Genomic DNA, 144,179 nt, shown 5'->3' with positions numbered 1-144,179 from the left:
AGCATACAATAAGCAAAGCCAATAGATTACCCACAGAATAGGAGAAAATATTTGTGGGTTATCCAACTGATAGAGGCCTAATCTCTAGAATCTACAAAGAACTCAAAAATCTAAACAGTAAGAAGTCAAACACCCCACTCACAAAATGGGGCAAAGAGCTGAACAGGCAGTTCACAGAAGATGAAATACAAATGGCAAACACACACTTAAGAAAATATTCATCATCCCTAATCATCAGAGAAATGCAAATTCAAACAAATATGAGATCCCACCTTACCCCAATAAGGATAGCCAACATCAAAAAAATCAAACAAAAATAAATGCTGGCGAGGCTGTGGAGAAGCAGGAACACTCATCCACTTTTGGTGGGAATGTAGGATGGTACAACCACTTTGGAAAGCAATATGGAGACTCATGAAAAAGCAGACTATAGAGATACCAACAGACCCAGTTATTCCCTTACTGGGCATCTACCCTAAAACCATGAAACCACAGGCCAGAAAGACTTGCTCAAACATGTTTGTAGTGGCTCAATTTGTAATAGCTAAGAGCTGGAATCAACCCAGAAGTCCAGCACTAGAAGAATGGATAACTAAGATGTGGTATATCTACACAATGGAATTCTATACGGCTGTAAGAAAAAATGACACAAAGAAATTTGAGGAGAAATGGTTGAACTTGGAACAGATCATTCTCAGTGAACTTTCCCAATCACAATAAAAAAATATCAACACATAGTCTCACTCATCTACAGCACCTAACCTGAATCTACCCAAGATACCTTACACACCCAGCAAGCATCTCATGTACTAGATACTAGAAGGGATGGGGATGGAACTGAAGGCATCGAACAGTGGGAAACACTAATCTAGACCCAAACAGCAATGGTACCATAAAATTCTACTTTCTAAAAGGCAGACTAAATGGCTGAACCTTCACCAGGCCCTTACAGGAAACACTGGAACCACAAGACACTGGAGAGCATAGGATCATATTTAACCTACATCCTCTACATTTTCCCTCCCTCCCACTCCCTCTCTCTCTCTCCTCTCTGACTCCTATGTTTAGTTACCTTTTTTACTCATTTTCTTAGATGACACTGATCTGTAACTCCCAATACCAGCATGGGGCTATCACCCACAATGAGCTTTTCAGAGAAACCTACAAGGTTTTCTAAAAGAAAGACAGATTTCTGTCAGAGTACTTGATGACCCACCAAAGGTTAGTGGTAAGACCCTACTGCTGAAGACACCTTATGTGGTTGACACATAAAATGGAACAGCATGGCTGGAAGGCAGGAGAGAATCACTAGACAGTCAGCATGTCTAGTGCCAGAAGGTGCTATATGGGCGACTGGGGGAAATGACCAATATCTGTCCAAGCAACTCATGGTCCAACTTACTTAGCAGCAAATAACCTGGTGTGATACCCACACAAGTGCAATCATGGCACACAGTCATGTTAGGGACCCAACTGCTCTTGATTCGGCCAACTGATCCCCTCAGTGGTATGAGACTCATAGCTGGAGCTGGGAAACAAGTCAGAACCATATCCAAACATAAGCCCTCTCTCCAATATCAAGCTACCATCAATCATGGGGTACAAGGAGACCTACACCTATTAATCTCTCTACAAAAAAAGTAAGGGCTATATCATTTGTCCTGGAGCTAACTTATTCTCCTGGAGAATGTGCTTCTCTTTTTCAGATAGATGCAGATCCTAAGGAGAGAGCCACCCCAACATACCTCAAAAGGGCCCTGGTTGAAACTAAGGAAAATTGGCAAAACAAGCAAGGGTGCTGTTTTCCTGATGAACTGGATACCAGCACAAGGGGGAAGGAGACCAACACAGAAAAATCAAAGCCTACCAAATCAGAGAGTCAGAGCCTCAGTATCCCCCAACACCTCATCACTGAAGCAGACCAAAAATGAACCCAACATGGCTCAGGGAAATTTTGCAGAAGAGGGGGTGGAAAGAATGTCAGAACCACATGTTGGGTCATGATATACAGAGACATTTATTGTATCAATAATTTTGGGCTAACTTCACAATGCACGACCCGTATACCTCAACAAGGAGGGCCCAGTGGGGATGGGGTAGGCCACGGATGAGCCTAATAATGGTACCAAACTGCCTGTACTTGCAGAATAGAAAACTAATAAAAAAAGAAAAAAAATTAAAATGATGTTAAAAATATATCTATATAAAGATAAATACCAGTTGGTGGAAAGACTGAAAATTCCTTCCCATTCAGGTGACATGTAAAGAACAGAGCATGCATAAAAAAATACACCAGGTATAAATGTGGGACAGTGCAGGTGGTATGTGATGACATATAAAGGATCATGGAGTGAAAAGGAGGGGGATGTCTCAGTGACTTTTACTTTGGACCCTGCCCAGTTCTCTAACCCACTTCCAATCCTGGTTGTGTCTTTTCCTTCTCTTCCTTAATAAACTGTCTCTACTTTTATTGATATCCATGTATACTAGGCCCAATTCTTTTCTTTTCTGGAACACAGGTGCCCTCTGAACTCAGATCCTCACCTATATCATCTTGATGGGGAAGCCCTGAGCATCCCCAAACAGTTCAGGTTGGGGAACTCCTCAGAGTGACTTGAGTTAACCAAGCCCCACTGCAAATATTCCCTGTCACCTTTAGCCTTACCTGTATGCAATCCCATAGTGTCCCATACCACTATGAGATGAACAGCAGGAGGAAAATTGACTCCTAGCATCTACATTTCATTACCATGCTGCCTGCAATTCTGACCACTGAGCTTTACTTGGCTGTTGCTCCAGTCTGGTTTACTAGCATTGTCATTGATTCTTAACATACTTCCCATAAATCATTTCCTCCTTAAACCAACCAGAGTCTGCTTCTATTATTTCCAATCAATAGTCCTGATTAGATGGTACGAAAAGTTAAATTTGCCTCTGATGAGGCCTGTATGACTTTTTCTCTCTCTCTGTAATTCCTGGAATGTAAAAAATTTTCTGTATTTTTTGTTTGTTTGTTTTGAGGCATGGTTTCACTCTAGTCCAGGCTGACCTATGAATTCACTATGTAGTCTCAGGATGGCCTCAAGCTCATGTTGATCCTCCTACCTCTACTTCCCGAGGCATGAGACACCACCCACACAAATTCTCTAGTTTTCAAATTCACAGATTTTTTTGAGCTAAGATGAATATTTTTCCACACTAGACTTTCCATTGACTTGAGCCTTACTGGCATTCTAATTCTTCATCCCTTCTTTTTCTATTTTGTTCCCAGCCCACGTTGTTCCCCGTTGGCATTTCATTAACTAAATTTTCATCTTAGATTTCCCTTCTCTCTGGGAGCCTTCTTTGACTATGGAAGTTTGGATATATGCTCTTTCTGTCTTCTAATTTTAACTCCCTCCCTACAACATGTAATACATCAGATCATGTGTCCATCTTTATAACTCATAGTCTAAATAGATGTATGTGTACAAAATGCATTCAAACAATCCTCATGGAAATAAAGAAGAGCTGTTCCAAGCAGGTACTTAAAAAAAAAAAAAAGAAAAGCAACCACTACTAGGTTTTGGTTTGCCACCTTTTGCCAGTAAAGTCTTTAAAGTCTTTTCTTTATGTTTAAATCCATCATTTCTTTTATTTTTTTAAAATAATTGTTTATGAATTATTTGTAGGAGCAAAAAAATATAGATAGCAACACAACATAGTAAAAGTTCTCTATGTATTCACAACTTCAATTTATTAAATGTTATTTTACCATATTTGTGTCATATATTTTTTAATTTCGAAATTGCAAATAATATTGAATCCCCCACTATACACTACCCCTTTGCCCATCTGCCCGTTCATATGAAATTTTGATCAAAGTAGAATTCTGCTTTTGTATGCATATTATATATGTACAATACATATGTCCCTACATCTTTTTTTAATTTTTTTTGCTCAGCATTGTTCTCTCTGTTCATTCATTTAACCAAATTAATGTAATTCCTTTTTAAATTGATCTGTGGTATTCTGCTGTATAATTTAAAAGTAGATATGTATGTTTCATTATAAGAAGCTATTCCCCAATCTCTCTCAAATAAATAAAAATAAATTAAAACAAAGGGCTGGAGAGATGGCTTAGCAGATAAGGCACTTGCCTTAAGGACCCAGGTTCAATTCCCTAGTGCCCATGTAAGCCAGATGCACATAGTGGCACAAGTGTTCGGAGTCAGTTTGCACTGGCTAGAGGCCCTAGCATGCCAATTAATTCCCCCCTCAAATAAATTTCAAAAAAATTAAGATGTTATTTCTACTATTTTTATATTATTAAAAAATTTGCTGGGTGTGGTGGTACATGCCTCATAATCCCAGCACTCAGGAAGCTGAGGTAGGAGGATTGCTGTGAGTTTGAGGCTGCCCTGAGACCACATAGTGAATTCCAGATCAGCCTGAGTTAGAGTGAAACTCTACCTCAGAAAACAAAATAAAAACAAAACCAAAACCAAAATCCTTTATTGGGTATGGGTATTAATCAATGTGCGAACATGTGACATCAGTGGTTACTTTCAATTTTCTTTGATAATGTCATACTGTTGTAAAGAATAGTTACAAAATGTAAACTGATTCCTGATGTTTTAGGCATGGTGTGTTTCTCCACATTCTTTTAATTTATTTATTTTTAAATTTATTTTTATTACCATAGATAGAAATAAGTTTCATTATGGTATTTTCAAACAATTTCTCTACATTTTCTTAAAGTAGTTTTTTCAGATGTTTTGTATTTATTTTTGACTTTACGTTGTAATATGATATTCACTTGAATTTAAAACTATCAGTTTACTAATGAATTATTCCTGGTAAATTTAATGCCATTTTTTCTTATAAACTGTTTGACCATGTTTATGCAACTTTCTTTTCCAGCATTATTCGGCCTCAACATTATATAAATATATAAATCAACTAGTTTTGATAATTTGTGCTTTATAAATGTGATCTTTCTCTTTTGATTTAAAGTGGACATATATATGGTGATTTATGACACATTGAAAAGAGTACAGCCATATTTATAGAATTTTAAAAAAATTTTATTTTTTATTTTCTTATTTGAGAGTGACAGACAGAGAAAGACAGAATGAGAGAGAGAAACAGGCATGCCAGGGTCTCCAGCCACTGCAAATGAACTCCAAACGCATGCACTCCCTTGTGCATCTGGCTAACATGGGTCCTGGGGAACTGAGCCTTGAACTGGGGTCTTTAGGCTTCACAGGCAAGTGTTAAACCACTAAGCAATCTCTCCAGCCCTATTTATAGAATTTATTAGAATATTTATAGAAAATTTAATTCTATTTTATTTTTTCTTTAATTCTATTCCTGTCCCTTGGCATTAAGATATTCTCTAGTTTCTCCCTTCAGAATTCAAAATTAATACTTTTAATTCTCATTAATTGAAAAATATACCTTAAATATCTTGCATATTTTTTTGGACATAGAGACTTTTATTTTAGTATATTGACTATTAATTAGTTCAGTATCATTTCTTGGTCATTACATCTCATTATGTGCATGTGCATACTTGTATGGCAATAAACTTCTTTATATATACAGATTTAATTCATAGATAGAACACTTTTATGGTTTTAAGTATTTCTGTAGGATGTTAAATTTATGAAGTCAGTATATGAATCCTGGAAGATTTTGTTCTCGCTGTTAATTTTTTTGTTGGTAATTTCTAACATTAATGGAAAAAAGACTACTCAGTAAGTACTTCTTATATTGTCTTGTTGGTTCAGTTTGGGGTAGATTCCTGTATGCTTTGGAGCAATAGAACAACTTTCAGTGTGGCATGTTACCACACATGTGTGTTATATCTGAATCTGAACACTTTTTATGAAAATTTAACTCTGCTAATCATATATATAGTTTTTTGTTACTAGCTACTTCCTAGTGAGAAATAGAAGTAGCAGTTAATGTTATGAAAAATATAAACTTTTAATTTCAAGATATTAAACTTGGAGTTCACAATAAAAGAACAGATTCATTTTTATCAAAACGTAAAGAGACATTCACAAAATGGGTCCACTCACATGACCAAATGAAAATTTTATATATACAAAAGACCAGATTCAGACAATTGTAGAAGTGAAAGAGGAAGTCTTCAGTTGTAAGCAGGGTAGAGTCACAGCACCAATAGTTTGTCTTGGGATAGGAAAGGGATGCTACTGCTTCCTGTCTAGTCAAGTTGGAAACAGAGAAGCACTTAGGATCACTCACATGAAATAAATTTCACCAAACAACCCCCAGGGCAGAATGTAACAGATGATTCAAACTGTGGAATAAAGGTAGAAGATTTCATTGGTCACACATCTCTGAACAGTTTCAATGAAACTGAGCAAGTGCAAGAAAGTTTCACACAAATGAGAATATGTTCTGGAGTACACCCAGTAGTCTAAGTGGAAAGATACTGGTCTTCTGCAGCTGGGATTTGCAAATTTAGGACAATGTCATGCATTGGTATCTTCAGTTTGCTTCATAATGAAGAGTTCCCATTTGTACTGTTTCCTTTAGGAGTATAGTTTGTAAACAATATGTCTATGTCTCTCTCTCTCTCTCTCTCTCTCTCTCTCTCTCTCTCTCTATATATATATATATATATATATATATATATATATATATATGTATATAAAATCACACACACACACATATATCATTTGTATATCGAGTTGTACGCAGGTGTGAGATGTGTGGTGTATGCACATGCATGTGCAGATGCACATACCCCATGCATGTGCATGTAGAAGCTTGTGGAAAACATTGGGTGTCCTATTTCATGCATCTGTGTATTTCCTTACGAAAGGATCTCTCAACCCAGAGCTTCTGTCCATCAGTGATTCTCTAGTTTCCACCACCCACCATCTCAGACTGGGGTTACACACATGCATGGCTTCATCAAAGTTTATCATGTGGGTTCTGGGTAGTCAAATTTGTTGGCTTCTTGTCCAAGATGCCCTCATGCTTAAGTGACCAGAACTCTTAGCCTTTAATCCATCTCCCCAGTTCTCTGTGAATCATATACTAATTATAATCTTGGATAATGTCAATATTAACAGTAACAATTTTTCTTTTGCAGATATATTCTTTTTTTTTCATGTTCATGTGACTGTGGTGTGTGTGTGTGTGTGTGTGTGTGTGTAGATGCATGCACACCATGCATGTGTCTATGCAAGTCAGGGGAGAACTTTGGGTCCCCATCTCTATTTCTCATCTATGTACTTCTTTGAAACAAGACTTTCTCTCAACAAGAAGTTACCATTTTCAGCCAGTAAGCCCCAGAAATTCTCCAGTCTCTGTCCCACATAAACTGGCATTACAGATGTTTGTGGCCATGCCCAACATTTTACATAGATTTTGTGGAATAAAGAAAAGGTGGTCTAAAACCATCCCAGGCCCTCCCTCATGATTAAGAGGCAAGCTGTCTTAATCTCTGGGCCATATTCCTATCCTTACAAATGCATTCTTGAACTAAATTCCCATGTCAAAATGACATAGAATTCTAAATGAGATCTGTAAATTATTTATAGTGTATTTATTCAAACATTATAGCCCTGCTTATTTTTTCCTCCAATTTTCTATTGTGATAGAATATGTATACATTTTATTATTTTTAGGCTTTGTAAACACAATGGCCAGTGATGTTAACTATACTCACAGAGCCATGGAGTCATCATAACTGTGTACACTAATGCTCTTAAACTTGCAAAAGTAATAATCTATACACACTAATTAATAAGTCCCATCCTCCCATCCTCATGCTCCCTTTCTGCTTTTTGTTACTGTAACTTTTTTGGGTGGGGGTGATTAGAGATAGGGTTTCACTCAAGCAGAGGCTGACCTGAAACTCACTTAGTCAGTCAGTCAGTCTCAGGGTGGCCTGAAACTCATAGTAATCCTCCTACCTCTGCCTCCTGAGTGCTGTGACTAAAGGCGTACACCACTGTGTTGGCTATTATTGTAATTTTGACTATTGTAAGTACTTCAGAAAAGTGGTACAAGTTGAAAAATGCCACATTTGTCTTTGTTTGTACTTGTTTTTTGTGACTTTTTTCACTCAGTATAATGTGCTCAAGGTTCACATGTGTTGTGTCTCCAAATTTCCTTCTTATTGCCACTGAATATTATTATATTATACACACTTACCACATCTTGCTTATTATTACATATGGTAATTGACATGTGGCTTACTACCCTGTCTAAGTGATCATAAATAATGCTGCTAAGAACATTTAGTATATAATTATTTCTTTAAAATCTTTCTTGGACTTCCAGTTAAGATGGCAGCGTAAGTACCATGCCAAAGCACCTGGGGGGAAAAAAAGACCAAAAAAAACTCAGCAAAATACACACTTTTACTAAAAAGAGAGGTGTATAGGAAATTGAAGCAGCAGCGGAGAAGTAGGAGAGATCCAGAGCATCCAGAGCCCGCACAGGCCGGCAAAAGCGCCCCGGCAGCTCCGACAACTGCAGCGGCGGGGCACACCAGAAAGCCGCCAGACTCGGCTCCAGTCAAAGGAAAAGCCAGGTGCGGGAGCTTCCCCTCACACCAGCGCTCTCCGCAACTCAGGAAACGTGAAGGGAGAGCAGCAGTGAGCAATGAAGGAGCAGACCACGAGGTAGAAGAACACGTGGAGCAGTGAGAGAACCAGAGCAGCTGCGGCTCCCTCCCCTCCCCCACTGCCGGAGCCCAGCTCCAGTGAACAGAACAGCGGTCCAGGACCTGGCCATGCCAACTTGAGCCGACAGCGGGACCCAAGCAGGAGCACAGTTCGGCAGCAACATCAGCAGCTCCGGAACCGGTACCAGCGGCCCCAGCAGCAGCAGACCCAGGAGCAGCAACAACAGCAGACCCAGCAGCTTCAGCAACAGCAGTGGCTCCAGAAGTGGCAGATACAGCAGCAGCATCATCAGAGGCAACAGCAGCAGTGGGCCCAGCAGCAGCAGCTTGAGCTGCTGACAGACCCAGCAGAGGCAGCTTTTGCAGCAGTGGGGGTGTTGATCTGCAGGGCCACAGTTGCAAGGCTTGGTTTCCCCCACAGGAAAAGCCAGTACCCAGCTCCAGAAATTAGAACAGCAGCCCGACGACCCAGGCAGCAACTTGACTGAGACCAAACTCATCCAAGGTAACTGGGTTTGCACCAAAGAAGGGTCTCACTTGGTCACAAGCTGACTGGGATCCCTCAACAGACCAGAAATCTTAACCTCTATGTTGATAGAGGATCTGGTTGTTATAATAACTACTCTTGCATACATAATTGGGGCTGTTTTTGATTGAATGCGTACAGTGTTTAGTTAACTTTTAGAATCTACCTAGCTTTTATTCCACTCAGCCTACTTGAATACTCCCATAGCAAGGAAACTCAACCCCTAGGAGCACCTTTGTAGATACTTTCAGAGTCTTAAGAGCCACATCTAACACCTTAAGCTCCTACCCTGAAAATATATAACATCAAATCAATTGATACAGCTAAGAATACCCAGCTAGTTAGAAAATCCAAGCATTAACTTAATCCAAGATGCAAAAATATATACATTATAACACAAGAAACACTAAAAAGCAAGACAATATAAATCAACCTAAAAGTATTAATGCGTCAGAAATAACCTCCAGTGAGGATGAGTTAGAGGAAATGCCTGAAAAAGATTTAAAAATAATGATTGTAAATATGTTCAAAGAAGTCAGAGAACAAATCAAAGGAGTCAAAGAGGAACTTAAAGAGGAAATCAAAGGAATCAAAGAAGATGCAGGACACCAATTTCATGAAATAAAGAAGGCAATATAAGACATAAATAAGGAAATAGAAATAATAAAGAAAAACCAGTCAGAATTACTAGCAATGAAGAACACAGTTAATGAAATAAAAAACTCTGTAGAAAATCTCACCAGTAGAATGGATGAAGGAGAGGACAGAATATATAAGCTAGAAGACCAGGTGGCAGATCTAATACAGGCCAACAAAGAGAAAGACAAACTTATAGAAAAGTATGAGTGGGAATTTCAAGATATTCGGGACACTATGAAAAGATCAAATATTAGAATTCAGGGCATAGTAGAAGGAGAAGAATTTCACTCAAAAGGCATAGTAGGTGTCTTCAACAAAATCATAGAAGAAAATTTCCCCCAAATTGGGAAAGAGGTGCCAATACAGATACAGGAGGCCTTTAGAACCCCAGGCAGACAAAACCTGGAAAGAACCTCCCCTCGCCATATTATAATCAAACTTCCAAACACACACACCAAAGAAAAAATATTGAAAGCAGAAAGAGAAAATTCAAGTTATCTACAAAAGTAAGCCCATCAGGATTACAGCAGATTATTCAACACAAACTTTTAAAGCCAGAAGGGCTTGGAGTGATATATTCCAAGTTCTGAAAGATAACAACTGTCAACCAAGGTTACTTTATCCTGCAAAGTTATCCATTCAAATAGACGGAGAAATAAGGACATTCCATGACAAAAGCAGGTTAAAGGAGTATTTGAAAACAAAACCAGCTCTAAGGAAAATACTTGATAGAATTCTCCATGCTGAAGAAAAGGAAAAGCACACATATAAGGAACCTAGAAAAAAACAAGCAATACTCAAATACTAGTTAACAGAAGAGAGCACAGGTAGAACCAGAACCACAAAAAAAAAAAAAAAAAAAAGGCAAACATGAATACAAACCTTTCAATAATATGTCTTAATATCAATGGTCTCAATGCCCCAACAAAAAGACATAGATTTGCAGACTGGGTTAAAAAGCAGGATCCTACAATTTGTTGTCTCCAAGAAACTCACCTTTCTACAAAGGATAGACATTATCTTAGGGTGAAAGGTTGGAAGACGGTGTTTCAAGCAAATGGGCCTAGCAAACAAGCAGGGGTTGCTATCCTAATATCGGACAGGGTAGACTTTAGTCCAACGTTAGTCAAGAAAGATAAGGAAGGTCATTTTATATTGACTAAGGGCACACTCCAACAGGAGGACATTACAATCCTAAACATATATGCACCTAACATGGGGGCTCCCAAATTCGTCAAACAAACACTATTAGAACTAAGGTCACAGATAACACCAAACACAGTGGTGGTGGGTGACTTTAACACCCTACTCTCATCAATTGACAGGTCATCCTGGGAAAAAATAAACAGAGAGGTATCTGGAATAAATGAGGTCATAGAAGGAATGGACATAACAGATATCTACAGGACATTTCATCCAAAGGGTGCAGAATATACATTCTTTTCAGCAGCACATGGAACATTCTCTAAAATAGACCATATATTAGGACACAAAGCAAATCTTAACAAATCAGGAAAATTGAAATAATTCCTTGCATTCTATCTGACCACAATGGAATTAAACTACAGATCAGTAGCAAGAAAGGCTATAGAGCATACACAAAATCATGGAAACTAAACAATACACTACTAAATGATGAATGGGTCAATGAAGAAATCAAGAAGGAAATCAAAAAATTTATAGAGTCAAATGATAATGAGAACACAACATACCAAAATCTCTGGGACACAATGAAGGCAGTTCTAAGAGGTAAATTTATAGCCTTAAGTGCCTATATTAAGAAATTAGAAAGGTCGCAAGTAAATGACCTAATGCTTCACCTTAAAGCCTTGGAAAAAGAAGAACAAGGCAAACCAAAAATTAGTAGATGGGAAGAAATAATAAAGATTAGGGCAGAAATTAATGAAATAGAAACAAAAAGAAAAATCCAAAGAATTAATGAAACAAAGAGTTGGTTCTTTGAAAGGATAAACAAGATTGATAAACCCTTAGCAAATCTGACCAAAAGAAAGAGAGAAGAGACACAAATTAATAAAATCAGAGATGAACAAGGTAACATCACAACAGATTCCAGAGAAATTCAAAAAATCATAGGGACATACTATAAAAGCATATACTCCACAAAGTATGAAAATCTGAAATCTCAATATAATAAAGGCTATTTTTGACAAGCCTACAGCCAACATATTACTAAATGGGGAAAAACTGGAAGTTTTTCCACTAAAATCAGGAACAAGACAAGGGTGTCCAATGTCCCCACTTTTATTTAATATACTTTTGGAAATCTTAGCCATAGAAATAAGGCAAGAGACACACATAAAAGGGATACAAATTGTAAAAGAAGAGATCAAGTTATCATTATTTGCAGATGACATGATTCTATACATAAAGGACCCTAAAGACTCTACTAACAAACTGTTAGAGCTGATCAAAACCTACAGCAATGTAGCAGGATACAAAATAAATACACAGAAATCAGTAGCCTTCATATATACTAACAACAAACACAGAGGATGAAATCAGAGAATCACTCCCGTGCACAATTGCATCAAGAAAAAAAAAGTACCTTGGAATAAACCTAATCAAGGAAGTAAAGAATCTCTACAATGAGAACTTTAAAACACTCAAGCGAGAAATTGCAGAAGACACTAGCAAGTGGAGAAACGTCCCTTGTTCCTGGATTGGAAGAATCAATATTGTGAAAATGGCAATCTTACCTAAAGCAATCTACACATTTAATGCAATCTCTATAAAAATTCCAAAGGCTTTCTTCATGGGAATAGAAAAAACAATCCAAAAATTCATTTGGAATCACAAAAAACCTCGAATATTTAAAATAATACTGAGCAACAAAAAAGAGGCTGGTGGTATCACCATACCTGATTTTAACCTATACTACAGAGCCATAGTAACAAAAACAGCATGGTACTGGCACAAAAACAGACATGTAGATCAGTGGAACAGAATAGAGGACCTGGATGTAAGCCCAAGTAGGTATAGCCACCTGATATTCGATAAAAATTCCAAAAATACTCATTGGAGAAGAGACAGCCTCTTCCCCAAATGGTGTTTTGAAAACTGGATATATATCTGTAAAGGACTAAAATAGATTCTTCTCTCTCGCCATGCACAAGAATTAAGTACAAATGGATTAAAGACCTTAACATCGGACCTGAAACTCTGAAACTGCTAGAGGAAAAAGTAGGGGAAACCCTTCAACATATTGGTCTTGGCAAAGACTTTCTGAATATAACCCCAATTGCTCAGGCAATAAAACCACAGATTAATCACTGGGACCTAATGAAATTACAAAGATTTTGCACTGCAAAGGACACAGTGAAAAAAGCAAAGAGGAAACCTACAGAATGGGAAAAAATCTTTGCCAGCTATATATCTGATAGAGGATTAATATCTAGGATATACAAAGAACTCAAAAAGTTAAATAATAAGGAATCAAACAAGCCAATTAAAAAATGGGCTATGGAGATAAATAGAGAGTTCTCAAAGGAAGAAATATGAATGGCATATAAGCATCTAAAAAAATGTTCTACATCACTAGTCATCAGGGAAATGCAGATTAAAACTACATTGAGATTCCATCTCACTCCTGTCAGATTGGCCACCATCATGAAAACAAATGATCATAAATGTTGGCGGGGATGTGGAAAAAAAGGAACCCTTCTGCACTGCTGGTGGGAATGCAATCTGGTCCAGCCATTGTGGAAAACAGTGTGGAGGTTCCTAAAGCAGCTAGAGATTGATCTACCATATGACCCAGCTATAGCACTCCTCATTTCCTCAGAAGTACGTGCTCAACCATGTTTATTGCTGCTCAATTTATAATAGCTGGGAAATGGAACCAGCCTAGATGTCCCTCAACTGATGAGTGGATAATAAAGATGTGGCACATTTATACAATGGAGTTCTACTCAGCAGTAAAGAAAAATGAAATTATGAAATTTGCAGAAAAATGGATGGACCTGGAAAGGATTATACTAAGTGAGGTAACCCAGGCCCAGAAAGCCAAGTGCCACATGTTCTCATATGTGGATCCTAGCTACAGATGATTGGGCTTCTGCATGAGAATGAAAATACTTAGTAGCAGAGGTCAGTAAGGTAAAAAGGAGACATAAAGGGTAGAGAAAGGAAGGGAGGAGGTTACTTAATAGGTTGATATTGTATATATGTAATTACGATGATTGTAATGGGGAGGTAATATGATGGAGAATGGAATTTCAAATGGGAAAGTGTGGGGGTGGGGAGGGAGGGAATTACCATGGGATATATTTTATAAACATGGAAAATGTTAATAAAAATTAAAAAAAAATCTTTCTTTCCACTGAGCATAAGCTCAAAAATGGAATTGGTGGGTCATACCATAATTCCACTTCAAGTTTTTTAAATTCTTTTAAAAAATTTATTTATTTATTTGACAGAGAAAGGAAGAGAGGGAAAGAATGGGAGGGAGCCCAGGGCTTCTAGCCACTGCAAACAAACTCCAGATACTTGTGCCCCCTTGTGCATCTGACTAACATGGGTCTTGGGGAATCAAACCTGGGTCCTTTATCTTTGCAGGCAAATGTCTTAATTACTAAGCCGTCCCTCCAGTCCCATTTTAAATTTTTTGAGAAACTTCCACATTGGTATTCTCAGCAGCTGTTCCATTTTACATACCAACCATTAGAACACTAGCTTCAAATTTCTCCACATTATGCCAACATTTATAATTCCTATTCTTTTTATTAGCTATCCTAATAGTCATTAGTTGGTATCTAAGTGTTTAGTTACTTTTTCCTAATTACTAGTGATATTGGTTAAATTCTGGGATTCTGTTGAGTAAAAATTTTTCTCCCTTAATAGCTCTTTTCACGCATATAATTACATCTTTACATATTATGAACCAAAAGGTAAGTAATATTTTACATGGTATCGCTTAGATGTGTAGAAAAGAAGATGTGAGGTTATAAGCCAAAGTTACAATAATACTTGTTTCTATACTAATTACTAATTTCTAAAAATATATTAGTATATTGAATCATGTATAAAATAAAAAGTATAGTTGTACAGCATTGTTATAAAACACTACTTTGCAATTGCCCATGTATTTATCTTTTATGAGATCTTTTTTTGCTTTATATGGTTCTAAGTTGCTGTCTATCTAGTATCCTTTTGTTCCAACCTGCAGGACTATCCAGAAAATTGCTTTCAGATTTTCAGGATGGAAATAATAACAACACACACACACACAATTTTATTTACCCGGGGATGCTATAATATGAACCAGCAGATGAAATAGTAAATTAAAAAAATATACCAATGGAAGTTATCAAGACTGAAGAAAAGAAAATGATTAAAGGAAAGTAAATGGAGCTTATTGAATCTATATTTTCCTTCACTTTTTAAGAAAATGTTTATTTTTATTTATTTACTTGAGATCAACAGACAGAGAGAGAAAGAGGGAGAGAGAGAGAAGGGGGCTCCAGGGCCTACAGCCACTGAAAACGAACTCCAGATGTTTGCGCCCCTTGTGTATCTGGCTAATGTGGGTCTTGGGTAATTGAGCCTTGAACTGGCACCTTTAGGCTTTACAGGCAAGCACTTAACCGATTAGCAATCCCTCCAGTCCTTCCTTCCCTTTGCCAGACAGTTTTGTCTGGTATAAGATTCATAGTTGATAGATTTTTTAAAAAAATACTTTAAATATATTAGCCTACTTCTTCCTGGCTGCAAAATTTACTGGTAAGAAATCTAACCACCATATTGAGGATTCCTTGCATAAGAAAGGTCATTCTTCAAATAAATAAAAATAAACAAAAAAAATTAAAAAAAATCTCTGTCTCTTACTCTTTCTCTGTCACTCTCAAATAAATAAAAATAAACAAAAAAAATAATAAAAAAACAGAAAGGTCATTCTTTCCTTGTGCTTACAAAATTTTCTCTTGCTTGTCCTGGTTTTCCAGCTTAATTCTAATGTGTGCTGATGGGGGTTTTCATGTTTCATTAACTTGATTTTTTAAAAATTATTTATTTATTTATTTATTTATTTATTTATTTATTTATTTATTTATTTGAGACAGGAGAACAGGGAGGGAGGGAGGGGGAGAGAGAGAAAGAGAGAGAGGGGGAGAGAGGGAGGGAGGGGGGAGGGACAGAGAGAGAGAGAACGGGTGCACCAGGGCCTTTAATCACTGCAAACAAAGTCCACATGCATGTGCCATAATGTGTGCCTTGCTAACGTGGGCCTGGAGAATCAAAGCTGCATCCTTAGGCTTTGCAGACAAGTGCCTTAACAGCTAAGCCATCTCTCCAGCCCTGACTTGATTGTTTTTTGTTCCTTGGAGCTTCATAATTGTCTTTACTGCCATTTGGGATACATTCACCCATTATTTCTACAAATAATGTGTCTACTCTTCCCTCTATTCTTTGGGACTCTCACATGGCATACTTTTAAAAATTATTGCTTTATTTATTTATTTATGTGAGAGAAAATGAGAGAGAGATAGAGAGAGAGTAAAGAATCTAGAGAAAATGGGTATGCCAGGGCCTTCAGCCACTGCAAAAACTCTGGTCTTTCTGATTCTTTTCTTTAGACTTGACCGCTTCCATTAGCCTCCCTTTAAGCTTTAAGATGCTTCTGACTGCAGACCTGCCTCTGAATCTCTTTACCTCCCCCCCCCCCATTTCAGTCACTCTACTTTTCATCTATAAAATTTCCTTTTGATTTCTCTTTAGGCCATCAGTTTGTTGAAAATTTATGCTGTTTATTCCTTGCTTTCCTGACTTTCTCCATTTCTTCCTTTAGTTTTGTCAATATTTTCAAAACAGCTTACTTAGAATTTCTGTCTAAAGGATCTTTCTCATCTGTTTTTCAGGGATTGTGTTTGCTTCTGGTTTATGTTTTCCTTCCATTTGCATTTGGACATATTTTCTCATTTCTTTCTATGCTATGTCCTTTTTTGTTTTAATTTTTAATTTATTTATTTTGGTGTTGTTCATTGCTGTGTTCATCAAGAGCTTCTGAGCAATGGCCGTGTCTTTGTCCTTGTCTGGCCCTCATGGTGCTGGGTTTTCAGAAGTCTGCCGAGGCTTAGCTTTCCTACTTTTTCTTAGGGGTCTGGAGATTTAACCCAAGTACTCTGGCTTGAAAGGCACTGGACCATCTCTCTAGCTGCTAGATTGTGTTAAGTCTTCATTTACATTTTTAACACTTTGTGTATTCACACAAATTTCCTGGCCCAAGATTATAATCTATTTTTGGAGAATTTTTCTTTTAATTACAATGACACATCTCACTTTTCTACCTGATAATGCCTTTGCCCTAACTCTTTGCTTACTCACCATTTTTCATTCATTTAATTTCTATCTCTGTTTGGCATTATGCCTGAAGTTCACATTTTTATGTTTTGAGTCAAGGCAAATTTACTTTAATCCACAGATTTCTCAGTTTTTGAACACACATTACTTCTAATTTCACACTAAATTTAAGGGATTAATTTCTCCTCTTCATAGCATATTTTATAGTTACTATGGATTTACAGGTTTTTCTCTATAATATTTTTTCCTGAAAACATGTATGTTTGTTGTTTTGCTCTTATTGTTGAAACACAACATAGCTAGGCAACTACCAAGTTTCCTAGCTTTTTCTTTTATGAAAATATGAGTTTCCTATCTTGTGACTTCACTGAGTTAAGACATCATAATTTGTTTTTCCTCTGTGATGGGTTTTAAGATGCCTGTGTTTGCCTGCTGTGATGTTCTACAAAACACACACACACACACACACACACACACACACACACACACACATATAAACAAATTATATATATAATTATGTATATAAAATTTGTTTCAATCAATTACTATTCTATCAATGACCCATTAGGGATTAATTTAACCTTAGATATTTTCTTAATTTCAAAAACAATCTTTTCTTTTTCTTATGTATTTACTTATCTCTACTTTTGTTCACCTTTTGGTGCTTACATTGATATTTTGAGCCTTACTGAAGTCACATCAGCCTAAGAGGCCAGAGATTATCTCTAATATATTTAATATATTTAATCTTTTATTTTATAAATCTCATATCATTTTATTTGTAAGTCTTCTAATCTATCCATTATTCTATGTATAACATTTTTGTCAGTATTGCATTTATATATCTTAAAATTCTTTTAATATATTTTGAAAACTTACATTTTGGTTGTTTCTTATATTTTTCATGCTCTTATTTTTTTTTATTTCATTGACTTTCCTTTATGTACTTTTTAAAAAAAACTTTTCATTATGGATTCTGTTCAAAGTGAGATTTATTTTCTTTCCGCATCCTGAGAAATAGGTGAATATCTACATGATGCTTTGTTATTCCATTCTGTAGAGCACTCAGGCATATGTTTACTCTTAGACCAGGATTCCAGTGCTTTCTTGAAAATACACATATGTATTTTCTATAGAAGCACAGAAAAGAATAAATATGGACTAAAGAGATGGCTCAATGGTTAAGAGCTCTGACTGCTCAAGTCTGATAGGCATGAGGCCATCAGAGTTTGATTCCCAGGACCCATGTCACAAGATGGGCATGACTGTGCAGATATGGAACCCTAGCCCATGGGTGGCAGAGGAAAAAGATACACTAACACAAGCAAGTCTATGTTGAGGAAGTAAACTTGTCTCAAGGAAGTATGTAGACACACAATAGAAAAGTCTATCTGAAGTTGACCTTTGGCCTTTGCAAGCATGTACATGTTAAGCATGCATCTGCGCACATATGTGCATGCGCTATACATAATATACCACAAACCACACACACATGCACACACACTTACACTCCACTAAATAAAGTAATAAGAAATAGCAATTTTTTTTTATTTCTATAGGATACATTTCAACTATTGCTTTTTAAAATCCAATTTTATTTCTACTATTTGAACAGACTGAAATTATAGGTGCCTTTTTCCACTGTACCTTTTTGAGTATTAAGATTTAACTGCATCCTCCAATGATATACATCTAGTATCACTATTCTCAGGATCTCTCACCATCAGCCAAAGCTAATTATTTTGTCTTGGAATTTGTCTTTCATTTCAGCATCTGTGAGCTTTGTTTTTCTCTTGTTAACATTGTATTTTAAGTTAAATCATTTAATTTTTCTTTTTTAAATACATATTTTTATTTATTTATTTTAAGAGAGAAAGAGAGAGAGAGAGAGAAGCAGATAGAAGAAAGAGAGTGGGTGTGCCAGGTCCTCCAGCCATTGCAAATGAACTTCAGATGCATGTGCCACCATGTGCATCTGGCTTATGTGGGACCTGGAGAATTGAACTTTGGTCCCTAGGCTTCATTAGGCAAGTGCCTTAACCACTAAGCCTTCTCTCCAGAACTAACTTTACTTTTCATATCTAATTTTCTTAGTTGTTTGAAGTAGAGCACATGCGATTTACATAATTATTTATCCATCTTACTGGAGTTGCCCCACGATTGTTTTGCTGTGCATTTCTTCTTATATACATGTTTTATATATGACTCAAAGCATTGATAATCTATTTAATATAAGAAAAGTAAGAATTTTCTTCGTTGCTACCAACTATGACTACAGTTTGAATATTTATTATTTGTTTGCATGGTTGGTTCATTCATTATTTAATTGTCTTTTTGCTTGACATTTAAGATTTCTGTAATATGCACTCTTATCATACTTACTATAGCATTTTTTGTGTTATTTTTAGATTATTTCTGGAGGATCAAGTCTAGTAGTAAATATGTTTCTTGTAGCAACTTTGAAAGGAACTATTGATGGAACTTATGCTTAAACTGAGCTTTTGAAAATGTCTAAAACTAAATGACCTAAAGAGGGGGTAGCCTGTACATATATCTTCAGATGATAACTGGAAGATATAATTAGCTCTAAATCATGTCCCAACAGGTGGCTTTTTCTGCTTTGAGTACCTCTAGTGATAATCATTATGCAACTTTGTTGGCAGATTGTTCCATGACATAATTTTCCAACATTACTATTACAAAGATTTTCACAATACTTAATATTAATTACCCTAAGCTTTCACTTGACTATTAATATACACATGTACTTTCACACCCACACACTTAATAATTAACAGCTAATTAATATCTATGCAAAACGTGTAGTTCATACATCACAAAAATCATTTGTCTAAATCTTTTTGCATAATGAAATAAACACCTCATGTAGGAAAACAAAATGCAGCCTGGTGTAGTGCAGAAATAGTCTCACCAAACCTCAAAGAGAAATAAACTATTTAGCTGCCCAGCTACAGGCCAAAGCTGGCCAAAGATCAATAATAGTTACAAAACATTAAGTCTTCTGCCTTTAGGGAAGCAACTAAAATCTCTACCAGCAATTGAATAGCCTCAAGCAAAAAATGTGAACCAATTGATCAAAGTTATAGGGAGACAGATTTTGGCTTAGTGTAAAAACTTACAAAAAGTTGGAGCTATCCAAGCATGTAATGGCGTGGTGAATTCCCAAGCATTTCAGGATATTTCGCTGATGTTGGATTGCTCCATAACAGTGTGTTATATAAGATGGTCACCATCATTGGCCTTCAGACATATTTCCTTAAAGATTTGATGATGAATATTCTTTATATCAAGCTCCTTTATATCAAGCTCCTATATATACAGGCACAAATCCCATTCATGAAGACACTTTCTTCATGGACTATATTTATCTCCCCAAAACATTCAAATACTGTAACATTGTGGATTAGAGTACCAACATATGAGTATGAAGCACATAGGACTTAGAACCCATGGACCTTAGGTACATTGTTTTACACTAAATTTTTAAAATTTTTTAATTAATTTTTATTTATTTATTTGAGAGTGACAGAGAGAGAGAGAGAGAGAGAGAGAGAGAGAGGGAGAGAGGCAGATAGATACAGAGAGAGAGAGAGAATGGGCGCGCCAGGGCCTCCAGCCACTGCAAATGAACTCCAGATGCATGCGCCCCCTTGGGCATCTGGCTCATGTGGGTCCTGGGGAATCGAGCCTCGAACTGGGGTCCTCAGGCTTGCAAGCAAGCACTTAACTGCTAAGCCATCTCTCCTCCAGCCCTACACTAAAATTTTTAAGCTTGAAAATACTCTGGTTTCTCTTCAGATCGCACAAATCTTTTGCCTTTTACTAAAATTTAAATTTTTTAAAAAATGCTTTTATTTAAAATGTTTAACTTCATTATTATTTACTTAATAATATTATTTTTATTGATAAGTACAATACATCTAATCAATATGTATCTGCTTATCTATCTACATACATGTATACTCCAAGTTCTAGGTTTTAACCCATAATTTCTCATGAATATAAGTTTGGGGATTTCTATTATTATTATTATTATTACTTTGATTCAGTTCAATAAATATCTCCAAGAGCCTGCCAATCATTGAATTTCTTTCTCAGTGATCCAGACATAATTTCTGTATGAGTCATTTATCCTACTTTCATCCTGTGCATCACTGTTATCACAGTCAGTTAGCCTCATTTAGGAACTTTGTCCTCCAAGAAACCCAAAATTTTGGTGCTCCTGTTTTAGAACCCATTGAATTCGAAACTGCAGGCATGCAGTCCAATATCTCAAATTTAAAAAATTATTTCAGTGATTCTTAAACAAATAAAATTGATAATACTTTATAACCTATCATGATAGGCAACTTGTAGATAATTTCACAACCAATGTCCAATAACAATTTCTTTTTTCTTTAACATTTTTTTTATTAGTTTTCTATTCAGCAAATACAGGCAGTTTGGTACCATTATTAGGTTCATCCGTGGCCTATCCCCTCTCCAATGGCCCCTCCTTGTTGATGTATATGGGTGGTGCATTGTGGAGTTAGCCCACAGTTATTGGTATGATAAATGTCTCTGCATATCATGGCTCAACATGTGGCTCTGACATACTTTCCACCCCCTCTTCTGCAAAATTTCCCTGAGCTATGTTGGGTTCATTTTTGGTCTGCTTCAGTGATGAGGTGTTGGGGACCTCTGAGGCTCTGGCTCTCTGATTTGGTAGGAGTTGATTTTTCTCTGTGTTGGTCTCCTTCCCCCTTGTGCTGGTATCTGGTTCATCAGGAAAACAGCACCTTTGCTTGTTTTGCCAATTTTCCTTAGTTTCCTTATTGAGGTATGATGGGGTGGCTCTCTCCTTAGGATCTGAATGTATCTGAAAAAGAGAAGCAGAATCTCCAATAGAGAGTAAGTTAGCACCAGGACAAATGAGATAACCCTTAATTTTTTAATACAGAGTTTCATAGGTGTAGGCCCTCTTGTACCCCATGATTGATAGTAGCTTGATATTGGAGAGTGGGCTTATGTTTGGATATGGTTCTGACTTGTTTCCTAGCTCCAGCTATGGGTCCCACACCACTGAGGGGATCAGTTAGCCAAATCAAGAGCAGTTGGTTCCCCACCATGGCTGTGTGCCACTATTGCACTTGTGTGGGCACCACAACCCATTATTTGTTGCTAAGTAGGTTAGGCCATGAGTTGCTTGAACAGATATTGGTCATTTCCCCCAGTCACCTGTGTAGCACCTTCGGGCACTAGATGCGCTGACTGTCTGGGGACACTCTCTCCTGGCCTCCAGCCATGCCATTCCATTTTACGTGTCAGCTGCATATGGAGTCTTCAGCAATAGGGTCTTATCACTGATCTTTGGTGGGACATCAAGTACTCTGACAGAAATCTGTCATTCTTTTAGGAAACTATGTAGGTTTCTCTGATCAAAAGCTCATTGTGGATGATAGCCCCATGCTGGTACTGGGAGTTACAGGTCAGTGCCCACTAAGAAAATGAGAAAAAAGATAACTAATATACAAGAGTTAGAGAGGAGAGAGAGAGAGGGGAGAGGGGGAGAGGGAGGGAAGGAAGATGTAGAAAATTTAGGTTAGAATTGATCCTACCCTCTCCAGTGTCTTGTGGTTTACGTGTTTCCTGTAAGGGCCTGGTGAAGGTTCAGCCATTTGGTCTGCCTTTTAGGAAGTAGAATTTTATGGTACCATCGCCATTTGGGTCTAGATTAGTGTTTCACACCCCTTCTATGCCCTCCCTTGCTTCCCCCTCCATCCTAGTGTCTAATTTATTCAGATTCCTCCTCCCTATCTCAGACTCTGTACCTTCTTTGTTCCTTTCCCCATTTTTCTATCCTTACTTGCATGTTGCTGCTACTTCAACTTTTTTCTACTTTAACCTTTTTAAACTTCATGATCAGACAAGATCAATATTCTTATAAATGCATCAGGAACTCTGTGGTTCTCTTACTTTGTTGCATATTGAGCATTCTGGGCAATACCAACATCAAGGTTTTAAATCCACTTCTCCTACAGGAATGGTGATATACCTTTATAATTCTAGTATTCTGAAGACAGAGGCAGGAGGATTGCTATATTTGAGGCTAGCCAGAGATATATAGCAAGACTCTCTCTCAAAAAATAAACCACTTCGTCAACTAAACTGAAGTGATATACACTTAAGAGCATCAAAGCTACAATCTCCCTAGCTTATTCTCTCTTATTATTATCACGTGACAGTGAATGGGCTCCAGAGCATCCTCCATGCTGCCTGCCACCATGGACTTGAGACCATCCTCACTGCTGCCTGCCATCATGCTCCTCATCTTTGTCCCATTTATTCTCCTAGGCAAAATATTTGTGTGGTTGTTATGCTCTTCAAATGACAAAAAATTTGTATTTTTTACTAAGTTTCTATGACAAAGTACTACAGGATAAGTAGCTTGAATAGCAGAAAGTTATTTTGTCACAATACTGAATGCGAGAATTATAAAGTCAATAGGGCTGTAGAGATGGCTTAGCGGTTAAACGCTTGCCTGTGAAGCCTAAGGACCCTGGTTTGAGGCTCGGTTCCCCAGGTCCCACGTTAGCCAGATGCACAAGGGGGCGCACGCGTCTGGAGTTCATTTGCAGAAGCTGGAAGCCCTGGCATGCCCATTCTCTCTCTCTCCCTCTATCTGTCTTTCTCTCTGTGTCTGTCTCTCTCAAATAAATAAATAAATAAAAATTAAAAAAATATATCATTAAAGTCAATATATCCATGGTATTAGTTACATTTGGTGTGTCTTTCACTGGGCAAGTGGCTGTCGTTTTCCTTGTAAGACAAGATCTTGTGACTTAATTTCCTCTTCTCATATGCACACCAGTAATATTGGATTTGGACCTACCCTGATGTCAGTTTAATTAAATTATTCAATTAAATTACCAACTCAGTCCTTTTCAGAGGTATTGGGGTTTAGGATGCCAGTGTGTAAATTTTAGAAGAAACATATTTCAGAATTTAAGTCCTCATTTTCTTCTTCTTCCTTCTCCTCCTCCTCCTCCTTCTTCTTCTTCATCATTATTAAAATATTTTGTATGGATACATCATGTATTGATACCTTCTTTTCCCTTGCCTCTTCCCCTATTCCACTAGGAACCCTCCTCAGTGGGGTTGCAAGTATTCCCCATGGGGTTGTCATTTTTGCTTTGTGGGAGCAGCAGTTATATTTGGGTGGTGGTGGAGGGAATGCCTCTGGGCATGATGTCTCAACCTATGGCTCTTACAATCTTTCCGCTCCCTCTTTTGTTACCTAGTTATTGGTCAGTCTGGAATCTGGGGCCATAGGAGGTCACCGCTGGTACTGTACTTAACAGGAAGACTATTTTGGAGAAGTCTGGAGTTTGGATTCTAAGACAAACTCCAATGCTCATTTTCCTATACTATCCTCATGTCCCTGGCCTATGTTTTGTCACTGCTGCCTGAGACTGGGGGAGAGGTTTCTGAGGCAGTAAAGACTTGTCATTTCACTCCCCTCTAAAGTGCAGCTTGCCTTATTTTTTATTTTTACCAGGTGCTATAACTGCCCACCATGCATTCGTTTCCTTTGGTCTTGTGGAGGGATAAGAGCTGGAAAGTCCCAATTTTCAGTCTCACCAATATGTCCTCAAATCATGGACATTTAAGAATATTCTCTGTGAAGGGCAAGAAGGATTCTAGAAGGCTAGGCTGGGGAGATTTCTCAGTGTTTGCAGGCACTTGTTTATAAGTCCAGAAAGCCCAGGTTCAATTTTCTAGTACCCACAGACAGCCAAATGCACCCACAACTGGACACACAACTGGAGTTTTCTTGTAATGTCAAGAGATCATGATATGTCCTCTCTCTGTCTCTCTCTTCTCTGCTTACATAAAAAAAAATAAATTAAGAATGCATGCCAGAAGGCAACTTTGTGTGGCACTTACTCTATCAAGCCATGTGTTAGAGGGTGTAAATACTTGAATTATTTTTATGCCAATGTCATTACCACATTCATTAGTAGTTGGTATTTTTGGTCCTTTTAACCATTTGGGTAAAGCTATAAAAAACAATGTAGTTATTTAAGGTATGATCAGAGGGTGATAAATGGTCATCACTAGGGCTTCTGGTATGATATGAATACTGCAGGTGTCCATAATTCCTAGAGTAACAAATGTGATATCCGTTACTCACTTCTTGAGGGATAGTGAGGGTTCATTATTCCTTCCTAAGATAACAGTCATTTGTGTGAAGTAAGGACATTGTGTAAGGAGTCAAAAGGACTCCATCAGTTTGTTTCACATGAAAATTATCTACTTGAGGATATATGTACCTGAACACTGAAGAAAGAACTGCTTTACAGTGCAAAGAGAAACATATTTGATGAGGTCTCAGGCATACTACTTGAATTTTAATCCTAAGATAACTACATCAGATGCTTAAACATCACACCCATCAAATTTTTGATAGATACAGAAAAGGCCTTTGAAAAATATAGCATCACCTTATGATCATAATATTGGAGAGAATTGGAATGGATGGTTTATATCTCAACATAATAAAGACTATATATAAAGCTCCTAAAGCACAAATAATACTTAATAAAGAGAGGCTGGAGGAATTCCCATTGATATCACGAATAAGACCGGGTGTCTACTCTCACCTCTGCTCTTCAATATAGTACTGGAAATCCTAGCTCAAGCAATAAGATGGGAGAAATAAATAAAAGGTATACAAATTGGAAAGGAAGAAGTTAACTCTATTCTCAGATGACATGATTCTATACATAAGAGAACCACAAGCTTCCATCTCAAAACTCTTAATGGTGATTAACTCCTTCAGCAAAGCAGCAGGATACAAAATCAATGCACAAAAATCAGTAGCCTTTTTGATATGCAGAATACAAAGATACAGAGAAAGAAATAAGTGATATTGTTTATTTTCAATAGCAACAACAACAACAAAAATACTTGGAATAACATTAACCAAAGATGCAAAAGACCTATACAATGAAAACATAAAAACACTCAAACAAGAAATTGAGGAGGTCTTGAGAAAATCTAAAGATCTCCCATGCTCCTGGATTGGCAGAAATAACACTGTGAAAATGGCAATCTAACCAAAGGCAATATACAGATTTAATGCAATACCAATCAAAATCCCAACATTGTTCTTCACAGAGATAAAAAAAAAAAAGATCTCAAAATTCATATGTAAAGGCAGAAGGCCTCAGTATCCAAGCATATCCTCAGCCAAAGAAACACCTATGAAGGCATCGAGATACCTGATCTAAAGGTATAGAAATAAAAATAGCATGGTACTGGCATAAAAACAGGAGTATAGATCAATGGAACAGAATTGAGGACCCAAACTTTGGGTCAAGTAACTACAGCCACTTGATATTTGACAAAGGCCCTAACAATATTGGCTGGAGAAAAGACAGCATCTTCAACAAATTGTGATGGACAAACTGGATAACCATATGCAAGAAATTGAAAGTTGATCCACAAATCTTTCCATGCACAATAATCAAGTCCAAATGGGTCAAAGACTTCAATTTAAGACCAGAAACTCAGCTACTACTGGAAGAAAAAATAGGAGGAACTTTCCATGATATAGGAATGGAAAAAAGACTTCTTGAACAAAACCCCAGTAGCACAGGATCTTAAAAAAAATCACTCAACCATTGGGATGTCATGAAGCTGAAAACTTTCATCAGAGACAAGCATACAATAAGCAGAGCGAATAGATTACCTACAGAATTTGAGAAAAATTTTGCTGGCTATCAAACTGACAGAGGCCTAATTTCTAGAATCTACAAGTAACTCAAAATCTTAACCATAAAAAGTCAAACAACCCACTCACAAAATGGAGCAAAGAGCTAGAAAAGAGATATAAAGGGAATAGAAAGGGAGGGAAGGGGGACCTAATAGGATGTATACATGTAATTAGAATAACAAATTAATGGGGGTTAAAAGGCCTAAGTGAGGTCAGGTGAAGAGATTAAATCAGGAAAGGTGGAGGAGGGAGGGCTAATTAAAATCTAAGAGGATATAAATAAGTCACATGGAATCCTACTTTTCTTGGACAATGGAATACACAGGAGCCATATATTGTTACTAGAAAATTTTTAGTGCCAGGGATGGGATACCTTCCAGTGAGTTATTGGCTAGGGAGGTCCCTGATGCCCCCCATAACATTACAGGCCAATGCAGAGGCCCTTGGTTTCCCACCCAGAATAGATGTTAAGTCCCTATTTCTGAAGATTCCATATACTTGGGCTGCAAGATCACTGAGAAACTCTGTTGGAGCTGAGCTGAAATCCTCCTTCATGTTAGATGAGTGGGCAGAAAGCTGGAAAAAGCCACACTGCATCAGTTTAATGGAAGAGAGAAAAATCACCAGTGAAGATACCCAACAGTGGACACTGCAAGTCTTATATTTGGCCAGTCAGGCCAAATAAGCCAACTGGTGCAATAGTGGCACGTCTGTTGTGGGGGAAACCAACCACCCTCTCATTTGACTGGAGGCCTGCTCCATGGGAGGGAATACATCACTGAAAACCTACAACAGGGGTAGTCATGAGCCCTAGGAGTGTAATGTCTGCTGCTGTTTGGCTAAAAGTATATACTATGCTCAACAAACTGTCCAGTGAGCACTTCTCTTAATGTTCATACCCATATATTAATGCTACTGTCATTTTTGGTTAGAGAAGCTTCTCTTTTCAGATAGCATTGCCCTTGGGGTGACTCAGAAGCCACCATGGTGCTGAGAAGAAGTGAGAGAGGAGTGCTCATCACTGAAATATCTCAATCACACCATCCATGGCTGAGGGTCCATTGCGGAAGAGATGGCAGAAAGAATGTAAGAGCCGAAGGAAGAGTAGGACTCCTTAAAACATGTTTCTTGGGCTGGAGAGATGGCTTAGCATTTAAGGCCCATGCCTGGGATGGATAAGGTCCCTGGTTCAATTCTCCAGGTCCCATGTAAGCCAGATGCACATGGTAACACATGTGTCTGCAGGTCATTTGCAGTGGCTAGAGGCCTTGACATGCCCATTCTCTCTCACACACACACTCTCTCTCCCTCTATCTCTGTCTTTAATAAATAAAGGAATAATAATAATAAAAAAATCATGCTCCTCCAGATACAAAATGGCCTGGATATCCATGACCTCACAGTTCCTGATACTACCTACACAAGACCATCATAATGGGAAGAAAATATCATGACATCAAAATAAAAGAGACTGATTGAGAGGGGGAGAGGATATGATGGAGAGGAGTTTCAAAGGGGAAAGTGAGGGGGCGGAGGGAGGGAATTACTATGGGATATTGTTTACAATTATGGGAGTTATCAATAAAAAATATAAAAATACATAGCTAAAAAATAAAAAAGAAAGAAAAAACAAACAAATGAATAAATTAAGGTAAATAAATTTGTAGAAGGGTGTGATGGTGCATGCCTTTAATCCCTGTACTCAGGAGACAGAGGTAGGAGGATCGTCATGAGTTCAAGGTCAAACTGAGATTACATAGTGAATTCCAGGTCTGGCTGGACTAGAGAGAGTGAGAACCTATCTTGAAAACCTATAAATAAATAAATAATTTTTTAATAACTTTTCAAATAATGTGGCAAAGAACTGGATAGGCAGTTTTAAGAGGAAGAAATGCAAATGGAAAACACACAGTTAAAAAATGTTCATCATCCTTAATCATCAGGGAAATGCAAATTAAAATAACTATGAGAATCCACTTTACCCCAATAAGGATAGCAAAAGTTAAAAAATCAAATGAAAATAAAGGCTGGCAAGGACGTAGAGAAAAGAAACCCTCATCTACTTTAAGTGGAAATGTAAGATGGTACAACTACTTTGGAAAGCAATATGGAGACTTCCAAAAAGGTTGGCTATAGAGTTATCAACAGACCCTGTTATTCCCTTACTGGGTATTTATCCTAAAAGCTCCACACCTCAGTTCAGAGAGATTTGCTCAACCATGTTTATAGCTGTTCACTTCATAATAGCTAATAGTTAGAATCAACCCCAATATCCATCATTAGACAGATAGATAATAAAGTTGTGGTATATGTGCACAATAGAATTCTACACTGCAGTAAGGAAAAGTGACACAATGAAACTTGAGGAAAAATGGTCGAACTTGGAACAGATCATTCTCAGTAAACTCACCCAATCGCAGAAAGTTAATCATCACATAGTCTCACCCATCTATGGCTCCTAACCTAAATCTACATGAGATGCTGACATACCTAATAAGGAAATTTGGTACCATTATTAGGCTCATCCATGACCAACCCCCTCCCCTTGGCCCCTCTTTGTTGAGGTATATGGGTCCTGCATTCTGGAGTTACCCCACAGTTATGGGTAGGATAAATGTCTCTGCGTATTATGACCCAACATGTGGCTCTGACATTCTTTTCTCCCCCTCTTTGGCAAAATTTCCCTGGGCCATGTTGGGTTCATTTTTGGTCTGCTTCAGTGATGAGGTGTTGGGGGCCTCTGGGTCTCTGGATCTCTGATTTGGTAGGAGTTGATTTTTCTCCTTGTTGATCTCCTTCCCCCTTGTGCTGGTACCCAGTTCACCAAGAAAACAGCACCATTGTTCATTTAGCCAATTTTTCTTAGTTTCAGTCAGGGCCCTTTTGAGGTATTATGGATCTACATCTATCTGAAAAAGAGAAGCAGATTCTCCAACAGAGAGTAAGTTTGCACCAGGACAAATGAGATAACCCTTACTTTTTTTTTATAGAGAATTTAATAGGTGTAGGCCCTCTTGTAGCCCATGATTGGTGGGAGCTTGATAATGGAGAGTGGCCTCATGTTTGGATATGGTTTTGACTTGTTTCCTAGCTCTAGCTATGGGTGCCCTACCGCTGAGGGGATCAGTTAGCTGAATCTAGAGCAGTTGGTTCCCCACCATGGCTGTGTGACACTATTGCACTTGTGTGGGCATCACGACAGGTTATTTGCTGCTAAGTAAGTTAGACCATGAGTTGCTTGGACAGATAGTGGTTATTTTCCCCCAGTCGCCCATGTAGCACCTTTTGGCACTAGACACACTGACTGTCTGGGGAGTGACTCTCTTCTAGCTCCCAGCCATGCCATTCCATTTTACGTGTCAATCACAAAAGTTGTCTTCAGCAGTAGGGTCTTATCACTAGCATTTGGTGGGTCATCCAGTACTCTGACAGAAATCTGTCTTTTTTTTAGGAAACCTTGTAGGTCTCTCTGATCAAAAGCTCATTGTGGATGATAGCCACATGCTGGTACTGGGAGTTACAGGTCAGTGCCCTAGTCAATAGAAGGGGGGGGAGGGAGTGAAGGGCAACGGAGGGGGTGGGAAACACAAATCTAGACCCAAAAGGCAATGGTGCTATAAAATTCTACATCCTAAAAGGCAGACCAAATGGCTCAACCTTCACCAAGCCCTTAGAGGGAACACCTGAGCCACAAGACACTGGAGAGGGTATGATGAAGACTGACCTTAATCTTCTACAGCTTCTCTCCTTCCCTCTCTCTCTTCTCTCTTTTATATTAGTTATTTTTTTCTTCCTTTTCTTATTGATGGATATTTTTGACCATCTAAAGTTTGGCTTTCAGTTTTTAACACTTATAAGAAGTCCTGCTTAAGTTGGATATCTTAATTTATAAGAAACATTTACTTTTTTCCCTGTGAGGGAATTTTTTTTTTTTTAATCAAGATGTCTTATTTCTGCTGCCATTACCCAGGTCTTTCTCCATCTACTCCCCAGTATAGATTCACCACACTTTAGCTCTGTGCTATTTTAAGGCCATAGACACAGAAAGGACTGTATCTGAAAGATACGTTAGAGAAGATTATCTCTTGTAAAAATATTTAAAAGATAAACTCAAGTAAACTTTATTGTTCAAGTTCAGGCAGCTGGTTAATCATAAAACAAAATGGTCTGTTTTGTATTGGTATGTACATTTGTAAAAATGTTTTTATCAATCTCATAGTGATTGCACATGTCTTTAATCCCAGCACTGAGGAGACTAAAGTTGATGGATTACCATGAGTTCAAAGCCTGATTGGGCTACACAGTGTGTTCCCCAGAGTCAGCCTGTATGAGGGAGTTACCTCAGAAAGCTAGGTAAAAAAAGATAGGAAAGAAATTCTTAACTGTTTTTTTTTTTTTTTTTCTGGAGATGTGCACATTTAGAGTGCTCAATGTATTCCTTCTCATGAAATACATTGTTTAATGTTGACATAGGCAATTACTGCTTTAGGATTTCTGTTCCTTTGAGAGAGACCTAAGGATTTGATCATTCTGGGCTAGCTATACTCTTAAAGGGTAATGGGTGTTTACAGGATCTTATTTCTTAGGCCAACATTCTTCTTCTGAGGTCTGTGAACCATAGACTTGGGTTGATAAAATCCAAATGGCTCAGAATGAAATAAAATATTCAAGTATGCATTTCTGCAAATCTGAATTCATAAATTCAGTGAAAAGAAAACACAACATCATGAACTCCTAATGATGAATTCATAAGGCATGAGTTTTAGGTATTTGCTCTAGGTTTTAGAAATACCACCCTTTCTAGAGTTTTCAAGGGGAATAAACACAAATCAAAGTACCCTTGGCTTCCAACTGGATATATTTTCAGCTCTTAGCAAATCACTTTACCAAATGAGGACCTCTACTTTCTCCAGTTTTAAAATTAACATGGGGTACAAGGTTTGGCTCTTAGGTTTAAAATGAAAAAGCACACTTATTAAAACAAATAAAATTTCTTATGTAACTAAAGCCTCAAGAATAATGTTTCAGTGTTAGCTTTCAACAAAACAGAATATAAGAGCACTTTTCTAGATATATTGTTGCTATTTGAAATTCTTTTCTTACAGGAGTGTGCTTGCTCTTGGTTATCCTAAAGAATGAAGGTACCTAACCTGACCACCGGAGGCTCTGTGGCTATGTGAGGACCCATTCTTCCTGCATCATAGGCAATGGAGGAACTGTTGTTCCGTTAGGCCAATATGGGACTCAAAGATTAAATATATGTTGGGAAAGCAAGACAATGTGTATACCCATCACATATGAGCTTTTTTTCTCAACCACTTCAAATTTTATTGCCAGTGAACTCAACATAAAAGTTTTTTTTTTTTTTTTTAATCTAACATGTAAGACATAGCAAAGTAATCACCCTGTTAATAACTGGCGTGGCATAATAGACTTGTACTGAGTTGGTATAGCATTTACTATCTTGTTGCTGGGAAAATAAATAGCCAATTAGAAGTGGCTTATGGAAGGAAAGATTTTTATTTCAACTTAAAAATTACAGGGTAGTTTCTATTGTGCTGGAGAAATTACAATAGGAGCAGATAGTTAGTGTACATAAACAAGCAGGAAACTGAGAGAGTGAACTGAATGCAGCAAGTGGGGCTTGACTATGAAACCCCAAGGCCTGGACCAAACACCACACCTCTTTCAGCAAGGTTCCACCTTTACAACTATTACCAGAATAGCGCCACCAGCTGGAGATTAAACATTCAAACGCATGAGTCCCCAGGAGCCATATTACATTTGGATTTGGTTATTTCTTCCCCATAGCAGCATCTTTAGATGATTCTTTTTTTAAAAAAAAAAATTATTTATTTGAGAGCAACAGACACAGAGAGAAAGACAGATAGAGGGAGAGAGAGAGAGAATGGGCGCACCAGGGCTTCCAGTCTCTGCAAATGAACTCCAGATGCATGTGCCCCCTTGTGCATCTGGCTAAGGTGGGATCTGGGGAACTGAGCCTCGAACCGGGGTCCTTAGGCTTCACAGGCAAGCGCTTAACCGCTAAGCCATCTCTCCAGCCCTTTAGATGATTCTTATAGGACATATCGGAGGATAATTTGAAAGCCACTAGAGTAGACAATCTCTTAGGACACTTTTAAATGAAACATGGTGTCATCACCACCTCTACTTGGACATGTTATAAATTTCCTTTAAAAAAGCGCTTGTTTCACTCTTTAACTCTCATTCGTTTTGTCCATTTGTTAGAGGATACACTCATAAAATTGTGAATTGTGGGGTGGAGTGATTATCCAGTGCTTAAGGCGCTTGCCTGCAAATTCTAAGGACCTGGTTTCAATTCCACAGTACCCACAGAAAACCAGATGCATGATGTGGCATATGCATCTAGAATTTGTTTGCAGTGGCTAGAGGTTTGGTGTACCCATTCCTTTCTTTTTAAAATTTCATTTTAGAGAGAGTGACACAGAGAAAGAGACAGAGTCACACACAGAGAGAATTGGCATGTCAGGGCCTCAGCCACTGTAATCATGATGAAAATGCTTTTACCACCTAGTGGGCATGTGCTACCTTGTGCTTGACTCATCTTTGTGCATCTGGCTTATGTGGGATCAGGAGAGTTGAATATGATTCCTTAGGCTACACAGGCAAGCACATAAACCACTAAGCCATTTCTCCAGTTCCCATTTTCTCTATCTTCCTCTCTCTCTCTCTAAATAAATAAATAAATAAAATATTGTTTAAATGGTGAGTTATTTTGATGGGGATTCACATGGATTTCAAAAATATCACACACCTTACTTTTTCTCCAATCAAATCTGTCTGTTTGGAGCCCCAAATACTCATAATGAAGTAAGATATAAGAATTCAGCTCCCCACTCCCCAGAGGCAAACACTACTTTTTTTGTTGTGGAGATAAATGCTATATACCAAGATGCCCTACATTTTTTTTCAAATGGATAAAGAAATTAAATTTCTGTCCACATGCTTCATTCTGTTCTAGCACATTGTAGAGTGAAGACTGGGGAGTGTTTCAGTAAGATCTGGCCCTTGAGATGGCAATAAAAGTCAGATACCTGTCTAATTAGCAGCACTGAGATGCTCTTGCACACCTTCAGCAAACTTGAGCATTGGTTTCTTCTTCCTATTCCACAACTTAGCTTTAACAATGTAGTACTCCTGATAATGTCCTTTTTTTTTTTTTTTTCTTTTTAATGAAGCTAGTAGTCTTGCTATTTCCCCTAAAAACTTTTGGGATGTTTTAATACTTACCCAATAGAATAACTTATTTCTAGTATTCCAGCAAGGAGGTTCTGCTTTAGTTCTGTATGAGCCACAGGCTGCCAACACTTTACACTGTAACTCACTGTGAGAAAGGAGAGAGAAGAATATTTTGTTAACACCCATCATAATGTTAATATTTTATTTGCCAGTTCTTTACATGTAAGCATTCATATTTACATTTTTATATGCATTCCAGTACACATTAACAAATTATATTTTCATTTTATTAATTGTATACATGAGGCTGTCCAGTAGGTTTAAGTAGAGGATGCTCATTACTTTCTTGCTTATCCATGAATCTGGGCTATCACATTAGACTTACTGCTTTAGGAAGAGGTGAGAATCATGGAAAGACACAGTAACATAAGAATACATATTCAGTAGAGACCAAGTGGTATTCAGAAATATTAAACTTTGAAAACAAACAACAGACCTCAACTAGGATCCAGCTACAGTAGGGAAGGGGAACAATTCCTGTTCTTTCTCCACCTCCAGAGGGCTTTAAAGAAGAATAAATGATATGCACAGATTTCCATAAATGGAACTCTGAAAAAATTGAATTGAAGCTGGAAGAGCTGTGATCCATGCATTAGCATGCATATGCCAGCACCTGCACTTCCTAGCTGTTCACTGGGCCCTGGTGGGGAGTCATACTAATGGAGGTCTTAGGGCCAAACCTTTGGTCAGATAGAGAAGACATCCTTCACTTTTATGTCAACAATCCCCAAAGGCATTGCCTTTTCCCCCAAGAAAGCAAACAACCACCTGGAGAATCAGCATGGATACAGAAAACTGTGACTTGGAGTAAGATTTGCAGACATATATCCACTTGGGTACTGCATGTAGAAGGAAACCAAGGGAAGTTACATGTGGAAAACTCTAGCTCTGACTTTGGGAAGAAGAGTGAGATCAGCTGCATGTAAATATGAACTCTGTGGTGGTGAGGCACTACTATGATGGCAACCAGAATGACAAGGACATGCAAGATCTCTCTGCACTCTAGGCCTCACTCCACTGATTTTAACACTCTTTGAGTACAAGGTAAATTTAGTGAAAATGTAGCCATCACTTGGGCATTACAAAGTTACATTTATACTGTTAGAGCTCTTCTGGTTACTGTATAAAAGAAGCAGTCCATTAAAAGGATGCAACTTTTGTAAATATATATAAGCACTGAATATCAGTGCATGCATGTTCATAAAACAAATGCTATTTTACATAAGGAGATGCATAAATCCAGAGACAAAAATAGTATGAAATTTCAATACCATGCTATCATCAACAGATATATCATCCTAACAAAATCTTAAAAATCTTAACAAAGAAACCACAGAGTTAAGCATAAGTGACATCTATAGAATACATCATCAAACACTTACAGAATATGCATGACTCTCATCAATCTATATAAATTCTTAATATGTCACATTTTAGGCCTTAAAATGTCTCAGCAAATACAAAATCATTGAAATAATTTAACTTATCAGATCACAATGTAATAAGATTAAAAACCCCCTGCATGAGTAACTTCAGAATACACCAACAGATAGAGATTGAACAGATAGAGATTGAAGAACACACTTTTTGCATGATCAGTAATAGGTCACTGAAAACAACTAGAGAAGAGATTAAATATGTCCTAGAGTTTCAAGAAAATAAAAACATGACATTGAAATTTTGGAGGCATATGGTAAAAGTAGCTCAAAACAGCATTTTATAGTTATGAGTATTCTTAATTGAACCAAAGAGCTCAAATATATAACTCAATGATATCCCTCAACATCTTAAGTGAACAAGAGAAAACCAAACCAAAATTAGTGCAAGGAAAGATGTTATAAAGATCAGAGATGCAATTAATGAAATAGAAACTAAAAGACAAGTACAAATGACTAATAAAACTAAGTGTGGGTTCTTTGAAAAGATAAACAAGATGGAAAAAGCTTGATGTGAGATAAAACTGAAATCCAGAGGATCTTTAGGTAATAGGTTGAAAAATTCTGTTTTAGTAAGTCAGGAAACTTAGAAGAAGTAGATAAATTTCCAGATACAAATGATCTACCAAGACTAAACCAAAAGGATATTGACAGCCTAAACTGATCTCCAGTGAGCAAAATAATCAAAATACTTATAAAGAGCCTCCCAACAATGAAAACTCAGGATCGAACAGATTCACTGATGAATTCTACCAGACCTTTTTATTTTTATTAGTTATGTACACAGTGTGTATTTAGCCATGTTGGTACCATCATTAGCCTCCTCCCTGTCTTCCCCCCTCTGCAGAGACCCTCTTCCTTGGGGAATGTGAGTGCATTGTGGGGTTAGCCATCAGATATGGGTAAGAGGCAATGTCTCTGTGCATAATGTCCTAACATGTAGCTCTAACAACCTTTCTGACCCCTCTTCCACAAAATTCCCTGAGCCATGATTGGTTTGTTTTAGGTGTACTTCAGTGATGAGGTCTTGGGAGCTCTGTGGTCTACCAGACTTTTAAAGAAGTACTAATGCCAACTGTTCTTGCAAAAAAAGTACAGATAACAAATGAGTATGGAAAAAGATCAAAATCTTTATTCATCTGGGAAGTTAGTGCAAATCAAAACTATTTTGAGATTCCATGTTATATAAGAATGGCTAGAATCAAGAAAATAAATATCACAAATTTTGGATGAGAATGAGATTGATATGGAAACTATACACAACCAGGGGCAGTGTAAATTGGCTCATGCACTACAAAAACCACTATGGAAGTTCTTCGAAAAATTAGGACTTCTGTTATCCAGCTATGCCTTTTCTGGGTATATATTTAAGTGAACCGAAGTCCACTTACTACAGCTTATCTACATACTCGTGGTTATAATAGCATTATGTACAACATCCAATTTATAAATCACTGTAGATACCCATCAACAGACTAAAAGGTATATAAAATATGGCAAATATACACAATGTATTTTTCCAAAATAAAATTATGTTGTTTGGTGGAAAATGGGTGAACCTGAAGGACTGGAGACCTTCATACAAAATGTCATAAAGATAAGCATTGCAGTCTTCTTTCAGCTGTGCAACCTCAAGTGGAAGGGAGCGTGAAAGTAAGTGGAGAGGGAAGGGGAAGAAAGAAGGGAAAAGGAAAGATGACAAGGGGTGGATATGATCAATGTACATCCTGTGTGTGAGTTGAAATGTCATAATAAAACTCTTGCTTTGCAAAATTACCTTGTACTAATTTTAAATAGGAGATGAATTTGGCCATTTTATATAATCAATATTCTGTCCTCAAATGTTCTTTCAGAAATCAGAATGATGACATAGGCATGTCATGATTCAAAAGTATTACATCTGTATAACTCTGGGTATTTACATGGAAGAAACAAAATAAGTAATTTCCAAAGAGCTTATATTCTAGCAGAGGACAAAAATACAGAACTCTATCTTGGAAATGTTTCCATGAACCTGCACATTACTAGGACTGAACCCAAGGAATCATACATGCTAAGCAGGGATTATCACCAAACTGTATCCACATTCCTCATATCATTTTTAATCCAAAATAGCTTCATGTTTATGATTATGGTTTGTTAAATACCTATTTCTGAATAATATCACAATCATGGTTGAAGTTTAGGACTCCAGAATATTTTTGGAAGAACACAATTCTATCCATAACAATAAACATTCTAAAAGACCTGGGCTGAAGCTGTAGGACTTTATTTATTTATTTATTTGAGAGCCAGAGAGAGAAAGAGAGACAAGGAGAGGGAGAGGGAGAGGGAGAGAGAGAGAGAGAGAGAGAGAAAGAGAAAGAGAGAGAGAGAGGGAGGGATGGAAGGAGGGAGAGAATGGGCTCACCAGGGCCTCCAGCCACTGCAAATGAACTCCAGATGCTTGTGCTACCTTGTACCTCTGACTTACTTGGGTGCTGGGGAATGGAGCCTTGAACCAGTGTCCTTAGGCTTCACTGGCAAATGCTTAACTGCTAAGCCACGTTCCAGCTCCTGTAGGACTTTTAATAGAAAATTTATTGCCAATTTAACCCCCCATTGCCTTTCCTATTCTTTTACTTTTGCTATCCCTCTTGCTTTCCCCATAAATTATACCTTAATTCTATACAGGTTGTTTTGTTTATTACCAATTCCTCTAAATGTCTTATCTATGTATAAGAATTTTCAAAAATTATTTCTTTGTTTTTCTTATTTTAAAATGGCTCCTATTATTTTTATTCAATTCTTTTCTAAAAACTATAGGCTTTGTTAGTCTCTCTCTCTCTCTCTCTCTCTCTCTCTCTCTCTGTGTGTGTGTGTGTTTGATGATATGAGAAGAGAGAGAGAAAAAAAAAATGGTTGAATAAGGAACTAAAGGCTGTGTGGTGAGAACATTCACATGAACTGTCCTGATTGTGATAGTTGCTTCCTCAGACCTCTATGATTGATGAAATGCCTTCTCACTAGCTACTAGGTACAAACCCTCTTTCTGTCTCTAGCAGTTATCTGCTTCTTTTCAGAATGCCACAAAATCAGGTAGAAATTGAGTATCTTTTAGATCTCCCATTTAGGAGATCATGGAATGGATTTATAAAGTAGAAGAACTTGTTCTGTGGACCACAGAAAGACCTTGGGAAAGAACTAAGATGCATAATGTATTTGTCTTGAGATGCCTTTTCCATGTGCTCCTGTCTTGTGGCTCTGACACAGTGAAGGTGTAGATCTTCCATGTCTGACTGCCTCATTAGGTTGGTTTTCTCAAACAGAAGCCTCTAAAAATAACCAGGCATTGGAGTTTTGAATAAAAAACAAATAGCCTGTTTTCACTTTTCAACATAATTTCATGTACATTGAATGATTTTTAAAAATCAGTGTTCATTTTATTTTTTTTAATGCTTTTTTGTGGTTCTCTTTACAAAGCCCATCCCTGAGGGGGAGTACTCTATGCCTGCTCATGTCCAACTTGATCACATAAACTAAAATGAAAGAGATAGATATGTGCCACTCTGAACAAATAAATCTTGTTATTCCTCTGTCAAGTACTTCCATGTCCCTAGCATGTCTCCATCTTTGCCCTGCATCCCAGAGTGATGGAACAGAGCCCATGACACTTTGCAAAGAAAATATAACAACCAGGGTTTTAAGTCCAAAAATGTTCATATTCCTTTGTGGCTACAGAATAACTTAAAAGTCATTTCAGCAAACTGGCATCTGAGCTTTTCCCTGGTACAAAGAATTTAATATCACATTGATCTGGATTTTGTAGTAAGGTAGCATCATTCAATGATTAAATTTCAGGATCTGAAGTTGTTTTGATGCTCATTTCTACCCCTATGATTTTGGGCAAGTCACTAAACTCTTCAAACTTCTATTACTTCATAGAGAAAATGGAGACAGTAATGCCTTGCTTCATGAGATTATTGGGAGAATTCAATGAGCAATAATATGTTCATCAGTGGAGCCAAGTTTTCTGTCAGGGGACATGTGGCCATGTCAGGAGGGGTTTCTAACTGGTGTTACTGAGGAGTGGTGACGAGAATGTGGAAGCCAGGGCTGCCCCCAAACGTCCAATGAGAGGGATTTCCTTACAATGAACAATCGGCCCCATATGTCAAGAGTGCTACAAGTGAAAAGTCCTGAGAAAAAGCAAAATACTTATCTAACAGAGCTCTGTTTTACACAGTGAATACAAAGAAATGCTTGTCACCTGCAGTAATATTGAGTGGGATTTAATTAGTCAAAGTATTTTTGCAATTATTAGCTTACAAATCAACCTACATTTTATAAGTTTATAAAGTTCTGTTTGACTATAAATGACAACTACAGAAAAATCATTCTTCTTTGAGATAGTTTCACAATGCATTCTACAAATCCCATGTGGTTAGAGCAGCAGTCAAATAAAAGGAGCTTGGAGTTATTTGAAGCTTCATATAATTTGTTTATTATATCTTTCACAATGTAGTAATTATTTTCAGCATACAATGTACTTTAGACAGGGTTTATAAAATCATATGCATTTAAAATGTTACATAAATATGTAATGCATAAAAGTAATCTGCTTGACTAATAAATTTGTTTACCAAAAGAGTAAATAAAGCTGCACATAAAGAGCTCTTCAAATTATTGAGGTAACGCTGCCTTCTGTCTGTCCTTCTTTCACTGATTTTAGTCATGAGACTAAAACCTGAAATGTCTTACTACAAAATCTGTAAATGACACCATCTAAAGCATCCCAGAATCTTCTATAAAAGGGTCACTGTCTGAACTCTCACTTTAGTCAGTGTAAAGTTTACCTCTCCTAGAAAGAAACTCTACTGTAGCTGAAAATGAAATCTACAAACGAATTTGTATGAAAAAATGTTGGTCTTAGGGAAAACACTGGCAGATGCTTGATTGGAATGCTGACTAACCACCTGGCGATCTTTAAGTAGCACTTTCTAAGAGTGAATACACTCATCTCAAAGGTGAATATATGGAGTTATATCTCTGTTTTCCACCAGTTTAGTAACTATATGAATTTAGGTCTCCATTTGCTCCACTTCACATGTAGTCTTTTAAATTCCAGGCGCTCTACACTTGTTTTGAATGATATTTAAATAGGCCTAAATCGTCTAAGAGTTAAAGTCATTACTGACTCATTGGTTTCCTCTAGGTTTGAGTATTGTTTTCCTTTTAGGATTTAATTTTTTTAATTAAAAATCAATCAATATGCTAGTCTATAGCCCAGAAGAACAAGGAAAGAAGTGTAGTAAAATATCCACCTACTTATTTTAAATAGCAAATAATTATAAGGATGGAAACAGTTACCACATTCTGGTAACATGCTATGTGGCAAGTTCTATGCTGTGTTTTCTACATATTATCTTAGCTGATTGTAGCAACAACCCAGAGATGGAAGCTTTATCAACTGTCATTAGATATTATTTACATGTGGGCCAATTGAGACTTAGTGAACAATAACGATCACACAGTTTGTGTGATTCTTATGAACGATGAAAATCAAAGGATGGTCACAGAATCCATGCCTTACAGCTAGCTAAATTAGTACTATAAATTGACACTTTTCTCTGAACTGATATTGTGGTCTTAGAAAGTCAAGTTGTATTTATGTTTTCTGGATGTAGGATTCACTTACCTTGTGGAAATGTTTTGTCTTCTAGGTATTTTTTCACCCATGTTTCTATACTGGCATTACTATCTGTGATTTTTTTTTCTCTTGCTTGAGGGTAGCCAAGTGGCAGTGAAGGAGAGACGTGGGGATATTGTGGCAAGATAGAATATGAGGAAAGTACTCATAGGAAGATAAAATGATCAGTGGTTTAATCTGTTTACTTCTATCTAATGCATGGATTCCATATCAGTTTTAGCAATTCAGGTTGAATTAGAAAAGTCTAGCTGTTCTCTCATCTTGTCTTCCATGTTCTTGGAAATTATCATGCTCTCAGTGGAAGAAGGGAGTTATTTAGTATCTCTATTTTAGAAGAGAAAATTAGAATGTTCAAAAGACAAGTTTGCTTACTTCAAGTCTCATCTGGGAAGATGGCAAAAATATGAGAATTCTATGCATATTTGCCTACACCAATATCACCTTGTCTGTATTTTATTTCCATTAGTTATTATTATTATTATTATTATTATTATTATTATTATTATTATCATTTTGGTTTTTCCAAGGCATGGGCTTACTCAAGTTCAGGCTGACCTAAAAATTACTCTGTAGTTTCTGACCTTGAACTCATAGTGATCCTCCTACTTCTGTCTCCTGAGTGGTAGGATGAAAGGCATGTGTCATCAGTCCAGGGCCACTAGTTATTTAATATTTAATAATCTCTAAATAAAATTCTTTTACCTTCTAAAAATATATCCTATGACATACCTACCTGTACATTTATACACTCCTTGCTATGTGCCACTTTTTAATGATTATGTTCTGTAATATGCATAATAAGCCTCCAATTTATACATCCTATTATTTTCACCATTGTACAGATGAGAAGGTTGAGAACTAGAGTGTTTAGTAACTTCCCAAGTGTTCTCTAATGTATTAGTTACTTTTGTTATTGCTATGAGCAAATACCTAATAAGAAGCAAATTGAAGAAGGAAGGCTTTTCTTTTGGCAAATAGTTTCAGAGGATACAGTCCAGTCCATCATGGTGCGGAAGCCATGGCACGAGTATGAAGTAGTTGGTCAGATTGTATCCACAGTCAGAAGCAGAGCACCATGAATGTTTGTGCTCAGCTACTTTCCTTTCTTTCTTTCTTTCTTTTTCTCTTTCTTTCTTTCTTTTTTTTTGAGGCAAGCCCACCAGACTGGCCTTTTTTTTAAGGTGAGAGAGAGACGGAGAGAGATATTGCTGCACCAGGGGCTCCAGCCACTGTATCGAACTCCAGATGTGTGTACAACCTAGTGCACATGTGCAACCTTGCACACCTGTGTCACCTGTGTCTGGCTTATGTAGGATTTAGAGAGTTGAACATGGGTCCTTAGGATTCACAGGCAAGCATTTTAACCACTAAGCCATCTATTGAGCCCTATTTTCTCCTTTTTATTCAGTCTAGGATCCCAGCCCATGGAATGATGGTATGCACAGTTAACAATGGGTCTTTCTACTTCAATTAATATAAGTTAGAAACTTCCTCACAAACATGTCCAAAGATTTGTCTGTTAGATGATTCTGACCCCCATGAAGCTGACAATCCAGATTAACTGCCAAACCACAGAGTTTAGAGCTGGTAAGCCCAGGACTCAAGCAGAGGCAGAATTACTATGGTGTTCATGTTCCTAACAGTTATAAATCACTTTGATCAGCAAAAAGAACTCAGTCACCTTTCAAAGTCTTCCACCCCAAACTTTCAGAAGTATTGTTGTGATAAAAAAATGTTGCTCAAACTTATGTATATATATTTTTAGAAGTCTAATCCAAACAAACATCAAGCCACTTTAATAATCTACAGCTATAAATGTCTGTCTTCTTGCTAAGTTTGGATTCAAGAAAGTGGTTTTCTCTGTTTCATGTGTTGATGTCTGTGCCCCCCATTGAACCTTTTTTGCTGTAAATTAAACAGATTAATTTTCTCTGCACTCTTGTGCAGAGACTAGAAATTAAGCTTTGGTATATCTTCCATTATTATGGGGTTTTCTTCAATCAGGTTGAATATTCCCTAATGGACCAAGAAAAGGTAAGCCTGGTTTTCATGGGCTGACTTGGAACTAGAGAAGCCTGCCATCCTGGTATTGCTCAACTTATACAGCCTTAGCATTTCAGGATGTGTGTGTGCTGTTCTTACCTAGTTCCTTACATTGCATGAGAAAGGATCAACTACAGTTAATATAATGAGGCAATGGACTTAAATTTTATGAGGCAATGGGCTAGAGAGGTGGCTTATTGATTAAGGCATTTGTCTGCAATTCCAAAGGACCCAGGTTCTGCTTCCCAGGACCCATAAGCCAGATTCACAAAGGTGGCATGCATCTTGAGTTCATTTGCAGTGGTTGGTGGCCCTGATGTGCCCATTTGCTATCTGCCTCTTTCTCTCTCCTTCTCTTTCTCTCTCTCAATTAAATAATCAAAAATAAAAATACGTTTAAAAATATCATGAGGCAAAATAGAATCTGCACTAATTTGAGAAGAAATACTTTAAAAGTTGTATCAGTTTCTGTCATTGAATTTGCAGCCAAGATCTTGGATTTTCTTTAGTCTTAAGATATCTGCACACATTGTATTGTATAACTAGTACACAATATTCTTTTTTGTTTCTGATATTTAATTTAGCCAAGTACTTTGTGATGGGATTTATATATGTGCAAATATTTCTCCTCAAAACTGGGACTTTACTATTTAATCTTAGAATATTCTGATGTACCTCTGAAATTCTAAAAGAGAGGAAAAGTACCATAACAACAAATCATTTTTAATCTAGAAGAACATTTCTTTATGTCTTGCTCCTTTTCTCTTAATTCTTCCTCATTTCTGCTATTTCCTTTCTCTCTAGTTATCCCTGAAATCAAAAGGTTCCTGGGATTTGCATAGAAGTAGAAGTAAAAAATGTAAATGGAGGAAGATTACTTTTCAGGACCTTTTCCTAAATCTAACAGCAAGAGGGAGAATACTACAATATAAAGACCATCTCATTTTGGAGGATTCTGGTTACTCAGACAGTCTTCTTGCTTTAAGTCTCTAATCCCCAAGCATTTTTACAGTTACATTATAGCATTCAATGAAGATCTGTTTAAAACTATTCTGTTCTTGTCACGTGATCCTGAATGACTGTCAAATTGTGTTGTTGATTAATTAATTGATAACTTTGCATATTATTCTCTATAAGCCTGGCTAATGTGGACTGCCCACTTCTCTCCAGATTGGGTATATTAGTTTTCTGAGCCTACATACCTGAAGGGCAGACCTTGAACTGTGATGAATTCAATAAAGGAAATGTCCTTTCACAGTGTCATGGAAGTATGCTTGCCTGCTCCTCTGGGGACACAGTCACTTCCCTGTGTTCATTTATTTTGATATCTCACAATTATAATTAGAAGACAGGATTCAACATACAAAATTGTGTTTTGTTCAGGGAATTTTCCTCTGTCTAGCTTAATGTGCAAAGATGAACATTTTCCTTCAATTCTTCCTCCCTTGTTTTCCTTCTGACTTTTAGTGGCTCTTGCCTGTAGAGTAAACTGAAAGTAAGAAGTACTTTTATGCAATCCATTGAAAACTGAGAGAGAAATCAGCAGGGCTTGGTTGATGAAGCAGATATTAGGAGGAGAAAGACAAGGCTTGTCATATTTTACATTTTATAAGCTACCTTTTTCTGCTTACTTACATATGTGTAATTCTGTTTAGGCTGATGACAATAAGAACAAAGGAGACTTAAGTATTTTGTTAATTTGTAAGTGTGTCTACTATAAAGAAAAATATGTATTACTTCATGAATACAATATTGCTGAGGGTAGGTAGTTTAAGGAATTTCTGGGCATGAGTACATCTTTGCTGCAATGTCTAAGCTGCCTGCTTCCTGGTAAAAATTGTTGAATGGCTTTATTATCCTGTCTGAATTGTGTCAAAGTAGCCAATTTTTTCTAAGTCATATCCTGTGTTCTGTGCTTCATTTCTGTGATTCAGTTCCTTCATTTCCTGGCATATAAAAGAATTTCTGGTCTTAGGACTGACTGGGAACATGATATCTTATCCTTCTGTTTTTGGATGAGAACCTCTTTCACAAGCCAACTGATAGTGGCTGAGTTGCCTTGTATTATGTTGGGGAGACTTCTCAGAACACTGATCAGGTTTTAATGAAAAAAAAAAATAGTTCAATAGCTCATAGAAAGAAAAGAACACAAGAAAAAACTAGTAACATCCGTATAGTAATCTAAGTAGCATGTCTATTTTTCTCTTTTTAAATTATTTTGCTTTCACTATTAATATTAATATAGCTTACAGAAAACTTAGAAATAGTTTCACTCAGTGCTTTTCCTATGGATAAAATTACTTCTTACTATAGCATGTGTTTAGCTATTGTGAATTACCACTCTACAACCACAAGTTTCTAAGGTAAACATTCTTAATTTCATGATGAGATGATTATTATTAATAGTGTCCTATAACTTTTTGCTGCATTATATGATTTATCAAACATTTTCACAAGTGACTAGCAGGGAAAGGTAATTGTTCATTTTGGATTCAAGTGAAAAAGCTACTATTAAGGTGACTAATAGCCAAATTAAAATCATACCAGTTGTGAATGAATGATTACTTAGAATAAAACAGATGATATAGTTCCAACAAATCTTCACATTTGTATTATGTAACTATCATATAACAATGTGCCCCTCTGTATTAATGTAAAAACACTTACCATGTAGATGAAGTGAGAAAAGCATAGACCATGTGATCTGCTGAAATGGTAAAGTGAATTAGCTCATCACTTACCAATAGAAAATGATGGTGGAGAAATAAAAATAAAAAGCAATCATTCAGAATCCATATTATTTTCCTTCACTCAGTTATTTGTTTATTCAATGAAGAATTACACTCTATCTATTAGTTATTATAGTAGGTCTTAAATTATTCTCATAAACAATATAGACTGAAGCTAGCCCTCTTTGAGATTTTAGACTCATGGAGAGATATTACCAAGCTATGTGAGTATGCAGTTTTATTCTTATTTTTAAATATTTATTTATTTACTTAAGAGGAAAGAAAAAGGAGGAAGAAAGAAAAAGAGAAAGGGGGGAGAATGACAATGAGCATGCCAGCCAGGATCTCTTGCTGCTGCAAACAAACTCACCACCTTAGCCATACTTTGTGCATCATGCTTTATGCTGGTACCATGAAATTGACCTGGGACCAGTAGGTTTTGAAAGCAAGCATTTTTACTGTTGAGCCTAGTATGCAGTTTCAAACTACCTGGGCAACAGTCTGTCTGTCTGTCTATCTATCTATCATCTATCTATCTATCTATCTATCTATCTATCTATCTATCTATCTATCTACCTACCTACCATCTATCATCTATCATCTATAGTATAGATAGAGCAGTACAGAACATAGCAAGTGGTGCTTAAGAGATCAAAGCCACAAACAATCTTTTTTTTTAAATTTTTTTAAATTGTTTATTTATTTATTTGAGAGCAACAGACAGAGAGAGAAAGAGGCAAACAGACAGAGAGAAAGAGAATGGGTGCGCCAGGGCCTCCAGCCACTGCAAACGAACTCCAGATGCGTTGCGCCCCCTTGTGCATCTGGCTAACGTGGGTCCTGGGTAGTTGAGCCTCGAACCAGGGTCCTTAGGCTTCACAGGCAAGCGCTTAACCACTAAGCCATCTATCCAGCCCCACAAACAATCTTGTTGATGATACTATGTCAGTTTAATTTTAGCCTAAGAACAGATGAAAAACACTGAGTGAGTGGTCAGAGGCATACACTAGTGAAGAACATGCTCCTCACAAAACCAGTATGAAGGTCCATTTCCACAAAGACAGATTAGCTTATAGCACATAACTTCTCCTGCATACAGCAGCAGCTAATTAGAATAACCTTTACATCTCTTAAAGATATTGAAAGAGTAATTAAATCCTCCCCCAAATTCCAGAGTTAGAATGCTGTAATGATAAGTTCAACCAAAAATCAATTCAACAAAGAAAAATCACTAATTTCATGAAAAAGGCTCTCCTAAATTGAGGAAGAACAAACATTTTCATGAGGTTTTATGAAGTTATCTCGGACTGATACCAGCACTAGATAGTTTTCTACAAAAAGGTGTAGTTTTGAATGGGGTCTCGAAGGCTAGAGATTTCTAAGTTTGACTGACTCCCTAGAACCCAAGTAAAAATCTGGACATACTGAGGCATATCTCTAACCCAAATCTTCTGAAACAGAGAGACCAGAGAATGGATGGGGATCACTGATGGACAGCAGATCCAAGTTGACTGAAATACAAGGATGAATAATAAGCGAAGGACACCTGATTTTCTTTTCTGGCCTTTGCACACACACAAACAAGGCACACATAGCTGTACACACATACATGTACATACTATACACCACACAAATCTTACCACACATACATATTTGTGCACAAACATTATATTCCAATATTCCTGATCAAGATAGATATGAAAAAAATAAAATATAAGTAAATAAAATATGACAATATATAAAACTTGAGTCTATTCTTCCAGAAAAGCTTATCCCAGGAATGCAAGCTTGTTTGGATATTTTAGATATAATTAATCCAATAACTCACACTCGTACATTAAGGGAGAAAATTTCTTATATCTCAATGTAAAAACAAAACACAACAAAAACACACACTTGACAAAATTTAGCCCTCATTCATAACAAAGCCTATCAAAATCTTGGAAAAAGGGAAATTATTCAACTTCATAAAGATATCTTCAATGAGTAATAACAAAGAGCCATAAACCCTGAGGCTTTCATCCAATTTTATCATCACTAGTGTGGATCTTTTATTAGTCATTCATTAAATTTTGTGGGAGCTTCTTTGTTCATATACGAAAAGTGAACACTTATATTCACCAAGCAATTTAAGAATGTGAAGTCACTTGAAACCTTGTAAAGTACTATTAAAATTGATTTGATGGAGGGGTTATTATGAACATAGAAAATTAAAATTCTTTAACTTTGTCTCACCAGTACCCTGAAAGCCTTAGTATCAAACTCCCTCCCAATTGCATGTTACCTCAAAATTGTTTTTATTACTGAGAGCCTGGAAAATGATTTAAATGCTTTGTTTAATACAGTGTCTGTTTTTACTGAATTGTTTGACTTCTCACTGGCTTTTTGATCTGAGTTGGATGGATGATTGTGGACAGGAAGGTTAGTCAGACAACAGAGACCCTTCTTCATGCCTCACTGAGGTTCCTAAAAAGGAAGTAGATAATGGGTGAAATTATCATTTCAGTTTGTTGGTAGACTTAGTTCTTTAGGCTCTTCCTAACCTCCACTATCACAGGCAATTAATATCTATGCTACAGCTCTTTCCTCGGTAAAGTAAGCAATGTTCTTATCCCATATCCAATGGTAAAAGAATATGTCACCTCCTACACAGGTCTGCAAGAGAAAGAAAGTGATCTTAATGTGTTCTAATATTCATTATTCCTCGGAGCAAACTAATTGCAAAGCTCAAAAATGTCCTTGGTGCTTGATAAAACTTCACTAGAGGAAAGTGGCAAGCATGTGATATTTATGCAGAAATTAGGAAGGACATTATTTCTCAAACTATTTCTATTATTGATAACATATAAATCTTAATGAGATTTCTTCCCTTAGGGCTCAGGTACTTCTAATTCAGATGTCAAAATATAAAAAATTATCATTCCATAACAATTATGGAAGTATTTCTTTCACAACTCTTATGCACATTCACTGATCACAAATCTTGCATCATAATTAAGACATTTCTTTGTTTCTTTCTCAGTCATCAAAGAAAAGTGAAGATCTGCGGCTGTTAATAGTGCATTATATTTTTTAATTGGGACCCAAAGTAGTGAAAAAGTCAGTGGTTGTTTGGGTAAATTATTGGCATTTGAAAAGTAAAAAGCTTTTGCATTTCAAGGACTTTCATGATTCCTTTCAAATATCTGATTGTAGAGGTGAGAAAGTACTATTCACCTAGAAATGAGGCCCCTGGAGGCAGCAGCTCAATTTCAGATAACAGAACTGTCACTGGGTTAGGGGTTAGGTTAAAATTGAGGTGTGAGATTCAGATACTGTTAAATACAGCAAGAATTGGAAAGGGCCAAGCCAATGTTCTAAACCATAACCTCAGAGGTAGAGGCAACTGGAAAGGCGGCACACTGCTGCTGGCACTGAGTGTGTGACCACGGAGGATTCAGGTGAGCCCAAGACTGCCTTTAACTCCAGCGGTCTTCTGAAGGCATGTCCCAGATTCAGAACTGACAATGGGTCTTCCCCAGAGAAAGACTATTGTCAAAAGTTTCCAACCTACTAATAATGAAATGAGCTGACCTCAGAGACATTTTTCTAAATTTGAAACTGAGGGCATGGACACAGAGTAGAAAATTATACATACACCTAAACTTCAACTATTTACAGGATGCAGCCTGTTAACTCCCAGGTCAAGTTTGAACACATGGAAACTTACGCTTATAATCAGTAGGTAATTCCACAGTAATGTTCCAGTGTAAATCTTGCTAAGCTAGGAGCTAAACCTAATCTTGATCTAAGCAAGCTCCACAAAACTCTTGTTCTGTTTATCATAAGTAAAATGTGGAGAATTCACATGGGTTAATTTCAGATTTTCTTATATGATCTAAAAATTTGAAAAGTAGCCAAAAAAATAACCAGAGCTGGGTTGTTTCTAGAATATCCACTTCATGTAATGCAACACTGTCTACATGAGTTTCCTGTGCTTCATTTACCACCTACTGCTCTGTGCTTGACATCATATGTCTCACTGAGACAGCCTCTCAAAATTTCAATATAAGATGCTTTAAAATTTTTTTTTTTATTAGTTTACTATTCAGCAAATACAGGAAATTTGGTACCATTATTAGGCTCATCCATGACCTACCCCCTCCCCAATGGTCCCTCCTTATGTATATGGGTCGTGCATTGTGGAGTTAGCCCACAGTTATGGGTACCATAAATGTCTCTGCATATCATGACCCAACATGTGGCTCTGACATACTTTCCGCCCCCCTCTTCTGCAAAATTTCCCTGAGCTATGTTGTGTTCATTTTTGGTCTGCTTCAGTGATGAGGTGTTGGGGGCCTCTGAGGCTCTGGCTCTCTGATTTGGTAGGAGTTGATTTTTTCTCTGTGTTGGTCTCCTTCCCCCTTGTGCTGGCATCTGGTTCATCAGGAAAACAGCACCTTTGCTTGTTTTGCCAATTTTCCTTAGTTTCAGTTGGGGTGTCTTTGAGGTATGATGAGGTGGCTCTCTTCTTAGGATCTGCATCTATCTGAAAAAGAGAGGCAGAATCTCCAACAGAGAGTAAGTTGGCAACAGGACAAATGAGATAACCCTAACTTTTGAATACAGAGTTTAATAGGTGTAGGCCCTCTTGTACCCCATGATTGATGGTAGCTTGATATTGGAGAGTGGGCTTATTTTTGGATATGGTTCTGACTTGTTTCCTAGTTCCAGCTATGGGTCCCACACCACTGAGTGGATCAGTTAGCCAAATCAAGAGCAGTTGGTTCCCCACTATGGCTGTGTGCCACTATTGCACTTGTGTGAGCATCACACCAGGTTATTTGTTGCTAATTAGGTTAAACAATGTGTTGCTTGGACAGATATTGGTCATTTCCCCCAGTTACCCATGTAGCACCTTCTGGCACTAGACACACTGACTGGGGACTGACTCTCTCCTGGTCTCCAGCCATGCCGTTCCATTTTACGTGTCAGCTGCATATGGAGTCTTCAGCAATAGGGTCTTACCACTGATCTTTGGTGGGACATCAAGTACTCTGACAGAAATCTGTCATTCTTTTAGGAAACTTTGTAGGTTTCTCTGATCAAAAGCTCATTGATCCTCATTTTCTTACTGGGCACTGACCTGTAACTCCCAGTACCAGCATGGGGCTATCATCCACAAGATGCTTTTAAAGTTGCGTTTATGTGATGTGTATAAAAATTCAGAATATTCATTAAAATACTGTAAGTAAGGTAATTAATTAAAAGGAATGAGTTGTGTACACCTTTCATATTATAAGTGACAAGGAAAAAAGCAGCCCATTTCTTCATGGGTCTTGTGAGATTCCTTTTGTTTCTATTGCATTGCTTAGACAATTAGTCATGTTTTCACATTTGCTTACCTATTTTCCATGTGCTTTTGGTATGTTACTGTAGTTCAGTGTTTTGGCTAAAAAAAGGTTGATTTTTTTGATTGATAACATCTTCCAAACATTTTTGGTTATTAGGATCAAAGAAGAGTTCAAGAAAATAAACTAGTTTTATTTTAAATAAAAGTGTATTGTAACCTACAGTATAGGATGTTTCATTTTCTAATGACCCAAAAAGCAGGTTTATTTATGACTATTTCAACTTTTGGGTTTGTTAGCTATATGAGCTTAGGAAAATAATTTAATCTTTTTTTTAAATATTTTTTTGTTGTTCATTTATTATTTATTTATTTGAGAGCGACAGACACAGAAAGAAAGACAGATAGAGGGAGAGAGAGAGAATGGGCGCGCCAGGGCTTCCAGCCACTGCGAACGAACTCCAGACGCGTGCGCCCCCTTGTGCATCTGGCTAACGTGGGAACTGGGGAACCGAGCCTCGAACCGAGGTCCTTCGGCTTCACAGGCAAGCACTTAACCACTAAGCCATGTCTCCAGCCCAAAAATAATTTAATCTTTAAGTTGGTTCTTAAACAAATAAAATGGGAAATATTGGTTATCTAAGTATATTATTTGTTGATTTCTTCTAGACATAAATAACTAGGATCCAGAGAAGGCTGAATAACAAATAATGTTGTTTCATTAGAGCATACTTTTTCTTGTGACTTGTTAAGAAAATTAAGATGAAAAGATTTTCAAAAATGGAGAACTGAGCCAATGTAAGTTGATGTGGGAATCATTTCTATTATCCCTTCAGTATTTTAATTGCACCTGTATTTTTTCTTCCAGAAGCCACAGAGAAATACATCTGAATTAACGTAGGCATAATTCATCCTTCTATAAACTAAGTGGTTTAAACGGTATTCAGTTGGCATGAATTTAAAAAATTGATGCATGAAGTAGATTCAATTATTCAAACAGTAGTACATTTATTATTTTATGGCATTATTTTTTAAAAAAGCTAATTTGGCACATGCATAGAGTAAAAGGCATTCGCATTTATAGAGCTATTGACAACGGGAGGGAACATTTGCTTTAAAAAGTCAGCATAACTGAGTCATGTTCCCACCTTCAGCCAAACTTCGTTCCCATATTTATTCAAGGATCTGTCAGGTTCAAGGCCCATAAGAATCTGTCAGAGGTTTGCCATCTACTATGGAGCTTGGGACAGAATATTGCTCAATTAATGACTGGTGAATACAATCATAAGGAAGATGGATAATTGTCAAAGAAAAATGAGATTCTTATAAAGTACAAGCCTGGCTCAGATATATCAGAGAGAATCTGATTACTTATTTGAAAGATCACTAAGTATAAAGTATTTTAGAGACACATTCAAATGTGAGTGGGATTTAAATAGGAGGAAATAAAAGAGAGACACTAGGTTCTAGGAGAGAAAGTATGAATTGGCACACTTGAGAAGTTACTGTGTATTTAGTGGAACATTTTTATAAGAGGAAAGGCCTGGCCAATCGCTTACTTCTTCAGTTAGATCATTTAAGGCCACATTGCCCCAGAGGGAAGATCAGAGCCTCTGGTTATTTCGCTGAACTTCACATTCCAGATCTCAAAGTATATCATCACCTTATTCTCCAGTAGAAGCTTCTTATCTTTCCCAGTATCTTTCACAGTTCCAAACATTTTGCCCATGACACCATCTCCATCTGTCCATATGTTTGCAGGAACTTCATTAATGCATTGTCATCCATGCTTCCCCTCTTGTCGCACAAACTACAGCTTATTATTAAGCTGATAACTAGGGTGATTTTGTCGACATTTAAGTTTCAGAATGCAACTCATTGCTCAATTTTCTGATAGAGAACCTTTTGTCCTTTATATAATTATTATTCATATAATTTCAGACAACAATTTTTTCAATAAGTCTATTTATTTATTTATTTTACAGAGAGAAGGGAGGGAGGGCAGGAGAGAGAAACAGAGAAAGAGAGAGAGACAGAGAGAGGGAGAGAGAGATAGAGAATGGACACTCCAGTGCCTCCTGCCATTTGCAAACAAACTCCAGATGCTTGCACCCCTTTTCTTCTGGTTAACGTGGATCCTGGGGAATCAAACCTGGGTCCTTTGGCTTTGCAGGCAATTGCTTTAACCACTAATCAATCCCTCCAGTTCTCAGACAGCAATTTTTAAAATCTTATAAGACTAGGGCATCTGTTTCCTGATACCTCTCTGTCTTCATTTCCTAAAATTCTTTTCTTTGCCCACCTTGCTCCACTGCACTCCAACTTTCTTAAACATGACAAACAAATTCTGCCTTTCTCACTGCTGTTTCTACATCCAGAGAGTTCTTACTTAGCTCACTCATCTGCAAAAGGTTCCTCATCTGTTACACGACCAGCAAAGCTTCAATTCAAACCTCACAGTCTCTTCACCTTTTTTCTCTGCATTATCCTTTTTTTTAAAGGAAATTTAATTTTTTTAATTTTTATTTATTTATTTATTTGAGAGTGACAGACACAGAAAGAAAGACAGATAGAGGGAGAGAGAGAGAATGGACGCGCCAGGGCTTCTAGCCTCTGCAAACGAACTCCAGACGCGTGTGCCCCCTTGTGCATCTGGCTAACGTGGGACCTGGGGAACCGAGCCTCGAACCGGGGTCCTTAGGCTTCACAGGCAAGCGCTTAACCACTAAGCCATCTCTCCAGCCCTGCATTATCCTTTTTATCCCTTAGCTGACTTGGAGTAGATAAGCTGGGAGTACACTGTGAGACATGAATTCAGTGCTACATGACATGGTGGCTATAATGCTCCACTCCCTTTTCCCATTTAGAGGTAGAACTAGACCACAGAGAAGTAAGCCCAGAAGAATTGCTTGAGTTCTCCACCATTCCTTCATGCTCTCACAGTAGAGCAGCCTTTCTTCTTCTTGGTGATTCAAGTGATTAACTCCTGTTAATATTGTAACTTCTTTTGTCCTTGATGTCTGGTCATATAAAAAGCCCAAACTGACTGACTTAAGGTTAAGTGGAATTTTTACATGCCCCACCCATCTTACCCAGGTAAAGGTAGAGGCATCCTTTCTTGTGAACCTGAGCATTTCTGCCACACAGAGCCAAATGGTCTAGTTTTCCTCTGACTTTACTGCCACATAAGTCTTTTGAATTATACTAGGATGCAAGATTGAAACTGCAAAGGTGTTGATGAGATATGCTTATTTCCTGATCATGCTGCTTTTCGCTTGTCTGTGATACTTTTCCTGAGAAAATGTAAGGAATTGTTCATGCTCCATAGATAGAAGGCAGTGGCTGACTCAAGAAAAGATTTCATCCAAGTGCAGCTTGATGAACCAAATGAGCTTATTGGGGCTACATACAGGAGCCTGAATGACTCAATGGCAGTTTTGGTGAGATGAGATGAAGCATGGTAAAGTAGTGGGAGGCTGTACTCCTGAAGAGTGCCCTGGGAAACTTATAGGAGGCTACACTTTGGAAGAGTCTAAACCCATTTACCTTTTATATAACCTCAGCAAGGGGCGAGGATTGTCTCAGGATTCTCTACTGAAGTCTCCCAAGTCTCATGAGCCTTTTGGCCTCCACACTCCCACTATGAAGGAATATTATTAAGCCTAATCTCATGATTTTGTGAGGGGCTCATGGAGGATACAATGCAATTCTGAGGACATAAATTATTTGTATTTCAACCAAATGCTAAATGTTCCTGTGTCTTGAAATAGCTCAAGTACTCACACATAGTGGTTCCTACTCAAACTTCAACTGGAATGTCTGTCCTTTTCTGCTGTTCATATTGACCTAAATGTCCACCCTACCTTCCTATCTATGAAGATCCTGAGCCTACCATTCATCAGAGATCTGTTCATAATAGGTAACCTATTACGAAGGTAAGAAATTCGAGGTTTATTCATGGGTTGCCAAAAAGTCTAATTCAACTTGAGATTATAACTCAGGGTATTTTTGAGCACCTACCGTCCTCTGGGCTCAGGTATCAGGATGAAGTTTTCCCTTTGAGAGCTGCACTCTACACTTTCCCCATTCTCTGAGTTCTGTATTTCATGATAGACTTCTTTGCTCTCTCCCTTTAAATTTTTATCATATTCTTTTCAATTGGTGTTTCTTGCATGGACTTTCTGGGCAAGGATGGAGGTGGCCACTGGCATTCAGCTATATGCTGTTGATTTCTAGTAGAGAGTTGATGAAGAATGACAGTGTACTGGATTTAGTGGGAGGGGAATGGAAGTGTTTAATTTATATCCAAGATCCCTTAATGTTAAATGTGCTCTACTGTGCTTGACAAGGAAGGCAAAGAGGAATTATTAAAGCAATGATGAAAAGACAGCTCTGGAGCCAAGAAGTTGGATCTTTGCATAAGAACTTTTTCTATCATAGAGAATTTCTGTTTTGACATAAGGGTTATTCTCAGCTTCTAAAATTATAATACAGTGTATTTAAGTGTGAGAAAATATCACTGATTTGACATTTCATAGTCAAATATATTAAGAATTCATGACTCACTCATTGCCCCTGACTCACATCTAGTTTTTACATATGTTATTTCTAAAGCAGCTTGCATGCTTGACATTGATCCCTGAATAATTTTTTACTTTTTCACTGGCTTTCAATTCACCTCTTAATGTTTATGTTGAAACTCCCCTCACCAATTAATCTTAAATAGCTTGTTTTCTTATCATATTCATGCTATATCCACTGTGTAATTTAAATTGAATCTCCACATTGAGATCTGAGACAAATATGGCAGCTTTTTGTTTTCTTCCCTTAACTCTGCCTCCATCAATGCCAACCTTAATCAACATTTTATCATGAATGAATACTAAAGTTTCCTGTCTCAATTCTTTCCTCTCATAGATGGTTTATGCAGTCAGCGGAAAGAGGAAAATTCTTCTATTCAGACAAATTTTCAATGGAGTAATGACATAGTATTTGGGAGTCTTGGGACAATGTCTTAGCTACTTGTTCTCCATTTTCTTCTTGAATGGATTAGATATAATTATGTCAGTATTTTGTAAGCATTTTAGAGAATGTTTGCAAAAGCCTAAGAAGCTGTAGGTTGTTTACAAGTGTTGAATTTTTTTGTTTTATTGACCACAAGTTACTTTCTTAAGCAAAAAAAATAATTTACTAAGATTCTGCCATTAGTTCAATATATTACTATTTTCAGGGACAGGTGTTGTGGTATTTTCTAATATAAATAATATTGATTATTCGCTGAGGGCTTGGAGTCTCTGGCTAAATGATACACTGCTTAATTCCACTTTTGAACAAGAGTTCTAACCCTGTTTGCAAGTTTGGCTCCAGTGTGTTCCCTTGGTCTAATACAATTATGTACAGAACTTGTACTCATCAACTTTTTAAATAAACTAAGAAAATTCATATCTATATATTTTACTTGAGTCCATTCTGAATATTGATAACTCAATAACTCATTTCTTTTTGCAGGAAACTATTCTCAAAGATTAATGCACAGGTCCCATCAATAATTACTATGTTGTGTTTCCCAAATTAGATTGACAACTTTTGCTTAAGATGGTGGACAAGGAGCTTTGTGAAAGAAACATGTGGAAAAAAAGAGGCAACAAAACATATAACATGCTTTTTTGCCCTTTCTTCAGAAAAAATCAAGATCTGTAAGGAACTTATTGAGACAAGTAAGGAGCAAGAGGGCACTACTGGCAATCAGGGAAGACCAAGGATATAATTGCAGCTGGTTGCCTCAGGGAAGTGTTTTTCCTCTCCTTGCCCTGGCTGAGCCAGCTATAGCATTGGAAGCTACTGAAGGAGAACCCACTCTTCCCACGCACACCAGTCCTGCAAAGCCAAAGGATGGAACAACATGAGCCAGTCTAACAGCTCCAGAGTGCCTTTAAACAACATTTCAAGGTCTTCTTTCTTTCATCCTGAGAGCAGCAGGAATACCATTCAATGATAGCAGGAAGCTCAGCGATCCCTTTTGTCTCTCCCCATGCAGCATCCATATCAGATGATCCAAACTTCTAAGTAAACTAACCATCTAATACAAGCCAAACAGGGGTCATGGGCTTCACAAATCAATGTATTTATGAAAGGCAGTAACCCCAAAAGCCTTGCTCATTTACCCACCAGCAACTGAATTCAAAAGGACCATTGTTAATTCACTACTAGAACTATTCCCATAGCAAACATATCCAGCAGCCTGGGTCACTCCGGGTGTTAATTGTACTTCTTGAGGAACATAGAGGCCACACCTGGTACTTTGAGCTCTTACCTTGAAGATATAACCCCGAATCTACATACCCAGGAATAGTGCTGATAAACAGAAAATCCAAGCAATGAAATAATCCAAAAATCCCAAAATCAGAATGAAGTAATATAAGAAACATAAAAATCAAAGCAATATAACCCCCTTCAAAAAAATTCACAAGTTCCAGGCTAGAGAGATGGCTTAGGGGCTAAGGCATTTGCCTGCAAAGCGAATGACCCAGGTTTGATTCCTCAGCACCCACATAAGTCAGCGGCACATGAGGCACGGGCATCTGAAGTTCATTTTTAATGGCTATAGGCCCCAGTTCAATTCCACAGGACCCACATAAACCAGATACACAAGGAGGCACATGCATCTGGAGTTTGTTTGCAGTGGTTGAAGGCCCTGGCGTGCCCATTCTCTCTCTTGCTGTCTGCCTCTTTCTCTCTCTATCAAATAAATAAATAAATAAAAATACATTTAAAAAATGAGATGCTAATGCAGATATTAGAAGCACTTGGAAGAATAAGCAGAAATGACCAGAAAAGAACTGCTCCTCACCAAATAATAATTAAACTACTAAGCATACAGACCAAAGAATATATATTGAAAGCAGCAAAAGAAAAGAATCTAGTGACCAACAAAGTCGAAATAACAATAGGTTTTCAGTAGAAACTTTAAAAGTCAGAAGAGCTTAGGATGATATTTTTCAAGGTCTGGAAGACAACTGCCAACCCAGAGTTCTATATCCAGCAAAACTGTCTGCTATGACAGAATTGATGTCCAGCATCTGTTCATGTCATGCTTTCTTCTGCAACAATGAAGCTTCCCTTGAGACTATAAGTGAAAATAAAATCTTTTCTCATACCAAATGCTTTAAATAAGGTGCTTTGTCCCAGCAATGAGAAAGTAACTACAACAACCATAGATGAAAGGTATTTGAAAAGAAAATATATCACATGTGTACAGTCATTTTATTCTGTCCTTTCTCCATAAGAAATACAATATAATGACTGCATTGTATTACATTGTATAACAGTTACCTTCTTGTGGCTGGGGCAAAAACACCTGACCAAATTAGCATATGGGAGGAAAGTTTATTTCAGTTTACAGCCTCAAGAAGAAACTTCATTATGGTGGGGAAACCACAGTAGGCCTGAAAATTATACCTTCTTCCAGCAGTAGGAAGTGGTGGTTCAAGTGAGGTAGCTAGTTATCACCTAGTAGAGTTGTACTAACAAACCTCAGGGTCTATCCTCAGTGACCAATTTCCTTCATCAATGCTTTCCTACCCCAAGGCTCTACCAGGTTGGGTTTGAGTATGAGGCTCAGTTGCAAATGCATGAAGCTATGAGGACATTTCACATTCAAACCACTAACCATTGTATTATTATAAATTATCTAAAGATGACTGAAACACTAAAGAAGGCTGTGTGAGGGGTATATGTTGAAACTAAGGGACTTGGATATTCTGAGAACTCATGGGAGGTGGTGGTGGGACTAATCCATTATGGATACAAAGGGATGAACTGTAAATTAGTTACTATAGCATTGTTATTCATGTGCCTTTGGTCCAGTGCCTTTGGTCCATTGATTGAATGTGAGAGCATTAATTGAGCTGGAAAGTATGATTAAAATTACTTAAGGATGTGTGGATATATTTGGGCTACATAACAATTGCTTTTCAAAGGTGAATAACCTATATTTAAAAATAGAACTTAAGGGCTGGAGAGATGGCATAGGAGTTAAGCACTTGCCTGTGAAGCCTATGGAACCCAGTTTGAGGCTCAGTTCCCCAGGTCCCATGTTAGCCAGATGCACAAGGGAGTGCTCGCGTCTGGAGTTCGTTTGCAGTGGCTGGAAGCCCTGGCGTGCCCATTCTCTCTCTCACTCTCTATCTGCCTCTTTCTCTCTCTGTCACTCTCAAATAATCAAGTAAATAAATAAAAATCTTAAAAAAATATTAAAAAAAAATAGAACTTAAGATCTAATTGAAAGATTTTTCTTGAAGGTAAGTCGATAAACTAGCAGAAATAGTTGATGGTTAGTAGGAGTAATATTGATAAATTTACTACTTATAAATTCACCATACCCTATTAGTACACTTATTCACTTAATAAGTACTAATTAGATGCATACTGTATATGAGGCATTGTAAGTAGGGAATATAAATAAAATAGTGACAAAAGCATGGTCCTTGTTTTTGAGAAACTGATTATATTAGTGAGAGAGGCATAGATACAAAGACTTAAGTACTTTATGATTATAAATGCTGAGACAGAAGCCAAAAATTGAAAAGCATAAGAGATAGAAGTTGGATATTCATTTTGACTGAATGTCTCCCACCAAGTCTTATATAAAAATAATATATACACAAACTAGTCACAGTTATTAAATGCTGTGAAAACTCAAGAATATAGGTCATGAAATCCTATTGTTTGAGGTTACTCAAAGGGTTTATGGTTTAAATGAGAGCCCCAAAGTAGCTTATGATACAAAAGTGGTTAGGCAGTTTGGGTACATAGAATGTGATACCTATAAGTTTCACAGTTGGAAATATTCATTTCAATAATAAATTTTAAGTTTTAAGGACAACTGGGCTAGAGGAATAGCTTAGCAGTTAAAGTGTTTGCCTGCAAAATCAAAGGACCCAGGCTCGATTTCCCCCACAACTGCATAAGCCAATGTACAAGGTGGCAAATGCATCTGTAGTTTGTTTGCAGTGGCTGGTGGCTTTGGAATACCCATTTTCTCTCTCTCTCTCAAATAAATAAACTAAATAGATAAAAATTACAGAAAGAACAAATATTCTGGAATGAGGAGTACATGGAGTTGCAGTGAAAAATCTTTACTGGTCAATGGATCAAAATTCTGAAGTTCTTGAGTTGTTTTCCTGTATCTTCAAAGATCACAAAATTAGGTCATTTTAATTTTAGTTATTGACTTTCATGCCTTTGGTTAAATGTTCTAAAACAGAAGTCTATAGTTTGATTTACTATCCCACAGCTAACATCCTTTCTCTTCCCACTTCTTTCTCAAAAACAGTTCTCCATAACTTTACTTCATTTTATTATAGTAGTAAACTGATTACTATAATCCAATGGGTTCGTATTTGATGTTATATATTCATTATTTTCTGTTACTAATTTCTTGTGCTTTTACCAAACCTTTGGGTAAGGTTATAGAATCATTTTTCTTTTCTTTTCTTTTCTTTTTTTTGGTATTGGCTGACCACAGGACATTAAGCAATTTGAGAATAAAGTTATTAGTTATAGAGATACATTTTTTACATGAAAGTATTGCTGGATTTGTTAAAACAATACAAACCCCAGGCTTCAATAGCTCTCTATTAATTTGGTTCGACATTTTAAAATTCCAGTAATATAAGTTAAGTCCTAGAAATGATGCACAAGTTTATGAAGACCAAAGATAATTTCATTCAGCTTCTGTAACTAAAACAAAGGCTGTTTCATGAAAAACTTGCAAGGGAAATTTCCTTCCTTTAAAATTACAATTTGGGCTCTCACATCTCATAACTCACAACCCCATAGAGAAAGCCATCAGTCCTACTGAGGACAGACCTCAGTGGAATGGGGGCAAGGAGGAGGAAAATGAGGGTACCAAGACATGATGTGTTCATACAAAGTTTTCTACTTAAATAAATTAAAAACAGGGCTGGAGAGATGGCTAAGTGGTTAAACACTTGCCTGTGAAGCCTAAGGACCCCAGTTCGAGGCCGATTCTCCAGGACCCACGTTAGCCAGATGCACAAGGGGGCGCACTTGGAGTTCATTTGCAGTGGCTGGAAGCCCTGGCGCACCCATTCTCTCTCTCTCTCTGCCTCTTTCTCTCTCTGTCACTCTCAAATAAATAAATAAAAATGAACAAATATAATTAAAAATTTAAAAACAAACAAACAAACAAATAAATAAGCAAAACAAGACTAGTGTCTGGGGCTAGAGAGAAGGCCCAGCATTTAAAGCACTTGCCTACAAAACCCAATGACCTGCGTTCAGTTCCCCAGCGCTCACATAAAACCAGATGCACAAAGTGGCACATGAGTTTGCAGTGTCCAGAGGCCCTGGCATTCCCATTCTCTCCTCTTTCTCTCTCCCTCTCTATCACTGACTCTATCTTTGTTTCTCTCTGCTTGCAAATAAATAAATAAAATTATAAGCCAAGTGTAGTCATGTTAGCATGTGCCTTTAATCCTAGCACTTGGGAAATACAGGTAGGAGGGTCACTGTGAGTTCAAGGCTAGCCTGAGACTACATGGGGGATTCCACATAAGCCTGGGCAAGAGACACAACAGCAAACAAAATATCTGCCCAGGTGATAAGGGAATCTATCTGGCTTCCAGCAGCATATGCCAAGTAGCACAGGCTTCAATCTTTACTTTCTCTGTGGTAATTAGTTTGCTTTACCACTCTGACAATTAGATTTTTCATGTATATATATAAAGAAAAAAATTTGAACCAAGATGATGGCCATTAACAATACATGTACATATGGTATTTATTCCAGTTTTTTAAACAAATGCTAACAATTAGCAATATTATTAATTAACATTTAGAAGGAAACAATTGTGCTCATTAAAAAGCATACAGTATTACCTGCTGAGAAGCAAACTATAGTCATTATCTGTCAACTTTAATTTTTTTAAGAACAATGTGAAAGTATTAGATCTGAGTCTCCCAGCTCTTATTTTCCATCCTTAACCAACAAATAAACTCCTATCTGTATTAGAAATTACTGTTCTTACTTACATTACATGATAATGTGGACCAATGAAGTAGACCTGACCAGAGGCTAGAAACACATGGTGGGTTATCATTCATGTGGATTCAGCTAGATGATATGATATAAAAAATCATTATAAATGTACTATAAAAATAATTGAGGTATGACTTAACCCAATGTCTTAACAATAGCCTAAGTTTTATTACTTAGGATATTCTATGCCTTTATAGTAAAACTTAAGACCATTGTTTTGACAACATAAAATTTTTATTGTATGTCTGAAATCACAGAAGATAAACATGACTGATGCTGAAGTTACTCAAGGGTTTTAGAGAAGTTTGCCTTTTGTCGTTGTTCTTTGCTCTGTCTTGGGCAACATGATGCTCCAGATTGCTATTTAGAGTGGCTCCCTCAAGGAGAGGGGTTGGTCCTCATTGTGTCAGTGGCAGTGCAGTGTGACAAGCAAACATGCCAATCTAACTTGACAGCCTGGTGTTTCTGATCTCCAGAGACTTTCAGGTGAAGAGAAATCACTAAATAAAGAATGGAGATCAAAACAGTGCACTTATTTTCATCAATGTGACTGATAAAAAGATAGGCTTATAATTAATGTTTATTTTGGTAGCAATTTTGATTATTGAATTTATTAATACTACTTGAAATAATATACCATTTCCTGAGCAAGAAATGATTGTAAAAGAAAAAATATCCCTTTTAAAGTTTCATAATTTTGTTTAATTTTTCTGCATATTTGTAACTCCATTTCACTTCAAAATGGACACTGCATCAGCAACTTTTTATTAAATGAATGGTTTAAATAGTAGCAACTATGAAAAAGTCATAAATTACTAACTATAAAGTGAATCTATCTTTGCTGAAGGCCACTTATGGAAAAATAATAATGAGAACATGAGAATATATAATTTTGGTGTATACCAATTTATTTCTATATTTAAAACATTTCAATAAAATAGTTTTACTTGGTTTCCTGGAAAGACGGCTTAGTGGTTAATGTGCTTGCCTGTGAGCCCAAAGGATCCAGGTTCAATTTCCCAGGACCCATGTAAGCCAGATGAACAGGGTAGCACATGTTTCTGGAGTTCATTTGCAGTGGTTGGAGGTCCTGATGTGCCAGTTCTCCCTCTCTCTGTGTCTCTCTCTCTCCCTCCTTTGATATAAATAAATAAAATATATTAAAAATAAATTTATTTGGGGACAAGTGTGACTTTATGTACATTGTTACCTTATCAAGAAAGACTGAGCCCTGTGGATGATCAAGTAATGTTGCTCCACGTCTTGAGTTGAGACAGAACTGCAAGGCTGCTGAGGAAACCAGCAGAATCTTTGTCACACTCATAAGTCATCATCTGTTTTCTTTCTTCCCTTCTTCTATTCCTTCACTCCTAACTCTCTCCCTTTCTCATTCCCTCTATCTTCTATCTGCTCCTCAAATTCCGTTTCATCCTTTCCTTCCTTCTTTCCTTTCCTCCATTTTTCCTCCCACTAATCTTCTCTCCCCACTTCCATCCTCCCTTCCTTCCAGCCTGTGTTCTTCCTTGAATAACTCCTGGAGTTCTTAATTTCTTTGCCCTTCCTCCAATGTAGGCTGACCTCTCGGATTTATGCACAACTGTCTGCCACAAAAACTGGTTTGCTAACCTTTCACTGAACTGTGAATACTTTTATTAAAATGTTTTACCCAGGCTGGAGGGATGGCTTAGCAGTTAAGGCATTTGCCTGCAAAACCAAAGGACCCAGGTTTGAGTGTGACCCACGTTAACTAGATGCACAAGGGGGCACAAGCATCTGGAGTTCGTTTACAGTAGCTGGAAGCCCTGGCTCTCTCTCTCTCTTTCTCTCTCTGTCTCTCTCCTTTGCTCTCTGTCAAATAAATAAATTATTTAAAAAATGGTTTAAAAAATGGTTTACCCAAGATTTCATATCTTCCTGTTTTGTTTTATTTGTTCTTTTGTTCGATGACTTATACCTCCAATAGTTTTCTAAGACATAGTGTTTAGAAGATAGGCATTGGGTTTACCATAACACATAATTGCTGCTTGGCCAAGACAGCATTTTGGGTTTAGCCACATGTCCATTCTATCCTAATGTCATTGCTCTTTGGACTTTCATCATACAGAGTTGCATTTGAAAAGATTGACACCATTCTAAGGCCCAATCTTTGGCAAGTAAAGAGATTGTTTTTCTTTTGAAATTTTGTGCTTTGTCTTCTGCAATATTAGCGTAATACTTCTTTGTGTTGGTATATTATTGTTTTTATTCATTTTATTGTCCTCAATAAGACTTTTCAATATAAAAGTGTATGTTTTAAGAAAGTCTCTTTATTACATTCTTTTTTTCTCCATTTCCTGTAATCTTTCTTTGAAAACTATTATTTTTTATTTCTTTTATTTGTTGTACCAGAGATTGAACCCAGCATCTTGTACTTGCTAGGAAAATGCTCTACCATTGAATTATATATATAGTGCACCCCTTAACTCTATTTATTAGTATTATATTAGCTGTCATGTGGATATGGATAATATTTTATTTATCATCTATTTTCTTCTCCTTCCTTTCTGATTGATTCCAATCCTTTTAACATCTGTATGATCACACTGGGCTTATCCAGATAGTCTAAGATAGTCTTAAGTTTAGCTGTTAAGAAGTTTAAGATCATAGGAAAATTTTCTCCTAGTATCACCCAAATGTTTATTTTAGGTAACCTCTTTAAAGCAAGAATCTCACAGCTACTGGGGTGTCTTTGATATGTGGTGGAAAAACTTGAATGATGAATTGAAGTCTAATAGCACGAATTATAAAAGTAACAAAGGTGTGATGGTCAACTTGGTCAGATTAGGAATAAAGAATATACCTCTTAGGCAAGTCTGTGAGGTTGTTTCCTCTAGAGAGGATGGCCTTTGCAGTAGTGGACTATGTATAAAGAAGTTCAGCTGCCCATGCTATTTGTTGGTGAGTACTTTTTATGGCTGCTCTCATTATACATTGGTGCATGTTTATACCCTTATTCAGCTATAATTTGTGAACATTGGACAAAGCTTATTAGCTTTCCAATGTGGCTGAAGACAAGTACCTCTTTAGGAATCATTTAGGCCTTCATTGACAGATTGGGACTACTGAGGTATCCAACCTTGTGAACTGAGCAGCTACTGAGTAGCTACCAGCTACCTTGATACTGAAACCTGCAGAGAGCTCATATCCTGAAGACTAATATAATAAATCTACTTTATAACACAAATTCATTCTATCAGTCTGTTACTCTAGAGAATCTTGATTAATATATATTTATCAAGTTCTCTTGGATGCTCCATTACCCACCAACATGTTATTTTAACCTTAGATATATAATAAAAATAATTGTAGATTCTTTAAAATCTGTACACATAGATGCTCCTAGATTAATTAAATTAAAATATGTGGAGATGAAGACATATATTAATCTCCTCCAAAAGGCTAAGGGGATTATACTTTTGCAGAGTAGGACTCACTGGATGCTCCATGGTTCAGCGCACTCTGCAGGCACTGCAGGGCTGTGCTCCTTTCCGACCTCTGCCATGCCACTGTGCTAGTCTCCCAGGCACAGTTTCACTGGAAGACTGTAGAGCATTTTATCGTTATTCTGTCAGCCACGAGCTGTGTTAGAAACATTACCAGGACTTCTGCATGCATTTTCTTTTTAACTAGATTGAAATTTTAATGTTCCAAGTTGCAGCCTCAGCACTAAAAGTTGTCAGATGACAGAATTTCAAGTCATAAAGAAAATTTAATTGCATGTGTTTGTGTTCGTAACAAATATGCACTTGTATATCTGTACACATTTTATTTTTTCAGGCATCTATATTCTAACACATGGAAATGCACATTATAGTATCTGGTTTCAATATAACCATGCTTTCTATGACTGATATCTACCCCACCACTTAAAAACAGTGATTTGCTTGTTATTGCTGTGTACATTGTAAACTATAGCAGTACTCTGTGTGATATCTCACATTTTGGGGTTTAGCTGTCACAATATATACTATTTATACAAAAGAAAAAAATGGACATGTAGAAACCTCATGTTAGGCTGCAGAATTTACATTTTAAAATCCAAGTTGATGAAAGCAATGTTACAGAAAATTAACTATTAACTATTAAAGTTGCATTGAATACTGTTTTCTTCAGGAAGACACAGTCTGAGGGAGATCCAAAATGAATAAAGTCACAGTCACAAAGTGTTGAATAATAATACCAAATGGGATGTTTGGCATACAAGAATATCCCTTTTAGGGCTGGAGAGATGGCTTAGCGGTTAAGCGCTTGCCAGTGAAGCCTAAGGACCCCATTTCGAGGCTTGGTTCCCCAGGTCCCACGTTAGCCAGATGCACAAGGGGGCGCACGCGTCTGGAGTTCATTTGCAGAGGCTGGAAGCCCTGGCGCGCGCATTCTCTCTCTCTTCCTCTGTCTTTCTGTCTGTGTCTGTCGCTCTCAAATAAATAAATAATTAAAAAAAAAGAATATACCTTTTAGCTTGTGTACAAGAGTGAGTGTGTATGGGGTGTGTGTGTGTGCATGTATCTTTCTGGTGATGGAAATCCAATCTAGGGTCTTAAGTATTCTAGTCAAATATTTTCCTTAAGCTCTCCCGGGCAAGATGGCAACCGCCTAGCTGCACTACAAACAACAAGGGAAAAAAAAGGTAAGCATTCAAGGGAAATTAGGAACTTTTTGAAGAGGGAGGGCACAGATGGGGTAAAAGAGGGAAGCACACCCCCCCAACCCCCCCCCCACGCCCCGCCACCTGGCATGCCGCGAATCGCCCCATTGGGCTCAGCCCATCGCCCCAGCGCGCACCAAGCCCCACACGCCCCAGCGGCCCTGCGTGCCCCACAACCCCAGCACCCCACACCCGTGCACCCCCAGCCCCCCCCAGAGCGCCCCTCCCCCCCAGCGTGCCCCACGCTCCCTATCCACACGTGGAGGTGCAGCCCTAGCAAACCAAAGCTTACCGCACCCCAGGCGCCCAGGCCTGCCCCGCGCCCCCACGCCCCCCCGCACGCCCCAGACCCCCGCGCCCCACCCCCGTGCGCCTCGAGATGCCCCCCCCCCGCCTGCGCGCCCCATGCTCCCTACCCACACGTGGCAGGCGCGCTCCAAGCGCCCCACAGCATCCCGCGCCCGGGCGCCCAGGTGTGCCCCGCGCCCCCCCCCCCCGCGTGTCCCGACCCCTGCGCCCCACCCCGTGCTCCTCGAGCCTGCCCCCATGTGCGCCCCACCCCTGCCTTGGCATCCTGCAGCGTCCCGCAGCGTCCCGCACTCCATCTTACCTCAGCGTGCTCCACACCCCCTGCAAGACCCGCCACCCCCTTGACCCCCGCCCCTGCGCGACCAGCCCCCCCCCCCCGCGAGTCCAGAACACCCCGCGGCTTCCTGCAGCGTCCTGCACCCCCCCCCCCGCGCCCACCTGAGTGCCCCGCGCTCCTAGCCGCCCCCCTCCCCGCGCCCTGCACCCGCACTCCCACGCGACCTGGAACATCTGCGCCCTGAGCCCCGTGCGCCCTGAAGCGCTCCCTGCCCACCCCGTGCCCCGACCCGGCGCCTCCTGCCGCCCACCCCGCACGCCCCTCGTCCCCCCAGCGCACGTGGCCCGGGTGCCCACGTGCATCCCGAGCACGCCCCTGCGTGCCCAGGCGTGCCCCGCGCCCTCTGTGCCCCACACCCACGCATCCTGTGCCCTGGAGTGCCTCAGCGTACCCGCCCCCCTCCACGCCCCGCGCCCCACGTGCGACCCCCTCAACCCCCCCACAAGCCCCGCTCCCCCCCGTGTGTCCAGAGCACCCTGCAGCATCCCTTGGCACCCCGCACCCTGGTATGCCCCACGCCCCCTCCCCCCACGCGCACCCTGAGCCCGCCCCCGCGAACCCCGCGCACCCCCCACGTGCCCTGTGCCCCTAGCCCCCCGCGCCTCCCGCACACTCCCCCGCGCCCCCCTGTGCACCCCATGACCCCCCACACCCCACACACCCCCCTGCATGCACACCCACCCGCACCAACAGCGCGCCCCTTGCCTCCTAACTGATCAGAGCGCCCCACGCCCCCAGCCCCTCCAGGGCACCCCACCCCGCGCCCCCTGAGCCCTGCCATCTCCCGCAAACCCCACCCTGAATGCCCGGTGCCCCGGCGCACCCCGACCCCCACCGCCGCGTGTCCCATTCGCTCCATACACACCATCGCACCCCGCGCCCCCTTCCGCCAACCCGCCCATGCACCCTCTGCACATCCCGCATGGCTGTGCTCTGATCGGGCACCAACCAGTCATGCCTGCCAGCCTGCTGCACTGAAGCTGAGACCTCCTACCTCGCCCTTGTTCTCTGATCCTGCGAGTAGACCAGCCACGTGGTGCTCGGTTCGCAGGCCTGTGGGGGCCACCCCTGCCATGATAGGTGGCTGCCAGATCCCCTGCTGCTGTGCTCACATCACTTGCCACCAGTCAGCTTCTGCTGTGTCCTGATTCCGTACCCACATCATCTGCCTCTCCACTACAATTGCACGTGCAGCGGGCCCACCCCACAGCAAGAGCCACATAAGTCCACACTGAGTCACTAGCGCCAGCGCAGCTACCATCCCCTACCTGTACATCGCCACCCATCCACCACTCCCCTGAGGCGGAAGAGCACAGACTGTTTACAGACCCCAGTGTACCCAGCCAGAATCTAGGCACCTTCAGGGCTTGCTACCTCAGTCCCCTTTCAAGCTCAAAGGCAGGCAGCTTAGGTGCATTACTGGGTGAGAATTCAGGCAATTTTGGTGCCCCTGTCAGGCTATAGGTAGGCGGCTTTAGCAAGAGTGAGCAAAAACCCAGGCTGCTTACAACTGCCCCAGGCTGCCTTGGATTCGCATTAAGCTAGATCCCAGGCTGCTCCACCCACCTACCTGCCCATACACTGACATGGGTAGACCACAGCACAAAAGAAATAACACGAAAAATAAAATGGAAGAAAATCCAGACAGATCACCCAGTCCAACAAGGATCACAACTAACCAAAACATAGAAGAGTGTTTAGGATCAGAACATCAAGTGGAAGCAATGAACAATGCAACCCTGACCAAACTACTGCTAGAACTGACAGGAAAGCTACAAAAGATAGATAATCGTATGGATGCTACCATCACTAAGCTAGAGAAATATGATAAGACACTGGAAGGAATTCAAAGAGAGCTAAGAGAGTTGAGGGAGAGTGAAAAAAAAGAGGACCTTAAAAATCAGCTGGCCACACTAAATGAAAACATAAAGAAATGCAAGGATGATTTCCAAGAATCAGCAAGAAAATCAGAAAATGAGACAAAAAGGGAGCTGGACAAAGTGATAGAAGTGATACATAGGAAAGTAGTAGAAAATGTAAACTTAATAAAACAAGTCCAAAACTCACTAGAGGCTCTCAAGAATAGAGTCAGAGAAGTGGAAGATAGAAATTCTGATCTGGAAGACAGGATGGAAGAAACAGTTCAAGAGTCCAAAAATTTCAGTAAGTTCAAAAGTTCCTGTGAACAGAACATGAGAGAATTTGGGATACACTTAAACGTGCTAATATCAGAATCATTGGAATACCAGAAGAAGAATTTCAGACCAAAGGCATGGAGAACTTATTTAACACAATAATTGAAGAAAACTTCCCCCATCTCTTAAAAGAAAGGCCCATCAAGATTCAAGAAGCAAACAGAACTCCTAACCGACTAGACCAAAGGAGAAACTCCCCAAGGCATATTATCATTAAGACTCTAAACATTGACACCAAGGAAAAAATCCTAAAAGCAGCTAGGGATAAATAGCACACCACTTTCAAAGGAAACCCCATCAGAATTACTTCAGACTTCTCAATGGAAACCCTGAAAGCTAGAAGGGCCTGGAATGAAACTTTCCAAAGTCTAAGAAACTATGGCTTCCGACCCAAACTACTCTACCCAGCAAAAGTCTCCCTTATAATAGATGGTGAAAGGAAAACTTTCCATGACAAAACTCAGCTTTACAATTATATGAACACTAAACCAAACCTACAGAAAGTACTCCATGATATTCTCCACAGAGAAGAAACAAATAACCAAACACAAATGCCTACAAGAAGCAGATCACAGCAACCAAACCCAGAGTAGATAGAAAAAAAAAAAATTAAATTCCATGAAAATGCCAACACACCTCTACCACCACAACATGACAGGGATCAAATCAAATCGCGCAGTCATCACCCTAAACATTAATGGCCTTAATTCACCCATCAAGAGACACAGGCTAACAGGGTGGATCAAAAAATTAGACCCCTCAATCTGCTGCCTTCAAGAAACCCACCTTACACTAAAGACAGAAACCGCCTCAGGGTGAAAGGGTGGAAAACAATATTCAAAGCAAATGGGAATAAGAAACAAGCAGGTGTAGCTATATTAACATCGGATAAAGTTGACTTCAAACCAAAAACAATCAAAAAAGACAAAGAAGGCTACTTCCTACTTATAAAGGGAACAATCCATCAAGAGGATATTACAATCATAAATCTGTATGCACCAAACACAGGGGCACCGCAGTTCATAAAACAAAACCTACTTGACAATAAAACAGAAATAACCACCAACACCATCATAGCTGGGGACTTTAACACACCATTATCAGTAATAGACAGATCATCCAAACAGAAGCTCAACAGGGAAGTAAGAGAGCTCAACAAAACCATAGAGCATTTGGACCTAACAGACATCAACAGAACTTTCCATCCCAAATCCACAGACTACACATTCTTCTCAGCAGCCCATGGAACATTCTCTAAAATAGACCATATACTGAGTCAAAAAGATAGCCTCTACATATTTAGGAAAATCAACATAATTCCCTGCATGATATCAGATCATAATGCTATAGTCCTAGAAATCAACAACAACAAAAAAAAACCAACAAGAGCCCCAACGGCAACTGGAAACTGAATAGCACACTCTTAAACAATAAATGGATAGTGGAGGAAATAAAAATGAAATTGCAAAATTCCTGGAATTGAATGACAATGAGAACACATCATACCAAAACTTGTGGGAGACAATAAAGGCAGTCCTCAGGGGAAAATTCATAGCACTCAATGCCTTCATAAAAAAGACAGAAAGATCCCATATAAATAGCCTAACCATCCACCTAAAAGCATTGGAAAAACATGAAAAATCCAACCCAAAGAGCTCCAGAAGGAAAGAAATAATTAAAATCAGAGCAGAAATTAATGAATTGGAAACCAAGGAAACAATTAAGGCAATTGACAAAACAAAGAGCTGGTTCTTTGAAAAAATAAACAAGATTGACAAACCTCTGGCCAATTTGATCAAGCAAAAAAAAGAGAGACTCCAAATTAACAAAATTCAAAATGAAAAAGGGGAGATCACAACAGACATCAGTGAAATCGGCAGAATCATCAGGACTTATTTCAAAAACCTGTACTCCACAAAACTGGAAAATGTGGAGGAGATGGATAAATTCCTGGATGCATATCATCTACCAAAGCTAAACTCAGAGCAGATCAACCACCTCAATGAACCCATCACTCTCATGGAGATTGAAAAAGTAACAGAAAACCTCCCAAAAAAGAAGAGTCCAGGACCAGATGGATTCCCAGCCGAATTTTATGAAACCTTCATGGAAGAACTCAAACCAATCTTCCTAAAACTGTGCCACACAATTGAAGAATAGGGAAAACTACCCAACTCCTTCCATGAAGCTAGTATCATGCTAATCCCAAAACCAGGCAGAGATGCCACAAGAAAAGAAAACTATCGGCCTATTTCCCTAATGAACATAGATGCAAAGATCCTCAACAAAATTCTCGCAAACCGAATCCAACAACACATCAAAAGCATTATCCACCTTGACCAAGTGGGATTTATTCCAGGAACACAAGGGTGGTTCAACATACTAAAATCTGTCAATGTAATACACCACATAAATAACCTTGAACATAAAAATCTCATGATCATTTCGCTAGATGCAGAAAAGGCCTTCGACAAGATACAACATCACTTCATGATCAAAACATTGGAGAGAATCGGCATGGCCAGTTCACATCTTAATATAATAAAGGCAATATACAAAGCTCCAAAGGCCCAAATAATACTTAATGGAGAGAGACTGGAGGAATTCCCATTGAGATCAGGAAGAAGACAGGGATGTCCTCTCTCACCTCTGCTTTTCAATATAGTTCTGGAAGTCCTAGCCCAAGCAATAAGGCAGGAGAAGGAAATAAAAGGGATACAATTTGGAAAGGAAGAAGTTAAGTTAGCGCTATTCGCTGATGACATGATTGTATATGTAAGAAACCCGAGAGACTCCATCCCAAAACTCCTGAAGGTGATTAACTCCTATAGCAAAGTAGCAGGATACAAAATCAATGCACAAAAATCGGAAGCATTTCTGTATGCAAATGACAAAGACACAGAAAAAGAAATACAGGACATAGTCCCATTTTCAATAGCAACAAAAAAAAATAAAATACCTTGGAATAACGTTAACCAAGGAAGTAAAAGATCATACAAGGAAAATATAAAAACTCTCAAAAAAGAAATTGAGGAAGACTTGAAACGATGGAAAGACCTCCCATGCTCTTGGATAGGCAGAATTAACATTGTGAAGATGACAATCCTACCAAAGGCAATATATAGATTTAAGGCAATTCCAATTAAAATCCCTACAGTGTTCTTCACAGACATAGAAAAAATGATCTCAAATTTCATATGGAAAGGCAGAAGGCCTCGCATATCCAAACATATCCTCAGCAAAAGAAATACCTCTGGTGGCATCACCATACCAAATATAAAGTTATACTACAAAGCTATAGTAATAAAAACAGCATGGTACTGGCATAAAAACAGGAGTATAGACCAATGGAATAGACTTGAGGACCCGGATTTTGGGCCAAGCAACTATAGCTACTTGATATTCGACAAAGGCCCAAACAATATAGACTGGAAAAATGATAGCATCTTCAACAAATGGTGCTGGACAAACTGGATAACCACATGCAGGAAATTAAAACTTGATCCACACATTTCACCATGCACAACACTCAAATCCAAATGAATCAAAGACCTCAACATAAGACCAGAAACTTGAAAACTACTGGAAGAAAATTTAGGAAATACCTTCCATGATATAGCAATGGAAAAAGACTTCCTGAATAAAACCCCAGTGGCTCAAGTTCTTAAACAGTCACTCAACCATTGGGATCATATGAAGCTGAAGAGTTTCTTTACAGACAAGCATATAATAAGCAAAGCCAATAGAATACCCACAGAATGGGAGAAAATATTTGCAGGTTATCCAACTGATAGAGGCCTTATCTCTAGAATTTACAAAGAACTCAAAAGTCTAAACAATAAGAAGACAAATACCCCACTCACAAAATGGGGCACAGAGTTAAACAGGCAATTCACATAGGAAGAGATAAAAATGGCAAACACACACCTAAGAAAATGTTTATCATCCCTAATCATCAGAGAAATGCAAATTAAAACAACTATGAGATTCCACCTTACCCCAATAAGGATGGCCAACATCAAAAGGTCAAATGAAAATAAATGCTGGTGAGGATGTGGAGAAGCAGGGACACTCATTCACTGTTGGTGGGAATGCAGGATGGCACAACCACTTTGGAAAGCAATATGGAGACTCCTGAAAAAGCTGGCTATAGAAATACCAAGACCCAGTTATACCATTACTGGGCATGTACCCTAAAACCTTCAAACCAAAAGCCAGAGAGATTAGCTCAACCATGTTTGTAGCAGCTCAATTCGTAATAGCTAAGAGCTGGAACCAACCCAGATGTCCATCATTAGAAGAATGGATAACAAAGATGTGGTATATCTACACAATGGAATTCTATACAGCAGTAAGAAAAAACGACATAAAGAAATTTGTGGAAAAATGGTTGAACCTGGAACAGATCATTCTCAGCGAACTTACCCAATCACAGAAAAAAAATCGACACATAGTCTCACTCATCTGCAACACCTAACCTGAATCTGCCCAAGATGCCTTACATACCCAGCAAGCACCTCATGGACTAGACAATAAGATGGATGGGAGGGCGGGGAGGGAATCAAAGGGTGGAAAACAGTAATCCGGACACAAACGGCAATGGTACCATAAAATTCTACTTCCTAAAAGACAGACGAAATGGCTGAACCTTCACTAGACCCTTACAGGAAACACCTGAACTACAAGACACTGGAGAGGGTAGGATCAAAACTGACCTAAATCTTCTACATCTTCCCTCCCTCCCTCCCCCTCTCTCCCCTCTATCTCTATCCTCTCTAACTCTTGTATATTAGTTATCTTTTTCCTCAATTTCTTAGTGGACACTGACCTGTAACCCCCACTTCCAGCTTGGGCCTACCATCCACAATGAGCTTTTGATCAGAGAAACCTACAAGGTTTCCTAAAACAATGACAGACTTCTGTCAGAGGACTTGATGGCTCACCAAAGGCCAGTGGTAAGAACTATTGCTGAAGACTCCATACACAGCTGACGTGTAAAATGGAATGACATGGCCGGAAGCCAGGAAAGAGTCAGTCCCCAGACAGTCAGCGTGTCTAGTGCCAGAAGGCGCTACATAGGCGACTGGGGGAAATGACTAAGACCTGTCCAAGCAACACATTGTTTAACCTAATTAGCAACAAATAACTGGATGTTATGCCCACACAAGTGCAATAGTGGTACACAGCCAAGGTGAGGAATCAATTGCTCTTGATTTGGCTAACTGATCCACTCAGTGGTACTAGACCCATAGCTGGAGCTGGGAAACAAGTCAGAACCATACCCAAACACAAGCCCACTCTACAATATCAAGCTACCATCAATCACGGGGTATAAGAGGGCCTAAACCTACCATACTGTCTATCAAAAAGTAAGTCTTATCTCAGTTTTCTGGGTGCTATCTTACTCTCCGTTGGAGAATCTGCTTCTCTTTTCCAGATAGATGCAGATCCTAAGAAGAGAGCTGCCCCAACATACCTCAAAAGGGGCCCAACTGAAACTAAGGACAACTGGAGAAATAAGCAAGGGTGATGTTTTCCTGTGAACCGGATACCAGCACAAAGGGGAAGGAGATCAACGCAGAGAAAAATCAACTCCTACCAAAGCAGAGAGCCAGAGCCTCAGAGGGCCCCAACACCTCAGCACTGAAGCAGACCAAAAATGAACCCAACATGGCTCAGGGAAATTTTGCGGACGACGGGGCAGAAAGAATGTCAGAGTCACATGTTGGGTCATGATTTGCAGAGACATTTATCATACCAATAACTGGGGGCTAACTCCACAATGCACGACCCATTTTCATTAACAAGGAGGGTCTAATGGGAAGGGGTAGATCACAGATTTGCCTAAATAATGGTAACAAACTGCCTGTATTTACTGAAAAGAAAACTAATAAATTAAATTAAAAAAAAAAAAGAATACCAAAATGGTTATATCAGTTTAATTTACTATTCTATTATTAGGTATCAAAGTAAATGCAAAAAATATAAATGCATTAACCAAATATATATCCAAAAACCACAGTGAAATAGCCAACCATATTTAGACTTTGCTTCACTGGACTCAACAAAATTTTGTCCTATTAGTGATTAAAATTAAACTTGTGATTTCACTGAATGATCATCCTTGAAGCTGGTTCAATATTAATTTCACTGCAATCAATTCTTCTGACAAATTCTGAGTTGGGTCTGATGCTCCCTTTTACACTTAACCAATTTGTTACTGGATTTAAAAAAAAAAAATCCATGCATAGTTCTAAAAGTATGTGTAGCTTACCAAGAGCTGCTTATCATAAAACAAAATACTTTATTTTTAACCTAGAAATACTTTTGTCATCAATGAGAATTCAGGAGAGATTGCATACTGAGTGTTTGTACTACAAAAAGTCAATTTAGACATATAATTGAAACAAAAGATATTAGAAGTTTTACATTTGAAATGTCAGACACAAAGAGATTCTTTGGCTTCTTAATTATTTAAATTGATCTTTGAATGTCGCAGCAGAGGGTTTGATTCTTTTAGTCTGAGGTGACAACACACAAAAGAAACGAAAAAAGAAATGAAAGATCCTTAGTGCACTATCAAAAACAGACACTTTTGATCTACCATGCTAATTTTTTAGACTGAAGTTTTAATTTCTCTTATACATGCTTAGCTTAACTAGGAACTCCTGTAACATTGAAGGGAAATGTAATATCATCTGTCTTCTATGCTAAGCTCTGAAAATACTGTAGAAAAAATGAGTACTTAATGGAATAATCTTTTAAAACTCAAATTCGCCAGAAATAGATTGTAAGACCCTACTGCTGAAGATGTAATATACTTAGGGTGCAAGGTCACTGAGAATTCCTGTTGGAGCTTAGCTGAAAACCTCCTCTATGTAGACCAGGTGACAGAAAGCTGAAAAAAGTCATGCTGCATGCAGTTCAATGGAAGAGAGAGAAAGCACCAGTGAAGATACTCAACAGTGGACACTGAAAGTCTTATATTTGGCCAGCCAGGCCCAATGAGCCACCTGGTGCAATAATGACACATCTGTTATGGGGGAAATAAACCACCCTCTGAATTCACTGGAGGCTTGCTCCATGGCAGGGAGTACATCCCTGATACTGAAAATATACAACAGGTGTAGTCATGAACCCTAGGGGTATATCATCTGCTGGTGTCTGGCTAAATGTATATACTATGCTCACCAAACTGCCCAGTAAGCTCTTCTCTTAATGTTCATATCCACATATTAAGGATACTCACACTTTTGGTTGGAGAAGCTTCTCTTTTCAGATGGCAGTGACCTTGGGATGACTCAGAAGGCACCCTGGTGCTGAGAGGAAGTGACAGAGGAGTGCTCTGCACTAAATTATCTCTATTACACCTTCCAAGGCTCAGGGTCCATTGAGGAAGAGGGGATGGAAAGAATGTAAGAGCCAAAGGAAGGGTAGGACTCCTTACAATGGGTTCCTTCAGACACAAAATTGCCTGGATATCCATGACCACACAGTGCCTGACACTACCTACACAAAACCATAATAATAGGAGGAAAAGATGATGGCATCAAAATTAAAAAGAGACTGATTGAGTGAGGGAGGGAATATGATGGAAAGTGGAGTTTCAACGGGGAAAGTGGAGGGAGGTAGGGAATTTCCATGAGATATTTTTTACTATCATGGATGTTGTCTATAAAAATAAATAAATAAATAAAAATAAGATTAACTCAAATTCTACTTTGAACTTTTTCTATTTCTACAGATAGATGGGGTTATATGTGCTAATCATGTAAGCATGGTCTTGACTAGATTTAAACTTTCATTTAGATATTAATTGTTAATTATGAGTGAAGAAAATTTAAATTTGTTGAAACTGAGATGTATTGTTAGAAATCTACTTCCAGCACTTCTCTTGATATGGAAATCAATAAAACCTAAAGCAAAGTACTTCATGGTCTTTATTTTCTAACATTACAAACACAGTAAGTGATAATACTTAAACAAATTATAACAGTATGTTTTTCAAAGTCCTACTTTTTATTCTCAAACCATATAAAAAGTGGATGAATATTGATAAAGCAGGAGAAGTTTAGTAAAACTATTAAAGTTCATACTGTTTTATGTTCCACTAACCCAGGAATTATTTGGAGTATAGAATGTTAAGGGCAGATATCTCTTACTGACACAACCATCATTCTTCTTTTCACATTCCAGAGGGTCTGATGTTTGCCCCTGTCTGTGGTAGCCTCATGGAGTATGAGTCATTACAGAAGCAAGCATGGAAATGATGTTTCTACTTTCAGTTTATTTTTATAGTTCAAGGGATAGATAGCCATTTTTTCAATAAGAATATTGGTTCTATCCAATTAGGATTAGCACATTAAAAACCCAATGTATTTCCTAGCTATTGTAATCAAATATACTTATAAGAAATTAAAGCTAAAAATATACAAATGCTTAGACATTTGAAGATAACCAGTTCTGTTTGATATACAGAATATGCAACATTAGGTATTGATATAAATCATATTCTCTCTCTCTCTTTTTTCTTTTTTTTTTTTTTTTTTGAGGTAGGATTTCACTCTAGTCCTGGCCAACCTGGAATTAACTATGTAGTTTTAGGGTAGCTTCAAACTCATGGTGATCCTCCTACCTTTGCCTCCTGAGTGCTGGATTAAAGGTGTGTGTCACTATGCCAGGCAATGAATTGTATGTTTATATCCCCCAAATGTCAAAATATGCTCTATACAAATAGTTCTGAAGTGTTTTGCTCTGTTGAGGATGTTTTGTAATGTCATAGTTGTTTATTTGCTATAGTGTCATTTTCTTTTATACTTCTTTGTTGGTTCAAACACCTTGCAATATGCCCCAGAAAAAGTCATGGAGAAATTTTTATTTAGGAAATATCTAACATATATCCATTGGGGTCTCATTGGTTATTCCCTTTTCTTTTGTGCTTAAATTATGTTGTAAAGTAGAGAAAAGTTAGATCATATATTGAGAATAAAAGATGCCTGATTACTCCTGAAATTTTGAAGTTTATTCCTTACATTGAAAGAAAAGTTTGTTTGGTTGTAATATAAGTAGTAAAAGAGAAATATAAAAACACTTAAAATGAGACTTCTTGAGTTCTCAAACATATAATTGAGTTTTCTTGCAATATCAAATAAAGATGGTAGAAAAGAAATTTCAACATTATTATAAACTCTTGAAAAATGTGGTTAATAACAAGAGTGCAAACCTTCTCCTAGCTCTGCAATAAAGCACACATGGAAGCACCGCTGAAGAAGAACGAGAGTGAAACTTCCTCTTACATATTTCTTGGGATGTCAGGTACTTGTGATGTGTTGCTTGTATGCAAGTATACTTTCTTTAAAGCAGTGCCATTTAATGTTAGATATTTATTTATTATTATTTATTTTAGTTATGAGATTTTCAGCTTTTTTGTATAGTGGACATTCAATGGGATATTTTTTAATTTAATTTATTAGTTTTCTTTTCAGTAAATACAGTTTGGTACCATTATTTAGGCTTATCTGTGATCTACCCCCTCCCATTAGACCCTCCTTGTTAATGAAAATGGGTTGTGCATTGTGGAGTTAGCCCCCAGTTATTGGTATGATAAATGTCTCTGCAAATCATGACCCAACATGTGACTCTGACATTCTTTCCGCCCCGTCTTCCGCAAAATTTCCCTGAGCCATGTTGGGTTCATTTTTGGTCTGCTTCAGTGCTGAGGTGTTGGGGCCCTCTGAGGCTCTGGCTCTCTGCTTTGGTAGGAGTTGATTTTTCTCTGCGTTGGTCTCTTTCCCCTTTGTGCTGGTATCCGGTTCACAGGAAAACATCACCCTTGCTTATTTCTCCAGTTGTCCTTAGTTTCAGTTGGGCCCCTTTTGAGGTATGTTGGGGCAGCTCTCTTCTTAGGATCTGCATCTATCTGAAAAAGAGAAGCAGATTCTCCAACGGAGAGTAAGATAGCACCCAGAAAACTGAGATAAGACTTACTTTTTTGATAGACAGTATGGTAGGTTTAGGCTCTCTTATACCCGGTGATTGATGGTAGGTTGATATTGTAGAGTGTGCTTGTGTTTGGGTATGGTTCTGACTTGTTTCCCAGCTCCAGCTATGGGTCTAGTACCACTGAGTGGATCAGTTAGCCAAATCAAGAGCAATTGGTTCCTTACCATGGCTGTGTGCCACTATTGCACTTGTGTGGGCATCACATCAGGTTATTTGTTGCTAATTAGGTTAAACAATGTGTTGCTTGGACAAATCTTGGTCATTTCCCCCAGTCGCCCATGTAGCACCTTCTGGCACTAGACACGCTGACTGTCTGGGGATTGACTCTCTCCTGGCTTCCAGCCATGTCATTCCATTTTACATGAAATTAAAAACGTAAATGGTTGACTATGAACTACTTATGATATTATATATGTGGAATTATGCCCAAAGGTTTTTTGTTATTGAAGGTAGGGTCTCACTCTAGCTCAGACTGACCTGGAATTCACTATGTAGTATCAGGGTGGCCTCAAACTCACAGCGATCCTCCTACCTCTGCCTCCTGAGTGCTGAGATTAAAGGCATGTGCCACCATGCCCAGCTGAAGGTATTTTTCTTAGGGGCAATATAACCTAAAATTTTGGAAACAAAAAATAGGCAATGTACGTATTTCTTTTTTATTGATTTTTTTTATTGGCAACTTCCATAATTATAAACAATAACCCATGATAATTCCCTCCCTACCCCCACTTTCCCCTATGCAACGCCACTCTCCACCATACTCCTCCCATTTCAGTCTTTTTTATTTAGATGTCATCATCTTTTCCTCCTATTATGATGTTCTTGTGTATGTAGTGTCAGGCACTGTGAGATCATGGATATTCAAGCTATTTTGTGTCTGGAAAAGCACATTACAAGGAGCCCTACCCTTCCTTTGGCTCTTACATTCTTTCTGCCACCTCTTAAACAATGGACCCTGAACATATTTCTTTATTTCTTAACAAGAGACATTTAAAACTGTATATTGATCAGATGTAAAATATTTTAAATTTTTGAGTTTTTTAATTGGCATTTTGTATTCTTGGAAGTAAATATTAGCAGTAAATTTTTTTAATAATTTTTTACAATTTTTTATTTATTTATTTGAGAGCAACAGACACAGAGAGAAAGACAGATAGAGGGAGAGAGAGAGAGAATGGGCACGCCAGGGCTTCCAGCCTCTGCAAATGAACTCCAGACACGTGCGCCCCCTTGTGCATCTGGCTAACGTGGGGCCTGGGGAACCTAGCCTCGAACCAGGGTCCTTAGGCTTCACAGGCAAGAGCTCAACCGCTAAGCCATCTCTCCAGCCCAGCAGTAAATTATTTGACTGGTTTTAGAGTAAAAAAGTTTATTTAATTCATATTTTGATCCTGTGTGTAGCTAGAAATTGAATTAATTTCATTTTAAATCAAATCCAGCTTATAAAATCCTTAGTCTGTATTATTTAATGGGTATTTGGAAGTATTTTTCATATAGTTGGTTAAAGTTTATAGATACAACAACATGGCATTTTTTTTCTTCTGTTAGGAGAACAGTTTCACTAATCAGTCCAATAAGAAAAGAATGTTTATAAATATTCAGTTTAATATAAAATTGATTCAATTTTTCTTAATACATGTTTAATATTTTTACAAATATCCTAGGTTGAAGAGATGGTTCAGTCAGTTCAAGCATTCTGACCTCAATTCAGATCCCTACCTCAACCCCTATAATCACAGTACAGAAGCCAGATGCAGGGAATCTCCCATGCAAGTTAGTGAGTTTTACTACCCCAGTCATCAAGGCCTAGATTTGAGATATGGCCTCAGTAAATAAAGTGGAGAGCAGCTGAGGAAGACTCCTTATGTCAGGTGGCTGGCACATGCATGCACATGTGTGAAAATGCATACACACACACACACACACACACACACACACTATCCTGGGCAGTAAGGTATGAGGAAGATTACTTCCTATTTGGAATATTTATACACAAATTCTCTCCACAGTTTATTATTTAATGTAAGTTTATAATATATATTGTCTGTTTCAAATGAGTCAAAACAACAGGATATTTTAAATCCTTTGCTGAAACTTGGTGCCATGTCCCAGGCTTCTACCATTTGCTAGCCACTCTTCTTGGCCATCCATGCCCTCCCACACCTGTTCTAGAAGGGGACTGACTAATTAATTGATAAAAATATTGACATGAGTTTATTGTGTCTACTATTACTAGACAGTAAATCTATAATCAGGTTCACATAGGAGCCTCATTTCTCCTTCTAACACTTTGGGTTAAGCAGTACTGAAAATTTTTTGTGTAGGAAGGAAGACATAGAACCATGAATCCTGAGTCCCATTCTCTAAACACATTAGGTAGGATGGGAACATACTAGAGGTGTCCAGTTATATACTCCTCTAATAATAAACCAATGAACTGTCCCATTAGGCAATTTCCTTCAGATTTTAAGTGCTTTTAGGATCCAGGCACCAAAACCCCACCAGAAACACTTAAGGAGGCTAATAAGTTAAGTACTCCTCTCTGATGGGCTCTCAGAGCCAAGGGACATATTGAAGAATAAAGTGCTAGGAACAGAGGAAAAACCCTCTGTATTCATTAGTTTCTAATTTATTCAAATACTTTATATTTGAAATAAAACACAACAAATTAGGAACAAGCACAAATCTCATTTATAGGACCAAGTTTGGTCAGAATACATTGCCATGTAAAATGATCATATATAGAAGGCAATAATTCAGAGAAATTGAAAAAATTAGCAAGCACAGCTAAAAGGTCAGTACATTCAAATATTTTTTTATTTCACTTAGGATTTAAAAAGTCAACTAAAATGTTTAGAATGGACACAAATAGTACCATGAATTTAAGGGGTAGTTTTATCACTGCACACAAATATTTATGAACACATATATGTGCATGTATGCCAAACACAATGGTTTGGAGAGACATTCATAGTATTAACATAATTTTGCCTTTGGTACTTCATCTTTGGGGTATTTATCTTGGAGGCTGTTGTGTGGCTTCTTGTGGAAATGGGAACAAATGTCTACTTACTCTTCACAGGGCACTGATGAGAAACCAAAGGCACAACTCAACTCAGTCCCATCTTGCAGATCCAATAAGTTTATTGGGGTTTCATACTAGATAATAAGTGGCTCAAGGCAGCTCGCTACATCACTAGAAAGCTCACCCCAGCATGGGCAGCTCCTTACTGAAGCTGTATCCCTGGAGTTACCTGACTAAGAAACATTTAGAAGATGCTGACATCTAATTTTCTTATTTTTATAATAGAATAGAAAGTACTAATAGAACGTATGTCTACATTTTAAATATTTTACTGAATAACTCTTCACTGAGTAACTATTTTGTAAGAGGCTGCTAGAAACATAAGACAATTGATAGTTACTGTTTTCATAATATACTTGTGAATTAAAGGCTAGAAAATTGGAAGAACAAAACATGAACACTTTGTTTTCGAATGTAAAATTATAGCAAGATTATAAAAAAGATTAATTCAGAGATAAAATCTAAAATTGAAAGTTTTGCAAGTTAGCACAAAATATCAAACATTAATTTATGTGAGAAACATTTTAAAGGTGTAATAAATAATGTCAGTTAAGATAGCAAACCATGCTACATTTGACCTAAAGAAAGAAGCTTTTTCTTTTGTTTTGTTTTTTTAAGATAAAGTCTTGCTCTAGCCTAGGCTGACCTGGAATTCACTAGTCTTAGGGTGGCCTCACACTCAAGATGATCTCCCTACCTCTGCCTCCCAAATTCTGGGATTGTTTTCCAAGATATTTGTGAGCCTCTTCAGTATGGATAGTGTGTCACATAAGATCTCTAAGATACTGCATTTGCTTATCTCACATACTCATCTGTAAATTTAAAAGCCATTCTTTCTTTAGAAATGTAGAAATCAGTAGGACTGGAACTTGTAATTTTCTGTGGTGGGGGTAGTGGTTAAGAGAATTAGGAAACTAAAGTATTAGGTATTATGCTCTTCATTTTCAAGTCTCATGCCTCTTGAGTTTCGGGTGCTAACCTTCACAATGGCAGATCCTGATATCATTTGCCATCTGAAGTACATGGGAACAGAAATTTGTACTGCTGTTACAAATTAACAGTTGTAAATTTTTAAACTTACTCTGTAAAATCAGACAATACATTTACTCATCAGTGAGCACATTCTTCCCACTGTGAAAATGAAGCATGTGACCATACACTTGCTAGGTTATTTCATATCTAGTTTGTTATTTCACATATATTGTCTTCCTCTGAAAACTATATTGATCCAAAATACAAAATATATTGTTTAGTAACTAACTATTCCCCTTTGATTGTCATATGTGTGTATACATATGTATTTATAACTATATATACATATATATTTATCTTTGTATGTATGTGTTGATGTCATCTTAGGAAAAGTTTAAAAACAAAGAAAAGAGTAAAGAATGATGAAAAAAAGGACCTTAAAATAGTTGCCTATGACAGGTGGGCTGGGGAATGGTATAATCTCTACAGGAATATTGGGGATATTTTGATAGGTGAGTGGGTCAAATAGATCTATAAAGTACTTCAGGTATAAGTGGGTAAATCTATGTGTTCATGTCCATAAATCTTAATACTGGCAATATTGGCAAAAGTTTAAAGCCCATGGCCATTTCTCCAAAGTACTGTTCTCATAGAATTGGCTCAGTATCAGAGTGGTGTGTATTAAGGACATCAAAATTAAAGTGATTCTTACCAGACTACAGCTGATTTCAGTTGTCTGAAATATAACCTGAAGGCACAATTTTCAAATGAAAAGTATATGAAATTAATCAAATGTTTTCCTACTTTTTACTCAGTGTGTATATTTCCTACACATCTTTCAAAACTTGGCATATTGGTTTTCAGCTCCACTCCCTGCTTTTGTAGTGGAACAATCGGTACTATCTTGTTTTGGCGAGAGTAGATACAAAGAAAAATGATATCTGCCCTTTGTATAATTTCTTGTGTGATAGGAATGATTGACTGTGATGACATCTAAACATAGGTCATTATTTCATATGAGAAAATTTCATTGAGCAGTTTCCTGTCTCCTTTCAGTAATTACCTTAGCCATGAGCTGGCATAACTTTTAACAAAAGATATATATATATATATATTTTTTTTTTTTCTTACAAAGAACATGATTCAAAAATTTGTGATAATTAAGGGTCTCCAGGATATCCGCATGACTTTGACCAAAGATCTCTTTCACTAGACAGTTAAGAAAAGATGACAGAAATACTAAGAAGCAGGGAATTAAGTTTGAGATGATTGATGGGCAATAGGAAGACACTGATGTCTGCTGGCTGAAATGAATACAGAATTTTGAGGATGTAACCTGGCAGATGCTCATGCAGACAGAGCCAATGAGGACAGGGAAACTTGCCAGCAAACATAGTAATAGAGTTGTTGCTTTATGGGTGCTAGTGCTTTTGGAAGCATTGGGAGTAGGGATAGGAAAGAGTTTAAACTGTTGTGTTTCCAACCCATGTTTCCTGGCCTGATTTCTTAAATATTGTTATGTGACTAGACTATTCTTAGGAAGACATGAACAGATATCTATTCATCCCAAATAGGGTACCAATGATAATATAAAAAAAAATGGTTCCATCTAAATCTAGTTTGGTAAACCAATCAGTTTATTAAAGCTACTTATAGGAGCATAGGTGACTCAAAGGCAGCTGCATCATCACTAAAGAGCACACTGCTGCACGAGTGATAACTCATGATACCTGCAGCCCCAGAGCTCCCTGCTTCACCCCACTTGGTGTGTGTATAGCCTTCGGGTGGGTACTTGAGTGTCCTTTAACTTTCTGAGCTCCCAGACTCTTGTAAGTTCCATTATCTTCCCTAGTCTTAGGAACCTCTCTCTTCCTCCAGAAAGCAAAGTTTTTATTCAGATGAAATAGTTATGCAATGAATATCATTTCTGTTTAACAAGTAGTTTGTTAATTGTTATATATGTCAGAGTCCTCCAGACAAACAGTCAATAAGAGCGATAGGTAGATGACAGATAGGCAGGTAGATAGAGGACAGATTTATTATGAAGAATTGAACTCCACATTACAGAGGATGATAAATCCCATCCTCAATTATCTTTTGGGATCCAAGAAAGTTAGGAGTACAATTGATTAAAAGTACAAGGCCCTGTGAGGGAAGGGAACTCATAGCATAAATTCCAAGCCAATGGTAGGAAAGGAGATGAGATAAGATACCCTAGCTGAAGCAATGCAGTAGAAAAGGAAAAGGGTAAAATTTTTCCCATATTTTATTTTATTTGCAAGCAGAGACTGAGAGAAAGAGCAAGAGATAATAGCCATGCCAGGGCATCTAGCCAACACAAAAGAACTCCAGATGCATGAGCCATTTTGTCCATTCACTTTTACATGGCTATTAGGGAATGAAACTCAGGTTATTGGGCTTTGCAGGCAAGCCTGATAACTGCTGAGCCATCTCTCCAGCCCTTTTTTGTTTGTTTGTATTCAGATCTTCTGTGGATTAGATAGTACTTAAACACACTGAAAGGGCAACTTAATGAGTCCACTAAATCCAATGCTGACTTCATGTGGAAACACTTTATTAGACCCAGGAATAGTGTTTCTCTTGGAACACTATGACACATTCTATTTGACATAGAAAATGAATCATCACATCTCCAATATCTTTATGTTGTATCTTTCCTTGAATCTTGCCATATTCTATTATAATTAATATAGATAATCAGATGCTTTGTATCATAAACTTGGTGTTATGATTTGGATTTTATTTTATTGTTGTATGTGTGTGTGTCTGTGCATGTGCATGTGCTTGTGTGTGTTGGGGGAAAGTGCACATGTGAAGATCAGAGAAATCCTTCAGGTGTCTGACCTCTCCTTCCACCTTCTTCGAGACAGCTCTATTTTATTTGGCCACTGTGAATACCAGTGTGGTTGGCCCATGAGTTGCAGGAATCTCCTGGCTCTAGCTCTCTTTGTTGTAAACACAATGGGGTTACAGAAGTGTGTGCAAATTTGCAACCCACTTTATGTAGGTGCTGGAAAGGATTAAACTCCAGTTGGCAAGCTTGAAAGCAAATACCTTTAACAGCTAAGCCGTCACTCCAGCTCTATTGTTTGGATTTTAAAAGTTGCAAAACTCATGATCTACAATGACACAGTGTTCTGAGGTAGAGCATTTGGGGTGTGATTGAATCTTAAGGGTTTTGATTCCATGAACGGATTGATCAATTTATGAGTGATTACTTAACGGCTGGAAAGTTTAGGACCTGGCACCTACTTGTGGGGAAAAGATCATTGGGGCCATGCTCTTGACACTTCGCTCCTTCTGCTCTGTCTCCCTCCTTCTTGGCTGCTGTGGGTTAAGAAGCTTTATTCCACCACATGTTTTCTGTCATGATGTGGTATCTTACTCAATGTTTGGAACAAGCAAAGTGAAGTGACTAAGAACTGAAGCAATTCAAAGCATGAAGCAAAAGCTGTCATTCTTTTAAGTTAGACTTCTCAGGTATTTTGTAACAGTGACAAAATCTAACTCATTTGGTTTTGGCAGAAAAAGGAAATCTAAAATTTGACCAAAATGATCAGATTTTAAGAAGTAGGAAACCCAGAGCTCGGGGATGCCCAGGAATGATTTGGTGAGTCAACCTTTTGCATACTTCTGTTCCAGTCATTTGACTATTATGAACCTTCCTTTTCTATTACAGAGGCTCTGATGTTTAGAAGTGTAGATGTTATTAGTTCAGTGGCATCCAGGCAACTGTATTCCAATATATACACATGGCTGTGGGAAGTCTAAGACTTGTCAAGGAATAGCTAAAAGAAATCTGAGACCAAGGATATATATTTAAACTATGAACATAAGAGTCACCTCTTGGAGAATTGGGACTGGGAATGTAAAATTACAGCCAGACACATGGTGTTTAGGGACTTAAAAGCAACAACATATAAAAGGTAATGTCAGAGTATCAGGCATCACAGAATGACTTTCTTTTTTACAATATATTTTATTTAATTATTTATTTGACAGGGAGTAAAAGGGAGATGGAGAGAGAGAGAAAGAGAAAATGGGTACTCCAGGGTCTCAGCCACTGCAAATGAACTCCAGATGCATGCATTGCCTTCTGCATCTGGCTTATGTGAGAGTTCAACTGGGATCCTTTGGCTTTGTAGGCAAGTGCCTTAACTCCAAGCCATCTCTCCAGCTCTAAGTTTCTTTAAAAAAAATTAATTTAATATTTTATTCATACCTTTAATATAAGAACGTATTATAATTTTGTCATATTCCCATAAAGTGATACTCTTATGCCCCCTCTCATTATCTTCAATACCCTGAGGGTCTCATCAATAGATTATTTGGTTATCACTGTGGGGTCAGTCTCTGCTGGGGTAACAATGCCTCAGAATATACCTTCTCACCCTGTGGCTCTTGCATTATCTCCCTTCCATAATGCAGAATGGCTACCTTTCAAGATTCTCCAAAGCTGTAGTCTTCTTTTCCTTACATATGATGGGAAAGGTTAGTAAATAGACATTTTAAAAGAGGCAGTTTCCCCAACTAAAACTGAACATTCATTACCAAATATGTGTCTAAGGCATATTGACATATGTAATTAGTGTTTTTGCTACACTTGGGAAAGTAATTGCTCTTACAGAAATACACATGCCTGTATGTACACATGCAAACACATACAGAACCACAGGACTGGGAATAGTCAAATCATTTGGAATTAAGTCAATATTTAGTGATATATTTGCTGTGAATTATAGTTTAGTATGTTGTACCATAATAAAAGGAGGCTCATCTAGCTATTCCTAAGACATGCTTTATGTAATACCCCCATAGAGTCATGATTCACATGAGCAAGTTAACAGCTACAGAAGTCTCTAGAGTAAACTGATGTAATTAGCACTATCCATAATATTCAAATCTTAGTGAATCATGGAAACAAACTTTTCTTTTGTAAATTTATACCATTGAATATTTGCATTTGGGGAAACATTTGGATCACAAAATAAAACTATAAACCAGATTTGCTAAACAAATTATTAAGTTCACAAATTAATAATCCACAGTTTCAAAAACATATAGTAGCCATTTTTTCAGTTTTATAAATAAAATTTGCTCAATGCTTTGTTATCAAAAATATAAAAAAAGCCGGGTGTGGTGGCGCACGCCTTTAATCCCAGCACTTGGGAGGCAGAGGTAGGAGGATCTCCAAGAGTTCAAGGCCACCCTGAGACTACATAGTGAATTCCAGGTCAGCCTGAGCCAGAGTGAGACCCTACCTCGAAAAACCAAAAAAAAAATATATATATATATATATATATATATATATATGTATATATATATATAAATTGAGCTGAAAAGATGGCTCAGCAGTTAATGGTGCTTTCTTGTAAAGCCTGAAAACCCAGGTTCAATTACCAAATACCCATTTAAACCATATGCACAAAGTGGCACATGTGTCTGGAGTTTATTTGCAGTGGCTAGAGGCCCTAGCATGCCCAGAATCACTCTTTCTCTGTTTCCACCTCTCTCTCTCTCTCTCTCTCTCTCAACCTCACTTTTTCTGTCAAACAAATTAAAAATATTCCAAAATAATATAAAATTATAGAGACTAGAACAACTACTTGCATATTACTTTGTTTTCTCTTATTCTAACAAAAGTCTAAAGCGGGTAGCATAAAAAAATATATTTTCACTCACAGTTCTGGAAGTTTCAGGACATGGCATAACATTGGCTCAGATCTGGTGAGGTGAGGGCCATGTTGTGTGCATCACATAATGCTGGAGTCCAGGAGGGATCACACGTGAAATGGACAGGTCATATGGCAAGATGGAAAGAAAGACTAGAAATGAGCTAGTCTTGTTCTCTTCTTTTATAAAAAAAATTCTTTCAAAAACTTACCATAATCTGAGCTGGACACGATGGTGCATGCCTTTATTCCCATCATTTGGCAATTAGAGGTAGGAGGATCGGCATGAGTTCGAGGCCATCCAGCAACTACATGTTGAATTCCATGGGCTAGGCTAGAGTGAAACCCTACCTGAAAAAACAACAAAAAAAAAATACTAGAATCCTATAAAATTTAAATCAATTCCTACCATGGACACCACCCTCAATGATCTTAATTACTTCTCACTATGAATGTCCACTTTATAAAGGATCCACACTACATCCCAGTATTGTTATACTTAGGACCAACCTTGAGAAAGTCACACTCAAATTATATTCAAACTGTAGTACTTAAGAATAGATATACTTAAGGATAATCTGTGCTCAATTTTATATCTAAGTATTTCATTAATCAAACTTATTAAAAATTATTTATTTATTTTTATTACAGACATATTTAGTATGGATACATTATGGTTGGTACTGTGCTTTCACTCCTCCATTCCCCATTCCTCTGAAGGCCCTTATCAGTGGGGTTGCTGGTATTCCCCATGGGGTTATGGGCCATGTGTTGTGAGAGAAGCAATCAGATATATTGGGGCAAGGCATTGCTTCTGGGTATGATGTCCCAACCTGTGGCTCTTACAATCTTTTTGTCCTTGCTTCTGCAAAATTCCCTGATTTTCTGGGTATGGTTTAAGTCTACCTCAATGATGAGATCTCAGAGCCTCTGGATCTCTGCTGATTGGTGTTGTGTATCCTCAGCATCTGTCTCCTTCACCTTGGTGCTGGTTGTCAGGCTCACCATGGAAGAGGCACTCTAGCTTGTCTCCCTACTTCCTTTGTGGTTCACCTGAAACTTGACTGAGATGCGAGGGGTGGTTTATCATCTCAGGTCTCTCTACCTTCTGAAAAATAAAAAAGATTCTCCAATGGAGATAATTAAATGGCATAAGTGCTATTAATTTAGGAAGAAGTTGACGGATATAGTTCCTCTTTTAACAAAAGACTAGGGTTACTTGATATTGGAGATCATAATCCTTGTCTCCATAGGATTCTGACCTGGTTCCAGATATTTGTTTCTTTCCACTGAAACCAATCAGAAAGCCATTTGTTATCCATCAACGATGTGTGCCACGATTGCACTGGTGTGAGCATCTTGTCAGGTTGTTTGTCCCTGATTAGCTTAGACCCTGGCTGCTCACACCATTGTTGGCCACTGTGGTGGTTTGATTCAGGTGTCCCCCATAAACTTAGGTGTTCTGAATGCTAGGTTCCCAGCTGATGGATATTTGGGAATTAATGCCTCCTGGAGGGAGTGTATTGTTGGTGGCGGGCTTATGGGCTTTATAGCCAGTTTCCCTATGCCAGTGTTTGGCACACCCTCCTGTTGCTGTGGTCCACCTTCTGTTGGCCAGGGGGTGATGTCCACCCTCTGCTCATGCCATCGTTTTCCCCTGCCATCGTGGAGCTTCCCCTCGAGCCTGTAAGCCAAAATAAATCTCTTTTTCCCAGAAGCTGCTCTTGGTTGGGTGATTTCTAACAGCAATGCGAACCGGACTGCAACAGCCACTTTCCCTCAGTATCTCCTGTAGTGCTACCAGGAGAAAGTGGTTAAATTTTAAACATAAAATTCATTCATGCTTATTTTTATTTAAGCCAGTTGGGATGTTTATACATAGTTTGACTTGACCCAAACAGATTGCCTTAAAATGTAGTGTTTATAGAGATAGCTCAAAGAATTCTAAACTTTCACTTTCATGTAGTATCCCATCTGTAAATCATTGGTTTGTCACTGTCTTTCATCATTTTAAGTGCAAAAATCTTTCATTGGAAAAGTTGTCCTTTAGTTTTCTTTAACAGGATGGAAGGGTCATTAGGCTTAATAAGTCTTAAATGCCCCTATGTCTCTCACGTGGGCAGCTGAGTAGAGAAGCTGTTCCAGAGGTCTGAACACTCCAAAGGCTCTGTTGTACTCAGTGCATGTTCTGTAATTGCTTGTGATAAACTATCTATTGATAGGGAACTATGTACCCAAGCACCATGTGGATATTCTTTCTTTGAACATCAGAAATGTTTTTAAGTAAACATCTTCAAAGTGTATTTTTGAAATTATTTAGCTATGCCTTTAGTTTGTAAATTGCACAATCTATGTTATTTTCAATCAGACAGTCACCACTAGAAATCAAAGAATTTGTACATTAGAAGGGTGGCTTTCAAAGCTTGTTGCTTGAAAATCACCTAGAAATTGTTTTATTTTATCTTTACAGACACAGAACTTTAAAGACATATAATAATACTGAAATTATATTTCAGTTTTAAAAGTCAGTTTTCATTTGCTTTAACCCTTTATAGTAGATTGGACATTGAGACAGACATGATAAAAGTTTGAAATTCCCAATTTAATATAAAGAAATCTGCAATTAAAATTTTGAGATATTATATATTTGGTAGTGTATATTTAAATATTTTTATTTACTTATATTTATTTATTTGACAGAGAAAGAGGGACAGAGAATGAGAGAGAGAAAGAGAGAGAATGGGTGTGCTAAAGGCCTCCAGCTACTGCAAACAAACTCCAATGTGTGTACCCCTTTGTGCATCTGACTAATGTGGGCCTGGGGAAACAAACCTAGGACCTTTGGCTTTGCAGGCAAATGCTTTAACCACTAAGCAACCCTTCCAGCCTGGTAGTGCATATTTAAAAATGTATTTGTTGTTATTCCTATTTCCAAAAATATCATTGGTATGATTACACAGCCTTGAATGGGAATTATGTGGTCTTTAAAGAATTAGTTTAACTCTTTTGACAGTAAAATAATTTCTATAAATATTATTTTCATAAAAATTCTATGATATAATTTCATAAGTAAAAATAAAAGTCTTTGTATGTGTGATACATTGAATTTTGAATTATCTAGGTGATGTCACAACAATTTATTAATTGCCTATGAGAAATCGCTCTTGATCAAATTCAAACCTAGTTTCAGAGTTTGGGATTAGCAACTAACTAGTGATTAGCCTTGTATTTTGGATTATACAACCCACTGGTGATCACTTCATTTCTTTGAACTTCCATTGTTTATTTGTGAAATTTTTCTATAAATTTCTCTAGAGCTACATACTATAATTTTAGATTGTGAATTTAAAAGGAAATCAAAGATTTGAGATATGGTTACATTAACTTAGCTATTATCTGAAAAAAAATTTTTTAATTTGTTTTTTTTTTTGAGGTAGGGTCTCACTCTACCCTAGGCTGACCTGGAATGTTACTTTATTGCTTTTTAGTTTTGCATGAATCTTGTCATGCATGTATATGTAAGTTCATATATATTTGCAGGAATGTGTTTATATACATGTGTATATAAGTGTGTAGAAGCTAGAGGGGCAACATCTAGGGTTTTTCCCAATCACTCTTCAACATATTTTTTGAGACAAGGTCTCCCACTAAATTTGCAGCTCACTTATTTTGGCTTAGACTAACTAGCTAGGTAGCGAGCATTAGGTATATTCTTTACTCAGCTGGGATTTTAAGCACTTGCCCATGAGCCCAACTTTAAATAGGTATGGGGACAAGACAAAGTCCTCATGCTTTCATGATAAGTACTTTATTGACAGTCAGTTCCATAGGCCCCTGATTTTCTTATGGTTTAATTGTCATATTAAAGCAAGAGCCATGAACAAACACACATATTTGAGAATTAGCCTTCTGTATTTGTTACATTGCATACTGGTCTTATTGTAGCTTGTTTATTACATACTATGTTAGAATTGGGTTGGCAGTAGTACAGATTCCCATAAGAGGAAATGTAAGTACACATATTTGTAAAATGAACAAAATTATACCCTTCAGATTCCTTTTACTTACCTTTTATGTACTTCCCATCCAACTCAAGTAGTCTGGTTCTTTATATCAAAGTCAGATCTCAAGAAAATACCAGCTTAACGTTTTAAGTTCAAGCTCTTTTATTTGTTGAATTTTAAAGGATGAGTTTGAAATACACTTTTTTCAGATAATACTCAACGTATGAAAATGGCATTTTTGGACAGCATAGTTTGTGTAAATATTATTTCTTTGAACATCAGAAATGATTATAAGGAGCTGGAGAGATGGCTCATGATTAAGACAATTGCTTGTAAAAATCTAATGCCCCAGCTCAATTCCCTAATACCCATATTAGGCTAGATGCACTAATTTGCTGGTACATGCATATAGAATTTATTTGCAGCGGCTAGAGGCCTTGGTGTGTCATTCTTTCTCTCTCTCTCTTTCTCTCTCTCCCTCTTCCTCATTCCCTTCCTGTCTCTTTTTCTCTCTGTGTGTTCAAATAAATAAACACATTTAACAAAAAGATAACTGTAAGAAAATATCCTCAAAGTGGTTTAATGAAATAGGTTAGCTGTATCCTTAGTCTATAAATAAAGCAATATGTAGTTTTAAAATGAGGTTTTTATGTTTAATCAAATTGTATATTTGTTTGTATGTATAAAAATCATGAAATGGGGAATGAGAATGAAATAAACAATACATAGCCACCACTCTCACCTAGTCAAAGCAAATGTACCCCAGTGAAGAAGAAAGACATAGATTTAACCACTATCCCCAAACATAATGTTAGCTGTTAGGTATGTAATTTCTGTGACAATCTGATCGAAGACACATACAGTTACTTAACTTTCCTCCTTTTGTTCCTGGTTCTGCGTGACAAGAGAAATACTAAGGATCTTTTCTTATTTATCTTAAATTTTCAAGAAAAATATAAAATTTTCTATCAAGAAAATACTAGTAATTTCACTATTATGAGATAACAATTTTTCACACTTTTGTTTTCTTCCATAGTAGTTACTCATGGTTACGTGTATTTCATATGCTTATTGACATAGTTTAATTGAGGTTTTTATATGCTAGTGCTTGCACCAATTATTACTTTATAAAATATTGAAACATTGTTTTTATAATTATTTCTTTTATAGTGGACATATTTAAAAATGCCAAAATCAACTTCAATAGTTTTGTTTTATTAAATATTTATACTTTCCAGATATTGCATATCACAGATGCTCATAATGCTTATAGCTTTATTTTTCTATTGAATTATGTCATAGGAGTAAAATTACAGGGTCATGGGCATCTGCATTTTAATATCTTTTGTTGTGAATTCTGCAGTTTTCTAAAGAAGTCATTCCAATTTCATGTAGTATGATAACTATCTTTGTTTTGAGTAAGTTATTTCCTTTATTAAATAAGCATAGTGGAGACTTAGTTTGTATTAAGTTAGGGTAAACAATATTAGTGAGATTTAAAGCTAATTATTTCTTTGAAAATGTTTGACAGGACAAGATGGAGGTTTTTTTGAGACATAGCATAACCCCAGTGGGAAAAGGGTCAGGGGGGATTTGCAGTTTAGAAAATATATTGTATGAGCACTATCCGGTTGAGACATTGGGATATGGTTGCTATAGTCTTGTTTTAGAAAACATTGACCTCTGTGGAGCACCCTAGTCATCCCCTTCATTCCTTGATGACTGCTCATGGTACAGTCGCCCTGCCTGCTTACTGATATCCTATTGACACATGTAACAGGTAAACACATCCCTGGCCCAGACAGTGACAGCAAGGTGGCATTGCTGTAGCTCAGGTACAAGGGTATTTTCAAATAGTCTGGTGGTATTACAGCCATTAGTTTCATCTATATTTGAAGGAGAATTTCAAAAGAGCATCATTCATATCAATAGCTGTGGTGGGCCTGCATCCACACAAGCTGACTAATTTAATCTTTCAGCTTTCTCCCCTCATACTGGAATTTCAGAGCTTTACATATGCTTTCTGTCTGAATCTCCACAGCTTGAGAGCATTTGTTAACTCCCTTATCTCAATAAGGAAATGGAGGATATGAGAATGCAAGCAATCTGATATCAAGCAGCTTGTAAATTGTGACTCTGGAATTCAGATTTCAAACTAGCTAACTCAAAAAAAAAATCAATTTAGCTTCCATTGCTAAGTTTCACTTTAAAGTTTTAGATGAGGCATTTTTAGATATCTGCACATCTGCCCATGGGCTCTTACTTTTCTTTATTGTAATGTTTTTTGACTTCTCACTTTTTCTACTTCTCCTTGGGGGAAGTAATCAATATCTAACATGTATTGAATGTCAGTAATATTCTATGCCCTAAACAATTAACCCATTTAATCCTTACAACAACTCTAAGAAGTAAATGCTATTACTATCATGACAGTGTCCAGATGAAGGCTTGAGACTTCAGAGATTCACAGTAGCATGCTAAGATTCTCAATAAATAGATGGAAAAACTTGAGAATGGTAGGAAGGAATGAATGACCTTAATTGGTGTTCAAGCCCAATGTGATAAGATCAAGTAATTGTGTTGATCCAATTTAGACCAGTAGATTTGAGGTTTTAAATGGGAACATTTTTGGGTCATGCCTAGAGCTAAATCAGAGAACCTGGAGCCAGCCACCAGCAATACATGACACAGTTTACAAGCAATGGTAAACATTGCTGACATAAACCAGGAAACCATTGCCAATTACCTCAGACTTCCACTTTTGACTGCTTCAGGTTTTGCCAGAAAATTTATTGCAGATACATAAAACTCATCTGGAATTTGTATGAGATTAAAAACTCTAAATTGAATAATATATGATACAATGCTATTTACCTATAATGAGATTTTAAAATTTCATTTCAGTAGCGATATCTGCTCTAAGTGGGAATTGATCAATGAAATGTAGTTGGGGGTTAGTAGATACTGAAATTTGCCTGGAGAGATGGGTCCATGGTTAGGAGTACTTCCTACACAACTATGAAGAAGGACCTAAGACCAATGAGTATGATTCCCCAGGACTTATACAAATAGCTGGGTCCTCCACACTATGCAGAGCATAGGCCAAAAATTTGCTGGATCTTGTATAAATGTCTACCATCAGAATTAACAAAGACACTCCATCTCAAACAAATGAGATTATCAATGGAGGAGTTCACTTGACTTTCTCCTCTGACCTCTACATGTGCTCACCAGGTATTGCATCAGCTGCACACATGCATTCACACACTACACACATGCACCCCCCACATACCACATCACACCGACTACTACTGCTACTGCTACCACACACACACAGACACACACACACACAGTAATAAATACTGAAATAAAAGCACTAAATAATGAAAAATGTTTATAATATCCTTTTGTCAAGTATGAACAGATTCAACCTTTTATTGAAATATTTAATTATATCTCAACTGGTAAACTTTTAACACATACTTTAAATAGTAATTTTTGATGTTATGATGTTAAAAATGGAAAATTTTATAGACATCTGCAGGTATATACATATACATAGTGTGTGTGTGTATCATGTTTGCCTTTAATTGAATCCTTTGTCAGCCATCAAGGAACAAAAAAATCATAAATGTCTTCCACCCCATGAATAGCTAGTATCTTATTTGTATCTAATGTTAGATATGTAGCTGTAAATTACCCTTAAGTTAAGGATTTCAATCTCTCAATAACAGGACCAAGTTAATAACTTGAATTTAAAAGGAAGACATCAAGCCTTCCAAATGCTAAAACAAACACTATATAAATGAATAGACCAATATGACTTTAAGCCTTCATTAATATAGTGAAATTATTAGCACCTGGCTACCAAGAGAATATCTCACACCAACATGCAATTGCTTTTTTATGGTTATTACAGTAGTGATTTATTCTCTTTTAACTACTAACAATTCTCTTTGGAGAGTACTTTCTTCTAATGTGTATAGTGAAGCCTTAGGCTCATGACAATGATATTTACTACTCTCAATATTAGGATATTTCCTATTTTGTACCCATTTACAACATTCATAAAACATCTGACAAAATTGCTGAAATCAGCTTTGAGATAAATAAACTAATGCTTTCCTGTGAAATGAGGAGAATTGTGAATCTAGGATCTAAAAGAATATATAATTACTCCAATTCTTATGCTGTCATCTGTATAGTGAACCATGACATAAAATGTGATGCCTATATATCTCCTGTAAATGAAAACACTGCTAAAGTGTAATCCAACATGAACCCTGTATAGAAGAGCCCCCAAGTATATGCATGTATGCACACATATATACTCCAGAAGCAGAACTGGAACATTCTTTTTTTTTTTTTTTTCTTTTTTTTCAAGGTAGGGTCTCACTCTAGCCCAGGCTGACCTGGAATTCACTATGTAGTTTCAGGGTGGCCCCGAACTCATGGCGATCCTCCTACCTCTGCCTCCCTAGTGCTGGGATTAAAGGTGTGTGCCACCACGCCTGGCTTGGAACATTCTTAAAATTGAACTTTTGAGCTCAAAACACTTCACAACCTATGATCATTTTTGTAATAATAAAGCAATAATTCATTAGTGATAGACTCCATTTACACCTTTGTGCCCTGACAATTTGTGCTAGCAATAGTTGTATTCTCTTATGAAATTAAAAACCAAAATTTTAATAAAATACTAACTTGTCTAAACTCAATAAGTAACAAAGTGGATATCCAACATCGATTATATCATTGTAATAATCAGATTAAGGAGAGTTTGATGTAGTAAGAAATGAATCTGCCTCATTGAGTCAGTCCCAAGTTTCCATTGAAATCAGATGATCCTGAGGAGTATGCTGTTGATTTCGTGTGCATCCAAATTGTATGTGAATAACCTGAGTGTGAAGATTTTGGCTGAGAATAAATCTCAATACTATCTCTCCTCAGATATGTAATACATAAGCTGATGACAAAGTTTCAAAATGACCTTCATTTCTATTAGCTCCATTTCATTTCACATATCTTACTAAGCACACCAGGGTCTTTCTCTCTTTCCCTATCTCTTTTTCTTTCTCCAAAAATACTGGGATCTTTTTGTTTTATTCAGAAAGGTTCTCAGGATGTAACTCTCTCTAGCTGACAGGTTCAGGTTCACTGAGATGAACTTCCAGACCAGGCATAGTTAGGGAAGAAAGGGAATTACTGAAGCTTAAAGATCCAGGGGAAGTTCCATAATGGCAGAAGAAGCTGGCACTGCTTTCACAGGTCCAAAAAAGGAGAGAGAGAACCACAAGACAAAAGCCACATGACACAGTACATTTCAGGAACTCCAGGTAGAACTAGGCACTTTGCATATCTTAGATTGGAATTTCAAACCTACCACCACACCTTAAGATCTGTCCAGTGACACATCCTCCAGCCAGGTGGCTGCAGATCCAAACTACAAACTAACAAAACACTGAATATACTGGGGCCAATCTATTCAAACTACCACTCTCCTGCCATAGCCCATCAAAATGGCTTGCACCAGATCCAGCAATGTATTTTTTTTTCATTTGTTTTGTTTTCAACTGTTCCTTTAGTGACTGTATAAGAAAAGTTGATGAAATAAATTTAAAGAAATTTTGCCTATCTTTTCTTCTAATACAAATCTGAAGGGTATGCCTGTATCCATCAAAATTAAAACACAACTCCAAGTGGCTGTGAATTTGTAACCCATGGTTTTTGGCATAGAGTTTAACCAGTCTCTTTATTTTTTTTTATTTTATTTTTATGATATTTTTTATTAAATCTAGCACTTTCCAAGTGGAATCTGGGGATGTCTGGTGGCTAGCATTGATTCTGCCAGTGGTTCTGTGGGCTAGGTCAAAATGCAAGACACACAACTAAAAGGGGCTATTTTACTTTTTTCACTTGTCTTTTGTCCTTTGTTTTGTTTGTTTGTTTTTGAGGTAGGGTCTTACTCTGTAGTCTCAAACTGGCCTTGAACTCACAGTGATCCTCTAACCTCTGCTTCCCAAGTACTGGGATTAAAGGTGTGCACTACCACGCCTGGCCTTTTTCCTTTTTTCCTTTGAGGTATATTTTCTTTTTATTTCTCTTTTTTAAATTTATTATTTTTTATTAATTAGTTTTTCACTCAGTGAACACAGTCAAGTTGGTACCATCGTTAGGCTCATCCATGTTCTACCTCCTCCCATTGGCCCCTCCTTGTTGAGGTATATGGGTCATGCACTGTGGAGTTAGTCCTCAGTTACAGGTAGGAGATGGCTTAGCAGTTACAGCATTTGACTCTGAAGCCAAAGGACTGGTTCAAATCCTCAGGATGCATGCAAGTCAACCAGTTTCTTTAGATTAATCTTGTAGATAATAGCTATGAATCATTTCACCTATAATTAATAATAAATAGATTTTTGTCCTTTTTGTGGTTAATATCTATTGGAGGATATGTTGTGTATAATGCTTACCAGTGAGGAAAATAGAAAGGTTCTTTATAAATCACTTTTAGCAGATAAGTATATAGCGGTTAGATTTAGCAAGAGAATTCACTAAGGAAGTGAGGCAAAGAAAGTCAGAAAACTTACCAAAAATGTCTATGTAAGATGGAAAAAAATATAAATATATATCAATTAATCATGCTTGATAAATCACTTGTGCAAAATTCCAATTGATATCAGTGTCTGAAGTAGTGCACAGGATCAAATTTGCTTACAGCTAATTATTTAAGTACTCAGAAGTTGTTATTTTTTTTTAATTTTTATTTATTTATTTATTTGAGAGAGACAGACACAGAGAGAAAGACAGGTAGAGGGAGAGAGAGAATGGGCGCGCCAGGGCTTCCAGCCTCTGCAAACGAACTCCAGACGCGTGTGCCCCCTTGTGCATCTGGCTAACATGAGACCTGGGGAACCAAGGCTCGAACCAGGGTCCTTAGGCTTCACAGGCAAGTGCTTAACAGCTAAGCCATCTCTCCAGCCCAGAAGTTGTTATTATTAATAAAAGAAAAAATGTAGATGTCTTGACAATATACATACAAATCTCACAGTGAAAAAATCTTAAGTGTTTTTGAGGGTAATTTTTTAATTGAATATTTTATTTCCCAATATTGTATCATTTACAATTTATTTTCAAGAAAAGGCATTTGATGTGTAATAATCTTAGTATGTTTTGAAATTTTAAAAATTTATTTATTTATTTGTTTGCCAGTAGAGAGAGGTCAAAGAAAACAGAAGAGTGAGAGACAGATGAGAGAGAAATAGAGAGAGAATGGGCACTCCAGGGCCTCCAACTACTGCAAACAATCTTCAGATGCATGTGCCACTTTGTGCATCTTAACTTATGTGGATACTGAGGAATCAAACCTGGGTTTCCCAGCTTGTTAACTTTTCAGTCATGTACTTTAACCACTAAACCAACAATCCTGTGGAAAGAAATTGATGCCTTGGTTTTCACATGTCATTTAGAGTCTGCTCTTATTGGAATATGGAAGCAGAGAACTATGATTCAGAAAGAAAAACTACTTTTTGTTGATTGCCTGTTTTGAGCTAATACTACAATAAATATTTTCATATAATTTTAATCTGCATTTAGCTGGCAGATAATATAATACCTAACAAATAATAACTACATAAAATTTCCCAATCATATAATGTAACAGTACCAAGATTTGTCTATAATCAGTATTCTAGTTAACATGTACTGCAAGAACACTGAGGTTGAGTTTCTGGAACTAGAGTTTTCATTTTGAGCCACCCAACTTTAACCAGCACTTTTTTTTTTTTTTTTTTTTGCAGGAAATACACTGTGTAAAGTTCTATGTCTAGTCATTTGAAGTTGAGTAGATCATTCTATGAAAATAAATTATGCAAGTTTATGTAACATATATGAGGTCACTTCTAACTTCCCAACTTTGGATTAGTTGTAGTTTCAAGGAGTCCCATATAACACCTATAAGTCAGAATAGTTTAATCTTACATCTCAAAGCTTTAACAAATTGCAAGTATGTTTCCAGTTCATGTTATGCATTTGTCACAACTCCACTGAAAGTCTAGTTCTTTAGGAGGACTCAGATCCTCAGATCGCCACCCCCCTTGAAATGTCAATAATGATGGAAAAGAAAAATAAACTTGTGATAAATTGCATCCTAGCTTTCCAAAGATATACTAATCTGTTATTATTCTAACATTCATAAGGTAAGAGTAAGAGAATCTTGAGTTTGAGGTCAGCTTTATCTAAACATAGTGAATTCAAGGATACCCCAGATAATGCACTACTGTTCATAAAATAAAAGTTTATCCAGAATTTTTCTCTCATACTTCTACACTATTGGTCAAAACAAATCATGCAGCCACAAACTAACTGTAACAGGAAACAATATATAATTTACCATTGGGAGGAAGGAAAAATTGTTTTTTCACAATAGTGACCTCCTTGACACCCTATTTTTCCTCTAGTATTAGACTCATACATATTTAAAATAATTACTCTTTATAGACATTTCATAAGTAATGATCTTTATTGTGCCTAAAATAATAATTACCACATAAATTATTTGTGGAATAAGTAAAATTGTTTTATTTGCATTTTCCAGGGTCACCTGAGAACCTTAGGGAAACACTCAAGAGAGAACAATAAGAACAACAAAAACACCTTGGACAGTTCCCACATGCATTGATATAAGGAATGTCTCAGCCAAAAAAACAAAAAAGAAACCCAAAAAAACCCAAAAAACACTAAAAATCCTGATACTATATACAGCCTGAGTTTACCCTCAGAAAATGATTGGAAAATCTCCACCCATCATTCATAAAATAGAGCTTTTTTTCCCTTGCTTGTCTAACTGTGGTGCAACAATCACATACAAGCAGACTCATCCAAGAGACATTTTCATTAATTATAGAGTGTTCTGCTAACATTCTATCTCAGAAAGCTTCATAGCTTCTCAAGTGTGATTTCTTTCCCCTTTCTGCCCAGAGATGAAATACAAATCAGAACAGCCCATATCAAAATTATTCCCTGTCATAAAACCATTTGCAATCTCACTCCACACTATAAAAGAAACCAGTATTTGAGAGAATGTTGAAATCACTTGATTTTCCAACTTCAGTTGTTTTTCTCACTATGGAACCTCTGCAATGTTTTTTTTTAATATATTTTGAAAATTTATACATTTATTTAGCTGAAACAAAGTTAAATATTTTAATATACAGGTCAAGGTCTTATGTTTTCAGTGAAAATTACATCAATAGTAGTCACAAACCTAAGCATTTGATAATGAATCTGATTAGGAGTTTAAAATGTGATTGTAAATTTAATCGAAACAGATTTTATTTTGTTTTGGAAACAAATGCTTTTAAAAATAAAAGAAATGGAGAGTGTTTGGCACAGTTGAGGCTGTGGAGAAATACTATACCCATAACTATGGGATGTTACAGGAAAATCTCAATGTCAACGTTGGGCAACCTCCCAATGAGTCATTGCTCAGCGAAGTCCATGTGGCCCTCAAACAATACAAACTATTGCCAAAGCTCTTGGCTCCCCACCGGACCTAAAATGAAAACCCTATTGCTGAAGACACCACATGTGTGAGTTAGGAGACATTTAGAAATCAAGATGAACCTGAGCTGGAAACCTCCTCCCTTCTGGCTTGTTGCTATAATGCTATACAGGCTGCTGGGGAGAAAACTCATCAATGCCCTTAACCAGCATTGGCCCCTGTGAACTATACAACTGGTAAGCCAGGCAAGATAACTTTATTAGTACAAAAGAAGCATGACAGTTATGGGGTAACCAACTCCTCTCTGATTAGATTTGAAGCCCACTCCACAGGAGGGAATTTATGCCTCATACTGAAAATCTAGTCAAAATCAATGATTTGGAAGGATTATAGGACCTAGGGGAGAAATTACTACTGTTATTTGGCTAAATAAATATGTTCTATCCTTCAAACTGCCCTCTAAATGCTCATGCTTATCTACATATAGCAGCGTTTTTCTAAGTTCTCTTTTCACAGATGTTTCACAGATGTGAGTGGGGAGACTCAAATCTAAATAAAGTGCTGAGAAGTGACAGTTAGATGCACAGCATTAAATGAGACATCTCTTTCTTATGTGCCAGTGCTGCAGGGGGAGCATTGTGGGAGAGCTGACAGAAAGAACGTGTGTGACAGAGGATAAGGAGGAGTAGGAAGGCGTTATTTGGAAAGTTGTGTTGTGCACATGAAGTGACCATTGCTTTCATGACCTTACAGAAACTGTAGGAAAACAAAGAAAGGAAGGAAGGAAGGAAGGAAAGAAAGAAAAAGATGGATTGGTTTTATGGTGGAAACGTTTCAGTAGAGGGGGTAAAAGATAATGATGAGAGATGATTATGATCAAAATATATTAGGTGTGTATACAAAATTATTAAAAAATAAGATTGTTAAGAGTTATATATGACAGATAATTCTACACAAATAGAACTTGAGGTTTTTACAGGGACAAGAAGAGAGCTTGCCAGGTAAGAGATGGGGTGGTCTTCTAGCTGTCTGTCACTGTGAACTCCTCAGAGGTTCTTCCCTTCTAGCTATTTCTGTTGAGTAGGCATGGAACTAGTAACCCCTATGCTTTTGGCTATGGATTATCCAAGAGGGTGTAGAAAAAGAGAAAAAGAGAGGCACAATTATAAGAGAAAAGTGAACAAGAAGACAGAATCATGTTTAGGATAGCCTTCTGTAAACAATGAGCTGAGTCAGATACAGTGGCATACACCTGTAATCCTAGCACCCAGGAGGTTGAGGAATGAGGTTCGTGGACTTGAGACCAGCCTGGGAAACTTAATGAGAATACATCTCAAATACAAAGAATAACAACAACAACAACAATAACATCAACAACAAAATAACAGCAACAATCACAAAACCTATAGGTCCAGAGCACTTAAATAGAACTACTGTTCCCTAAATGTTTTCAGAAAACACATTTTATGCCCTGTTCTTTCTGGACATGTTTTTCTCACCTCCAGCAAGTATTTATGATGGGTATCTTGTCACTTACTCAATACTGAAATTTTTATAATTCATCTTTGTTTTGCATCTAAAATTAATAGGAAAAAAATGAAAACACAAAATCCCTGTGCACTAATACACTCTCCCATTTCCATAAGCAACTGCCTGTGGTTCACTGAAAGGGAATAGTGGTTTGAGTGCTTCCATTATTTATGCAATATTATTTAGAAACATTTGATCACTCAAATATAGTCAACAGCACTAACAACAGCTAATAGCGTTGGCCAGACACTGGGCTCCTGAGGCTTTCACTTGGCAAAGTGAGGCAGAGTCACACTGTGGTGTATAGCCAATAAAAGCTAATCTATCAGAAGGCAGATAGTCTGAATTCAGAGCCCTCTTAGCAACTATGGCTTCTATGACATTGGGCTGGTTCCAAGAGTCTTTGCAGGATGCTAGCTAGTGTACAAATTTACTGTGATTATTTTCCCATTTTTAACTCTTTATGCAGCCTTTTATGGGATTAGTGTGTTTATATTTTCAAGCAGTATTGCTTTCAGTATCTTTTCTTTTTTAAATTAAAAATAACATTTTTATTTATTTTAGAAATGGAGAGAAAGAGAGAGAGAGAATGGGTGTGCCAAGACCTCCAACCACTGCAAATCAACTCCAGACACATGGTTCTTTGGTTTTACAGGCAAGCGCCTTAACTTCCAAGCAATCTTTTCAGCCTTTCAGTCTCCTTTCTGCATAAAACATATTTGCTTTAAATATGTTCCTAACAGGAATGATCTCTATGAGGATGACAAAACCTCAGTGTTAAGAGATGCATTTATCTTTTTCTGTATTAAAACCATCTTTGAAGTCACTATATCATTGCCATCTTAAATTCCCGACTAGGAGCACCACCTTAGGAAATAAAAGATCATTGTTCTTGGAGTGTATCTTCAATTAATCAGCTCAACAAAATAGCTATATATTTTTTCTTTTCAGTGGACTTATTGCAGGCTTGCATTCATCCTGTGATTGTTTTTGTGTGTCTAAATAATGTTTGTATACTCTAGATAATCAACTACATCTGTGATTAATATGGGTCAAATGTCAGGATTTGCAATGACTTGGCAATGTTTAAAGTCATTGCTTTCACCTCTCTTGGAATGGAACAGAAAAATATTTATGGCTTGAATAACTAGTTTTCACTACACGAGGTAAACAGTGAACCATTCACCCTTCACTTTACAACTTTAAATGCAAGGATGAGGACTTCATAACTCATTAAGTCTAAATGACTGGCAATTTAGAAGTTATTGAAAATAAGCTTGAATGTAGTATACATCACTATAGTTTTTCAAAGGGCAAATAGATATTTAACTATTATAAGGGGAATGCTCTTTTTATGAAAGGAGAGTGAGAGAGAAAGAGAGAGAACTGGCACACCAGGGCCTCTAGACACTGCAACTTAACTCCAGGCGTGTGCCACCTTGTGCACATGTTCAACCTTGCACACTTGCATCACCTTGTATATCTGGCTTATGTGGGACCTTTTTATATGAAGAAATATTTTGGTTTTTATAAAAAGATGTGATTGATTATGTTTATCACCTCATAGGGTTGGTAAATAGCAAAGCAAAAATGTAGTTCACTTGACCTGTTTAATTATAGAACACTTACTGAGTGCTTGCATGTTGGTCAAGACCATGCATGGAGTATGAAGTCACAGGGCCAAGGAAAGAATCTCTACACTGGGATATGAGGTCAATGGCTCTTATTTTCTAAGCTTCAGTTTCTTAGCTTACTTAATCAGTAAACTATCAGGACCTAGTTAAGATTATTTTGAGCATTGAATGAGATAGTCTTTATCAGAGAACTCAAGGCACAAAGACATTCAATAAAATATGATCAGTTATTATTGTAGTGCCTAGAAAACACTGAACCCTTAATGATAATGTGAGTAGAAGTGACAGGAGTTAAGATCTGTGTAGAAATAAGGTCTGTTAAACTGTATTCCAGACCTTCCGGAGAATGTACAGTGGGGGTGACAGAGATAGAGATTGAGGTGGAGGGGAAATGTAATAAAATAGCTTCTATAGAAGCATAGAAATAGACAGCATTAACATTTGTAGAGTTGGAGCTGTGGGAGAATAAAAACCTTCCCCCTAAGTTTCTGCCCTTGCTAAAGGTATGTATACTTATGGCATAATATCTAAAAAGAGTAAATACAGTTTCTATCTAAGAATTGCCCTGGGTTCCTCATTTAAATAACTAGTAGTGGTAATTTCATATATCCTAAGGGGTTTGGCTAGGACTCCTTTGGACCTAGGAAAGCTGAAATCAATGTTTAAAAATCGTTTCAACTTTTCAGGTTTTAGAAAATGTTGGCTTAGAAAAAAATATAGATGATCTTGAAAGGATATACTGCCCCTATGCACATTTATATCCATATTTAAACCTCTTCATCATTTTTCTACCTTATTGGACTTTTCAAGCACAGACCTGTCTTTGAGGTAGAGACAGGAATCTCCTAACATTACCTCATACTTAGAAGCAATTAAATAGGAAATACAATTCAAGCATATGTCCTTTATTTCACTTTCATCAATCATAATTATCAGAACTTTCTAGATGGCAACTCTCTACTTGAAGTCAGACCTTTGTGCTTGTCCAGGGTTAGAAGATGACATTGAAGCTTCACTTTTATTTTCCAAATCCCCCTCAGATAGTCAGAAATAGCAACAACTTAGTGAGCATATTTTCTATATCGGTCTCTATGCTAATTGAATTATTTCACAATTCCTCCTAGCCATTATGTGAGGTACATAGTAATATTGTCCTGTCCTCCCTCACATAAACCAAGAGACTCAGCCTAAGTAAACCATATATGTGCCATTCTGAATTTAATTTTGTAGCTCTAAGTTTGCTGTGAAGTAATGGTTTGAAAAAAGTTTCACGTATGTGAATGCATGCATGCCTTTATGGGGGGTGGGTTCAGTTGTATTTATTCACAGTTCATTATAATTTATCCATTTGTGGACAGAAAAAATATTTTTCTCATCTTGAATTTGATCTATGTTGGTACCTTTTTATTAAGGTTCAAATCAGAATGCTTTGAAAGATTTCAAAATTAATCAAATATACATTTTTTGAGGCAAGCCCAACAGGCTGGCCTTTATTTTTCTATGCAAGAGAGTGAGAGTGAAAGAGAGAGAGAACTGGCACATCAGGGCCTCCACTCACTGCACTCAAACTCCATATGTGTGCACCACCTTGTGTGCAGGCGCAACCTTGTGTGCTTCTGTCACTTTGTGCGCCTGGTTTATGTGGAACCTGAAGAGTCAAACATGGGTCCTTAGGCTGTTCAGGCAAGTGACTTAATTGCTAAAGCATCTCTCTCTAGCCTTTACATTTTTGTTTTTATATGGATAAAATTATATATAACTGATTCAACTAGTAACTGTAATTGACCAAATTGTTATGGTATTGAAACTATTAAAATTCATTCAGTAATTATCTGCTGCTTTATTCTCCTGTGTTTATCAGCTCCCTGGCTATTTTGGGTCCCTTGAAGGACAGGACATGTTTTAGTAGAAAGGTCATGTTTTTAATAATAGTTGCATATGGCTTGGGTTCCCGGTGATCACGTTAACATCAAGAAATTCTTAAGTTTCTTTTTGTTCTAGTTTTCTAATCTTTATAATAAGATAAAATATCATAGTAAGGGATTGTTCTGCAATTGATAATGAATATCAAATTCTCAGATATAAATCTGATGCATAACAAAGTACTTGAAAAATTAGAAAACATTTGGTCTGACTTTTAAGAAGTAGAATTTTATGGTACCAATGCCGTTTAGGTCCAGATTACTGTTTTCCACCCTTCGATGCCCTCCCCGCCCTCCCTTCCATCCTATTGTCTAGTCCATGAGGTGCTTGTTGAGTATGTAAGGTATCTTGGGTAGATTCAGGTTAGGTGCTGTAGATGAGTGAGACTATGTGTTGATTTTTTTTTTCTGTGATTGGGTAAGTTCACTGAGAATGATCTGTTCCAGGTTCAACCATTTTTCCTCAAATTTCTTTGTGTCGTTTTTTCTTACTGCTGTATAGAATTCCACTGTGTAGATATACCACATCTTTGTTATCCATTCTTCTAATGATGGACATCTGGGTTGATTCCAGCTTTTAGCTATTACGAATTGAGCCGCTACAAACATGGTTGAGCAAATCTCTCTGGCCTTTGGTTTGAAGGTTTTAGGGTAGATGCCCAGTAAGGATATAAATGGGTTGGTTGGTATTTCTATAGTCAGCTTTTTTAGGAGTCTCCATAATGCTTTCCAGAGTGGTAGTACCATCCTGCATTCCCACCAACAGTGAATGAGTGTCCCTGCTTCTCCACATCCTTGCCAGCATTTACTTTCATTTGACTTTTTGATATCAATCATGGGGTACAAGAGGGCCTACACCTATCAATCTGTCTACCAAAAAAGTAAGTGTTATTTCAATTTTCTGGGTTCTAACTTACTCTCCGTTGGAGAATCTGCTTCTCTTTTTCAGATAGATGCAGATCCTATGGAGAGAGCTGCCCCAACACACCTCAAAAGGGGCCCAACTGAAACTAAGGACAGTTGGTGAAACAAGCAAGGGTGATGTTTTCCTGTGAACCGGATACCAGCACAAAGGGGAAGGAGACCAACTCAGAGAAAAATCAACTCCTACCAAATCAGAGAGCCAGAGCCTCAGAGGCCCCCAACACCTCAGCACTGAAGCAGACCAAAAATGAACCCAACGTGGCTCAGGGAAATTTTGCGGAAGAGGGGGCGGAAAGAATGTCAGAGTCACATGTTGGCTCATGATTTGCAGAGACATTTAGCATACCAATAACTGGGGACTAATTCCACAATGCACGACCCATTTACATCAACAAGGAGGGTTTAATGGGAGGGTGTAGATCATAGATGAGCCTAAACAATGGTACCAAACTGCCTGTATTTGATGAAAAAAAAACTACTAAATTAAATTAAAAAAAAATTAGAAAACATTTTCTTCTTAATCTCAAACATGTATTTCATTCTTTGTATTATTTATACAGAGTCCAGTACCTCGAAGACACTCAGTGAACACTGGACTCATTATGCATTCACTAATTCATATTAAAACCACATTTTCATCAACTGTACTTTCATTCCCTCATAGACACGTATATCTTTTTGTTGACCACAATATGATTGGCTTCTGTGCAGCTTTCAGTTTCCAAGTTTTAACCTTAATGGTAAAGAAGAAGGAAAACCCAAGCAAAATGCATTCTCAGTAGGAAAAGAATGAGGTGCTGCTCAGGCAAGAGGATGATGAACTTAAAATGGAAGTTCTTTTTCAATATTTCAAGAAAACACTTTCCATACAGTTCTGGGAATATAGCCAAAGTGAGGAAGCCAAGTGTTATATCCAACAGATATTATAAGGCTAAGAGGAGCCACAGATATCCAATTACTTCTATAATAAAAGTACAACATCCTGTACTTTCTGATCCTCATCTTTGTCTTAGGAAAAAGGGCAGAGTTAACGTTCTGGAGTAGGTCTTTAGAGCTTATTTGAAAAGCTTCTCTTTTCCTCATAGTCTTCTTCATTTTATAGTGCATATTTAAGCTAAAATTCAGGGAGAGCCCCAACACACAGTATTATTATTAGGAAGTTCCTTGGGAGTAGAATTGATAAAGTACCACCATATGTTCAATACATGTTTTCAATGACTATTTTGTGTACAGTCGGGAAAGTCCTGCTGGGATGTATTCAAGGCATTGAAGAATAGTGTCTACCTACGTAGGTATGACCAATCACATCTCTTTTCTTTTCCTTATGACAGTGAAAACACTTCTAACTCCTACTCATGGACATGATGTTTAAAGATTTCACTTCTGCAACTACCCTGTCCCCCTTTAATAATCAATTTCTTCCCTATTAGCATGCCGATCCCCTTTGAGGGAAATGAAATCCCACTTGCAGAATGCTTCTTCTTCTTCTTCTTCTTCTTTTTTTTCCCCTGGGTTAGGGTCTCACTCTGGCCCAAGCTGACCTGGAATTCACTATGGAGTCTCAGGGTGGCCTTGAACTCATGGCAATCCTCCTTCCTCTGCCTCCGGAGTGCTGGGATTAAGGGCACGCACCACCACGCCTGGCTCAGAGTGCTTCTTCTTGATCCTACCTTTCTCTGTAGCATAGACTCATTTCTCTTTTAAAATTTTTTTTTGTTCCTTTTTTATTTATTTATTTGAGAGCTACAGACACAGAGAGAAAGGCACATAGAGGGAGAGAGAGAGAATGGGCATGCCAGGGCTTCCAGCCACTGCAAACGAATTCCAGATGCGTGCACCCCCTTGTGCATCTGGCTAACGTGGGACCTGGGGAACCGAGCCTCGAACCGGGGTTCTTAGGCTTCACAGGCAAGCGCTTAACCGCTAAGCCATCTCTCCAGCCCTAGACTCATTTCTCTAAACCATTTTATGGAACAATCCTTTCAAAGCTTTGCCTGCACTCCATTTCCTTTTCTTTCTGGAAACTGGTTCATTCAACTACATACGCCACTGTTCCATGATGCCACTTCTATCAAGGTTATCTAGCACTATCACATAGTCAAACACCATGCACCACTCTCAGTTCTCATGGTTTGTACAGTACAAATTTCCAGGAACACCACACCTTCCTTTTCTCCTGCCTCAGCTCTTTAGGGGTGTGTGTGCATTCCTCTTCCTTGTACCAAATGTGAGATGCAGGAGTGTCCTGGAAGCCAGTCCTCTCTTGTTCATTTTTTTTTTCTTCTTCATAAGTGACTCCTTCTAGTCCATTCACTTTAAACATCATCTACATTCTGACTAGTTTCATATGTGTGTGTGTGTGTGTGTGTGTGTGTGTGTGTGTATGTATGCATGTATATATCCCAAGCCCTTTTCTTGAATTTCTTGGCATTTGAAATTTCATTCATTTTAAAATTAACTCCTTATTTCTACTTCTGAAACTTACTTCATGTATTATCTTGGTCAGGACAGTTCTAATCTTCAAACTTCAAATGCCAAAATTTTGGAACATCCTTGATTTTCCTCATTCTGTCATGTACCTGTTCAACTCCTTAGAAAATTTAGTCATCACCACCTTCAAATAAAAAAAATCTGACCTCTGTTCATCAGCGTCACAATAACCAATTCCACTACGATCTTCCAGTTATGACTGCAATAGTCCTTCAGCTGCTCTCCCGAGGCCGGCCTCCTGCATACTACTCTTTACACAGTAACAAAATGCAATCCTTTAAAAACAAAAGTCAGATTCTATCATTATGTTGAGAACTCCCTAATTCCTACCTCACTCAAGGTAAAATTAAGGAACTCGTTTTAGTTATTTTGGCACTTGATAAACCTTCTGCTTGCTTTCTCTTCTTTTTCATCATGTCATATAAACAGCTCTCACTGATTGCTATTCCATGGACCTATCAAGCAGCTCCTATGCTTTTGGAGGTCTTTACACTATCTGTGTCCTGAACCTAGATTTTACCCTCTAAGAATTATCATGAACCAAATAATGAAGCAGCCTTTTATTATCACCTTTGATAAATAGAGTCCAACTCTGTACTTTCTCATTGCTGCTACCCTGGTACACCCTTTTCTTTCATCTTGTCTATGTTTTATGATATCACCACTTGCCATTTTTGCTCTTTTATTTTTAATTTATTACTGCATCTTAGTATCTAGAGCAATGCCTGGTACCTAGTCAGTGTAAATATTTATGAATGCCAAAGAATACAGATATGGTTTGTTCCCCTCCCAGGTTTTTATTTTGTACTAAGAGATATAGATGTGTATCAGTGCTATTGTTTGGATATAAAGTGTCCTACCAAGGGCTCATGTGGTAAAGGTTTCATTATACTTGCCAGGCCTTTGGGAAGTGATTGAATCCTAAAGGCTCTTTTTTTTCCCTAAAGGCTCATAATGTTATCAATCTGTTTATAGGTTGATAAAAATCCCTTTATGTAATCATAAAATATGGCACCATAGGGATGCCATGGGGAACATGCTCTGGAAACATACCTTTTATCTAAGCCCTTTCTTTCTTGTCCCATCCACTGCCCTCTCATCCTCCTCTTCTTTCCTCCTCTTCTTCCTCTCTGCGCTCTCTTTCCCTCTTCCTTCCCTTTCCATACACCATGAGGTGAGCAGCTCTGTTCCACTGAGCCCTCTCCATGAAGACACTCTGTCTCCCTGAAGCCCACAGCATGGGGCCAACAGATAGTGGATTATAACACTTGAAACTGTGAGTTCTTTGCACTTTGAACTGTCTCAGGTATTAGTCACAGCAATAAAGAATGACTAGCTCAGCAAGTGAGTAGATAAATAAAAAGAGTAGACAATTTTGGGAAGTAACTTTGAAAACTACTCTCAAAACATTGCCTAAGGAAATGAGGTGAGAATTAACAAGGAAACATAATTTTGATTGGTGGGTTGGAGAAGCCTTTATGGAAGCTGACATTTCATAATGATGAATTAGATCTTTCAATGTTAAAGAGAGTGTTGTCTATTTCCTGTTTCCTGCAGGTGCCTACCAAGAAAGTAATTACAGATGTTCACAGCACATGTGGACAAACCTTTCAGTTAAAATTTTGTAAAAATATCAACAGTTAAGGCACTTGATTGCAAAACCTGAGGACACAGGATAGATTCCTCAGTAGTCATATAAAGCCAGATGCACTAGGTGGCCCATGTTTCCAGAGTTCATTTAAAGTGGATAGAGACCCTGATGTGCTCATTCTCTCTTCCTCCCTCCCTCTCTCTTTCTGCCTCTGCCTTTCTGTCTCTAGAATAAGCAAATAAATAAGTAAAACATTTAAAAGATATTTCTTTAAAATTTTCTAAATTTGAAGAGTAAAGTATATATGCTTCCAAGCATACAACAGAGAGTAGAAGAAAAACAATTCTGACTGGACATTGTCAAGGGTTTCATGCATAAAGACATTTCATCATCACATAAACATAGTGTTATGAATTCCATAGCAGCACAAGTGTATTTTGCTAGTGTACATGTCTCATAGGTATGTCTTTGAGAAAGAAACTTCTTGTGAAACTTACGTAAGGATTAGAATTTAAAGCTTTCACACCACTACATGGTCCCCAACCTCATTAGCATAAGATATCAATATATATTCATTAAAAGTATTTTTGAGGTTGGGAACTGGCTAAAAAGAACTAATATCAACAGCATCATTGAGAGTATCTGCCATTTGTTGAGCAACTAGTGTAAATCTGCTTCCCTACCAGTAGCTGGAACTACAGTACCTTATTCAGTTATGTGAGCTATTGTGTAAGAGAATTTATTTCCTTTAATACAATGCATAGCATGTATTAAGTACTTCCTAGAGAATTCTTTTAAAATTTTTATTAATTTATTAATAAAATTATTATTATTTTAATATATTGTTAAAATTACTATTGTATTAATTTATTATTTTTAATTTTATTAAATTTTATTAATTATATCTAATTAAGGTTTGTGTGTGTGTTCATGTGTGTTGCTGTGCACATGTGGACATGAGAGAAAAACTTCAGTGTGTCTATGCTCCAACTTGAGACAGGCTCTCTTGCTGCTACACCAGACCAAAGGTGAAAGCACTGGCCTGTCAGCTTCCAATTCTTCTGTTTCTGCCCTCCATTGTTGTACAAATGGGTGTTGGGATAACAGATGCATGTGCCACTTTGCATCCTGATATAAGTGGGGTTGCTAGGAAATTGAAACTGAGTCAGCAGGATTTTTAAGCAAGTACCTTTAACTGCTGAGCCAACTCCCCAGTACCAAAAAGAGTTTTTATTAATATTGTTCTCAACTATCATTTCTCTTAGTAAAAATAAGGGAAATGATGTTCAAAAATGATTACAGAAGATCCCACATGGCCATATCTTTTGAATTATCAGATATGAAATGAGAATTCAGATTGGCTTGGTTTTCAATATGTGTTCATGTAGTTCCTCATATAATGATTTTTATTCAATTACTATCTTTTCATTACCTGGCAATTTAATTAAATTACTACAGCATTAACTTAAAGCAGGCTCCCCTTTCTAAAAATTTCCTATCTTCCTATCTCTGTTAACTCAATAATACCCAATATTTTTCTTTCATTAATTTTATCCTTCCTGTGTCCATTCTCCTTCCACTTTGCATGAGCCCATGATTGGTCAGCAACTGTGTTGCCCAGCCTTCACAGACACCCTGTAGCACTTACCTTCTAGCATCCCCCATCAGCACTCATCTCTTTTCATTCACAGACAGTGTGTTTCCAGATGGCACCAGTGTGTTGTAATGTGTTTGCTCTCAATGCAAAATGCCAATCTCTGCTGGCAGCTTTTTGGCTGACCATTTTCTGCCAAGGTCTTCAGGATACACATGGGTTCTATCCAGCAGCCTTGAACTAGTCCCAGCTGCCTCCTGAACTCCTGGGGCTTGCCAAAGTTTTCTTCAGATAGGCAGAGTCTCTAATATTTTGAAAATTACTTAATGACTAAAGATAAATCGTTATCCTTTATGGGTTTTGTATCTCTGTGTCACCAGCAAGTGGAACCATGTGAAGAAATCTGGCTGTAACATACTTATGATGAATCTAGTTCATGCTTCTACATTGTAATTGTAGCTATAAAAGACCAAATATTTATGAACTTTGTTTAGTAGGGTTTATTTCTGTGACTGAGCACACACACAATAATTTCTGTTTTGTCACTGTGTCCTCTGAGGGAACAAGGATATCTCCTTGTCTTAAAAAGTTAGGGGTGTCAATGGCCAACTCTGGCCCTTTCTCCTTCCACTTAGTCCTTTCTAGTATGGGTCTTATAGGAATGAACCCAGATTCCAAAAGACAGTGCAGAAGTCCAGCACCATCATAAACTAGCCTAGGGTATCTAAAGAAGTTTAAATTTCTCCATCCACATATTTCTCATCTGTACAAAGGAGAAAAGGGATTCCTACTCTGTAGTGTTTTTATAGGGTGTAAATGAGGTGTTAAACATATGCTGATTTTGAATCTAGACCTATGCTCAGGGGTGAAAGAAAATAAGCTTTCTTTATTATAAAAAAATGGCAAAACATCACATGATTTGTGACTCTGTAATCAAATTGAGTCATGGAGATACAAACTCAAATAATTTTGCACCCAAAATCTTACTCCCATGTTTTATTGATTTTTATTTACTTGTTTGTAATCAGAAAGAGAGAAAGAGAGAGAGAGAGAGAGAGAGAGAGAGAGAGAGAGAGAGAGAGAGAGAGAGTAAAAATGAGAGAGAGTGCATGTGTCCACCTGGGCCTCTAATTAATGAAAATAAACTCCAGATGAATACACCACCTTTTGCATCTGGCTTACAAGAGTACTGGGTACTGGGGAATCAAACCCAGGTTGTCAGACTCTGGGCATGAACCACCCTGTTTTGTCTTTTACGTGAGTGCTGGAGATCTGAACACATTTCCTCATACTTACATAGCAAGCCCTTTACCCACTGAGCCATCTTTTAACCCTATTTCGCTGTTTCTTATTTAAACCAAAGAAAACCTTTTACTAATATCTGAGGAGATCCTTTCTCTACTAGATATTTATTTTATATGTACAGATGCTCTTTCTGCCTTATTATTTTCCAAGAATGTTGGTATTTTTCTTAATGACTATGGAATTCTGCAGAAAATCACGACTCTCCACAATCCTTTGAGAAATCAAGTAATCACTAAGTTTTCAGCTTTAATGAATGCTAAAAGGCATGAGATTAGAATAGTGAATATACAGAAAATAAGAATTATCAAATTAAGCCTATAAATTACTCTTCTGCATTGGTTATCATAACACTGCCACAATGCCTATTTATAGTTGCTTGTTCAGAGTTCACAATCATTCCTGACATTTGAAATTGGTCCTTGACTATTGCTACTTTCCCCCTAGAAATTGGATTTTTCTAGCATCTGTCTTATGGATTGTAAATTGATTCTGGGTGATCACTTTGAGATTGTTGGCTAAGGTTAGATAAGAAGTCTGTGACTATAGAACTGAAGCATTGATTGACAGTGATAGAAGTGTAGAAAGAGATCAAACACAACATTTAAGTCTCTTGAATACCATGGAGTCCAGCCACCTGCAAGACATTCACATTGCCTAAGAAGTTATAGGCAACACTACTTTCTAAGAGAAGCATATATCACCTGTGGAAAAGTTTTGCTTCCTTAACCTTACTAGTTTGGGATGGATGCCAATGAGGTTGGTATTTGTTTGTGTGGGCAGACTAAAGATAAAGTGCCCAGAGAATAAGGAAGGAGGTGAATGTCAAACCTGAGTGTTTTTAGAGCCTGATGCATTTGTATTTCCAAAGAAAGCCTTGGCCAGCATCCCACAGAGCTCAGAAACAGGGCTGACCCCTCAGGCAAGAAACAATTCTCACTTGTATGGCACTTTTCAGTTTTGTAAAATTTTTGTGTACAGTGCTTCAATTTTCTCTTACACTTTTATTATTTATTTATTATATATTATATTTATATTTATTTATTATATATTATTTATTATTATATAATACAATATATGTAGATATATATGTTATATGTAATATACTGTTTATTATAACTTCTGTTTTTTTATCTAAAAACAGCTGAAGCCCAGAGGAACTAATGTGAGCTCAAACAGTTAAGCAATAACTGGCAACTAGCTTACAACTTTTTCAGTGATACTCCACAGTCTCCTGAAATGTTCCTAAAGGATGCCTCTACCCCTGATATTTTAATCTGAAAGTTTAACACTGGGAAGACTCCTATTTACAATTTGACTACCCAAAACATTTCCTTGATGGGCCTTCTGGATTCTTGTGGGAAGCACTTATTATTACTCTAAGGAATTCTAAAAGTCCAGATAAAAGACTTGCTTAGAGGGCTGGAGAGATGGCTTAGCAGTTAAGCGCTTGCCTGTGAAGCCTAAGGACCCCGGTTCGAGGCTCGGTTCCCCAGGTCCCACGTTAGCCAGATGCACAAGGGGGCGCACGCATCTGGAGTTCGTTTGCAGAGGCTGGAAGCCCTGGCACGCCCATTCTCTCTCTCTCCCTCTATCTGTCTTTCTCTCTGTGTCTGTCACTCTCAAATAAATAAACAAACAAAAAAAAATTAAAAAAAAAAAAGACTTGCTTAGATCTTTAGGGTTTCATATGTTTTATCAGAGGTATATTTATAATTCAATATTTTCTCCATATATAAGCTAATATATAACTATGTTAAATTCATGTTTTGGCCAATACTTAAAAAATGAAATTGAGAGCATGAAAAATAAAAAAGTAGCATTTTTATACATGCCTTGCTACAAGTAAGAATGATTTCCTTAATCATCCTTTCTTTGCCTTTATTTCCTATGACCCTTCTATTAAACTCCTCAAAATCCCTTCAGAAATCTTTGAATTTCTCATTTACTAGACAGGTGCTTTGACTGGCTAAGCAACAGGTCCTGAATTTCTCATTTAATTCCCATTATGTTTATATACTACAAACGCAAACAGTAAAAATATCCAGATGCTCTAATAGTTAAATCAACAACCAACCAAACAACCAAGGCAGAGTCAGGAAGATGTTATGCTGGCATAACCCCAAATTATCTATCTATCTATTATCAATCATCTGTCTGTCTATCTATCTATCTATCTATCTATCTATCTATCTATCTATCTATCTATCTATCAATCATCTATCTACCTACCTACCTACCTACCTACCTACCTATCTGCCATCTATCTGTTTCATTCTAAAGATGTGAAAAAGCAAGGGAGCAATGTAAGTTTGGTCTAGAATATAGAAAAGATTAATAACACTGAGGTAAGACCCTTTCTCAATCTTGGAGAATAATAGCACCAAGTATACACTTTGCTTTGCAAATTTATTGTGAATTTGCCTTTGCTATAGATTCAGAACACGTGCTCTTTTCTCTCTACCTGTGACAGTGAATAAATAATAGGGGTGGTAAAATTCAGTGATATAGTCACTTTCCTAATAAATAATATCTCAAAGCTATCAGTAGCAGATAGATGGAATGAACTGAACTCTGCTTTATATTATTTCATTATGCACTCATTTCCAAGAGACACCCCTTTTTAACAAATCAAACTCTGCCTTTTATGTTCAAGTTCAAATATGAACTTGGTTTGGGAGACTTTCACCTCTTCCCTAGAACACCTAGACATGTCCTGCCCTTTCTTCGTTTTCCAGGTGACTTGAAGTAACATTCCATGCTAGCACAACTGCTGAGGATCCTGCTTCTGACTTTGGTAATTTGGCTTGTAACGAGGCTACTTTCCCTGTGATTGACACAGTGATAAAGGTCTCAATATATTGGCCAACCTTATGATGAGTTGAAGTAGAAAATGCTCCACATTTCACTCTTGCCATCTTTGGACAAGTATATAGTAAAAATACATTTATAGGAAAATTTCTAAAGGATCAAAGAGTAGCAGTAGCTACAATATTATTGACATCAAAGTTTTCCCTAAAAGCAAGACTGGGTTATAATGAGTGAATACATCACTTTTCTTTTAAACTTCATGCTCTGAGCTGTGAAATGTCAGTCATAGAGAAATGGGCCTTGTTTCTATTTAATTTGATATATTTTTGCTGCTGTGGCTGGTTTATTTTGCTCAATAGGAACTGAAGTTTAATTACCTCTACTATAGAATTATTGAGATTATATATTGCTACACTTATTCTTGGTGTAGTTAATAGCTTATTCATTACCACTGAGTCCCAAAGTTATAGAATATTTATATCTGAGGTTTGAATGCTAAGCAGGGGATGCAGAAATCACTGCTAACTTATCTTGTATTATTTCATAATAGAAATAGTTCCAACATAGGAACCACAAAATATAGAGGGATTTATTCAGGTATCTACTAGGTACATTATTTTCTAAGAGATAGTCAATACAATGAAACATGCATGTTGATTTGCTTATGCACTGTGACATGATAATCATGAGTAGTCAGGATGTTTGCTTTTGTAATTGATGAAACCCTACAAGTTAACTTATAGAACCATAATTATGACTTATTCTGCCAAAGAAGCATAGTTTCCTATATTACATTATAAAGCATCTTCACTTCTCAGCTGAAAAATTTAAAAATAGTTGAACAATTTCAGAAGGTTAATATCTACTATTATAAAAACACTGATTCAGAAGGCAAGTTATGAGGCCACTGTTCTCTCTCTATGTGCTGTATAGTTACAACAAAACCTTCAGAATGCCTTCATTATTTAACATACAAGGTTTATTTTCAGTTCACAGGTAATTTATTTTCCAATCTGTCCCAAGAAGGTTTGTATTATTATATTTGTTAACATTGCATCTAGACAGTGTCTTTCATTAGAGATCCACATTTAATATTCACCCTGTGTATAAGCTCATTGTCCTTACTTGTACTAAAATAATCTTGGTTGTGAACTAAAATGCAAAATTCTAGGGCAATTTTTTTCTGAATGATCATACCATAAATATTTCCAGATACTACATTAAGTATACATTTTAGGAAATGAATTTAACTTTCTTATGTTTACCTATGGTGAAATGTCATGGTTCATTTTCTTTTTCTTTTAAATTTTTATTTAATTAATTTATTTTTAAATTTTCATTTAATGTTTTTATTATTATTAGTTATGTACAATGCAACTCTGCAGTTAACCTTTTGAACACTGTGATACATTGATTCCCCTACCCAACGCCAATTACTATTATCATTCCTGTACCTTCTAGGAAAGGTCAGGTCAACAAATAATAGTCCCTGGCAATAATTTCCATGAATGGAAAATGAGAGAAATTATTTGGCTACACCCAAAATCAATGGTGTTCTAAGAAAAAGCTGTCATTAGCTTGGCATGCACTCTCTAAAAGCATGAAAGCACAGAGAAAAGTCTGTGAAGGGTGAATCATCATGGCTTCATTGGCAGTAAGCAGATTAAGAGCATCACATGACTCCCAATGCTCAGTGATTAGCTAAATAATATAGAAAGGTCTTTTTACCAAATCGTCTCTATCAAACAAATATTCACAGAGCACCAAGTAGGTACCAAATTACATTCTGGGTGAGGAATGATAAAAAGTATTACTCATATGAAATATTACACATGATCTCAAATCTTTTCTTACTAGTGAATATCCTCATTAAAATTTTTACATGATATACTATAAACTGTTCCTATTATTCTTCAGTGCTTAGTGACTTATTGGATATGTCAGTTTTCTCTCCTTATTGATTTTATAGGAGTACCTGGAACTTATTAGGTGATAACTAATTACTTGGATAAACTTACCACACTAGGTTTTATGGACATATAGGAGGATGTGCAACCTGGTTTTCATGAACTTCATGTGCATGCTGAGATTATACCTAGGGATCTCTTTCTCCACATAAAGCATAACACAGAAGGACAATGAAATTGGGTGAGTCCTTTCAATTTACATCTGCTCTCTTCCCAGGGAATATCCCATGAGGAACTCTGGTAGGAGTGAGAGATAATGGCATCCTCGTGCTGCTTTCATGCTTGCCATCGCCTTTCCTGGCTTCCTTCTTCTAGCGCCAGTCCTGACCTCAGCTGTCATGCTACCATCCATATCAACTCTACCAGTACCAACAAATTTATGCAATTTAGCCTATTTCTTACTCTATAATTCATCTATTTATCTCTATTTTCATTATTATCAACTTAGTTTAATCTACCACTTTACTGAAGAACTGAAAATGCCATTTGATTTTTCCTCAGCCACAATTTATTTTTCACTTTTTAAAAAGTATTTTTAATTTTTATTTATTTATTTATCTGACACAGAAAGCAGGAGAGGAGAGAGAGAGAGAGAGAGAGAGAGAGAGAGAAAGAGAGAGAGAGAGAGAGAGAGAGAGAGAGAAAGAGAGAGAGAGAGAGAGAGAGAGAGAGAGAGAGAGAGAAAGAGAGAGACAGAGGGAGAGAGAATGGGAACACCAGGGCCTCCAGCCACTGCAAATGAACTCCAGCTGTGTGTGCCCCCTTGTGCATCTGGCTAATGTGGGCCCTGGGGAATTGAATCTGGGTCATTGGGCATTGCAGGCAAATGCCTTAACCGCTAAGGCATTTCTCCAGCCTCAGTCACAACCTTTAAAATATTTTTATTTATTTATTTTCAAGGAAAGAGAGAGAGAGAGAGAGATAAGAGAGAAAGTGAGAGACAATGTGCATGCCAGTGTCTCCTGCCACTGCAAATGAACTGTAGATGCATGCACCACTTTCATCCACATGTTTTCTCTTTCTTCATTTCTCATGGTCAGAGTTGCTTTTTTAAAATGCCATCTCTTAACAATTTAACCTATAGGTACTTCTGCAGTGATTGGTAATAGTATATGATAAACAAATAATTGTTGAATTTATAATATTTTAAAGAGGTTAACATATTGTCTGGTGCTTAGTAGACATTCACAAAATGTTTATTTTTCTCATTTTATATTCTTCTTTTAACATAAATTATGTTCACAAAACTCAAATTACAACAAAATTTGGCACACTAATTGTGTTTCCTTTTGTCTTCAATCAAAATTCATACTTCTGAGCTCTGTTCTTTCTGAGGTTGGCACTCTGCCAACTGTATTTCTCAGCCTTCTGTGCTAGGTTCAATCAATGAGATACAGCTGATGGAAACTAAAAAACTGAAAGAACCTCCTCCATCCCCTTTATGCTTTGGTCAGCAATACTTTAGTACTAATAGATGGCTTTAGACTCTTTTTATTTTTAAGCATGAATAAGATAGTTACTTTCTGAATCTATTACCTCTGCATTTTCTCAGTGTTTTCATTAGACTATTTCAGCTTCTTAGTTTTTTTTCCTGTGAAAATGACTTGTAAGGATCAATTATTTTTCTGAGTGGACCCTGATTAATGGGATATAAACCTCATTTTCTTAAGTATGCTTATTTAAAAAATTTTTTTTTTACTCATTGTTTATTTATTTGTTTGAGAGCGACAGACACAAAGAGAAAGACAGATAGAGGGAGAGAGAGAGATTGGGCGTGCCAGGGCTTCCAACCACTGCAAACGAACTCCAGACACGTGCGCCCGCTTGTGCATCTGGCTAACTTGGGTCCTGGGGAATCGAGACTTGAACCAGGATCCTTAGGCTTCACAGGCAAGTGCGTAACCACTAAGCCATCTCTCTAGCCCCTAATTATGCTTATTTTCATGTCATTTTTCCATTTGTTTCAATTTTTATTTTTAAGATATTGTCAGCTATTAACAAAATTACACAAAAGCTATGTATGGAAAGCAATATTTTAACCTTTTTGGTCTTCAAGTGCTTCAACATGATGTTGATTAAATAACAGTACACACTTTACAAATTTGTTATAAGTTTAGTAGTGTCAGCAGAATAAAATCAGTGATCATTAAATTTTAATTATTATTTTTGCTAATTTAATAATTCACCTAATAAGCACATATTGGGATAAAGATAAATATGCCACTAGTTTGTTCAAAAGGAAATGAGACACTAGTAAAAAAGAAAAAAGTCTTGTCAAATTCCTTTGCTACAATAAAATAAGGCTTGTAGGTGTATGGGAAAATGCTATGGGCATGAAAAAGATGGAAAATTGTCAAAATGTTTGTAGATGAAAACTGTTGAATATTTGCAATCAAAATGCAAATTGTCTAAGGACAATTAATTATAGGTATATGGGATAGAACATATACAAAACATGATTTTATACACACCCACCCACACCCACCCACCCACCCACCCCCACACACACACGTGTGTGTGTATATATATATATATATGTATGTATGTATAACTGATAGCCTGGGTAAATTTCTTAAATAAGATTTAATATTTTTACTACTTGCTTTAGAGAAAGCAGAAATAATGATTAATGAAGTTAAAATGTTGAAGATTGAAATGTTCTTAAATAAAGTACATAGATTTATATCTTCCTTCTTTTTAATTAGTGCTTACTTACTTTGTTTAAGGGCTTGTAAACTCTGCTTCACAGGGGATTAAGAAGCTATGTCATTAACCACCTAATGTTAGGAGTGAATAAACCAATGCAAAATGGGTTATCATAATTATAACATGTTTAAGTAAGTGGTGTCAACAGCAAGAAAACCCTCAATGTGAAGATAAGGACACAACAGTTTACCTAACCAAATAATAATCCCATGCTTGGTCTGAAGTATATATTTCTTTTCTGATTTTCTCTCTTTATTTTGCCTTTTCATGCTCTAAACAAAGCTTAGTTATTTGGCCTCTCTATCTTGAGTAAGCTATAAGAGGCAGCAGTTAAACAATGACCAATGGATGGTTTAAAAGAACTCACTAATGTCATAGCCTCAGTCAACTGGTATTTTCTACAGAATGGCTACTTCTTGATTTGGGACCTAAATTGGGAGATTAGAGATTCATAAGTTAACTTCCATGGTTCAACACTAGAGTAAAATGAATACCAATTAGGTATACCAAACAACTTCTAAAGTCTTTTGTAGCCTTTGCTGAATTAAAGTCCAGTTGTGATGCAAAATAATATTTAGTCAATGATAAACCACATATATAACATAAATAATGCCAGTTCTGCAAAAGCTTTCGCAGAAAACAAGAATGTAGAGATAGCAATATATTGACTTTAAAGGCCAAAAACATGAAAGTGGAATTAAGTCATGAACTAGTGTCTCTCCTAATCATATGAGCAAGAATCCTCAAAAAATTTTCAGGTTGCAACAATATGTAAAATGGATCTTGTTCCATGATCAAGTGAAAATGTATCTCCATCAACAAATGTTAGCTTTATTTTAAATAATAAATCAGTATAAGTTATTGACTAAAACATAAAACCTATGAAATTAGTTTAATAAACTGATAACTCAAATATAAGATATTTGATGTTTATGACAAAAAGTTTTCCTCAAACATCAGATTAGAGAGAGAAAATAATGTCCCCTGTGTGTAAAATTCATCTAAAGAAAATCTGTAGCCAATATTATCTTTAATGTTGAAAACACATAATTTACTCCTGAGGTCATAAAAATATGTATTTTTAATTATATATATGTATAATAAGTATGTATTTTCTATTCATTTCTATTAAATGTATTTTCTATTCATTTCTATTAAACGAGTTATAATCCTCCTACCTCTGCCTCCCAAGTGCTAGGATTAAAGGCATACACCACCACACCTGGCTGAGATTTAAGATTTTAAGCTAGAAAACCTCAAGCAAGTTAAAATTACAGGCACTGAGACTAATTTTAGGTTAGGGTGGTTCAGTTTACATTGTTTTAGTCTCTCCTTGCTATGCCTTATGCCAGTTAAAAATATTTACTCTGTGCCTTTATATGTTAGAAGTGTTTAACTTGTTTAATTTTACAGGTCTTAATGTCTTAAATTGGTCAAGACTGTGGGAACCTTTAAAATTGAACTGAGTACAATTTATAATATATGATGGTTATAAATCTATTGGGAGCCAAGGACAAAATGTGGTAATTTAAATAGATGGCCCCCCTCTTGGCAGCTTGTGCTCGACCCTCCCCTACTGGGAATTGGTGGGCAATCCACCTCCTGGGAGACTGCCATGTGGCCCCCTTGGACTGACCGAGATGGGGACAGGGTCGAAGTCCACCCTCTCGTGGTGACTGGGCTCACTGACCTTTTCCTGCACCTACTGGGCATCGGCACATGCTGGGGAAAAATCTAAACATGCCATTAGTCATATACTTCAATGTTTTGTCACTCTTGGGCTGCCTGATCAAACTAAAACAGATAATGGCCCCTACCTCAGAAGCAAGGCCTTTATAGATTTTCTCCAGCCCTGAAAAATCTCACATTCCACAAGCATCCCATACAACCCCTGGGTCCAGGCTAATGTTAAAAGATATAATCAGACTCTCAAGTCTCGATTACAAAAACAAAAGGGGGAATCATTACCCCCACAGACCAACTAAAAAAAGGCATTATTTACCCTAAATATTCTAAACTTTTCTAACAATTTATAATGTGTGATAGCTATAAATCTATTGGGATCCAAGGGCGAAATGTGGTAATTTAAATAAATGGCCACCAACACATTCAATTGTTTATCTTAAGGTGTGATGGTGGGTTTCAGATTTCAATCTAAAGATATACAAAGTGTGCCTAGCAGGAGTTCCTAAAGTGTGCTGTGACATTTGGCTTTAGGCTTGTACTTTTAATGTCTAACTATCCTTCATACTCACAGCTTTAAAGTAGCTCCTGAGAAAGTTCAAACTGTACCTCCCTTTAAGATCTTGGGCTTGATCCTTACCCTAGATACAGTTTCACCTGTTAGACTCTCTATATCCTAGGGTTGAAAGTTAAAACTTGTTTGGAGTGTCATGTAGATTTTCAATGGATTTGTGTTACTTCTAAAAATTATAATGACAGTCAACAGCATTGGGAAAATTCATTTAAGAAATATTTGACATAATAATATTTCCTTGGATCTGATTTAATTACATTCAGAGATTTTGTCTTTGCAAAATAATCATCTTACTTTTGATGCAGCTAAAGCTGCTGATAACTTAATATCTGCCTTGCCTGGATGGAATTCTCTCACTTCTTGGATAGGAATCTTTGCTGCTGCAGGTGTTTGTCTTTTGCTCATTCTGTGTCTGCTGCCCATACTTGTTAAATGCTTTTTAAGATCCATTATAGATATCCATGCAAAAGTACATGGGATACAGCTATGGACCTGACCCCGGCTTCCAGAGACATTATCTTAAAGCCCCTGCAGAGGCTGGTAGTCAAAGAGGGTTAAGATTCTCTCGAGTTAGGTTAACCTAAGACAGGGCATGAATGATGGAATTCATGTACTGATGACGAGTGAGGCCTAAATATCGTAGAGGACAACCTAAGACATATACAGTCTTTTTGCACAAGGCCCAGAAGGGCCTGGTTCATAAAAATAAATAAATAAATAAAAAAGGGGAAATTGTCTAAAACCATTTGGCTGGCCTTGTATCCATAGCTCTGGGACATTTGACAACAAGACTTTAGCACCTACATGTAAGCAAGATTATACACATTCAGTGTTACTGATAAGAACTGGCCATTCCTTAAGATTTATGTTTGTGTTGCTGAGATCAAAGGGTTTGTTTGTTTCCCAACCTTGGGACAATCTTTTGTACTGATAAATGATTAAAGTGCAAAACTCTGTAACAGAAAGGAGTTTTTTTGATAGAAACTTATGTGAAGCTCATGGATTTTTTGTTCATGGGAAAACTTTGTAAAAAGTAAAAGATCCATTTGGGTACCAGTGAGAGACCTAAAATATCTGGGCCTCCCCAGCTGATTGCAGTACATTTGTCTATACGATCTTAAAAAATTGCTCAGCCACCTTTGCCATCCCCGTCCAGCTTTTCCCAATGTTTCCTCTGGAACTTGCATTTAGGACCTGCCTTCCCCCTAGTAATTCCAGTATAGATTTGGGATACATTCATCCTTCCTTCTGTACTTTTAACACAACTGAGCCCAGTACTCAATGCTGCCTGCTTTCTGGAATGGTTTATGTTTGCGGAGGCGGGATGGCCTATGACTTTCTGCCCACCAATTGGACGGGCATTTGTGCCCCGCCACCTTAATCCCAGATGTTGATATCATTCCTGGAAGCTAGATTCCCTGGCTGAGGTAGTCCAGCAAAACAGGAGAGGACTAGACCTACTAACGGCTGAAAAGGGAGGTGTATGTTTGTTTTTACAGGAAAAATGCTGCTTTTACTCCAATAAATACGGAATCATCCAGGACAAGATTAAGAGGCTCCAGGAAGACTTGGAGAGGAGGCGACGGGACCTCCAGGACAGCCCGCTGCAGACAGGTTTACATGACTTCTTACCCTACCTCCTCCCTCTACCTGGACCCCTACCCCTCCTTCTCCTTTCCCTTCTCCTCACTGTTGGGTCACATGTAGTTAACAAAATTACACAATTTATTCACCAGTGACTAGAGGCAATCAAACTTCATCAGGTAAAAATACATTATCACAGGCTGGCAACTCAGGAATTAAGTTCCTCAGATAACCCACTACCACTTCCTCTGCCCTCCATGTGACCAATAATGGGTAAGATCCCCAGATGGGGATAATCTAAGACAGACCATGATGTGGGTTCTCAAGGAGCAAAACACATGGTACCCAATGACGGGTAAGATCCCCAGAGGGGGACAGCCTAAGATAGGGGCCATGGTGACTAATGCTCTTACAAAAACCAAAGGGGGAGATGTTGGGCACTGAAAGGCCCAGGAATGAGATTAAGTGGAACTTCCTGAGCCTAGCTAAAGTTTGGCGACCTGCCTCTAGCCAGCTATGACTCACCAAGATGCCTAATGGCTTCTGGCTTGCTACTTCTGCTCAGGAGTTGAAATTACCATTTCAATAGTCGTAGTTTACTATTGGCCCTTACCTTTCCCCCCCATCCTAAAATCCCCATCTTCATCCTCAACATTATATAGGCAACTGCTCATAGCAATAAAGAGATTTCCTGTGACTTCCTGCTTTGAAAAGACTCCCGACTCATTGTGGTTTTTCTCTGATGGCTAGGAGAGGTCTGAGTTGTCCGACGCTCATATCCTCCTCAACCCCTTGTGAGGAACCAGCAGTCCTGGTCCTTCCCTCAGCACTACCTGCCCCCACCATCGGAGCCTGGCATGATAACCCTGGGAAAAATGGAGTTTGGGCAATTTTTGTGTGGCTCTAATACCTATTGAACTATCTGGAACTGTATTTTTTCTTTAAGGACATGACTCAGGAAATGTGCTGGGTGAGCTGATCATAATTGTTTAGTAGACATTATCCAGTTGCCATAATAGGCAGAGATTCCAGAAAGAAGAAAACACAATGCCAAACTTTAAAATATTTTCTTTTTCTGATGTCTATGCATATCATATACTTGCCTGTGGTATGTAAGATTTATGTGTTTATGTTTTAATATAAAAATAATAATCATATAAAACCATATAAAGTTATGTCCACTTTTTATTAAAACATAGCTATGAAACCAGTAATTTAGTTTAGATGAATTAGACTATGGTACATTCTGTGATCACCTCAGAATTATATTAAAATTTAATGGTTATGGCCTAGAGAGATGGTTCAGCAGTTAGTGTGTTTGCCAGCAAAGTCTAAGGACGTGGGTTAGATTCCCCATACACACATACAGATGAATAATGTGGTGCATGCATCTGGAGTTCATTTTGAATGATTAGAGGCTCTAGTGTCCCCATTCTTACTCTCTCTCTCTTAATCAAGTCAAATAATTAAAAATTAATGTTTTTGATGAAAAGAACTCAGACATGGGGGCTGAAAGCTTAAAAATTAATTCAGTGCCATTATAGTGAAAACTGTGCCTGCATAGTGCTAAAACAACAGTAGGTTATTACAAATGGCTTATCCAGTGGTCATTGAACTATTGTGAATGCATAGGCCAGGATTCACTCAGGTGATCAAAGAAGTGAATGATTATTTAGATCACAGGTAATACATGCATTTTAGCCCTAAACTGAGTCTGGATGATCACAGTGGGTAAGAAGCCAAAACTATTACTAGTGTAATTAGCATAGTGATCAATATTAATGCTAAATTTAACATTTTAAATAACTTGGTTTTTAGAGCTAATTAGTGCTAATATATTTAGAGTAGTCACTAATTATTGGTGCCCATTAAATTTCTGTTCATTATTAGGCCATTGTAAAGTCAGAATATTCCTGGATCTTAAGATCCAAATTAAGATCGTAATCATGCAAAATGTTTTGAAATTTTTGTGAAAAATATTGATAATTGATTCACAAAAAACTGTACATGTATATACTCCAGATCACTATGAAATAAGTACATTAATTGTGTTATCATCCTTATAATGCAATATATTTGAAGTATGTCTTACTATCTTTCTAAGAGGGGGAAATATTACTTTGACTCCAAATATTTAATAATTAACAATGTAATTGCAAATTATTCAAACATAATGGCTTCAAATCTTTTCAAATATTCTGAAATAGAAATATAATATCCAAATATAGTTTAAATGAGATTTGAAGAACTATTACTGCTTCTTCAGTAATAACATACATATTTATCACTTATATTTGAGAAGGTTGATTCTGATTTAATTTGTTGCTTATAGTTTTTCAATGAAAAGCAATACAATAAAATTATTTTGCTATGTTCGGTTACAGTAAAGACTGAAAATGGATGAATATATTTCCACAGAACATGAGAATTATATAGTTTTATTTTATTTACTTATTTGCAAGCAGAGAAGTAGAGAGGAGACAGAGAGAGAATAGGCAGGCCAGGGAGTCTAGCCACTGCAAATGAACTCCAGATACATGTGTTCCTTCTGCACATGGCTTACATGGGTCTTGAAGAATTGAACCTGGGTCTTTTGGGTTTACAGGCAAGTACCTTAACTGCTAAGCCAGAAAATTCTTGAAAAATGCCCAAACTAAGAATCATTCTAGTAACTCATGAAGCTATACAAAAATCTTGATTTTATTCCCAGTGCCTGTCAGAACTACAGAAATTGAAATGGCCCAAAGCACTAAGTTTTCCACTAGAGCTCCTAGACATATTGAAAGATTCAGAGTATAAGCTTCTCAGGCCTTAGGGGTAAGTGAAAACACTGGAAGTGACAGTGGAAATTTCTGAAATAAAGTTTAATAGCACTGTTTTGATAGTAGTGTGAGGTTATAATAAGTCAATACAAGTTGGTTGAGTCAGTGGTTAAGCACTTGCCTGTGAAGCCTAAGGACTCTGATTTAAGGCTTGATTCCCTAGGACCTATGTAAGCCAGATGTTCAAAGTGGCGTATGCATCTGGAGTCTGCAGTGGCTGGTGGCCTTGGCATGCTAATTCTCTCTCTCTCTCTCTCTCTCTCTCTCTCTCTCTCTCTCTCTCTCTCTCTCATTCTCTCTCCTTCTACCTCTTTCTCTGTTTTTCTGTCGCTCTCAAATAAATAAATTAAAATAAGCAAAAAATTCTTTTTAAAACTTACTTTTAATTACCAATATTAAGAGACATTTTGTAGACATATTCAGTGCTTCAAACTATAACATACTATTTTAGCTTATGTATTTTAATAGATATCTTTGGCATGCTATAATAACGAAATCAAGTCTCATTTTGTGATTTTGGTTTTAATTTACTAAATAATACCTTAGCAGACTGAAAAACTTAATTTTCATCTTTTTCCCATAATAGAATCTAGGGTGTCTTAAATTGGATCTATCTTGGATATAAGGTAGAAAACTATGGCTTCCCTTCTGTGTATTGTTCTTCCTGTCATCTGATTCAAATGGTTCATTAAACACCTTCCATTTTTTTTTTTCTGTTTCTATTTTCCCCTTCTACCAGTTATTTCCTAAAGCTCACGAATCCCATGCAATACATTACAATTAATGACTGAATCACTGTGTGCAGTCCTGCACATTTCAGATATTCTGTTAGAGTACCCATGTGGGCTAAAAGTAATTTCTTAATGCCTATGAATGAAATGCCAGTTGATGATTCAGATCTTGAGATTTCTTCCAAGGAACACCTGAATGTTAGTACCCCATTATGCCTTCTGCTTGGAAAATTTACCTTTATTTTATAAAAATAATTGCATAAATTGTGAATAAAACCAGTTCATCAGTTGTTTCCTTTGATCATAGAATCTGATCAAATCTTGATATTGTTGACTTGTGCTTGTTTTAAAATCCAAGTTGTTTCCACTCCCAGTACTGGAAGTATAGGGCACACACATCTGGAGTTTGTCTACAGTGGCTGGAGTTCCTGGCATGCCCATTCTCTCTCTCTCTCTCTCTCTCTCCTTCTTTCTCTCTCTGTTGCTCTCAAATAAATAAATAAAAATAAACAAAAATATTTAAAAAGCTATATATGGAATTAAGATTTTGTAGAAACCTATGCCATTATGTAGTGCCATTGTTTTGCATTCTCTATTGCTCTGCAGGAAGTTAGATAGAGTTAATATGATGATGTTTCCTTCTTTTAAAAGAAGAAACTATAGTTGTTTTCAAGAATTTATCTTTACATTTGGTTTTTTACATGTTGATCTTGATGCATGTAGAATACATAGCCTTAGTGTTGTCTAACATGGAGTTTCCTGAGCTTGCTTTATAGGGAGTTTCCTGGTTTATAATGCCTGTTTCTCCCAAGTTGTGGGATATCACTCACTGTGTATGTGTGTGTGTGTGTGTGTGTGTGTATACATATATATATACATATATATATATATATATATATATATATATATATATATATATATTTGTGTCTTATTCATTATGTCTCATTCTGGGACTCTAGTTCTGCTTTTTCAACATAATATTTAATGGCTGTTTCATAGAGAATATTTCTTATCTTCAATTGAACATTGCCCTCCAGGTCACTGAAGATCTGTTCTGTGTTGGGATTTATTTTTTTCTGCGTTCTTTAGTTGGGATGATTATGTTTACCTGCCCTCAAGGGCTTTTCCTCTGTGGACTCCCATCTTCTTTTAGTTAGCACAACTTTCTATTTAAGGTATTACATTTTGAATTGCTAGTATTAGAAAATATTCTTTTTATTGTTTCCCTCTACTCATGAAATTCTCATCTGCTTACTAATTAAAAGATGCTTTTCTCTATATCATAAATACTTTTTATACTAGCATTTTAAATCTCTTTGTCTAGTTATTCCAAAATATGGGTCCTACTGAGAATTTTTTGTTTAATTGAGTTTTGTATTGGCCATGGCATACATTTATTCTGTTTCTTTTGCTTAATGATGTGTCCTATCGTATGCTTTGGGCATGAATGATACATTGTAAAGAGTTTTATTTTACTCTAAAAGTATTGACTTTTTGTGTGTAAGTACACAAATTATTGGCTGGTTGTCCTGATCTTTTAGAGATAAGGTTTAACCCTGTATAAGACAGGTGGATGTAAATTTTGTCCTAAATTTTCTTTGCTCTAATTATAGAGCAAGTGTTCAGTCCTTTAATGCAGTATTTACTCCTGAAACGTGACCTTGTATTTTCCATAAACAGAAACTTTAAGCCATCTTCCAAGTCACTGTGAGTGATATTCAAGTTCCCACTAACCTCCTCTGGGAAGATAGTACCTGCAGTCTATATCTCAGCAGTTCTGGAGTCCTGGAGCTCCCCATTCATATGTAATTCAGGGGTATTACAGATGTTTCTGAGTATTCATATTTAGACTTCCAGAACCTCCTTAAACTTTTCTATTTGAATTACCTCAATTGTTAGCTCTTCCATATATCAATATTCCTGTAATTTTGTGCTTCAGATTCAGAGCCTCTTTGTATGTAGTTTATTGAGTGATTTAAAAAAATCAAATTAACATAGACCTTACTTTATGTAATTTGTTACTTAAAAAGATTGAATTAGCTGTGCTGTTTGTCTTTTTTATTTTTTCCTCAGAGCTTTTAAAGAATTGCTTATGTTCTATCATTCTTAGAGTGTATAATTTGTATATGTTAGTAGATTATCCCCAAGATAGCTACACCAAATTTAGAACTAGAACCCCAGGACATGGGAGTTGTTATCTTGGCTATGTAAAAGCTAAATTCTAGTCCTTTGCATGCTTCCATTCCCAATAGTGTCTGAAATGGTCCTTACTGAGTTAAAGGCATCCATGAATGTTGAGTGGCAGTTAAGTAAACCTGAGCAATTAGATAATATTGGAGAAAGTGACAGCATACAACAGATTCATATCACTATAAATTCATGCTCACCAACTTCCAGGAGGTCCAAAATATTGCCTGACAAGTCTGCTAAATGTCTGTTGTCAACCTGGTCCCTCATTTTTTTGTGATAACTGCTTCAATCTTTCCCATACTCCCTAGATCTTTGGTAAACTCGTCCTATCAAGGGCACTGTCCCTATCATAATTAGTGATTGATCTTGTTTTTTGACATAAATTGTATTGAATAATGAATTAGGCCATTAGAAAGAATTTTTTTCAGCTTTTTGTCACCAACCCTTCAACCTACCCAGAGCTGAATATATTTATTTAAGGACATTGGAATGGCAATGTCCCCTAGCAATCACATCAGCATGGTTATAACTCCCAATGTTTGTATCATTATGTGCATTGTTTTATTTACTACAGTGTAAGAATATTTCCTCTGTCCTTTACATGTCCTTTCAAGAGTTTTATGTTCATATATAACTCATGTTCTCTTTCCAGTTAAATTAAATAAAATTCTGCTCTTTTGATGTTCTATCTATCATATATCTATAATGTCACCTTTAAGATAGATTTATTCTACCTACTAAAAAGCCCTTCTTTCCCACATATGCCCTTTTAATCTTTACCTTGCCTTATTATTCACTGTTTCCCCAAGAAATTCTCAATGAACTTAATGTACTTGAAATATATATGAAGCTTATTTTTTCTATGACTAAATCTACTAGACTGATGGGAAAAAAGTTTTCCTTATCTGACATATGGCCTAAATTAACCATAGTTAATAAATATTTCATAGTTTTGAGTACTATAAGACACAGATTGTGTTTATGAGAGTAATGATGCCCATAAGTCTCATTTAAGTGTCTCTCAGTGCTGACACTGAATGTCACTTATCAGCATGATACAACTTCACCCTGTTTGTTCCAGTCCTGGCTCAAGGATTTTAAGGAGACAAATTCCCCTCAGCATAGATGCAACTCTCATGAACCTTAAAATAAAGTCTATCCTTAAAAGAATAGTTCAGTCTTCTTTTGCAAAAGTAGTACCTAGTAAATGGCCTGGACTGGTCTAAGAAAAGGTGATAAAGTCATTCAAAGTTTGAGAAACCTTCTTAGCCAATTGGTTTTCTGACTTCCTAACTATATCTGTCACACACCACTACCACTAACCTGCTCATCCTATAAGTGTTGCAAAGTCACAGCTAATAAAGACTGCAGCTGCATAAGGTTTGGCTCAAATTGAACCTAAGGGGAAAACCAGCCCTGGAGAAGCTAATTGGCTAGGATCCCTCAAAGCTCCCAAACAAACCAGTCTCCATCTAATTTGATCTCAAAGTTTGTCACAGAAGACTGTTGTACATTTTAAAATTTAGTTTTCCTCAGGCTTCCAAGATATAAAGCATTTCCACTCTTTAATATTTATCTATTATTACTTTCTATATATTTTTGTCACATTCATTCTCATCTGGCCTATCTTTACACTATAAATTCCTCCAAGTATCCTTCTTACTTCAAATCTACTACTTAGGCACTCTTATCTATATTATTGGTCTGAAATATTTTCACTTCATAGGGCACCCCAAATTTCTTTTACAACTTAGTTCAGGCATCAACTCTTGAAGTGATTACCCATGTGTATACTCAGCATGTCCATTTAAAAGTTTAAAAAGAAACTCAAAAAAAAAAAAAAATTGGCCTCATTGTTTTCACCCCCAAACTCTTTTTCTAGTTGCTTTAAGCTTTTTTATAATGATGTTTCTTGTTAACACACAGATACCTTCTGTTGATTGTTTACACTACAATTTTCAAGTCCTTATAATTGCCTAACTATCAATGTCACTATGACACCCAGTTTTATTCATCTCTGTTATGAGCATGTAAGGACCAGCATATGGTCCAGGGCCAGTTTAGGATAAACAAGTTTGTTGTGAGAGTAAAAAATGCAAAGTCAAAGCTTGTAAGCAAAACTCTGTGTGCAGTGACATAGTAGAGATTAGCAGATGTGTGTGTGAAACTATTAGATAAGCATTGGAAGGTATAAAAACCCCAGCTGCTCAGCAACCATTGTCTCAGTCTCCCCGACACTATGACTGACTGAAAGGTTGCTCAGCAGTCCTGACTGAGACCCCCGCGAGAAACATCACCGATCTGAATTCATCAGCCCGACACTCTGTCTGAATGCTGTCCGAATGATCATCCGTAAGCCAGTAGCACTAGCTTATGCCAGCAGACCAAGACTCGGCTTAGAGCGCCGCGAACCGAATGTAAACAACGTCGCAGCTCGAACTCCGCGTTGGCCAGGTCGTAAAACGTTGTAAACGTCGCAACTCAAATCTTGTGTTGTCAGGTCGTATACATGTTAGACTCGTTAGAAATATTCTTGTGTTAGTAATGTAGCGATGAATATTATATTAGCTATAATATTATTTGTGATAGTTTGGACTTGCTTGTGTGTGACTTTCATCCCAGTAAACTCCTTTGCAAGTATACCAGTGTCTGAGTATCATTGACCTTCGCCAGCGGAATCCTCTCAACCAATCATCTTTGAGAGTGCTCGCGACAATCTCTCACAGTAGCAACTCCAGTAAGCCACACAAGTGAATTCCACATTTTTCATCATCAATTTCATATGTAGTAGGGCCTTAGTGATACAAAAATTTAATATCATTAAAACATTTTTCTCAGCTGTTAAGGTACTTGCCTAAAAGGACTAACAACTTCAGTTTGATTCCACAGTACCCAGGTTAAGCCAGATGCACAAAGTAGTACATGCATCTGGAATTTGTTTTCAACAGCAAGAGATCCTATTGTGCCTATTTTTTTTCTCTCTCTCCTCTCTGTCTATGCCTGCTTGCAAATGAGTAAATAATAATTTAAAAAAACATTCTCTTGACTAAACCTATTTACTGTCTTCCCACCTGTCTGAAGATTTTGATGAAAATCGTTAAGATGGCATCTAAGACTCCAGATAACATAGTCTCTTAAATACTTTCCCAGTCTTATCAGAGATACCTAACCATGACTTTCTTTCAATTTCTCAAGTGTATTTCTTTCTTTGATGTCATTTTATACATATTCTTCACTGTGAAAAAAATTTCCTCTTATCTATTATAAACTATTTAAACATAAGCTGGTGAGAAGACTGGGAACTATGCTTGGAATACCATTATCACAAGGCTCAATACTAACAAACAGAAATATTGCTAAAGCATGTGTTACTTTGCTGTTTGTCCTTCCATCTTCAAAGTAGATCACTTCCTAGTATAAGGCATCATTGACCTTCCTCACTTCAAACTTCATTCCTGTATAATTCACTTTCTAAAACATTTTTTTCCTTGCAGCTTATAATTATATATGTAAGGATGATTGTTTGATTAATGTCTGTCTACTTAAATAGGCTAAATTCTCCATTAGAACATGTCTGGTCATGTTCATAAATTTATCCCTAGAGCCTAGCATATACTTTCTTACAAATATTTTCAATGTTTTTCAAATGAATGGTTCCTTAAAGAATAAAACTTAATGGATACATTGCCCTGGAACAGGATTAAGGTAGAAATAAGAAAGAAGTTAAGTTGGGGGGGGGAATCTGAGAATTGAATTACCTGCTTTTATTAATATTGAAGTCTGCCTCAGAAGAATAAGAAATTAGGGCTATAACTGACATTCCCTAAAATGGTTGACATTTTTGTCATTATTTTTATCGGCTTAAAACTTTTAATATACTGACTTTTACCCCACTGCCTAAAAATTATTTCATATTACTCTGCTTGCAATGATTTATTTATTATTATTATTAGTTATGTACACAGTGCATATAGAGTCATGTTTGGTACCATCATTAGTCTCCTGCCTGCCTGTCCCCTCCACAGGAACCCTTGTCATTGGGAATGTGGGTCATGCATTGTAGGGGTAGCCATGGGGAAGAGGCAATGTCTCTGTGTATATTGTCCTAACATGTGGCTCTAACAATCTTTCTACCCCCTCTTTCACAAATTTCCCTGAGCCATGTTAGGTTCATTTTAGGTCTGCTTCAGTGATGAGGTCTTGGGAGCCTCTGTGTCTCTGGATTTCTGGTTTGGTTGATGTTGATGTCCTCTGTGTCTATCTCTTTCACCCTTGTGCTAGTACCAGCTTCACCAAGAAGTAAGCACAAAAGTCAATATCACCTGCTCTAATATTACTCAATTTCCTATTTATTTGTTTTTATAAACATTTAACAATGAAATGCGATATTACCCTATGTACCTGTTATCATATACACAGGTGATAGTCTCTAGATTCTTATGACTGACTGGTATAGCATGAATCGATAGCATGCTATAGAATGCCCCCAAATGTTACAGACTTGATCCCTGGGTGATACTTTTTTGGAGTGGAGATTTCAGAGACAGAACCTAATGAGAACACTTTTAGTCACTGGGAACATTTCCTTAAAGGTGTTAGGGAACCTCATTTCTCTTTTTGTTCATCTATATGCTTTCTGGCTGATAAGGTAAGTAGATTTTCTCTATTAGATACTATTACCATGTTGTGCTGCCTGAACACATACCCAAAAGCATGAGGCCAATAGATAATAGTGTAAAGCATCCAAAATGATAGTCATAGTAAACCTCACCTCTTCATAAGTTGATTGTCTTATGCATTTTATTATAGCAATGAAAAGCTGGCCATCATACTTAATCTCAGAGAAATCTAGACATAAGCAGATGACTGGGATATAATAGCAGCCACATTGATTCAACAAGAACAGAAAAGTAAGTGCTCTTAAGAAGGTCAGGGTGACTCCAGAATTCAAATTGACTGATACTCTTGATCTCCATTTGTATAAAAAGAGAACAAGGAAGCAACAGCTACACTTACTAGTTGCTGAGTATTATCTAGGAGAAAACATTATGATGACATGGTAGGACCAATAAGTTTAGTCCACTGAGTACATTATGGCTTATAATTTAGCATTTAATGATAGATAAGGAAGCTATTCCATGCATGGAGATAAGTCATAGCCGGTTCTCTGAAAATGTAGACAAGCAGATTGGACAATATAAAAGTTTTGGTTAATTCACTTAACTGGTTAGATATTTCCTTTTCTATTCTTAGGCCTGGTTAAATAAAAAATAAATGTGAAAGTCTTATGGACCCATAAGTAATATGAGTTAAAAACAGTATCTCCACAAATATATATCCTTACAAGCTATCTAATTTCAGACCAGGACAGTTTTATAGACCATGTGATATTCAATCTAGCCATGTGGTATGTGAAGAATTTCAAGTTCCATTGTCAAAATGTAGATTACCAATTAGATATATTCTCAATAGAAGATCCAAATATCACTTATTTCATTTGGGATTTAAAATATAGCACTTGATTTAGATAAACAAAAGAGAATAAAAATAATATTTCATATTGGATGCCCACTATGTACTAGACACTGTACTAAGCACTAAATGCACATTATCTCATTTAAGTTTTTGTTATGTGAGATTAATAATATTATGGTGGTTTTAGGAAATGGATTATGGACTAAGGATTGTGAATATTAAGTAACTTGCAGAAGATTAATGGGAGAGTACCTCTATACTCAGACATATGTTTGTTTTATGTCAAGCTATTACTCATTGAAAATATTGTTATTTAGCAAAGTAAGATACAGAAGGGAAGAAAGATACAGAGAAAGAGAGAGTGAGTGTGTACGTGTGAAAGAGACAGAGAGAATGGGCTTGCCAGGGATTCTTACCACTGCAAACAAATTCCCGATGTATGTACCACTGTGCTTCTGGCTTTATGTGGGTACTGGGGAATTGAACTCAGGTTGTTAGGCTTTGCAGGCTAGTGCTTTAATCACTAAACAATCTCTTCAGCTCCAATAAATCTGATACTCATATATTCTAATATTTCCCCTAGAAAATGTATTGTGGTTATATATATGTGGTGTTGTAGACAAATTCACACATAAACATGTCATCTTTTCATTTATCATTTGTATAGCGATCATAGTTTCATGGAGTACAAGTTCTATGTGTGCAATGAATCAGCCTCTGAAAGCTCTACCCTGATCAATGCAGTGAAAGGATGATACCTTGTCAAAACAAAAATGATAGGTACTGCCAGAGTGAAAGCAACCAGGCTTGATTATAGTCTTTACCTCTGTGATGCACACTTTAGAACCTACAGGATTCCCACAAAATTACAGTTCTACATGTTTCACTGCTTCAGTGCAACTTGTTCTTTAGTTTTGCATTGGCAGCCTGTCCTATGTGAGACAATTTGTATGTGGATGTAGCTTTGCCCAGTGGGCCCATAAAGTTTTTCTACCTTTCATTATGAAGACAATTTATATAAATCACAGTTCACAAATTAAATTAACATCACTTTCTTTGTTTCCTAAATATTTATTTTTCTATTTTGTATTTCTCTATTCTTACTTCATCTAATGAGAAAATATTTAATCCTAATCTATGATAAATACATGTACTTAGTTTAGAGCTTGTTAATAAATTAAGGTATTTCTGTATATGGGGCCATGTAAACATTTCTTGTAGGGGTATTGAAATTACATCAAAGTATCTATGAGAGTAGAATATAATGGGATATTATGATTCCCAGTTTCTAGTACTGTACTATCCTACCTGGTCATGGATACCTGAAAACTGCCATCTGCTGAGAATCCATGCTTTCAGATCCTCTGTACACAAAAAGGCAGCCATAGATACCATATTCTGATATTGGCTCTCTCACCACTTCCATATTACATTCAGGAACACAGAAGTAAATATTTTACTCTAGTTTCCCTCTGTGCTGCTGAGACCTTTCTGCACTTGCATAAGTTCTTTTGTTTAAACATATCAGACCAATGTTTTTTATTATTTATTTGTGTGTGTGTGTGTGTGTGTGTGTGAGAGAGAGAGAGAGAGAGAGAGAGAGAGAGAGAGAGAGAGAGAGAGAGAGAGAGAAAGCGAGAGAGACAGACAGACAGATAGACAGACAGAGAGAGAGGATGGGCATTCCAGTGGCTCTTGCTAGATATGTGTGCCACTTTGTGCATCTGCTATTATGTAGGTATTGTGGCACTGAAATTAGGCCTTCAGGCTTTGCAGGAGGGAAAATTCAACCACTGACCATTCTTTCTAGCACCCAGATCAATTTTCTTTTTATCCTATGTCCTTTTTATGGATTAAATTGTGTCTTTCACTAAGATGTAAGTACCAGACACTCACATGTGTAAATGTAATTGTATATGGAAATGGGGCTTTAAGAATGTGATCAGATGAAGCTCAGAAGAGGTCTTTACAGTGGTTCCTAGTCATATATGACCAGGTAGTTTGTGTCTTTATATGAGATTATGTGAAGATTGGGACACTCAAGGAGGCAACAGCAACATTATAGTAGAGGTAGAGGCAGATGATGGGTGTTTCTCTAAAACCAGGAGAACCATCCACCATCAGATGTTAGAAAGAGAAAGAAAGATTCTACCCAGCCTCAGAAAGAGCATGGCCTGTCTGATGTCTTACCAATGAAAATATGACAGATAGCACATTTTTATTGTCTTAAGTCACCCAGCTTCTAGTAATTATTTCTTGCAAGCAAGGAAAGTCCTGAAGGTAGTTCCTAAACACACGGCAGATGGGTTGATAAAAGTTCACACGCTCTAGGAATTCATAAAGTTTGATGTGCAGTTCTTTGTATTTTCATGGATGCTAAAATCCATTTAGGAGTTACTTTATACTTAAGCCTAGGAAGGAAGGAATATAAAAAACATGGTACAAATCCTTCTGTTGGTACTCACAAGCTCCTATTCTCTTACATTTGGCTCTGTCCAAATCCAATTTTAGTTCATGATTTCATAGATTCATGGAAAAGTTATTAGACTGGTCATTTATTGTTCTATTCTTACTAATTTGTAGAGGCTCTATTCCTTGAATCTGTCAGGGTTTCAGTCATGTTTTTGAAAGCTAAGTTTCTTACAACATAAAAATCTTATTTCTTACTCTTCTGGTCAAGACAGCATTCTCCTAATCATGCCACACCTCGCAGGGAAGTAAAGACAAGACATTAGGGTTTTCTTGGGTGGGGGGATCAGACTCTAGTAGACCTCCGTTGGGAGGGAGCAGAGGGGTAAAAAAAGGGATTTAACTGATTCTGAGGCTCTCAGGAAGTCCACTAGTCCCCCAACCCCATAAAACAGCCGGCCTAGCCATAGTCCCAGCCGCATGCTCCTCCTGCACTAGCAGCAGGCAAGGGGACACAATGAAGGCGGTCCTCAGGGGAACATTCATAGCATTAAATCCTTCATATCAAAGACAGAGAGATCCCATATCAATAACCTAACCATCAACCTAAAGGCACTGGAAAAGCAAGAAGAATCCAACCCAAAAAAGTTCCAGATGGAAATAAATAATTAGGATCAGAGCAGAACTTAATGAATTGGAAATTAAGAAAACAATTAAGACAATAAATGAAACAAATAGCTGGTTTTTTGAGAAAATAAACATGATTGATAAACTCCGGGCTAATTTGATCAAGCAAAAAAAGAGACACTTCAAATTAACAAAATTAGAAATGAAAAAGAAAGATCACAACAGATATAAGTGAAATTGGGAGAATCATCAGGACTTATTTCAAATATCTCTACTCCACAAAACTGGATAATATGGAGGAAATGGATGAATTACTGGACACATACCACCTACCAAGGCTAAACTCAGAACAGATTAATCTTCTAAACAAACAGATCACATACATAGAGATGGAAAAGGTAATCAAAAACCTCCCCAAAAAGAATAGTCCACAACCAGATGGCTTCTCAGCTGAATTCTAACAAACCTTCATGGAAGAACTGAAGCCAATTTTCCTCAAAATCCACATAATCAGAGAACAGGGAAAGCTCCCCAACTCCTTCTGTGAAGCTAGTATCACCCTAATACACAAACCAGGCAGAGATAATATAAGAACAGAAAACTATAGGCTTATTTCCCTGATGAACTTAGAAACAAAGATCCTGAACAAAATCCTTGCAAAAACAACTCAACAACACATCAAAAGTATTATCTACCTTGATCAAGTGGGCTTCATCCCAGGAGTGCAGGGGTGGTTCAGCATATGGAAATCTGTCAGTGTAATACATCACAAAAATAAGCTTAAACACAAAAGCCACATGATCATTTCCATAGATGCAGAAAAGGCCTTTGACAAAATACTACATCACTTCATGATCAAAACATTGGAGAGAATTGACAGGAGTGGTTTATATATCAACATAACAAAGGCTTTACATAAAGCTCCTAAGGCCCAAATAATAGTTAATGGAGAGAGACTGAAGGAATTTCCATTGAGATCAGCAGCAAGACAGGGGTGTCTTCTCTCACCTCTGCTCTTCAATATAGTACTGGAAGTCCTAACTCAAGCATTAAGACAGTGGGAAGAAATAAAAGGGATACAAATTGGAAGGGAAGAAGTTAAGTTAGCTCTATTGGCAGATGACATGATTCTATACATAAGAGACCTGAGAGCCTCCATCAGAAAACTCTTAAAGATGATTAACCCTTCAGCAAAGTAGCAGAATAAAAATCAATGCACAAAAATCAATAGCCTTTCCATATGCAAGAGACAAATATACACAGAAAGAAATAAGTGGCATTGTCCCATTGTAAGTAGCAACACCGACAAAAAAATTACCTTTGAATAACATTAACAAAGGATGTGAAAGACCTATAACAATGAAAACATAAAAACACTCAAAACAGAAATTGAGGAGGACTTGGGAAGATGGAAAGACCTCCCATGCCCCTGGATAGGCAGAATTAACATTTTAAAAATGGCAATCTTACCAAAGTCAATATACAGATTTAATGCAATACCAATCAAAATGCCAATATTGTTCTTCACAGAGATAGAAAAAATAATCTCAAAATTCATATGGAAAGGCAAAAAGCCTCAGATATCCACGCATATCTGCAGCAAAAGAAACACCTCTGGAGGTATCACCATACCTGATCAAAGCAATATTATAAAGCCATAATAATAAAAACAGCATGGTACTTTCATAAAAACAGGAGTATAGACCAATGGAGCAAAATCGAGGACCTGGACTTTGGGTCATGTAATAACTACAGCTACTTGATATTTGACAAAGAGCCTAACAATATAGGACAGCATCTTCAACAAATGGTGCTGAACATACTAGATAACCATATGTAGGAAAATAAAACTTGATCCACAAGTCTTTCCATCCACAAAAATCAAGTCCAGATGGATCAAAGACCTCAATATAAGGCTGGAAACTCAGCTACTATTGGGAGAAAAAAATAGGAAGAACTTTCCATGAAATAGGAAAGGGAAAAGACTTCCTGAACAAAACTCAGTAGCTTAGGATCTTAAACAATCACTCAACCAATGTGATCTCATGAAGCTGGAAAGCTTCTTCACAGATAAACATACAATAAACAGAGCCAATGGATTACCCCCAGAATGGGAGAAAATATTTGCTGTTTATCCAACTGACAGAGGCCTATTTTATAGAATCTACAAAGAACTTAAAAACCTAAACAATAAAGGTCAAATAACCCACTCACAAAGAACTGGACAGGCAGTTCTGGACAGGCAGAACTGGACAGGGGCAAAGAACTAGACAGGCAGTTCTCAGAAGAAGAAATACAAATGAAAAACACACACTTAAGAAAATATTCATCATCCTTAATCATCAGAGAAATACAAA

This window comes from Jaculus jaculus, chromosome 1 (genome assembly GCF_020740685.1).
Source record: "Jaculus jaculus isolate mJacJac1 chromosome 1, mJacJac1.mat.Y.cur, whole genome shotgun sequence".
Taxonomy (NCBI): domain Eukaryota; kingdom Metazoa; phylum Chordata; class Mammalia; order Rodentia; family Dipodidae; genus Jaculus; species Jaculus jaculus.
This window is presented reverse-complemented; position numbering follows the sequence as displayed.